Genomic DNA, 144,179 nt, shown 5'->3' on the forward strand with positions numbered 1-144,179 from the left:
CGAGGCCTACCAGCATGTTCATCCTCTAATTGACTAACTACTTACAACGGACCTTGGCTATACATGTGGTTTTCATAAAGATAAGATAGAGTTCGTCCATTTCACTTGGGGATATGACAAGTTGGTGCACCAAAAGGAAGTTATCGTTCGATGATGCTCATAAAATTGTCAAACGCCGCTTTGATATTGATATTGATCGATATAACATAAAAATCTTAGCTGTTTCATGAAAGGCTTTTAACGTGAAAATTAATTAATTCGTGATTGCCGTTTTGCTTGAGTCGTTTACTGTGTAGAGTGTGTGTGTTGAATTTGCGAACGTGATCACGTGAACTGAAAAATTATGTTGAATAAAGATTAACCGTTAATAGTTCAAATTTATCTTTTTCCGTTATTTCCATGATCTTATGCATTAGTTTTTAGTTGTTATTGCTTTCTTGTCCTTGTTCTACTGACATTTAAATTTCGTGTTTACGCTTGCTCTTTAAATCTAATCACGCAAAATATTTACTTGACATCTTATCTTATAAACTAAGTCCATTTAAATATTTTACAAGCGTGAAATTTTGAATTTTCATATACTTTGAAATATTTTTATTATACATTCAGGAGTGTAAGATTTATATTTCAGCAGTGCATTCAATTTATGAATAATTAACACGAATCATAATCTACAAAAATGGAAATATGCTGTTAGTAAATCGTTTTATTTGATAATCAAACGAACTTACTTGTATGTGAAGTTCGATTCTAATTATATTATATCTGGTTCGGATATAACTATGTAGTTCGGCTCTCAGCCGCGAGATGTCACAACTCTTCAGCGTTTCGTTTCGTTTCGTTTTAATGACTGTGGGTACCTGAGGACTCCGATGCGCCACAAACAACTCTTCAGCACAACGTAAAAAATTGCTTTGGGAATGCATGTGCGCCCGTCCGTTCGCCCTCCTGCACAGCCGGACTGCCATCTAAGCTTCATATCTTTAACGCGATTGTATAATTTATAGAATGAGGTGGGTAATAAATGACATTCAACGGGTGGGATCTAATATCTTCGAACTAGATATAATATAATTAGAAGCGAACTTCACATACAGGTAAGTTAGTTTGATTATCAAATTATATTACATCTAGTTCTCGATATTACTATGTAGTTTTAGTTTTTTTGTGATTTACTACGTCCCTAGACATTTTAAAACTAAGCGTAAAAAAAAGTTAAATTCCTTTATTTTTTTAATGCGCTAAAAAACCGAAAAAAAAATTTTTCTCTATTTCTTTATTTTGACTTTATTTTCGTATTCTTGGACACAAAATGAAACTTTTTTCTCTTTGGCATTTTTTCCAAAACGTACGCAAGTCGAAGTAATTGAGGATTGGAAAAAAAGGTTGCTTTTTACAAAAAACGCCGTAACTCGGTTAAAAAACATCGGATAGAATCCCGCGGGAGCTCATTTTAAAGGGAAAGACATTACCCTCCGAACCTCTCAAGTCGATTTGCCCTCCACCGCCTGGTTCTAAATTGGCATTGATTTAAGTCGAGGTTAAAAAAATTGAAATTTTTTTAATCAGTTTTTTTACTGTAAAAAACACATATTTTTATTTTTAAGTCTCTGCACGTCTTAAATGGAAGCTTTTGCAATTACCTTTAAAATGCCCTGCGGTTTTTTGTGATACGATGATTTCCGACCGTGATACAAAACTTTCAAGTTTGCCTAATTTTGAGGTAAGCATGGCAAAAGTGATTGACGGGCAGTGTATGTTATCAGTACAAATTGTTAATTTTATGACCATGTATGATACTGAAATTAATATTGGCGTGTAAAATTTGGTAGAAAGAATATGAATATTATAAAATAGAAGAGAATACAGTTTTATTTTTTGTACATTGTAAATGAAGAAGTATGCGAGAAAATGGATCTATAATTATTAGAATATTAAACCAATTCAATTTGTAGAATATTCATGAGTGCTTTCACAGAGGCAAAAAGTAGAGGATGTTAAATGTATTACTATTATTAATGTTAGTTTAGTGTTGTATAATTGTGTTATAGCTTTATCAATCGTTGTTCGAATTAATCTATTGGATAATTATTTCGATATAACTTGAAATCGGTAAAAGTTCATCGGCTTTTGTTAAAAAATGGGTGCAAGTGCTATTTTTATTCATCAATGACTATTAATGTATGTATTCTATTTTGAACAACATAACTTACTTATAAAGCGACACTAGGAAGAAGGGCACTTCTCGAGATATGCCCTTTTTCGATATCGTAGCTTTTTGAAATCTACTTACTTGCTACTATATACTTATAAAATAATATTTTAGGATCCTAATATTATTAGGATGATACCAGTCGAATTGATGAAGACGTAAAAACATGATATGGAAAAAGGACACGTCTTTATATAATATAGTATATAATATAGTATATACTATATTATATACTATAATATAAGTTTATATAAGTTTGTTTAGTTATAATAAGTTTATAAAAGTTCTGTTAATTGTTATACATAATGTTTTAAAAGTTTTGTTATGTCGTGAAAATAATTTGATTAATTATTAGTTTTTTGACAGAAATTGAAATAATAAATTGTAGTTTTTCGAATAAATTTTGTTAACAAAACTTAAAAGTACGTATTTATTACTTTTCCTTTAAAATTTTCAAAGTTAAATGTATTTATAGGCGATGAAAATAAAAAGGGCACTTATCGGGAGTTTTTTATGTCTCCCGCGTGTTTTATCGAAAATGAAAATTTTTAATTTTACGCCATGAGTTACTTTAAATAAATAGTCTTAATCTTTTTCTAACAAGTTGCGTGTTTATTTACTGGCAGATATAAATTTTTAGCGATTCAAACATTTAAATTCAATTTTCTTAAAACACATTTTTTCAAAATGTGCCCTTCTTCCTAGCGATGCTTCTTATGTCCATTAGAATTTCAAAATTGGCATATAAAAGATTCAAATAATAATAATATATAATAAACACCAGAAATATATAAAGGATAGAACGCGCGAAGCGCGCTAAGTAACAATAATATTATTAAAATAAAATTTTAGCACTGTTTCCACTCATCAACGAATTACAATCTTTTGGCGACTTATATAATTTTTTTATAATATGATTCCACTCTAATTTGCGAGCTCCGAAGTTTAAGGTACGAATTACTATTTTTTATTATTTCAATAACCCGATTTAATTGAGGTTAAGTGAAGGACTTATTTTGGTAAGTTGTACCTCCGTAACTGGCCAGAAAGAATCCATTTGATCCCATCGATACTCAATCGTCGAAATTAATTGAGAGTTTAAACTTCGCAATGCGTCGTAGTAACTGCAAATTGCTCTATTGCAACCAGCAGCATAGAGCTTGTGCGCAGCGCATACCCGAAACTTCAATTGTGTTGTTGGTCATATGCGCAATTGGATGCGGCGCAGTATATTGTGCTCAGATTTGTCCGTTTCAAGGAAAATGTCAACATTGTCAGTGGAGTAACTCAATGTTAATATTGTTAATTAATTTTGAGACGGATACGATTGGAGCACAATGTACTGTGTAACGTCCAAGCGCGTATGATCAGCACCACAATAAGTCCCAGGGGTCAGATTGAGATACATAAGAAGTTTTCGGTTAAATTCTAGTGAACTATGTTCCGAATGTTCTAATACTGGAACCTTTTTTATTTGAATTAAAATATTATGTAATCAAATTAATAAAACAATCCAAATAATTAGTTAAAAAATGAATTATTCTATTATCGCAATGAATGTTACTATTTTAAGGTTGTGATATTCTGTAAAGTTATTAAATATAATTCATTAAAATAATTTATTGAATGGACAACCATGTTCATATAAATAACTTCATGTGTGCGTGTATTTGTGTATATAATAACTAGCAAGTAGGGTACCAACACTAACCTCCAAATTTAGTCCCGTCGATTATCGAGCACAATCAATTATTCTGTTAGAATCTATTTGATTAATTAATTTCCATTTACTGATATTTAAATTATGTATAATCGTTACACATAAAATGTAACCATGTTTTACACATGTATACGTGAATAACTGATAATGTACGCATATTACACATATGTCATTTCAAAAACTAAAACGTCCTCATGTTTTGTTAAAAATTTATTTTTTTGTCCTACAAGCTTATTCTATCCACCATCAACATTTTACTTTATATATATTCACTAGAAACATATAAGGCCCCGGTCCCATAGGTACGTACGGATGCGGACGGATACGGACGCGAATCGCAACTCTAGTAACATCACTAAAAATATCTAGTTCGATTATTTAGTACCAACACTACTGGTAGTGAGCAAAAGTGACTGTTGTTTAAAATTGTAGCGCTGAACGTATACCACATTTAATGTTCAAATGTCAGGTCTACAATATACTTTTCAAATTCTTATGAATATTGCTTATTGATGAGTATGCTAATGTAAAAAAAGTTTTTGGGATGATTAATACATATCATTTATATATTTTTTCTCCTTCTCATACATTCAAGTACTTCCATAAAATTAAGGCCTAATTCCACTAATTGTAGTTGAAAGTCTATCAATTCTCTATTGTGACGTCGGTTGACGAAACAATTCTCAGGCGCACTTTTTGGTCTATCCTTGCGGACAATAACCGGGACGTGCGTTACCACTATCGCGGGAAATTCCTTTTTTCGGCGACGGAGGATCGAAGCTTTGCTGTACCACACGCTAGGCAATATAGCAGTACTTCGCGTTATTTTACCACACTCTTGGCAATAAAATAACGTAAAGGGAGCCTATCTAATATGCACTCGACCACACGCTTGGCAATCGAGTGTAACTATCTAAGTAAGAAAATCCCGTACGCGAAACTAGGAAGAGTAAGGAGAGAGAAGTTAAAGGAGAGTAGTTAGAATGTAAAAAAATTTTATTTAATTTTTCTTACTCACTTTTATAATGGTTTTCCCACACACACACTAAAAGATTAACTGGGTCTGGACGAACTTGAAGAATAGCTAACGAATTCAAATAAATTGTACGAACTAAATCTGAGCTACTAACTTTGAACGAACTGAATTTCGAAAAAAAATAATAATGTAATGCCTGAATTTTCGTGAAAAGATCTCTTTTATACTTTTTTACAAGAGACTCCCACTCGAAAATCTTTGTCATTTTTGGGCAGGAAGAACTAAAATTTTCTCAACTTAATTGGTTGGAAAATTTGGGGAGTATCTCAGCGTAAGCAAGGTTCGAATCCTAATTGGCCGGGGGCGGAGTGTGCGGGTGTGGCTTCATTTTAGTGTTTTGGGCCCTCTTCGCATAGATGGCCCTCTATGTACTATTCTGGCCTTTATCTATTTAAACTAATTTTATTTAAAATTAATAGTGTGTGTGGTACTCTAATTTTACAAAAATGTTTCTTAATCTATAATAAAACTAAATGATAGAACAAAGGTTAAGAATTACATTTATCTAAGAACAATTAGGATATTAATAGTTTTAACTATTAATTGATTATTAAAAAGTTTTGAGAAATGCTGAAAAAATCAGAGTTAATTGCAACAAACATAATTAATAACTTTCATTCAAGTCATTCTTAAATTGTCTAACGCAAAGTTGAGCGCACCCAACAATTATATATACGAAACTCGTAAAGAAAATGAACCAATAAATACGGGAAGACAAATTTCGCAATTTTTCGAGAGACCTGCAAGCAAATCTGTTTCCTTTAATTTAAAATAAATTAGCAAAAATGAAAATAAATTATTTAAAATAAAATAATAGTACTGTTGGCAGGATGCACATGTGCGCTACAGATCTCTTCTTTCTAAACATGCGCGCAATCTGACTACTCCGGATGACGCGATCGTAAAATCGCCCTGATAATCTCCAGTACCCGAAAGTCGCCAGATGCACGAGCCGAAAACTGCCGTTCACAGGAAAAATCGTTTTTATTCATCCGCACGCAGTTTTTCATCTTAATTTACGAGCTAAATGTGTGGTCGGTATTTTTTTCTTTATTCTCTCTTTTTTTGAACCGCCGTTACACTATCATTTGCCAATTTATAGACTGCAATAATGTAAAGGTTAGATAGGCGTTCATTAAATGTGGTACGTTCGGCGCTACAGTTTTAAACAACAGTCACTTTTGCTCAAATGTGTTCTTTTTACTTTTGACAAATTATTGTGATTTTTGTAATTTATTATTTGCAGGAATCTAAAGTTAAAGTAGAAAATGCGTTCATCGATTTTGTAAACTTCAGTTACGTTGACGAACAAACGTTTCATTTCTCTTTTAAAAATGAATCTGAAACTAAAAGTAGTATAAGTTTAAGAAGTGATATTATTAAAGATATACCGGAAGATTTTCATGTAAGTAAATATATCGTTTACAAATGAATATGTGTTAGAAAACTTTTCAGCTCAATCGTATATCAAATAATTATATTTTACCTAAACAATGATGAGGTTAAAGTAAAAATTATGGGTCGGACTTTCGGACAATATGCCCTTCCTACAGGGGTAAATGTGGATATTAAATTTTGTCAAAGCTCTCTACAAGATTTCTTTTCAACCTTACATGAATGCTGCTGGTATAACTACGTGTCCCCCGACGAAGGTAATATCAATATGATTTTATTATTCTTTTACCAGAAATTGCTTGCATTATTTTTATTTTACACTCAGGGAACTTATGAAAGTAACGATATTAGTACAGAAGTCGTCGGAATGCCAGTATATTTAACACCTGGTCTCCACTTTCTTGTTGAATTTGAAACATACGCATCTGATATTGTTTTAAATAAAGCCAGATACTACATATATGTGTCTTAATTTTTCGTCGATCCGATTTCAAATCGTAAGTATTAAACAAGAAATTTGATACATTAGTATACAGAAGTATTATGTAATAACATTACATCTAATAACAAAACAATTCTCTATTAAATGATGCGTTATATGTATTACAAAAAACATGATTTTTAAGGCCCCTATATACACTTCTACAAAACGAACATCACTCCAATAATTAACCTAAATAAATTGTATGGATGCTTGAACAAAAACCAGTGATCACACCAGGATTTAAATTAACGAGCAAGGGTTCAATTTTTTTGCCTTGTTTCTTTGCAAAAATATTAAGTATTACTATAGATATCGCAGTTGCAAACAACGAAAAAATTATCAGTTTAAAAATTTTTTTTGGGACAACTGAAGGGGTTCAATTAAAATAATGAGTATTTTTGGAGGGTTCAATTAAAGATATTTCGAATGGTATTTTTTATTTTCACTGTCCATTATACTTTGCAGGCTGGGGTAAGGGGGGTTATACGGAAATCTACGATAATCTGTCATGAGCGTACACGACATGTACCTATATAAATAGCCCACAAATAGATGATCACGTGACTATCTTTCAGCCAATCAGCTAATGAATAAACTGGCTTCACTTTGTCAGGTTTTCTTTTTTATAGGAGGATAATCTTCAGAGTGTTCTGTGCAACAATCCTCTAAACAAAAATCACAACCCTCTGCAAAAACTCGACCACAGTTTAAAATCAATATTTTTTAGAAAGTATCAAAAATTATGATTTATTTTACGCAATGTAACGTCAGATAAGTGTATAATAATAATGAACGTTAGAAATAATGGGTTGATGTAATATAATTTATTCAATAATAATTACCCTGATATGCAGATAAAGAATTTTAAAAGAAAATAGTATTCAGAGGTGCAACATAAATACTAAAACGAAGTGAAACCTATTCCATAGTTATTATTATTACTAGACAATTTCATGTTTTTTTACCAAGGCACTTTTAAACGGCACCAAATGTATATTTGTTGTATAATTGATTAGCTTTATCGATGCACTCGATACATACTGCCTTAAACAGATTGCTGAGTTGTTTTGAAATGTGCTTTTTAAGAATTTCTATTTCTTTTTCAGTTATGATTTTTCCGTTTATCAACTGCGCAGAAATGAATACGGTATGAAATAATTGAATATTTATAGCGCTTTTCTTTGAAAAAGAAATAAATGATAAATACTTACATCTTTCTCTTTCTTAGTTATACAAGTGTGATGGTACGTCGGTTTATTTGAGTCGTGAATTATTTAAAAACTATGAATTACTTCAAACTTATCATCTGGTCTTTACATAACTCCTCTTTACACTCATGAAACTTTTTTGTTAATTGTGCAGTATTTGAAAGTTAACACTGATTATCCAATTTGTAAATGAAAAAAAAATTATACTGAACTCGATACATAAAAATATTATTAAATCTTTTACGGTCATATCGTTAACTTACTAGAATTAGAATAGGAAGAATACCTGTAATATAAAATAATATGTTCATTAGTTCAATGGAATTATAATTAGATGAGTTTTTAATTTACACAGATTCTACTTGTAACAGAAACATGCATAAGATTTAAACAAATTCACTTAAGTGTATTATTACGTAAAATTTAATCGGTTGTAATTTATGAAATAATATTATAGATAATTTGTAAAAAAATTTATTGTTAAAATTGTATTGCTATGTACTTTATTTTAATTTTATAGCTATGTTATTGCAATTGTTATTGTTTTTAACAAAAACAATATGTCACGTGATTCACACTGAAGATACGTTCTTAATTGTCAAATGAAATTTTTTTGAGTAATTTACTTAACAACTGATAAAAATATTTTATTTTTGTTGTTTTAAGATATTATTGTTGATTCATAGAAACACATAAAAAATTATGCAGGTTCCAAGAAAAAAATCAGTAGTTATTTTTAATAACCATATATGCACAGATCTTTTTCGTAACCAATTACATAATCTGAGTAGATAATTTCCGAGGAATACGTAGAAAACGGCTATGTTTATACATAAAGTTATATCCAATTCAATTTGTACAAAAACTTAAATTTATATTTCATTCCACAATATATCTACATCAAGACCTTGCAAACTTGGTAACAATTTGGTTGTTGATGAATTATGATGAGTTTCCGTGACTTTTAATTCAAATTTAATGAATTTTGATGAATTTGATGAATCAAGCTTAATTGCATAGGTTTTCGGGGTATTTTATATATTCCATAATGACACTTTTAATACAAGAAATAGTAGTACCACGCAGATAAACATCTTGCAGAGCTCACATTTTATTTTCAGCCAAAGGCTTTCAATTGCCTGTCACGCATTCATATCAATTAAGAACAGTTTATAGTTAACGACTTCATATTGCTTCTTTTTTTCTCTCTGTCATCAAACGGCGCTACAATTAACTGTTATTATCTCGAAAGCCTTGTCTACGCTCATTTTCACGTGACAACGTTGTATATTCATAATATTATTTTTATCGTAGTCCGACGTCGAAGTATGTTGAAATCGAAGATTTTTTTGATGCACAATACATGGGAATACAATTCACCAAAATTAAAAACCTTTATTAGTGTCATTATTAAGGGAGACACGGCTATTTAATAACTTATTAAAAGTTCCAAGTTTACCTTGTATTTGGACAACTATTACAGACTGAATTATTTTATTTATTAATAAAAAACATAGTATTTAGTATTAATATTTGATTTTCAATCATTGAATGTTCAATAATTAATCATCAGTAATCTTTTCCAATTTCAATTCTGACACAATTTCGAAAAAACCATTTTAAAATATTCTTTAAAAGAGCGTTCTTAAAATATTCGTTTTAAAAAAATTTTTTATCTAAAAATAACCAAATAGACAATTTAAAAAATTTTGTTCGCTTCCGTTCAATAGGTTAATTTTTTTATTACTAAAGTTGGAATCAATTTGAAAAAATATCTAGAAATGCTCTTTGTGACTATTTTTCAAAAAAAGTTGATTTCAATTATTTGTAAAGTTTGAAGCACATAAATTTTTCAATTAATTAATACCTTTGTTGTGATAAATAGGCAGAAAGCAAACAGAGTACATTGTAGTCTCTATAATACCTAGCAATTGAGTTGGTGAATGAAAAAGATAAACAAACAGTACTTCTTCAATTCAATCGTCAAATTATTCGCGTATGATTACACTACAGATATAAAGAAATACATCTGTGACTTCGACCTATTGCAACTCGACGAAAAATGATATGAAAATCTTTTGAAAAACAATCACAAATAGCATTTTCCACGACCTTTCAAAATCTTTTTCTAGACTTTTTCTAGCTTCAGTATTATAGATAAAAAAAAAATTTAACTGATTGAACGAAAGCGAAAAAAATTTTCAAAAAATCTATACCATCATTTTTTGTGGACAAACCCAGCTTGAAAAAACTCTCAAAGAACGTATAACAACGGTCTACTCACAATTTTTCCTGAATACATATTGAATAAAATGTGCTCAAGCTAAAACTTGATTATTAAGAATTAATATATGGCGCCGTGTATATATCGGAATCCGATTATCAAGTCAAACTTAAAAAGATGACGATCGCGATGTAACAGGCTTCAAAAAGATATTAGGGTTAAATTATCAGAAAGTAAAAATAAAATTAACGATTGAATCGAGGATTAAATTGATTTTATATTATTTGACGTGAGCAGTGAATTCTGTGCCACTTGATATTTCTTCAGCGTGTCGAGTCCATCGAGATAAACGTAATAATAAGCTGTCGTGATCAATTCCATATGAAATTGTTTACAAATGGCATTTGTCACGCTGGTCAATTCATGGGAATTTTCAAAGTGAATAAGTTTACAAGCGAATGAGTAAGTCGAGCTGAATCACAAAGTGAAAATAATGTTTTTCATAATCATTTGTCACAAAATCAAATTCAACTTATTTTTTCATAAGGAAAGACCGTGGACGAAGTGAAATTCAAATATTCTCTGAATTTAAGCCTATATACTTATTATTGGCAATATTTGTTCGTAAAATAAATATGTCTCAAGCGGAAATTAACTTATCGAATAGCTAATCTGGAAAAAAACCGTATATTTTGATGAACTGAAATCATTGCAAAGTCATGCTGATATAAATATGGAGTCCAATTCGACATTCATACAAATACAAAACTAAAATTCAACTAGATTCTAAAATGGTTTTTATTGAATTTGTAGACTAAAACATTAAAAAGTACTCGTCGATGACAAGTATAATAAAAACTCAAAATAATATAAAAAGGAGATTAAATGTTATATCGTATCAGTCACAGTTCGCAACGATCCTCTCTTCGAGTTGCAATTGCTTCAATATTGTGCTTTCATACATAGTTTCTGATAAGCCGACACCAACTTTATCACCTACACAAAAGTGCACTAGCACAAACATATATATATATATGTATATATATACCTATATATACCAGTTTGCGAAGGTCAACTTCCGAGAACCGCACCACGCGCGTAGGTATGTGTGTGTGTGTGTGTGTATGTGTGTGTGCGCGTGCGCATGCACGTTAAAATGTTACAGCGCCAAGGTAAAAAGTCACAATAGAAGTAACTCTTTAGTTAATGAACAAAGCAAATGTTATCGTCGTACACATTTTTACGTGATGTAAAATAATCTAAAATTTAATGTCATTGACATTATCAAACGTAAGTGAAGCGAATCGCTTCAACGTATATGTATAAAATGGTAAGATAATATATACCTAATATCACACATACACACACATAGAGACTCGCGCATTAACAGGCATGTGGGTCACGTGCTCAAGCGGCCGATTTAGGGAGGTTTGCGCCGGTCAGTCAGACGGCGCGGACTGTAGAGAGAGAAAGAGAGAGAGAGAGAGAGAGAGAGAAAGAGACAGGACCGCGGCGAGTCGCGACTGGCGAGCAATAGTTTCAGTCAGTCGCGTCGCGGACCTGTCACGGCTAACATTAAATTGTTGGTGTATGAGTGCATGCCAATTTTAAAAAGGCCTCACCATAGCGGGATGCAGAGAGGTAGCAGTCGTTCTTACCCTCGGTGAGTTGTGAGTAAGGTTATACTATCCGTCCGTGTGTATGTGTGCGCATCTATCTCAAAGCTTTTCGAGGACTCGCGTTTCGGTTCCCGTCGATTCTCTTTTCCGGCTTTTCTTTTTTCGAATGACTTGGCAAAACAGTGACGTTACTTCTTTGACGACTCTGAATGTTTGCCAAACATTATATAAGCTTTAGCCACACATACACGCAGGCGCACGAGCAGAGCACGCAGTGAAATGCGCTCCAAACTTAAAGTCTTTCTCTTTATATCTACGTTTGTTTTGTTTTGATGTTTATTCATGTGATGATGATTCGAGAGTTTGTCATCGTGGCTTTGTGCGAATGTGCGCGCACGCGTGTGTAAATAAACTTGCTATTATATAGTTACTCCAATGGAAATTTTTTGCGAGTGTGCTTTCGAATTTAATTACTCTCGCGTGATTTTTTATTCCACGTGAGTGTCAATTGTGTAAGTTCTTCTAATTAAAAAATATAATATTATGCTACGTGCGTGGCAGTTTATTCTTTGCTAAGGCTTGCCAAGCGTTATATGCTCATATCTATTATCCTGTGATAAGTTAGAGAATATCGTTCGTTACGTGCTGTTTGTACTTCTGTTTCTCTAAAGCTGAATATTATAATGTCTCTTTTTATTACTCCAACAAATCACAACATTAGTTCAATATCAAGTTAATGATCCTTTCTTAATGGACTGATAACATTTTTCACAAATTTTTATCAAGTATATGTTTTTAATATTCAATTGATTTTATTAAAATTATTTTGCTTTATTTAAATACTTCTATAAATTTACATTTTATACCACAAGTAAAATTTTGAGCAGTAAACTTGCATAGTATACAAGCTAATCACATATAAATAATTGTGTGGGTAAATAGAACAAATCACCTAATAAGCAAAGTAAACATAACATATGCCTGTTCATACTTAAAAGTCCTCTTCCTCTCTTAGTCAATATCTGGATGATTTATAGTAGCAATTAAATTAGTAGTACATTTTATCTTCACTATCTTTTAAATTCTTGTATGTCCGTAATAATAAATATAATAATTTAATTAATAAATGCCCATGAAAACTAATTCTATTTAACATTTTTGAAGAACAGTTTGGCTATAGTCAAAGGAAAAACATTATTTAAGCAAATACCAAGATTAAGCTATATAAAACTTTGATGGAGTCTTGACATAATCAACTGTTTTTTTTCTTTCGAATTAAATGATTGATAGATCATCAAAGATTTATGATTCTCAGTGTATTTATTTTATCAATCCATTTTATAGAAAATAATTTTATACTGAAAGTCATTCGGAATGTTGCAAATTATTATTCAAATTGTGTATATTTAAATAATCTAGTAAAGAATTAAAAATACACCTTTTAATCTTCAATAGGGAAGTGCAATGAACCTCATAAATACTAAGGAAATGTGATATAATCTTTCAGGAAGTATTAAACTTGAGCAAAACTGCAATTTTAACCATAGAAATACTATTCTTATTCCTTATGTAATCTTAACTAGCACAGAAACAGAGTCTTACATTATTTGCTCATGTTTCACATTTTTCAAGTGATAATCTTGCTAGTTAGATTCCAATAAGTACAATGAACCTTCTGTATTCTTCTAATGAAATCGATGCAACTTGCTACAGTGATTGTTCAAATAAGATTACATAAATGTGTACCCATTAAATATCATACAATCTTGTGGAAAAAATAACAGGTCATCATTGTTTTTTTGTTTTGCAAGAGTTCTGTCAACTTTCTATTTGTATTGTAAGATTTGTGATTCTTATTACTGAATGAAATATTTGAAAAGAGGATCAGGTGCTATGTGACAAATATATTGTGACTTGATAAATGAAAGCTGAAAAGCAGGCTAAGGAACAAACACTTGAGCTCTCTATCTCACAATCATGGATAACAGTCTTATCTGAATATCTTCAAACTTGTGTATACAAAAGTTGCTGTAAAGACATTGGGTCATTGAATTACTTATATAGAAATAAATAATCACACAGAAAGCTTTTATTTTAAGCTTGTTTTTGATTCTAAAACTATTCTATATTTTCTTAGTTAAGTTCTACCTGATAATAAATTAAATTTTATATTTATAGAATAATTGAATTAAAGAATGTTTGTGTGAATGTGTAGGATATTAGATACAGAAATATGAAAAATATTGTTATTAATTTCAAGTCAATCATTAACTGTTTAATTAATCAATTTTCTAGATGAATAGTGGCTGAGTGGAAAAATGGACGGCAAGGCATATATACAGAGGCCAAAGAATCCAAGGGAAGGAGCTAACCCAATAAGTGCACTAACATTTGGGTAATTCTTACATAATAAAATGTAAACAATTCTTTTTGCGTAAGATTGTCATTTTATTGATGAAAGCTAGGATTTTAATCGAACAAAAATTTCCAATGAAAGATAAGGATAAGAACAACTTGTTAGACTTTAATAAATTAACAAACAATATTTTTTAAGGCATTTGTTTTTCATAAATATTTGAATTTTCCATTATTTTGAGAATTCATTTAAAAACACTAACAGATAATCAATGATTGCTAAATCACCTGCTGTGTTGAACTTGTAAACAGTAGCAAATTATCTTATCCATGAAAAATAAAAGCTCAAGCTTCCTGATGACACATTACACAAATTCTTTTTGTGCATGTTGCTAATCAAAATACATTTGTCATAAGATGTAAATATTCTTTTTTTTCTTATGATTAAAACAATGCAGCATTTAAATTGATTTTATTGATAATGATAAGGACATAATAAATTGTCCTGCTTACAAGAGTAAAATACATATTGACATCTCAATAAACATTAACTGAGTATAACTGACGATTATTAATTTCATGTTAGGTACATACTACGTTTGTTCTGGGTTGGTTACCGTCGAGATCTCGACATTCAAGACTTGTATGAGCCGCTGAAGGAGCACAAGAGTAATTTACTGGGTGAAAAAATAGCCAGGCTATGGGAGCAGGAGTGCGAACGTGTCAACAAAAAGCAATCAAGGAGCAAAAGTCATCGTAACGGCAAGGACGACCGAATTCAACCGAGCTTACTTCGTGTTTTATTGAGATGTTTCGGCTTCAAATTGGTACTTTACGGAGTACTGCTGGCCGTTATGGAAATTTTACTCAGGTACATTTACCTTGACTACTTTATCGCCGTTCGAATCATAATTGGTGCGATGAATGCAATCATAGCAACTCCGCTTTGTAATTTGAACTTTTCGTGTGGTAAAATGCTCAACACGATAAGATTGATAACGTTGTGCCAACTGTTTCAATTACTTCATTATTGGAAACTTCTTTTATTTCTTAACTAATTATCGTTGACATATGAATTCTGTCTATCTTTATTGTTTACTTCGAAAGTGGAACGGTATAAACTCAATAAAGAAGTTATTGAAATTGTGACATTCCTAAAAAAATTGTTTCTTAAATTAAGAACGTTTTTTTTTAATCACGACAAGTGAATTTATGATTTGAGAAAAAAAATTTGCATTCTGGGAAACAATTTATTAATTTAACTAAAATTTCATTTCCATTGTAAATGAGATGTCTTTTAACTTTATTTATATATCAGTAATTCCGTAAACGTTGACGCTTCCGTGATCTGAAAAAAAATCTCGAACTTTCCCGCAATCTAAAGAAACTAATTTAAGTACAATGGGACCAATTATCCTTTCTCTTTTTCATACATTTTTTCCAATATTATCATCTGGTTATTTAACCAAAATTTTTACAAAATGTGAATGGAACGTGAAAAAGTGACCAATTATATACAAGTCTCTTTAAAAGCGTCATAATAGAAAAAAATTCAATTCTAAACCCAATGGGAAATGGCACTTTTAACGTGAACTGTAGATTGCTGCAGCCGATATTCCTTGGTCTGCTGATCAGTTACTTCAGACAGCGAAAAGACGCAAGCGATTTGAATGCGATGATCGTCACTAACAGCAGCAGCAACGATACGCAGCAAGGCGACGTTGGACAGTCCACATCGTTAAGTGCAAAAAATAGCCCGAGTTTTCCTTTTTTTCAAAAGAACGCCATCTAATACTGTCAGCAAGTGACTAACTTCCTATTAATGTTCGTTACAGTAGATAATGTTTAGTTACAGCTATATAAGTTATCATGCTGCTGGAATGCACGTTACGAATAATATTAGTGCTAGGTCAGCAAAAATTCTTAGATAATCGTATTTTACTGCTTGTTGCTTTAAAACAAATAATATTCAACGCTATCAATTCCGAAAGATCATCGCGTATATGTGTCTCAAATGGGTAGTTGCCACACATTCCACGCACGCACACAACCTGTCACCGAATTATCTTACAACGTTATCGTATTGTTCATTCTATACTGAAAAACTTTTTCTCTCACTCATCGCAACTTTTGTTAGATATTTTTCTTACGCGCGTTTATCGCTACCAGTAATTCTCGTAATGAACGAGAAATTCCGTATATAGTGATGCTAGATAGCTTTTATCTCTATGAGTTCTCTCTTTCTTGTGATGTCATAGTAACTCACGTCACGCCATTTAATTCTTGTTAGGATGCGGACAAAACTGAAAAAAACGGCGTGAAATGGAAAATCAGGCGTTTCATTTTACACCTCAACTCGCTTTGCTTTTCTTTTCAATATTTTCCATTTTTACATTGTAAACTCTAATGGAAGCGAGCAAATCTAAAGACTGAGCATTTACTTATTGATCAAACGAACTATAGAGCTGCAAGTGGATAAAACTGTGGTTATACGATTTTCGTAATAGAACAAGTATTTTATATAGGATTTTATTCACGATGACATGTTGAAAAATTAACTTGGAAACCGTGTCGTTACCAAGTAGCTCTTCCATCATTCAATCCAACCGAAATATTTCAACAAATACTCGTGCATACACTATCGTCGCATTAATGCGTAATTATGAGATAAACGCACGAGATCCGCATTCAAAATGTGTGTTATCGCAACTGATTAAAATATAACTGTCATCATCATTCCAAGACAGCTTCAAATCATTTTATTTCCATCGAAATTTTATAAGACTAACAACTGCGTATTTGCAACATTAGAAACACTACGCAAATTAATTAATTTTGTAATAATAATAATAATATTGTCGAGGAAAAATTCGAGATGCTAACACATTCAGTAACTATTAACGAATATGCTTAATTTGGACTTTTTTCAACGACTAATTCAAACAATAGAGCTAGAACACCAGCTAGATACTTGCTTATTCAAGTGTCCCTTGATCTAGATTACAATTTGTTGATATCAATTTCTTGGAATAATTTTATTGTCCATTCAAAAAGAGCGTTTTCTTGTGTAGTTGATAGAAAATCAACATAATTTCGATTACAGTTCCAAAAGAAAATAACGTAACAGCTGTGACAATTTTCCGCAAAAAGTGTTAGCATGTCGAGTCCCAATACTCAATTCACTCACAAAGTTAAAGGTCTTCGTTAAACTTACAGGGTAGCCCAGCCGATATTCCTCGCCGAAATGTTAAAATATTTTAACAAAAGCAACGAAGAATCGATCGTGAGCCGAAACGAAGCCTACTTATACGCCGGCGGAGTAGTGCTGTGCTCAGCCCTCAATGTCCTTGTCATCCACCCATTCATGATGGCAATTCTTCACATGGGAATGAAAATGCGTGTAGCCTGTTGTACTCTTATCTACCGGAAGTCACTGAAACTCTCGCGAACCGCCTTGGGTGAAACGACCATCGGCCAAGCGGTGAATCTACTATCGAATGACGTCAATCGTTTCGATGTGGCGTTGATCTTTTTGCACTACCTGTGGATCGGCCCACTCGAGACTATCATTGTCATGTACGTGATGTACCAGAAAGTTCAAGAATCAGCGATAATTGGAGTAGCAACGCTGCTCATGTTCATTCCGCTACAAGGGTTCCTCGGCAAGAAATCGTCGTCATTGAGATTGAAAACGGCTATTAGAACAGACGAGAGAGTGAGGTTGACGAACGAGATTATTTCCGGTATACAAGCCATCAAAATGTATACCTGGGAGAAACCATTCAGTGCCCTTATCGCCCAAGCAAGAGCAAATGAGATCAAAGTCATTCGTGGCATGTCGTATATTCGTGGTGCTATCATGTCTTTTATTATCTTCTCCACGAGACTTTCGTTGTTTATCACCATTGTTGCTTATGTACTACTTGGCAACAACATTACCACCGACTTGGTTTTCATGCTCACTGCTTACTACAATATCCTCAGGACAAATATGACTGTCTTTTTCCCACAAGGTGAGTTCATGATTTAACGACTTATCGTATGTTTACGTGCGTGAATAGGTAAAACGTTGATTATCGGATAGTTATGACGATAAGAATTTTTGTCCCATCTATTGGAGGTCATAAATGAAACAAATTAGAGAATGAAATTGTTCGAGATTAATGATTAGCTTAAAATGTTTGATCAGAAATTGAATAAATGCTGATTTTATTATGTTCATCGAATTAAGATAATCCGGTTATCATTTGACATTTACCACAGAATAAAACTTACTGTCGAAATGTAATCTTTACAGAGTGCGATGGCAAGGTCGTATAAATTTAGTTTTATCAACGTCTACTGATCTGAGAAGCTTCCAGGATACTCAATAGACGCATGTATATTCTGAAAGCTTTTTAGAATTTCATGTCGCGATAAAATTTACTGAGAGATGTCAAATTACAATATTTCTAAGATATATAAGCATAATCTTTTATCTTTATTTCAACTGAAATCTTTATAATTTCAGAGACAGTTAAGTCACAGTTACTAAATATATTTTTTTTCTACTTTGGCTTGAATTTTTGATCACATAAATTGAAAACATCAAGTCATTTTTTTTATACGTATTTCAATTTTATATTTTGTCATACTTATTTCCGTTTTAAATATAATTGGTATTTTTTGCAATTTATATCTTTTAGAATTAAAAAATGCAAATAATGAATGTTGATATGAAAAGTTAAGGAAAAACGAAAAAAAATTAACATCAATGATTTCCCTAATCAAAGCTATCTTGATCATTCCAGGTATAACGCAAGTAGCTGAAGTGATGGTATCAATACGTCGTTTACAACGATTCATGATGTACGACGAGGTATCGACACGCGAAGATCGCAGTCTTATTTATCGTAAGCCACGTGCCGATGACGATAAGAAAAAGAACATAAAGGGCAAAGCAGCCTCGGAGAATGGGAAATCGGGTAATTTGGTAGTGGAATTTGACCACGAAAACGAGGGTATGATCAAGTTGGAGCACGCATCAGCGAAATGGTTGGCATTTGAAAAGGACGATACTTTACATGACATCAATCTCGAAGTTAAACCTGGTGAATTGATTGCTGTTGTCGGCTCAGTTGGTGCTGGCAAATCAAGTTTGCTAAACGTGATTCTCAAGGAGCTGCCGCTCACCTCGGGATCTATCACGGTATACATGCGTTTTCTTACATTGTGGAATGTACTGATTGATGCGTCAAGGACGTGTAATAGAAAGTTTTATTTTCCCTTTCACGCGAGTTTTTCCTCTTTTGTTAAGCGTTGAAATCCTTGGAAAAGTTCAATTTTTACTTTTTCACTGTTATGCGTCTGAAATAATTTTAAAAAAAGTATAAAGAAACTTTGAATTGAGACTATCGCATCTGCGCATTCGAATGTTCGCTATTAGTGGAAAAATATTTCTGTTGTTTTTACTTATTTTTTCTTTTGTACTTCATTCAAGAATTGTGCGAAACTCTATCAATACATCGAAAGCGGAAAACATACAACACTGTTCTTCTAATTGTAAAGTGCTAATACGTATCAAAGAACGACAATTAGACAATTATGCTTAAAAAATGTCTCGCAGGAAATATTAACACTCACTTATAATACTAAAAAACTAGTGTATCAAGTATTTATACGATGAAAAAAAAAGAAAAGTAATAATTATCGGATAAAAGCGATGGATTAATCAGCAGTTGTTAAAAATGCCAATGCATAAGATTAATAAAAAATTGTCAATACTATTACAGGTCAATGGCCACATCGCGTACGCAAGTCAAGAACCTTGGCTGTTTGCCGGCTCGGTTAGGCAGAACATTCTGTTTGGCCGAGAAATGGACCAACACAAGTATGAGCAGGTGGTCAAAGTGTGCCAACTGAAAAGGGATTTTAGATTACTGCCGTATGGTGATAAGACCATTGTCGGTGAGCGGGGAATCAGTCTGTCTGGTGGACAGCGAGCCAGGTTTGTGTATCATTTTTGCATATCTTATCTAGTTCGTTGCTTATGTGTAAATTTATTTTCATCGGTTTTCAGAATCAATTTGGCGCGTGCTGTCTATTCGGACAACCCGATTTACATATTCGACGACCCGTTGAGCGCCGTAGATGCTCACGTGGGTAAGCATATGTTTGAGGAATGCATTGCCAAGTACTTAAGGAAAAAAACTAGGGTGCTAGTAACACATCAACTTCAGTACTTAAAAACCGTCGACAGAATTATCGTATTGAGTGGTGGAAAAATCAAAGCGGAAGGGTATATACTTGTGTCATCAAAAATGTCTTGCCAATTATAGCTTGACGATTAATAAAATAATTCTTTTTTAGCAAATTTGATGAGTTGGTAGTCCAAGGTATCGATTTTGGTCGCTTGCTCGAACAACAATTAGCCAAAGTAAATCAAGAGGACACGGGTTCCCAACCAGTGAGTCGTAGTACATCGCGACAGGGCAGTATTACATCACTAAGCTCGTTCATGACCAACGAGAACAATTTGTCCTTTGACGATCCCAAAGAAGAAGAAGAAATGCGTTCGGCTGGCAATGTATCTGGTGCCGTGTACAAAGGCTACTTCAGCGCCGGAGGCAATTTGTGTGTCATTATCACAATTTTCGTGTTATGCGTACTGGCACAATTTTTCGCAAGCGCCGGTGACTTCTTTATCTCCGCATGGGTCGGCATGGAAGATAATTCGACCGTGAGTTTTATTGCTTTATTTGTATTAGAAATACACTCGATTTCTAGATAATCGCTACGAAAAGTCCACGAGTTAATATGTTAATTTCTTTTACATTGGGAAAGAAGGCTATTTATGATTCACTCTGCCCTGAATAAGATTAGTAATTTATTTATTTGTAATTTTCAGTTCAATGACGACGGCTCGATCAAGGAATGGAATGGATTTTTAAGTCGTGAAAACTGTATCTATATTTACAGTGGCATAACGGCTTTGACAATTCTGGTAACATTGGTGCGTTCGTCAGCTTTCTTCGATATGTGTATGCGTGCGTCCCGCAATCTTCACGATGCAATGTTCGGCTCCATCAGTCGTGCAACCATGCGATTCTTCAATACAAATACTTCCGGACGAATTCTTAATCGATTCTCTAAAGACGTTGGTTCTGTGGACGAACTGTTACCGATTGCCTTAATAGATTGCCTACAGATTGGACTTACTTTAGTCGGTATTATAGTTGTTGTGGCCATATCAAAATATTGGCTGCTCATACCAACTGTCGTCGTCAGTGTTATTTTCTATTATTTGAGAGGTGTATACATTGCCACGGGTCGTAGCGTTAAACGACTGGAAGGAGTCAGTAAGTTTTATCTCTAAATTTAATGATAATTCAAAGTAAATAGTCTTCCTTTATGGGTAACACCTTATTTCACGCAAATCTGGAGTATTGTATAAGGTTGCTAGAACATATCAGTATTTCTTTGTAAACTTGATATATACAATTGAACAAATATCAATGAAATATTGTTTGCATTAATTCAATATTAACAGATTAAATAATTTATAGCACGTTCACCTGTGTTTGGCCATCTGAACGCCAGTCTTCAAGGTTTAGCAACAATCCGTTCATTCGATGCCGACGAGACTCTGATTAATGAATTTGATCAGCATCAAGATTTGCATTCGTCGGCCTGGTTTATTTTTATTGCTACCTCACGTGCCTTTGGATTCTATTTGGACGTATTTTGCCTTATCTACATATTCTTCGTGGTGCTGAGTTTCTTCGTATTTAATTTAAATGGTGAACTACCAGAAGGTAATTCTGTTGGTCTTGCTATTACGCAAAGTATTGGTCTTACTGGTATGTTCCAATGGGGTATGCGACAGAGTGCAGAACTCGAAAATCAAATGACCTCGGTCGAACGTATATTAGAGTTTAGGTATATATTTCAAATACTTGTAATATTCCTGTTACTGAATTTTCAGTAATGTTGATTTTTATTACAGTAATCTACCGAGTGAGCCTCCATTAGAGAGTTTACCAGACAAGAAGCCACCCAACGACTGGCCTCAGCAAGGAAAAGTTGAATTCAAGAATGTCTACTTGCGATACTCGCCTTTGGACCCTCCTGTCCTTAAAAACCTCAACTTCACCATAAATCCTAAGGAAAAAATTGGTATTGTTGGCCGTACGGGTGCTGGCAAATCGTCTCTTATTCAATCGCTTTTCAGGTTATTATTTTATTTAAGCTTTTAAAAACAAATAATCTTTGTCTATTTATCTTCAAAAAGCATGAAAGCATCATAATCACATATAATTATTCAACATATTTCATTTATTTCCAAATTTTAAGCAATAATATTCTTTCAGATTGGCCGACGTGCAAGGCCGCATCGAGATCGACGGTATCGAGACTGGTGGCATTGGTTTGCACGATTTACGTCGTCAGATCAGTATAATCCCTCAAGAGCCTTTCTTATTCTCCGGTACACTAAGGAAGAATCTCGATCCATTCGATACGCACGAGGATTCGGTATTGTGGCAAGCCCTAGAGGAAGTTGAATTAAAAGAGATGGGACTGCAAGCGCACATCAACGAGGGTGGTAGCAACTTAAGTGTGGGACAACGACAGCTGGTCTGTCTTGCTCGCGCTATTGTTAAGAATAATCCTATTCTGGTGCTGGATGAGGCTACGGCCAATGTCGATCCCAAGACGGATGAACTCATTCAGAAGACTATTAGGACTAAGTTTGAGAATTGCACCGTACTTACGATTGCTCATAGGCTCAATACTGTCATGGACAGCGATCGGATTATTGTCATGGATGCTGGTACTTGTGTGGTAAGTTGCTGTATTTTGAAGATTTTTTTTTCTCACGTGCTTTCAGTCATCATCGTGTTTTTAATTTACAGGAATTTGATCATCCATTTGTTTTGCTACAAAAGGAATCAGGTTATTTGAAGAGCATGGTCAACGAAACTGGACCAATAATGTCGGAAGCTCTGATGTCTGTTGCCGAAAATGCATTCAAGAGTCTCGATATTCCTACAATAGCCGAAAGTACAGCTCTTTAAACAACAAAAATATACAAACGGCTTCATTTCTTGCGTCCGCGCGCGCCAGTATTTTGCCATAAAACGTATACTCATGACACCTTTGTGTATAACATATACCCATTAGCGTGCGCGTATCGATCACTTTTCATCACATATTTGCGCTTAGAATGAACACAAGTAAGTGAATGCGCAGTATTAATTACCAGAATTTTATACATTGTGCATGTGTCGTTATTTTCAATCGTCTCTTTTTTGTTTGTTGCGTTTTATGAAACTGAAAAAAATAACAGCTATTTTCGCAAATCAACGTCTGTGTCTATTGTCAATTATCAATTTACAATATATAATTGTAAAATGAGAAAGCGTATAATATGCATACGGCAAGGTCCGTTAAAATGTAGATAGACATATATACGCATATATATTTTAAAAATATATATCTATTTTTTGAATATCGAATGGTGCTTTTTTGATCAATGTATACGTCTCGCCAGAGAGATTGCGAGGATATGAAAGCCTCACGTGCGACTTGATTTTAGAGTAATTTTTTTAGGAATTATCGGCTCGCTCCCATGTCATACGACAATGTGCACATAAGCGCCTTATACGACGACGAGACTTAATCTAAGTTTGATACTTAAAAACTAATTACCATTGTGATTCAACAGAGAAGAGAAACGTTCCTAATCGTTAAACTTGGTGCTTACATACTCTCGGTCTTGTTAACTACTTTGAACTCTTAAACAACTTGTAACTGCGTGTTCAAATGTTACTTTTTTATTGGCGGCGGTAATTATTGTTATCATTATCCTCATTGTATCGATTGTGTTGTAATTGTAACTATAGATCGATTGTTATTTTGCTATTATTATTAGTTATTTTATTATTGTATGTATGGAAATATCGACTATTCACACGCACATGGGAATGAGTTTGAAATACAAGTGCCTGTACAGGAAATCATGAATCATAAATACAAATTACTATTTATATACTGAATTGAATGTTAGTTAATTGTTGTGAACAATAAGCCCAGTTTTTCTTATTATACTATGTATAAAGATATTTTGTAACGAACATACACAAAATTCGTTTATTAAAACATATTTTAAATATTTATCTTTTGGACTTTACAATCATTTTGCCTTGATTAACATTAAGATTTCTTTGATTGTATATCGGGTGTTCATGTAAAATAATGTTTGTATGAATCAGTAATATATTTTGGGAAAAGGGTTGCGAAATGAAAAGATAATTATATCATAAATTATTTTTATTAAATAATGATTATAAAAGTACAATACAAAGACAGTAAAAGTTGCAAGATACCGGTATATATCCCAAAATGCGAAGGGACAATTAATCATTAGGCTAGTTGTAAGTAAAAAAAAATCACTTATGTTATGCAATATTTATCACACGAGAATTTATTCGAACATCGATGTATTTGAAACATAAAGGAATGAAAGAGATAATTGCATCGAAAGGATGATTTTGAAATAGAGATAATGATGTGTTAGCTAAAAACTATTACTCTGGTCGAACTCAACTCACAGTAACTTGCTATCAGAAATTTACATTTGAATTAGCGTACGTCGAGTCGAACATCATATCTTTATTTGTTTACACCATCCAACAAATGAAAATTATGAAAAATTCGATTCAACCTTTTTCATCAATTTCAAATGCGCATTTCCCCTGCTAGTTGCAATATCATTGAGTCAAGTACGTGCTAGTGTATGGTAATACTGTCAGTAAAGAGATTATTAGTTGCTGAAAAATGAAGTTCATCAACTGTTGGCAATTCTGCTACCTCACGCTGAATGCGAATATCGTTGCCATTTCAGTCTAAATCCGTTAATCAAGCACGTTAATCAACTAAAATTACTTGTTGTTACTTTCAGTATAAATAAGCTTATCAGTCTGTTTCAGTCGGTATAAAATACTTGAATACATAACAATATTGAAATTATTCCCGTCATACTTCTAAAATAAATTTCACCTGTACTCTGAAACTAGACGGAAAAGTATCACAACTGAATTTTCGCATTGAACGTTAGAGAGCAAATTAAATAAACTCCAATTATTTAAACTATTGATATCGATGCAATTCTTATGACTAAAATACTTATAACTAACGACGAGGGGATCTTATAAAATACATATACGTGTATAAGAGTGCCTTCGATTCATCATTTTTCGCAGTAATAACAAATAAAATAAAACAGTACTTGAGTAAAATTTATCTTTTGATGCGCGAAATCAGATAAATTTTTCTTTTGTATCATGTTCGATTTTCTATAAAGATATTGTATAGCACATAAAACGAGTACAAATGTACGAGACACTGATTCGCATGTCTCGTCTCATAAAAAAAGTGAATCTCGAAGCCGGAGACGGCTCAGTTGGAAACAATTTGCCTAAAATTACAAAATAAATTTATAAATAATACACTGACATTTATGCTCCAATAAATATGGGCATTTTCGCGCCAACTTTCGCTTATTTTCAATTTAGAGTTTAAGTTTGTTTCATATGTACAAATTGGACGCAAGTAATCGTCTCAGGGAAGACCGTTTGGCCGCAAGGTGACGCAATTTCAAATTAGGCAGTTTTCTCTTTTCGCTGGCAACAATAATACTCTGGAATTACTTGTTACGTCGATTAAATGATGATTTTACTAGTAAAAGTGAAACAAGGGAATATCAATTCATTTTCAGAAAGAAAAACAAATTTGCTAGTATGTATCACGACTATATGAGTTTTCGCAACATTTGCTCATCAACATCTATTATAATTTATTACATATCAACAAATTTACTTTTTTATCGCATTGCCACTATCAATTAATTGCATTCTCCCTAAAAATGTTTTCCTAAACTCGGTCTTTCATCTCAGGCGATCATTGTTTTTAAGCAACTTTACTTCGTATTGTTAGCTCGCTACCTGAATCGTATACAATAAACACGCACAAAAGTATACTTGTTGCAACAATTATGCGACGGTTAGTACGTGAACGCTAGGGGAGCTTTTATGAACCAACTTTCGAATTGTACGTCACAATGATATTTTCGGTAAAACATTCGCGTGTAAAAACAATCGTGAAAACTTTTTAATTGACATTGACATTTTTACAATTCATAAGAAAAAACCTGGTTCAAAAAGTTCCAAAAAGAAGTTACATTTATGACAATCATATTGTCAATTCTTTTTTCCTTTATTTTTCTTTTTAAAAGTATATTACTCATACCACTTTTGATATTCGAGAATTTCGAAATCAAACTTTCAAATGCAGTCTTTCTAGCAGTATGGTAAATTTTCGAGGTTGTTTCCTTAAGCAAAGAATATCTAAGTAGAAATTAACGTTAAATTCAAGTTAGTTCAGCATCATCATGAATTTAAAGATCCTTCTGTACTTTTACTTATTAAAAAAATATATTTATGTAGATAGCTTTCGCGTAATTTAAATCTAATGCGCAAGTGCGACTACGTAACGCAATGAGAAAAAAATCTCAAGACTCTCTACCGAATAATCATAAAAAGAAACCAAAATGTAAGTACAAAATCAAAGAACTAACTTAAAATTTATTAGGTAAATTCTCTCTTTCTCTCTTGATAAATCATTTTAGTTTTTACAATCTCCGCGCACATTTGAAGAGCGCATACTTGAAATTTGTTTTCGAACTTTCCGACATTATTACACTGGTTTTGTTTCCCCTCTGAAATAACTGACTCTACGAGTTCTCACGCCTTATTTACAGTTATATGTCTCTCAACGAACGCGCGTGTTTTATCGTTTTTCGCCAAATCGCAAAAAACTTAATCCTAACAGATCGTGTTCGTCCGGATCCGCTCGGCATTGCTCGGTATATATCCATTACTGTACAAAATCATTCGGGATTGGCTTTGAGACTCGAACGATGATTCAAGATTTTATTGCTGATCTCGCATCGAAGGCATGGCTCCGTCTTCGACAGCGCAAGAGAAACCCTCGGTACAGCCTGATCGTAGATCGCAATCCGGTCGGCCGAGGAGAGCCGCCCCGACAGCGCCGAGCGAGGAGCGAGGAGCGAAGAGAACACGGGCCGGGCCACGCGCGCACACGCGCAATGGGGTCGAGGTCGAGCGATCCTAGACGAGAACCTCGAGGCTCTCCCGCGAGCGGCCCTCCGGCTGGACGATCATGGCCACGCTGTCGTTCTTGCGCTCCCTCCTGCCCGGCCGCACGGCCGGCAGAGCGAGCCTCAGCCTGTACCAGAACTCGCGCTCGTCGGCCTCCCGCCAGCGCAGCGTCGTCGGGCTGCGCGCGAGGGCCGTGGCGCGGCTGCGCAGCGCGCTCTGGCTCCGCTTCGACGCGGTCGCCGGCGGCTCCTTCAGCGTTATCACGATCGTCCGGCTACCCAGGCCCGACAGCTGCTTGAGCACGTGGCCGACCGAGGCCTCGGTCCAGTTCGAGTTCAGCGCCTCCGGGCTCAGCAGGACGATCACTCGGCGGGCCGTCGTCGTGTGCGGACCTATCTCGAGGCTCCCTGCAAGCATTTGCCATTGCTCGTTAATTCGCGATTAGCGCAAGCCGAACGACGCGCGACTCGATCGAGCGCCAGAATGGATCTCCTTCGTCGGGCCGTCGCTCGGCTCTCTCCTTTGATCGAGGAGCTGCAAGATTAACGAGAGCTGGAGTCTCGTTGCTTTGTGCGATCGAACGTGCCCCCGCAGGCCCTCCACCGCAGCGAGAGCGAAGTGACGCCTCGCGCGACGTCACAATTAATTGGCTTTTCGATACCAACGAAAATTCAACATCGAATCGTCCTACGTAACAAACTCCGACGTTTATCGAAGCCCGTTTAATTAGCTTCTGCTGTTGTTTCCACGAACGACTCGAGTGGATCACTGAAAACGTAAACGCTCGACGGTTAATTCTGGAACCGATGGCAATCCCACATTGAAGCGCCAGCCGAGTGGCGACAAATTTACAAATAAATCCGGAGCCAGAGGTCGAGCGACCGATCATTAATTCGCGGAAACCAGAAGCATCGCGAAGCCAGACGAGGCGGTCGCCGAGAGAGAACGAAAACCACGGCAGTACTCACAGTGCTGGCTCAAGCTCGACAGCTCGAGCGGGGTGCACTTGTATCGGTGCCTCGTCTCCAGGGTGGGCACGATGATCCCGACCACGATGTTCGAGTCCTTCTCGTGGTAGCACACCAGCACGTCGCACTCCTTGCCATCTGCAACAGAACGCAGTCGCGCGTCAGGCGCAAAGTCAGCAGCCGGGCGTCGACCGCGCGCGTACCGTTTTCCTCGAGCGGGCCGAACTTGTCGCGGCAGTAGAGCGTCAGGGGCAGCCAGCAGCGCGCGTAGAAGGCCACCGCGGACGACAGCAGCATCAGCACCAGCACGGTCGTCAGCAGCACTCTGTGCCACTGGCCGCTGTGCAGTCCTAGGCCAAATTGCGGCTCTGCAAGAAAGCAGCATCGAGCGCGATCACTCGCATTTCAGAGTTTCTTGGGACGCTCGCTCGGACGAGCTGCGAGTGTAAGGAAACAGCCCGCGTCCTTGCCGGCGCCATCCCCGCTGAAAGCCAGCAGAGTCGGTCCGACGTTTCGAAAGCTTCTCGAGGGCTCTAAAGCTCTAAAGCTCTAAAGCTCTAAAGCTCAACGGAGCGCGCGCTCGTATATAGCATTAGATTGCGTCGAACTCGTCGCTGGGTTTCCTTACACTTCGCGCTCGCGCCTGGGACAGGCGTCAGCGAGAAGCTCCACGGACGCACCTTGCCGGTAGAGGTGAACGGGCAACTTGATGTCGTCGTCGTCGACCCCGTTGCTCACTTGGCACAGATACTCGCCGTAATCCTCCAGCGTGATGTCCTCGATCACCAGGTACGAGCCTACGATCTGGTCGTCCTCTCTGCAAAGCAAACGCAAGCGCCAGTTGAGTCGCCGAGTGGGGGGCTTGAGCACGGCGGAGACTCGTCGCGCCGGGGCAGCGAGCGAACCTTCGCGAACGCGCGAGCTTTCGCGTTCGAATTAATTATAAGGCTGCGCAAGCAGCAGCAGGCGAATGGCAGGCAGCGATAAGGTGCCAGCGGGGTTTCCAAGCCGGCTGACGACGAGCTCGCCTCCTCCCCTCCCCCGCCCGTCCTTAAACTTCGGCAGATGGCCGCGTAGGAGAGCTAATCTCCAGCTGCCGAGATTGGCTGGCTATTTTTGAGCGCACGAATCGAGTGCTTTTCGGCATTAACGGGCGACGTCTGCCGCGACTACTCTCGCGCTCCTCGATAAGCCCGCCACTACACGCGCATACGCTTCGCGACCTGTCCGCCTGCCTCGCGGCTATTCGCGTGCCGGAAGGTCGCGTGAAGCGGAAGAGGAAGTGGGCCACGCCGAAACTTGCCGTCGATAGATCCACGCGCGAGCGCGGCCGCCGACGGCGCTGCTCCTAGACTGAAGCGCGAGGGGCGAACACGAGAGCCAGCGCACGCTGACGGCCTCTGCGTCCGCCTTTCCCACGCGGCTCTCGCCCAGGACAAATTAATTTCGCGCGCCCCACTGCGCCTCGCGTGGCTGTCGCTCGGCCGTTTCGCCACTCGGGTTTGCAAGCCTCGGCACTCTCGGTGCGCGCTTCGTCCGATCGACAATTCCATTCTCTTCGATCCACGCAGTCCTCGAGAGAAGTGTCGTGCCGTCGTCCTTCCTTCCGCTCGGTCTTGTTAGCTTTCCATTGACGAGCTTAGCTTCGAGTCGAAATCGACGGAACTTGGATTCTTTCTCTTGACTCTGATCAAATTTTGCGCCGCATTGAGTAACCCCGATTACTCGATGCACGAAGGTTCCCTTTTTTTTTATGGTACGAGTATACATCACGAAACAAAATCCGGACCGGTCAACTCCGTTATTCCCGACATCTCTCGCACAGAACTGACCTTATGTCCGCAATTAGTTTAGAGCTTTAGGATTTCCGTTCCGTTTGTTTGCTTTTTTTAAGGATTTAGTGCCAAACTACCGAGACAATACTGCCAAAAAGGAGCTCAATAATAGTTCATCAAGCCTCGTAATTGACGAGATTTCTTTTGCGAATTTAATTGACACGCTTCGAAGCTCGCAAATTACGTCATCGATCGAAGACGCTAACAAACGCATGACTTTCTCGATTCCGAGCGCAAAATACACCAGAGAAGTATCGACAACAACGAAATTCCTAGATATTTCATTGCCACAGCGTCGGATGGAAAGTAAACGTAACTCGATCGCGAATAAAAGCACCGCGATACGCGCGCCACTCGAGATAAGTGAAAATTTGAGCTGCCAGCGCGAGCGCGATTAATAGCCAGGGCACGGGAATCACGCTCTCGTCTGCGGTCGCGGAACCGACAAAAAGGAGCTCCAGCGCGCAGCCGAAATCGGGTGCCGCTCGCGTAATCGACTCCGCGCATGTAGGGACCGCAATGCCGAGCTGCCGTGATTCATCGTCGCGAGAGCCTCGCTCGAAGCGACGATCGAGGCGCCGCGCCAGACCAGCAAAACGAGATCACGGCGCTGCACCGACGAGCTCCCCCCCTCTCTCTCTCTCTCTCTCTCTCTCTCTCTCGCGTACCCGCGGAAAGACGGATGGCCGCCGCGCGCACACGGGCCGCGAGACGGATACGCCGACGTCGCGGACGAACGAAAATTAATCGCCGCGTTGCGCAATGGCCATCGGTGTGCCGCCCGGTGCCTTCCCGGATTGATTTATGCTCTTCCGTGGCCGAAACTCCGTTCTGCTCGATCGCCGGAATGGCAGGAGCGCCGCGCTCGCGCGCCTTCAGCCAACGACTTTGGCACCCCTACCGTTTCTTCCCGCGCGAGTCATAACGAGAATCAGATAATTCCGCACCGAAAAAACACACACACACACACACACGTAGGCAGCAGACTTTCCGCGCGCGAATTCTGCATCAAGATAAAAAGTTTGCGGGAGAAACGCGGCTTGGGAATGCGCTTAAAGGCTTTGTGAAGAGAGTCGTACCTAGGCGGAATGACAGCGCGACTGGCAGATTTTCGAGATTGCGACGAGTTTCTGACGTTGAGGGATTCCTCCCGAGCGAAGTGCGCCGCTCGCGATTGTTGTTTAAAAAGGTAATGTTGAGTATTATTGAACAATATCGCCGAGAACCCGCGGCATTTGGTAATTTCGCGAAATAATCGGAGGCTGCGAGCCCTGCAAAAAAAAATTGTAAATATTTGTAAGACAATGAAAATTTTCCGACAACGCGATTTCACAGCAATTTTTGAATCGCTCTGAATTTCGACGTTACGTAACTTCTCACGATAGTTCGCGAAAAATTCTCCCCGGGCTGCCAATGTACACGTATAAAGCTCCATCGAAACGCGAGGAAAATCGCTTGGATCGACGAACGAAGCATGTACCTCGGGTGGAGGAAGGGGGTACGAATCGCTCGCCCGCGATACACCTCTCGCGCATACTATCCATCCGAGCTGGCAGCCTCGAGTGCATTCTGCGCATTCCGCCTTTCCGATCGCGCTGCGCTGACGATGAGTCGCGCGGACCACCCGCGCGCGCGCGCGCGCAACTCCTTCGCGTATCAAATTTTATTTTTCACTCTAGTTTCTGCGATTAATCAACCGGGGGGATCCGCCGGGCGAACAAGAGAAATGAAGAAAAAATAAAAGGGAGCGCGGTCGCGCCGAAGGGGGCTTTGTTTTCTCTCCACTTCCGTCTTTTAAGGCGCGCGCGAGGGTTAACCGGCCCACATATCGCTATTCGAGAATCAAACACTCGGCAATGCGCGCACATTGCCCACGCGCAAAAAGACGACTAAAGAGAAAGACAGAGAGAGAGAACTGACCTTATCGCGTTCTCTTTCTTCTCTCTCATTTTTTACTCGTTGTTCTCTGTGTTGTGTTCCCCCGTCAGAATCTTGCCTGTTGTCTCTCTCTCTCTCTCTCTCTCTCTCTCTCTCTCTCTCTCAGCCTACTCACGACTTTCGTAGCTACTCGTGTACATCGCGCCAGGTGACTTTCGCGGTGCATTCGAATTGGCGCGCGGGAGATTTCCACTCGTCAAAAGGACGAACGCCGCGCGACGAGAGACACTCGCAACAAGAACAAGAGTCAAGAAGCAAAGCAGGTTCGACGTCGTTATACACGCGTAGCATTCCCTTGGCCTTTATCTCGAGCGCGCGTCTCCTTTTGAGGGTGGCGGCCTCTTCAGGTTCGCAGCAGTGCTCCGCGGAGAATTCCCTCGCTGCTGGGCTTGGAGCGCGACCACGTCCTCCGCGCTGCCCAATAAAAATCGATTGTTAAAAATTGCGCGCCGTTGCGCAATCGGCTAGCTTCGGTTTTTCTCCCTCGACCGATAAAAATAAACTCGTTTCCTCGACGCGAGTGCCAACTTACGCGAAGGATATGGACAATGCGGCGGCGATTGCCGCTGCTACAATGAATCAAGTGCGAAGGGGGGAAAAGTAGAGCGCGCGCATATGCTCCGCCGCTCGAGTGAAAAATATATTGTCTGTTGAGTAATAAAAACACCACGTGGAGTTGCAATAAAAATATTGTATCGTGAATTGTCGTCGGTACGATAGCATTGTGTGTTTGCGATCGTTAATCAAACATCGCGATGGAAAAAACGTTGTTTATTGGCCTTTTCTTTTTATGTTTGCATCGCGTCGACATTTCAATTACAACATGGAAGACAGTTACAATGTGAAAAAAGCTCTTGATTGAATCGCTTTCTTTTTTTCTTAATAATTTGAATGAAACTTCGTGGAAAATATAAGTTTACACAAGTCTAGTGTACAAAAAGCTTGAGAACGAGCGGCAAATACATTAAAAGTGCAACTCATTAGAGTTTGCACTGTAAGGCAGCAGCACGTCGTCAGCGTAAGAATTTTTCTCGGTATGCAAGGGATTCTTCCATTTTTTACCAAATCTCTCTCTCTCTCTCCCCCTCACTGCTTCAATTTAACGCGCAAAACATCTTTCCGAGAATTTCGTTCTCTATCTCTAAACTATTACAGGCAGCGTGCAGCGTAATATAAGTGCATCGTCGCTGCCTTCATATTAATGCCGTGAACGCCTTTTTCGCGAAAAAAGCTTCTTTTTACATAAATACTAACGTTGTGCAAAAATTATCATCTCCTGGAAGAAAGAGCGCACAAATTCTTGGCAGTCGCGAAAATGGCTCTCCGTAGTCGCACGAAAATAGAAAAAAATTGTCGCACGTAAATTGATTCCGTGGAAGTAAGGCACAGAGAAAATAAGAAGCGTTGAAAGAGGCACCAGCACTCGTCGGGAATTCCCGCCGCGACTTACATTCCACCTGTTCTAATTAACTTGGCACTGCTATTGGAAATTTCAGCTGGAGATTCCATATCTTTCCACGTCTTCACTTTGAGGATTTTATCGAATTGCCCGTGTAAGGGGGGAAAAATCGATTCACACGCGCCACAAAAGTAATATTTTCGGTAGCACTCTTTGATGTCAGTGTTATCGATCTCGGAAAACAAATAAACCAACATTTTTAATGCTACGACGTTTCTCCATTCGGAATGAAAGCTATTCGGCGAATAGTGAAAAAAGAAAAAGTTCCTTTTGTTTTTCTAATATTTTATTGCCGAGTGAATTTCTCAATTTCGACATTCCATAAACTAAGAAATCAGTTCGAATTGAATAAAGAACGGATCTGTGCTTTCGTCATCGATCGTGAAGTTGTAACTTTCACTTGCACACGTATAATCTGGGTCTTTCCTGTCAATTATACCTACACGAGCGCCAATAACAATGTCCCCGCTGAAGCCTCCTTGCCTCTTTTTCGCGATAAAAACGTCGGGCAAATAAAGCGCATGCATTTATGCAGCCGAGTCATTTCTCATACCGTCTGCCAAGAATAACGCGCGTAGTCGTGGCGACGCGGCCGCATCATTATGCGTTTCTTTTTCCGGCGAGCGCGCACCGAAACATGCATTCTTTCTTTATTTTTTTTCCTCCTTTTTTTGTCTTATTGCAAGAGGGAAGCGACGGACACGTTTCTAGGCGAGACGGGCTTTTGCACGGACGTTGCTTTGCAGACTGGAGGTAGCTGTGCCGTGTAATTACTCGGATGTGTGTGCGTATACGTCGCAGGCGGGCGAACGGACTGATCCTTGGCTGTCGAGGGAGCATTGTTCCGCTTGCCCAAGGCGCTTCGGAAAACCATATTGACGATCCTTCGCGTCACTGCGAATGTGTACGCAACGTAGCGAATAAATTAATAATTCTCAAAGTAACGATTGGATTTCGTGAGCACGGGTAAAGCATAATAATGATAACACCGATGGTTGTGCCTTTGGCTTTTAGTAAACATAATACTCATTAGTAAACATAATAGAAAGTTTTCAATGATGGAAAGTATAGAATTTAAGGCACAAGTGAAAAGTAAACGGCACATATTCACTTATATTGGATATATCTTTGACTAATTGCTTTTAAGTCTAACGACGATTGCAAAAAAATTAGCAATAAAAACGCTGTGTGCTATCCCTTTTAATTGAAAAAGCTGCAAGCGCGAGCACCAATGTTGTTATTATTTTTTACGTGTGCCCGTAAAATCTAATCGTTACTCTTTGAATTATTGGACAACAGATGAGACGGGCGTTCGAAACTTAAATTATAAATTAATGTCACGTGGAAAGGTAACACTAAGAAAAAATAATGACAGTATTCGATCAGCAATGTCAGATATATTTGTAATATTTATGATGACACATCAATGAGAACTGTGCCAATAAATATATTAAAAAAAAAACTATGTGGTTACGCTTCGCAAGGGCAGGTTCGACGAGCAAACGAGAAAAAAAAGTATTTGAAGTTTGTGTATTTGCTCTGGCAGGATGGAAAAGCGCGCGGAGGAATTTCAATCGAAAAATAGTGACGTTTCGTGAGCAAACGCGCGCGCGCCTCTCGTTGGCCGAATGTCACTGATAATCAAATATTTACGAGAGCCAAACGGAACGTCGTTACGAGAGAGAAAGAGTCGACGCGTATACGAGTATGTGCGTCGTCCGAAATCCGTGCGCACAGGAAACACAGAGAAAGAGTGTTAATGACGGCCGACGACCGACACGACGAACCGTTTGCTCAACGACGACGGCTCGACGCAAGAAAAGGTATAGCATACGTGCAATTGACCTTTCGAGCTCGGTTGTCGTATCGATACTGCGAGCGCGCTCGAAGTGATAAAAAAATAAAAGAACAAAAGCGCCTGGCGATCCAGTGGAAAGCTCACCTGGAAACGCGATACTGCGAGACGCGTCCATGACTAGGCAACGTGTCGTTGCTGTCGGCCTTCCTCCAGGTGACGGAATTGCGTGCGTCTGGCACGTAAGCGCGCCCAATGTAAGCTTCGCAGAACAATCTCGCTGTGCCCGCCAATGGCACGAGCTGCGACGATGGTCTGTAAGTTGGCAACGGTCTTCCTTTGTAGCCGTGCGTAACTTCGCCTGCAAGAAGACAATTGATTATGCACGTAAGGCACGGCTGCCATTCCGATCACGCTCGCCTCGGGTCCGGTGAAAATGCAAAATTGCGTAACCCTGTTAAAAGTTCCGGCGGGCGCCGGCGTCTTTCGGAGCACTTCGGATGTCTTGCCGCGACTCCTTTCTCGCATTTCGAGCTCTAATTTCCTTTTTTCCTTTTCACTGTAAAGATCGATGGGTCGATACGTCATCGGGCGCGAGTGACACGAAAATTATGCGACGTCGATGGTGAGAAGCCTATACACGGCAATTCCAATTGTAAATGCGTAATGCCATTCGTGTCGTGAAAATTGTGACGCGACGCGGATGAGAATTTCACTCGAAGAAAATTGCAGCGATCTAAAGCCTCGCAATACGCAAAGTTGTAATAAAACCGTTTAATAAATTTTTCAGGTTTTCTACGAAGGTCGGAGTAAAGTTATAGATCGCTTTCGACGAACAGTTCGTATCAGCGATCGTTGCACTTTATCATGTATGCGCTTCTTTACCTTTAAGCGCTCGCGTTCTCGCTCGCCGAACGCGCTGAAATAAAGATCCGAGTCTATTTTCAACGTACAGCATGCCCCGCTTCCCCGCTCGCTTACTTTCACCCGCTGGCGTGCATATGCCGTTGAATGAACAACGATTCCCGCACTCGAGATCTGAAATTGTCGAGCCCCGAAATGTTTTATTTGTTCCCGTCGCGGAAAATCTCGGCGCGGAAAAGCCGGCGAGTTCCTCGAAATTTCCACTGGTTTTCCGAATCGAGAACGCCGACGCCGAAGACCGCAGCGGGAAGTGCAATCGGCTCGTTCGACAGCCGAATTTTTTGCGCAGCCCGTGGCTTTTCTCGTTCTTTCGCCTCATCGAGGATGCAAGTCGCGACGCGTAGGAAGGCGGCGGCGGCGTCGTCGTTGTCGTGCGCGGATGTAAATGTCGCCTCGCCTGCACACGCGCGAATATAATGAGATGCCGTCATGCGGCCTTTCATTTCGCGCCTCAAAGTGTCGTCGTTCAATAATAATATACTCATTTTTTCTTTATTGCTGAATGATTTCTTCTGATCGATCGATCGATCGTCGAAAAGAGGGATAGAAAGAAGGAATTGACGACTGCAGCAACCCATTTTTAGGACCAAGAATTTTCATGGATAAGTTGTCTTTCCAAATTTCTATGTAAATTTTGCAAAAGAAACCATTTTTAAAACACCATTCAAAACATATTTTGGATTTAAGCATGGAAATTTGATGGATTATTTTAGTACAACACATACTGTCTTCCGCACAGGATGCAGTCGAACTTACAAAAGGAACATTCAACAAGTCGCATACCTCGCTAAAAGTTTATCTCTCGTCACGGGCGCGAATATCGGGCACAGCCTCGAGGGCAGCAGCGTAGGCGAAGGAGAAATTAATTGGTATCGCCGTTCCACGTCGCGCAGATTGAGAGTTTCACTCGCTGTAACTGCGTCGCGTTTACGTACGGGAGTTTATGTACCCGGCGAACGGAGAGTACGCGAACAATTAGAGTGGAAGTGTTAAGTAGCCATTAGCAATAGAAAACGCCAACGAAAGTTTGCCAAATTGTCGGGGGATTTGATTTTTCAGCACGATTCCCTCGTTCGCGCGTTCGATTGGCAAAATATTCAACTACGAAAAATACCGCCGATAGATCAAGCCCGCTCGAGGGGCGCATCGATCTCTCTCACTTTCCGCGACGACCGGTTAGTTTATGAGGGCGAGCGAAATATTCGCGCGTGGAAATTTACGAGCGGGCGATGCATCGCAATTTGGGAGGGGGGGGGGGGCACGTCGCGCTCGTGGAAATGGCAGCTTATTAAGTTTTATAAGCAGCCTCGTGCGTTCGGGAATTGACCAATTCATTTACTGCCAGGGGAGTTCACCCTGCAATTATTCCTTCCGCTAAGTTTGGCGTGACCGTGCACTCGCGGGCCAGCATTTCAAGAATATCCAAATTTTCATTGAATCCTATTCGACTGCCCGAAGCGCTCGTTTAAACGACGAAAGTAATTTGGGATGAGCTCGTTCTGTAAATGAACGCAGTGTTATCGAATTCAGAATCACGAGAAACTTGAACAACTCGGAGATTGCGACTTATCGGTAAGTTTTTCAAACTTACCGAATCACTTCTCAAACTCCATCCCACTTCTGCGGATGTTAAAACTGAAAAGAAAATATAAGCGACGCAGTAGGGCCTCTCGAGTTTTTATACGACCTTTTAAAAGTTGGAGTCTTTCGTTCAACTTTTTTTTTCTTTAGCCAAGCCCAGCTTCCAAGTGGTCAGAGCGTACGAGGGTAAAAAAGCACTGTTTCGCGACACCGAGCAACCGGACGCCCCATTTCCCGAGCAGAGTGCAGCCAAACTTTTGCGACCTTTCTTTTGTATTTTAGTAGTGCGACGTCGTTTCGGATCTTCCTCTTTATTTTGCAATTCAACGGCAGTCGAACGGAGAAAAAGGATGGCGCGACGAAAAGATGGCGCGGCTAAGAAAACGGTATCGTCGAGAAGCTGGGTTTTCTCGGTAACGGCAAGAGAGTAAGACGCTCTGAATAGGGAATCGACTTTTATTCGAGAAATACGAGTTTCGCCGCTGCACTTCGATCGAGAACGCCCCGTTAATTGTCCGCCTTCTTTACGCGGATCGGAGGAGCGGAAGAATCAGAGGGGAGGGAGGAATCTCCACGGGACTGGCATCGGATTGACTTTTTCCACTTGCCAACGAGAAAATTCGTAACTTTTAATCGAGTGCCGTTTCTACGATAACGCGCTACACGAAGGCGGAGAAGCTCTCGTGTCGGTGCTTCGGGCCGCGCCGAGTCGAACTTTCATCGCGTGAGAGGAGTTTGCCTTCGTATGAAACGAGATAGAAAATGGAAATTTTTTATTTTCGGATGAACTATTTCCATAACAAGCTATGGTGGGAACAACAAACTTGCGCCTTATAATTTATTGCAATTTATCCCCGTCCCCCTTTCGAGCGTAACAGCGAGCGAGTGAACCGCGTCATCTTCGGCGAAAATTGATGAGAAGTGAGAAGGAAAAGCGACGTTGGACAAAGGATTCGTAAGGCGTTTAAAATTCTTCTCCCCCCTCCCCCCTGAAGCTGCGCCTTGGCGATCGCGTCGACGTCGCCGTGTTTCTTATCTACCGGAGAGAATCAAGTCTTTGTCGCGGCCGGAAATAGCATCGCGTACGCGTATACGTATAAAGAAAAGTGATACGCGCAGCAGCCAGGTGAGCGTCGCGCTCTCATATACATGCGTACGTGACGCTCCGCCGCGACAAAGAGAACGAGAGTTGGGAATTAGCTCGCTCGCGCGGCCCTTATCCCTCCTCGATTCGTCATTTCGCACGGCGCCCCGCTCTTACGAACTCGAGCGGCCCTCGCCGATGTGTGGAAATTCATAACGGGCGAGGCGTTTGATAAGAGCTCGGATTACGTTGGGTCTTCGCGTGTCTCGTCCTTGCCCCGCTCGCACGCTCGCGAGAGCGCGGAGAGGGATGGGCGCAAAAAGGAGTCGTTGTATCGGGGAAAAAGGAAGAGAGAAAATGAAGAAAAAAAAAACAAAAAGCCGTAGGTTTATTCGGAGAAACAATTTGCTCCTTTATACGCACTGTATTATTTTGCCGAGCGCGAGGAGCAGAGCGGAGGCGGAGAGAACAAAAAGAGCGCGCGACGGAATTGCTTTTACTTTATTTCACGATGCATTTCAGAAGAATCAATTCGCCGCTCGTCGCAGCGCATCGGCGCAGGCTGCGCGGTCCTGGCCGCCCAACCGAACCAATCGAAATAATCCAATTACGCGTTCGTCAAAGCGAGCCGGCTCGAGCCGAGTCCTACTCTGTTGCGCGTCGCTCCGTCGGGTGTCCCTGCGAGCAACAACTGCGCAGCTCGCGCAGGACTCAATTGATCAACGCGTCCGCCGACCGCTAATCGGCTCAACTCGTCCGCGGTCTCTCTCGACGCGACGCGCACGCGACGGCGACCCCGTCGAGTCGACGTACGCGCGCGCAAGTTCGCGTTCGAGGAAAGGGTTCGCTGCGGGCGAGTTTCGGCGATCGGCCATCGACGCGAAAGCTCGTCCGCGAGAGAAAAAAAACGAACGGAATGGCACTTGGGAGCTTGGAAGCTACATCAATCACGGGACCCCCGTTCTCAGCGCGGCAAAAGAGAGATCCTGCCTCGCGCACCATTTGCTCGATCTTCTGTCCCATTACACCGTGGCTTTTAATTTTCCTTTTTCCTCCTCTAATCGAGCCATTACACGGCCCTTTTGTCTTTCTTTTGCCTCGGCAAAAACGGAAATGGGAGCTCCGAGCCAAATCGAAATATTATCTGTCGGCAAAAACGTGAAATACAAAGTCGGCCTAGCGAACCTCGCGTGACTCTCTCCTCTCTCTCTCTCTCTCTCTCTCGACAGATATTATACTTTTAATGGGCCCGGAGATAGGGCGAGAGCCGTTGCTAGCGCTGTTGGAGTATTAACAACAAGTTTATCGCGTTGTTGTTATTTCGCTGAAAAGGAAAGAAAACGAGAGAAAGAGTCGGCGCGGATTATCCCGAGCGCCTTTCGCCGAGCAAAGCTGCATCCCGGACGAACCGAAAAACCCCCGACGGTTTTTAACGAGCGACGCCGCCCGAAGTCCGTCGCGAGGAGAAACGGATCAAAGCTCCGTGAATTGCCAACCGAGCCGCAAACGATTTCCATCGTACGGCATGTCAAAGCGCCGGCAAGGCAGATAAAACTCGAGCGTCGCGCGTCGACGTCGTCGGTGAGGCGCGTTGTTTAGACTGCCGCTCGCGAGAGCGGATAATTCGCGGGCGACGCCGCTGGGGCACGGCGATAAACCAAGCGCGAAGCGGACACCGCGACAGATATATGCGCGTGCGTATCGATCGTCGACAGCAAGACGAACGACGCAGTCGTTTAAATGTGCGCGTATACTGACCTAATACTTGGAGAGTGATGTCGCCCTCGAGGCTGTTGGTGTCGTTGCGCGCGCGACAGGAGTAGCGGCCAGCGTCGCTGGATCTCGCCAGCTGCGTGTAGATCGTCTGATTGGCGCTCTCCGGATACAAGATGAAGCTGCTCTCGCCGCCCGGCCACGGGTATGGACGGCTGTCTTTGTACCTGTCGAAGCAAACGCATGTCAGGGGCTTTCCTCCAAATGGCAAATTCATCGGGAATTAAATTCGCTCGCTCGAGTCGATTGAGACTGCGCGCTCGTGCACTGCGGGTCGGCGATTCCGGAGCGAAAACGAACGACCTCTCGCCGCGACGTGTGCCCGCGCACGCGAACCCGAAGGAACGCGCGAAAGAGACAAATGGACAAAGACGCGCTGTCCGTATTCCGCCGGGCGGTGACGGCAAAAAAAGGAAGCCGACCGCGCGAGGTTTTTACGATGCATACCGCATCGGCGCCGTGCCTCTCTCTCGGGTTCACAAACAAAAAGGATATATATACTTTCGCTCGCTCTAATTATCAACAGCCATCGGGAATCCGAGGAGCATCGTCTTCCCCGTTCATTATGAGATCATCGGCCACGGCTATACAATAACGGATCGATGCACTTGAGGTTGGTATGCGCCTCGGGATTTTCTTTGTTTCGCTGCGTTGATTCATGCGCGACTGACCGAAAAGTGACGTTTTCACTAAGACAACGATCCGATACACCGTGAGAACGAGCGATTATCGCTTTGTTCGCCGATCTCGAATGGGATCCTTTTGTCTTTTCTTTGATTCGCTTTTATCGAGGCTTTGGGGCTACGACTCTGCTTACATTGGGCGTTCGTTCTTTTTATCGCAGTTTCTCCGACGGAAAAACTAATGCGTGGAAAGTGTGAACTGTGACTTCTCACTTTTCTGATTCGCGATCGTTGAGAATTTCACGTTTTTCGACCGGAAATGTATTTCAAAGTGCAAAAAAATTAGCGCAGGTTACGGAATGGACTTCGGTAAGCTTTTTACAAATCGCAACGAAAATTTTCGTTCGACGGTTCTGTCGTCTGTCAGCGAATCGGGGGCGGAACAAAATAATAATTCTTCGCGATTTAAAAAAAAATTTATTCTCGCTTGACACCGTTGCTTTTCACGAGGGCTGCGTTTTGAATTTGGCTTTTTAAAAAGCTTTAACGAAACTTTCTCAAAAATGACATTCGAATCACGCGACAAATTGGAGAACTTTCTTATATTTTCACGCGTGCCACTGAGACTTTGGCCAATTGGTCGAGAGTGGAGTTCCTAAAGTCGCCGCATACTTGTCTCAAGGACAAAGCTGCCCGACCGGCGAACTTTCCTTTTGCAGTGTAAATCGCGCGCTAAACGGGCGTCGCTGCATAATGGAGGCGAGCAGCGCAGAGGCAGAAAGCCTAAGCCGCGCGATCCATAAGTTAATAAGCGCGGCGTCGCGGCCGCAGCTCCGCGAGGTTCGCGGAAAGGCCGTGTCGGCGTCTGCACGCGCCGCGTCGCGGAGGCCGGCTTCCCCGCGCGTTCGCGGAAAGCGGCACGGCGTCTCCGCGCGCACATTTAAATTGATCGTCGACGCGCGCGAGACGTCGCGAGCTTCTCGCCCATTCCCACGGGCTGTCGGTCGTCCAGCGCGACACGCAACTCTCGCCGCCGGCAACGTTCGACGAATCAATCAGCGCGCGGAGCTTTGTCGCGTCCCGACGAGCTTTTGCCGCGCTACTCGGAAGCCCATTATCGCCGTCGTAGACGGACATGTCGCGCGGAGAGAGAGAGAGAGAGAGAGAGAGAGAGAGAGAGAGAGAGAGAGAGAGAGAGAGAGAGAGAGAGAGAGAGAGAGAGAGAGAGAGAGAGAGAGAGAGAGAGAGAGGAGAGAGAGAGAGAGAGAGCAGAAGCTGTGCCACGCTCCTACGGGCGGCCTTTTTATCTCTCAATAGGCCTCGCGCGCGCACACCCTCCGTGGGCAGATTGACTAGCTGTTTGCGCGCGCTTCGGGGAAACGCCGCGCGCGGCGATGCTGTAATTGATCGCGCTTCTCCTTTTCTTTGCCCACTTGCCGCCGAGCCTAATTCCAATTTTCAGCGAAGAAGAACAAAAACGCGCCGCCGTCAACGACCTCTCCGCTGCACGATTCGCGCTAAAACTCGGGCCGCGCGCGCTCTTACGGAGCTTCGGATGCGCCGAAAGCTCCGACGTGACCGGTCGCGTCGGTCTTTCCTGGCTGCCCGAGGAGCACGACGGGTCGACAAATTACTCTCGAGCGTCGATATCGCTCCGAGACTACCAATCTTCGCGACACTTTTTTACACGCGCATTTACACCGAAGTTAAATTTCTTTGGCATATTTAACAATAATCACTTGCGAGCGCAGGTAATTTGACGCCTGCTCAATTTGAGAAAGAGCCGGACTTGGGCGCTCTTGTGTGTCAATTAGACAGCAGCCAAAGAAGCGGCGCGATAACACAACAGCCAGAAGCCGACGAAAGGACAAGGCTTGATCGGCGACTCTGAGAGAAAGCTAGTTTTTCTCGGCGCACATTCACGGCCATATCGGCTGGGAATGAAGTTATTACTCCCGAGACGGTTAGCGCAAAAGCAGAGGCTGCGTTATTACAAAAGCTATAAAGCGGAGGAGATGGGATTTCCGCGCAGATGCGCCAGCTGCATGCAAAGCGTTCTAGAAGACAATCGTCGCGCAACGGGCCGCGGGGAGCTTCGGCGACGTATGTAAGCTCCGGGACTCGGCGATTCGGCAGCTTGATTTCGCACGCTTGATACGTCGAGCAGCTGGCCAAGGAACCGTGGACGCGCGATCGACTGGAGAGCAAGGCAGCTTGATCCGATGGACTCCTCGGGACTTATCGGTGATCTCGATGTTGCGCGGCTCGCCGTCGCGCGTAAAAACTGCTACAAGCTAATACCTTCGCTGCTGCGTACGAAAAGCTGTATATTCTCGCCTCGATGTGGAAGACTATATAACTTTGTTACTGTAATAAAAATGACTCCGTTTACGTCGTGTTTACGACGTGCTCGTTTCAATAAGTTAAAGGGGTCCTTGTTGTTTGCATAATCGAGTCTCGCTGATGAAACTTTATCACTCCCACGCTTTTTTTGATTACAATTTATTGGATTGCAAAACAAGTTTGTTCGTAATTTTTTCGCTCGTTTTTCAACGGGTACGTACACTCTTGGCGTCGTTCGCACAATCTTTCCTTGACACTCGAAGGGCAAACTCAATTTTACACTCCGCTCGGCAAAAATGCATCGTTATTGCAATTAACTCGTTCCACACATGCTCCCTCGGCTGCCCCAATTTTCTTTTTACGATCCGCGAATCGCAAATCAACCGCGAAATGACGTGACATTGCATCGCCTGAATAATTCGCGTATCTGTCGAGCGGATTCCACGTAAGCGTCGCAATGCGATACAAATGTGCCGTGCGCCTTCTGAACTTGGCGCGCTTGCGACATTTTTATCCCCGAGCATTCAGGGAATTCGCGCGAGCATTGGCTGATCGAGCGCATCGAAAATCCGACGAAATTAATCATGCGAAACGAGCCTTCGGTTCCAAGGCTCGCGTCGACTAACGAGGAAGAGGAGGAAGCAGAATCTCTTTGCCGACACTCCAACTGTTTATTGCACACGATTCTCCACGGAGTAGCCGCGACGCAGTTATAATAGAGTCGATCGATGCCTTTACCCTCATCATAGCCATTCCCAGGAACTCCGTGTATATGTATACGCATACGAAGTCAACAGCCACGCAAAACACTGTTTGCCGGCTGTAATCCTGTACTTTATGATTTGCGCGCGCGTGTGCACGAATGCTACTGCTTTCGGCGCACTGATTGAATGTTTGGCTTCGGCCTGAACTTTTTTTATTTCGCAGAGTCGCAGTAAAATTCGTTCGAACGAAAAACAAAAATGTGTTTTATTTATTTAACGGGATTTATTTATTGATTTTTTTTAATTTCTGCCACCCCCCCCCCCCCCAATGCACGCGAAAAATCAGAACGAAACGAAAGCCAGCAGCTTCGATTTGTTTTATCAACGAAATTGTTTTACGCGGACAAGCTTGATTATGCGCGTTTGTCCCATTGAGTACGCACGAAATACGCAGGCTCTCGCGATTGATAACACTCGATCGGAAGTTTATTTGGTTCGGCAGAGAGTCGCCGGACGTTTACTTTTGGAGTTAGCGCGAAATTTGCATGTATAATCGCATTATCCGTCACGAAAACGGTACCGGGGCTGCATTACGTTTCGCTCGCGAGCACATAAAATTGAATGCAGTCAAAGGTAAAACAATCAGAGAGTTTACAATTGCCTCGCTGACCGTTCGAAAGCGAAGCGATTGCGCTATCTCCCGACGTTAAATGCACCGAGTAAGTAGATGCCAATCGATCGGATTCGTTCGATTACAACAATGGAATATGGACAAAAGTATTTTAATCTCTCGTCGATTGCGTTTCATTGACCCACAACTGTCAGAGACTCGCCGTTCTACGCTCAATATTCGATAAACCACGTCGCGTTTATATATACAATGCGGCGTCCGAACAAAGGGCTTTCCACCTTTATTTTTCAAATCGCGGAGCTACACGTAACGCTAATTCACTTGTAACCTACGACGATAAAGCAATTCCTTTTAGATTTCGAAATCGCAGAAACGAGACGTAAAAAATGAGGAGAGAAAACGAGAAGTATCGTTTTTTCTCTGCTCAACGACGAGTAATTGTCATGGGAAATTGACGGTTTCGATTTGCGGTGGGGCTTCATTTCCAAAGGTATACAACAAACAAACAAAAAATACGGAGAGAGACACTCCATTGGCTTCCGATTCGGAGAAATGCGATTTCTTGATGCGCCAAATTGCCGCACACCGATTATATTGTCCGACTTTTTCTTTTTCGAGATGGTCGTTCGTTCCGAGGATATCATTGACGCTCTCCGTTCTCTTTCTCCCAAATAAAGTTGGGGATCGCAGCGCTAGTGGTCGCGTCGATCGCGAGTGCAAGTGTCGACGATAAAGTCCAGAATAGACGCGTTACACTCGCAGCGCGAGTCCCGTCGCATAGCACAACTGCGACCCTCGATACCGTCATTATCGAGCGCGCAATAATTGATATAACGCGGCGACGCCAAAAGTGTCAGGTATCCGTCAGGCGCGGATCCTCCGAGCGCCCGGCGAACTCAACTCAATTACCAAAGACCGAGGGAGAACAGGTGCAGTAGGCAGAAAGTGCGACGACTCCGTGGAATTCGCGGCTCCGCTTCAAATTGACGCTTCGCCGGGGCGTTTTCGCGAAATATGTCTAATTCGCGCTCTCGTCGATCGACTTCCCAGAAGGCGCGGGCACAGCTGCTTCGATCGCGAAGAGAAAGCCCGCGGGCGCGCAATAAAATTGTCCCCCGTGAGACAAAAATAATCCGGAGAGCCGCTCGCCTTTGACAACGATTGTCGCGAATAATTGGCGAGCGCGCGCGCGCGAGAGATAGACGTCTAATGAGTCCTCGAAAGGCCTTTTTGTAAAAAAGGCGTTGGGTAACTCGTTCCGAGGCAAATCTTTCCCTCGTTACGCCGGGTTTTCGCCAATTATTTTAATCGGCCGCTCTACTCCGCTGTGATTCGCGCCAGACGCGCGCGCGACTTGTAAGCTCTCGATTTTTTTGCAGGTCGATCGCCTCTCCTTTTCAATGTTTCGCTGCAACTCCGTGAATTTGTGAAGGAGAAAAGAAAAAAAAATGCGCGTTGCACGCATCGTTCGCGTGCAGTTCGGATTTCCGCGAAAAGCAACTCCGCAGCCGAGGAAAGCATTTTGATTAAGAGTACTTGGTTCGGACCGCAATCGGTATCTCGAAATAATGCGGCGTTAATATTACGCAATCGGTGCAGAAACAAGTGATTTGTAATACTGCCATACATCGAGTGCCTATTGTATAGGCTTTTATATTACATCTATAGTCAAGGGAGTTTGCGCGAAATCATTCAGGCACGTAATGGAACAGTAAATTAATTTGCATGCCACTATATATGAGAGGTGCAAGCCTAAGTTGATTGATATTGAATTTGTTTTCATTGATGGTTGCGACGATAATTATTCCAATTTGATACGTTTCGTAATTGTTTAATGTTGTTTATTTTAAGGGATATTACAAAAATGTCTATCTGGAACTTGTCCGTCAAAACAAGTCTTCCAATCATAGCGAAGATAAACGCAATTAATCTCGACCGAAAAAGCCAATGGATAAAATGCCTTAATGGATGCGCTCGTATTAGCCGCTTGAAATTTTTGAGGTACTTATTCAAATGAGATTTTAATAAAAATAAAAGAAAAAAGCTCTCTCGACGCTTCGCCACACACTTTCGAAGCTATTAAAATGCTCTCTCTCTCTCCCGATAACATTTTAAAAAGTGTCGCTTTCAACAGTGTGGGATTATGATGAAAAGCGCTTTGCCGAATGACATTCGCAAAAAAGAAACTGGTTAACGCGGCAAGTAATGATTTTCCTAATTATCAGAAAAATCACTTCCACGAAGTCGCAATTCACTTCGTTTTTCCTCGAAGCCGCATTACATAGCGTAAACCTCGATTCTATACGACTGCGTCCTTCGTACATTACCGTAACTAGACTGCGGCGATATAATTGCCCGATGACTACAAAACTCACCTGAGAAAAAAAAAAAAAAAAAAACAACAACCCGGAGAAACTTGAGCACAAAAATTTTCAGTAATTTCACGGCAGGCTAAAAAACACAAAATATATCATCTTAAAAACGCAGAGCACGTCGTCAGCGACGACTAGAATTTAATAACCTTATGCGGGGCAGATAATCTCACCTTCTTAAACCCCGAAATTAGAGTTTCGTATATATACGCGAGCTCGTGTGCGAGCGCGCGCGCGCGTGTGTGTCGAAGATAAATAAAATAACGAGGTCTAAAAATGAAGGTGAAGAAAGTGAAAGAAGAATCTTTAATGGGAAAGGGAGATGATAGTATCGCAACGCGACGAACTAATTGAGGGAGAGAGAGAGAAGGAATGTTTTTACATTGAATTTTTCGTTGTTAATTGATGCGCCCGAGCTATTGATTCCCCAACTGAGATAGCGGAGCTTCTTTTCCTTTTTTTTGCGTCGGCTGGAAGATTAAAAGCGGGCCACGGGCTTTTCTTTCTTTTTTGTATCACAAATTCAATTGCTAATTAGCCTACTGATTGGGTATCACCGCAGTACAAAAATTAAGGAAACCAGTAACTTTCGCTTGGCTTCTCAATTCGATGAGTTTTCCACGCACGCACGAAAACAAATCATGCGGAATTGCGGTGGAATCATTTTTCGAATAGCTTCACGCGGATGTCCGCAAAAAAACTGACAAGTCCCACCTACTTTACAACGTAACCTGAGAACATGCTTCAAATAGCCCAAAGCTAATCACATCGCAGCAGATATCTACTTTAATCGAGACTGAAAGCTTGTTAACAAGAGTCGTACTCGAGTTACGGTACCTCCTCTCCGCCTAAAAAGACAAAAAAAAGAAGACTCCTCCCTTTTCTTTTCAGCTAATCTTGACCCTTAAGGACAGGAAGTATAGTACACGCGGAGAGCTTATTACGTCGCGAGTCGATTCTACGAAAACAGCTCTCGAGCCGTGGGTGTCCCCTTCAATTTTCGATATCAGCGCACACGAGAAAGAAATGATCGTCCGTCCGCGGCGCGCCCGCGACGACTTATAAACGCAGAGAGATAGGTATAGAAACCTGGCAATTGTGCGCGCAGAGTGTGAGGATAATGACGGGCCCCGCTGCTAATTCCGAAGCTCGTATAATTCCGCGCGGATAATAACCAGCCGAAAATCTCTCGGGCAAGAGCAACGAAAATTCTGATCATTGCTTGGCTGGCTTCTCGGAAACGTGTCTAGCAACGGAGAAACAGAAATAACAAAAAAAAATAAAATAAATCCTTTCGAATGGTCGAACGCGAGCAAAATTGTTGTTTATCGACGCTTCTTTTTTTTTGAACATTCGGTTAAAAGGTGGTAGAACTCTTTAATTTAAAGGACTTCGGGACGTCGTGACGCTATTCTCTCTCTTTCTCTCTCTCTCTCGGTTCTCTTTTGTGTGTGGGTACGGTCGCGGTACAATCTCAATCTATTCAAACAATGCCTAACGACCAAAGAGAAACTCCCTCTCTGGAATTTCCACGAAGGGCAAGTGCGCATCTTCCATTTTTTTTTTTGAAGGAAAGTGTCGCAATTTGCATTTTTCGAGATTTAATACTTTATATATTAGCTTCCGGGAAGGTAAGATCAATTTTCTATATTCCGTGGTCTTTTTCTTTTGTTTGGTTTGATCGATAAATTCTGCGAAATGGTGGTGTAGAGGCGCGAGTTATGCAGGTCACAACTATAGTCTGATAATTAATGCATGTATATGTATACTCAACGTGTTATACGTGTACGTATTGTCGAACGATTATTTAATAAAATATACGTGTCATTTGATGATACTGTCGTTTCATGCAATTTTCCTTTTTGAATTTTGAGAAAACTGTATTACATTAACGATCATTCAAATTTTTGTTTTTGCTTACTTTCTCGTAAGAAACTCGAAAGAACATCGCAAAAAAAATGAAAGATAAGATTTTTTGTTCCTATACAATAAAAAAAAAGATTAACTATTAAAAACAAATAGTCGTTTTGAAAAATTCAATCTCAAAACTTTGCGTAACAAGCTCATGGTAATCAGTAATCAGTATTCATCGACCACCGCACACCTCATAATCATCATCACAGCTCATCAAACACATATATTCACAAAAGTTAACCTTCTCTCAAAAAATTTCCCACCAAACAGAGAACAGGGCCAACTCGATTTAATTAGCTACCGGGGTCGTCACCGGAATACAAAATGAGGCGAAAAAAAAAAAAAAAATGAAAGAGTTCCGCGCAGCCTCGGGAAACATAAAAATTCTGGAGTACACGCGTCATCGGCGTCGTCGCCGTCGACAGTCTCCCAGACGCGAATTTTTCGAATCCTCCTCGTCTTCATTGTTGTCCGTTTGACAATCGAACTCTCTCGACGGGAGGTCTCTCCGCGTGGAAGTTTCTTTTGTCCGATTCGATTCCGCGAACGAAACACCGGCGACCCTCACCTTTTTTTCCTCTTCTCTTCTTCTTTTCGACTTTTACCTTCGCCACAAATCTTTCGGGTCACAGTAGAGCGAGTTTTCCTTTTTCTCTCTCTTTCTCTCTCTCTCTCTCTCTCTCCCTCTCATTCTCTTTGAGACTGGGGCGTCCAAGCGGTTAATCTTGTTTGTCGCGAGAGCCAGGGTATATGAATATTTGAGGATGCGCTTTTTCGAACGCGTTCGCACGCGCGCGCGCGCGCTCTCCTCGGCCGAGCAGTTCGTCAAGCGAATTTCTCGATCGGATCTCGTGAAATATATTGCCTCGTCTTTGGGAGTCGAAGATCAGCGGAGCAGCTCGTAACGCGGGATCGCGCGGGTCAAGATTATAATAAGGCGTTCCGTTCTTCGCGAGGAAATACGACGAAACGGTTGTAAATTAATGCCGACGACGTTGCTCGACGCGCATTTTACGAAGGATGATCGCGGAGAGCCTCGGCTATTCTCGACGATGAAATGCCGCCCGATGTCGAGCTACTATTCGATGCTATGATCGGAGCGAGGCGCAATCAACGCAAAACTTAGCCAAACGATACTCTCATCACCGTTCGACAAGCGCATTATGAAAAAACTTGCTCTTTCCGCGCCACCGTCACGGAATTAGTTTTCCACCCGGGCACGTACATTATACAGCTACCAATGCGCTTTTCTTTCTGATTTCTTTGTCGGATGTCAGGATTGCTCAATACGATTTCATGAATTCCGCACTACGGCGCCTCTAACTTTGTTGCTTTTGTTTCCACCTCGGGAATATTTTATTTATTTACTGCACGAAGCAGTGTATCGCGCGATGAAGACGTCGAGAGGTTTACAAAAATCGTTATCTATAAAAAAAAAGAGACCGAAGGAAATTTCATTGATCGCAGCTGAATTGCTATGTAATTAGATTTTGAATAAAATTAATGCAGAAATCCGCTTTGCAATCTCCCGTTGTACGAATGCATATCGCATTCAAATCGACCGTTTTTATGTATTACAATGCCCACTAACGGCTCGCTAATGAGCACGCATAAAGCTCGTCAATTGATAAACGATTAATTAGCGATACTTTGTAAGCCGAGGCAGCAGAAAAATAGATCGTTATATAATGCAGCGGGCGTCCATTTTCGAGCCAGACGGAGCGATAATTAACAGCAGTGGCTCGATTGCGGCCATTCGAAGCTCGTTTATTACCGAGAGCGCACGTGCCAGTATTAATTCGATTAAATATTCATGGAATATACATAAGCTGTCATCCGAAATGGCCTGTATAGCGTTTATTGCCACACATAAAGAGTTGAATCCATTGACCATTCGACACCGCAAAGGCGATAAAAGAAAAAAAAAAAAAAAAAAAAAACAAAAAACAAAAAAAGTTGTCGAAACACTTGCTAACATCGTCTACGCCGGCAGATCGGCTTGTTACGCGTTCACGGCAGATAAAAGGCGACAAGATAGGCTGAGCGGATAAGGGGCGGCGGCCAGGTAGAAAAAGGAGCGATTTAAAAGACAGCCCTGGAATAGCGCATAATCGATCCACTCACCGGCACGAAAGCGCGCACGGCCGTGAATAACGCGAGGGCGCGCGCTCCGGCGAAGTTGGCAAGAGTCGTTTCAACCGATTTTAGGCGCGATCCGTGCGCGCACGGCGAGAGCCGGAGCCGCATCGTCGAAAAGTGTCACGCGCCGCGAGCAAGGAGGGATCGGCGTCGTCGAGGGCGAGAGGCGAGTGGCGAGAGAGGGACGCGCCGGCGCCTGTCGCGCGCCGCGTTGACGGACGCGCGAAATCGGACGCGGTCGAGATTTTGTGCTTCCGTCGGCGCTCCACTTTTCCGTGCATTACGAGCGCGAGGCGCCGGAATAATCCTCGACCTCGCTCTGTGGCGATTGGACAGGAGGGAAAAAGGAAAAAAAGGATGCGCTTGTTCGTACAAGAGAGGCATTATCTCGGATTCCAAGGGTACGAGCAAGGCAAAAGGACGATGCGTGCTTCGATCGGAGATGCTCCGTCGCACGCATAGCTGAAAGCGTTTAACAATGACTCGACATATTTTTTCGTTTTCTCTATCGAAAAGTGCGCGCGAGGCTGACGCTTTTTGGCGCAGGACAACGCAGGCCACACGCGTGCGCGATCGTCAGCCACCGAACGAGAGATTACACGTTGCGCGACCGTCGGCAAGTGCCGGGCCGCTTGGGCAACATCAGTGAAATATGTATTTGCCTTCGTTCTCTCGCGGAGCAAGCGAGCGAGTACGAGAGCACAGCAATTTGCGCAACACGGCGATGCCGTCGAGGTAGGGCGACGCGCGCGTACGTGACGCTCGCGCACCCGCAGCTTCGTCGCGCCGCTCTGCGCGTTTGCATTTGCCGCGGAGCGCGCTCGCGAAACAAAACGACGACGACGACGACGACGACGACGACGACGACGACGACGACGACGACGACGACGACGACGACGACGACGACGACGACGACGACGACGACGACGACGACGACGACGACGACGACGACGACGACGACGACGACGACGACGACGACGACGACGACGACGACGACGACGACGACGACGACGACGACGACGACGACGACGACGACGACGACGACGACGACGACGACGACGACGACGACGACGACGACGACGACGACGACGACGACGACGACGACGACGACGACGACGACGACGACGACGACGACGACGACGACGACGACGACGACGACGACGACGACGACGACGACGACGACGACGACGACGACGACGACGACGACGACGACGACGACGACGACGACGACGACGACGACGACGACGACGACGACGACGACGACGACGACGACGACGACGACGACGACGACGACGACGACGACGACGACGACGACGACGACGACGACGACGACGACGACGACGACGACGACGACGACGACGACGACGACGACGACGACGACGACGACGACGACGACGACGACGACGACGACGACGACGACGACGACGACGACGACGACGACGACGACGACGACGACGACGACGACGACGACGACGACGACGACGACGACGACGACGACGACGACGACGACGACGACGACGACGACGACGACGACGACGACGACGACGACGACGACGACGACGACGACGACGACGACGACGACGACGACGACGACGACGACGACGACGACGACGACGACGACGACGACGACGACGACGACGACGACGACGACGACGACGACGACGACGACGACGACGACGACGACGACGACGACGACGACGACGACGACGACGACGACGACGACGACGACGACGACGACGAAATTGCATTCTCGGCGAGCACCTGTCGATATCGCGCTGCCTCCCGCTTCCCTTTATTTCTTCTCGCGAAGAACGGATAATAACAAGAGCCGAGAGTTTGCTGTGCTCGCAAAAAAGTCCGCTTCGATAACGTATATTTATATATATACGCAGTGTCGAACGTCTCATCAGCTGCGCTTAAAGGCGCAATATCGAGACACGAGTCAGCGTCATTTATCGAGGGAACGATCGTTCTTGGGCTCTTCGTTTTTGGCGAAAAATACCGGGAAGCAACGGCAACGTTGCCCTCGCGGCGACAAACGAAAGAACAAAAACAAACGAACGTGGGAACGCGAAAACTACCGGGGTAATGCAATTCAAGCTACGTACTTGCGGACAAACGGTAGCGCAACTGGCGAAGTTGCGCGCCGGAGGGCGCAGCGGGAAGTCGCGATGGCTACCCTCGCTAAACTCCTTATCCCCGCGCGTGCAAGCTCGGTGATTTCCCCGCGGTGTCCTTTAGCGGCAAAACAAAGCGCGCGGCTACCTCGTCGGCGAAGAAGGCGAAGGCGCTCGCGCTAATCGTGTCACGGCTTGATTCGCAGTCGGCGTGGCCCGCTTGGTGGCCGACCGCCGCGGACGAGAAGCGAAGGGAAGCAAAATACAAAGAGAGAAGAAAAAAACACATATCTGGCGTTTTCGCAATGCCCAGAACGAGAAATGGCACGGCCACGAGGAGGCGTGTCGAGCGACGCTCGTGAAATCGGCGCGCTTATGACGCACAGGAAACTGAGAATCTCTTCGAACGCGGATATCGATTTCAGAAGCCGACACAAGTTGCGCGGCCGCCAATCGCCGAGTCGAGCGGTCGCTGTCCGTCTTCGTTCGGGACGCGCGGGCCCCGCGATAAACCGCGCTGCCTCCACCTGTGCGGGATCGATCAGTCACGAGGCCGCCGACTACGAGGCACGGCGTTCCCAGGCAACGAGGGAAACGCGATGCGCGCTCTCTCGTTCGACGAGGCAGGCAGGCAGGCAGGCAGGCAGCGTTCGTCATCTCGCTGATTCGCGCAATCGTTACACTTGCGAGCGCGAGGGATCTTCAAAGCTATCGATTTTACGAGCCAAGATAAAGCTCCCGGTCTTCCCGACCGATTTCGATAATCCCCTTTCACTTTGTCGGGATCGTTGCCGACGGCGGAAATACTCGGCGGCAGACCAACTTTAGTCGAACAATGAAATCCGAGTTTCAGTCTCCAGATAGCAGTGAATTCCCCTCCTCCCTTCCTTCTCTCTCTCTCTCCTCCTTAAACGACAAATTAAATTTCAATTTGGATATTCGCTCGCATTCGGTTGTCATCTCCAATTTCTAACACTCGGCAACGGAAAACATCGCGACACATAGATGCGCGAGCGCATCGCCGAACAAGTTCCTCCCCTCCGCGTTTCTGCAAGACTTTTCGTTGTGACGTTGCCGCCCACGGAACATCAAAAAACACGCGCGCGAAATTCGACCGAGATAAATATTATCAAGTGCCTGACGGGCATTTGTCGCACAGCGAAATTAGACCATCATCGGTCGCTCTCTCGAGTGCAATAAAAGAAAAAAAAGAAGGAGAGAGAGAGAGAGAGAGAACAGACGGTACTTGGCTCGTATGCAGACCGGCGCACCTGTTAGCCATCGCACGCACGTACTAAATTCTCGCTGGCACGTGTGGATGTTTTTTTTCCAGAAGAAGAAGAAGCGAAATATTACAGTGTCCCCCCCACCTTCTCTTTTTTTTATATTTCCGGCATAACAACCGCACTTCCGACGATGCCCAAAGGCGTCACGAGAGAATGACAACTCTTTTTGTTGTTGTTGTTGTCGCTCGTTCTCGGAAAACGATTATACAGTACGCGAAGGGGAAAAATGGGTATTGAGAAATAATTGGCAGTAGGGAAAATCATCCGTTGGCATAGCTTTTCGGGGAAACGCGCGCGGGTAAATGTAGGTCAGCCGCGCGCAATTATTGTTATTACGGATCCGCGGAAAGTATTCATTTTTTTTTCTTTTTTTGCGCCATTCGATCCGTACGTACGTATATCTAAACGCTGCTTGCCAGTGACGTCGAATTGTACGTTGCGACTCGGTCCGCGTTGTCGTCATCGCCTCGCTCGCCGAGACCGCACCGAAATCGAGCTTCGAAAAACACGTCGTTCCGCTTGGAATGGAGCCGCTGCAGTGGTTGTCGCCGTTCGCGCGTGCAGCCCACATGCGCGCGTAACGACGGCTTCATCTAGAAGACCGAAAAGATCCGTGGAATCTCGGCCAGCTACCATATACCTGCCGAGGGCACAAAAGGACGACGACGCGAGCCGAAATTCCATCCCGAGAGTGAATGGGATTATTATATCAAAAGGAGAAGCACAGACGCACTGCGGGCGGTGGTGGTCGGCTTAATTGGCACTGATTATGTTTATACGTATGCTCAATGGCGGCGCCGCTGTCCGTTCTCACATGTATACGCGTAGCGCCTTTATTAATTGAAATTTATGCGGTGAGAGACAGAGTGGTTTTTGTTCGGGAATTGTCGGCTTTGAATATTGCGTTTCAATTTTAGTTCTTTCCAGGGGAAGACACTGTGCGTTTGCTCGTTCGCTCGCTCGCTCCCTTCGTTCTTCGGCTCGTGCTCAAACGAAGCTGGACGGATCGTGAAAGCGGCGCCACGGAATCGGCCGCGGAAAAGCGGGATGCAGCCGAAGAATCAGCGCGGCGATGGCAAGCTTGCGAAACTGGCATTACATCTGCAGCGCGGTCTCGAGAGCCGCATGAAATATTCAATGCGAACTCGAATAATCGAATTCCGATCGCGGACGGAAACGCCGTGCCCGGGCACAAAGGATATCGAAATGCCGAATCCAGAAACAAAAGCCGCGCGTGATGCAAGCAAGATTTTTACTCCGTAAAAATTGCGAGACCTCGAATTCCCGCACGGGGCGAGGCGTGCAGCCGCGATCTCAAAAATTGCAGACGTCGCGCGGTCCTGTTCTTTTACTTGTCTCTCGCTTATAGAAAAGAAAAAGAACGCGGCAAATTACAAGCATCAACTAGCTCGTAAAACCGCAAGGCCCCATTAGTAAATATTTCGGGGCAGCTGCAGCCGAGCGAACTATACCTATATATACACGTTTGGGCTTCACGGAGGAATGCGCAATCAGGACCGAACGACTGCTTTCTACAGAGCGTGCAGTGAGGAATTTCAGTCGGAGAGAGATTCTCGCGGGAGCAGGTGGAATTCTCGATGTCGCGCGCGCCAAGTTCATTAGATGGACGAAAAAGACGGGCGCGGCTAATATACACTTGCGTGGCCATTGCCATTGCGCAAACGTGGTTTCAACGTACATTTTTCCGCGAAGAGATTGTCGGATAGGGAATCGCGCGAGTTCATTGCGGAAGGCGTGAGAGACTTGAGATTAGACTTCGGCGTGTCGCTGATTTCGAACGTTTGACGGACGGTCAAGCGTCGACAATAATCTCCGGGTTTTTCAAGCGTCACCGATATACCGAAAATTTCCTCGCAGCGGAGAACTGAGCAAGCGCTACAATATTGTTCAAAATTAATTCTTTTTGTTTATATATATATATATATATTTTTTTTTTTTTTCAGTACGCTGGAGATATGATCATGCCGACAGAGCGAAACCGGATACAGACCGCACACGCAATGCACAGGTAGGAGGGCAAAAAAGGAAGACGGAGAGACGTGAATCGTGGGCTGATTGGCAAATGAAAATGACGAGCGTACAGTCGTGTGTACGTGCAGTGTTGTAATTGATAATTTAATTGTTTATACTGGTTAGTAAATCGAAGATGAATTTTGCGGATTGGATTGAAAAAGAAAAACGTTAGAGGGTAAAATTAGTCCGAAATATTCATATTCCATGTGAAAAAATGTTTATAAAGTCCATTGTTTAAAAATGGTTCTGTTCGAATACTGACAGTCATGTTAAGCTTCGTCAACAAAATTCGCCAAATTATGCGAGATGAAAGATAAAAGCTTCATTTGTCAACAGTCATGTACAATTACGTTTCACGCAATTGGTAGATAATTTGCAGCGACAAACGCGTTACAATCATATTTTACGGAAAATCAAAAATAATTAAACAAATGTGTTTTAACGAAATAATTATTCACAGAATGATAATTAGACATACGATACAATTTCATCTAGTGTACAGAAATAATACTCAGTAGAAAAAAGCTTATGTACGTCTCAATCAATCTGCAAATAACAATCGACAAAAGTCAGCAACATAAAAAAGAGACTTGCGTCAGGTTGCATCATGCATTAGCGTGCAGAGCGTTGAAAACGAGTATATTAGCAGTCGGTAATAACGTAATTTGCCAGTTAATGATATATGTGCAACATGTTTCTCTTCTTTGCAGACATCGTAAACGAAACTGTCTTGAAGGCTTTTCTTTTTTTGCCTGTTCTGCATACGCAGAAGGCTGCAATTATTACGTGCGCATCCCTTCGCGTGTACGGACGTTGTACGAAGAGCACGTAAAAGAGAGAGATACTGATCGGGTTTGTGTGCCTGGCTGACGAGCGAATTCACGCCCGAAATCCGAATGTTCTCTCTCGGTTCCGTAATCAGAATGATAATTTCTTTTTTCGCGCTAGAGAATTTCACTCTGACAAAACGTTCGCCGACTTTAAAAAGAATGGGTCTGCATTTTTTTAATGCACGTTGGCGTATACCTCCGGAACAAGACGATCCGATTTCGTTATTGGCTTCATTGAAGCACGTAACTTTACGGAAAAAAAGCGATTTTTTTCATTAATCTTATCGGGTCTGCTATATAGAAAGTGACGAACAACTCGAATTTTCCGAGAAATTTGCAGAGAGACGTTCGTCGATAAGCACCATCGATCGATGATGCTTGCCCGTCGTCGTACAGCGAATAAATTATCGAGCGATGACCGATTTATTCGATTTGCCGCTAAGCAGGTGATGTAAACATTCGAATTAATTTCCTCGGACAAGCATTAGAACCATGGCGCGAGCGTTGTATGCTGACTTGTCCGTGTTTATTATTATCGCACTCGTCGGACCTGTCACATTTAACCTACTTCAATCTCACGTCGATAAATTTATCGCAGCGAGATATTGTATTCATTCTCGCCCTGACCTTTTTTCTGCCCCCCCCCCCCCCCCCGCCCGCGTGTGGCTTCGAGTCGCGCGGCGGCGTCGTCGCCAGAAGAATAACAAGACAAATTGGGCTTCTCTCGTAAGGAAATCCTTGCTGATCATAACGTCCTGAAGTCCGACAACGTGCAGTCGAGCTCGATCTCTAATTAGCGACTCGTCCGAGAGAAAAAAAGAGAGAGGGGGCATAAAAGGACGGAGACTTTTCGAGGAGGCAAACACTCTCTCGCGGAAGTGTACTACGGCTTTAAAGCGCGGCACCTTTTACCCTTTTCTCGGAAAGAACAGCCTCGGTTATGAGTTTCCTTTGTTCACTCTTCCTCTCTCTCTCTCTTTCTCGCGCGCGTATTTACCCGGGAAGAGAGAGGTGCACTTGTCGGCTCGATAAGTCATCTTCTCCCCTCTCCTCTTTTTTTTTCTAAGGAGCGCGCAGCATCTCGCGGGGCTGCGTTGACGTTCCTTTTGCCAGGCACGCGCGCGCTGTTATGTCTCCTCGTTTGCCGAATGCACGCGGGTAACTTCGTCGGCGAATAATATCGCGCGCGCAAGCCGGCCGCTCGGCCGTCAGTGCCGACCGCCAAGTGGGCTCCGCGTCCGCGTCGTCGGATCGTCGGCGCGTTTGATTTCACGCAGCGCACAGGGGAGCGCGGCGCCAAGCCAAATATCCAACGCGGGTAGCCAGCATTCCGACAGCGCTCGCGCGACAAATCGGCGAGTTACTCGCGTAACCGGCCCGCGGAGCCGGTTGAGTCTCGCGCGATTGCGTAAGCTCGAATTTCCACTCCGCGAGAGCAAAGAAGGAAAAAGAAACGCCACGATCCGGTAGAACTTGCGACACCACGTAGGAGTGCCTTTTCGTTGATCCGCCTTCTCAACCGCTTCTTTTGCCGGCGCAGTCCGAAAGCTCCGACGACCGCGCGCTCGACGTCATCGCCGGAGTCCGAACCGCACGTACGTACAGCTCGTCGGGATAATCATCAACGTCGGGGCATTGTCTCTCGACTCGAGGGCCAGCTTCGTGCACGAGAGCCGCCTCGCAAGGACGGGGTACGCTGTTGTCTCGGGCGATAACGATCTCGTGGGTGAAAATATATCGGATTGCCCTCTCGGAAACTAGATACTCGCGCAGCGCCAGGAAAGACGCTTTATTGTTTTTTTATTCCTCTTCTCCTCCTGCTTCTCCTCTCTTTCTTCGGATCGAGGGCGCTTACGTTCGCGAATTATCGATTTGGATGATGCGCGCGATTTTACGCGCTAAACGAGTTGTGCGACCGGCGAAGTAACGCGCCTTCGAGGCATTATGTCGGGCGCACGTAGCGCTGAAGGGCATTGCCGCTACGGGGAAGGAAAACTTCGGCCAAACAAAGTTATACTCGCCAATTTGCGCGCACTTGGTGCATCGATGCCGCGAGCTTATTATCGCTCGTGGGGCGAAATACGGGAGACAACGATGCCGAAGCAAAGTTTTTCCTTTTCGTTATTGGGAGGAGGGGACGTAGAACGTTAAAACATTGTCGGGGATCGATCGTTCGCGGTTACGAGGAAGAGCTCGATTCGAATCGCAACTTGTCGCATCGCTGCCGAAAAAGTGAACGTCCCTTAGTTCGCCGATTCGACGGAGACAGAACCGCCCGTCGCGACATGGCTACAGGGCTGTCTATATGGCACAAGGCAGCCCTCTCTCCCCGTAATAACAGGCACTGGTCTGCGAACTTTACACCGGTTCTTTCCACCTCTCTCCAATTGCTGCAAATTGTCGAGGCTCGTCAGTCACCATTTCCTTATTTCCTTTCCCTCTTTTCTCTCTTATTAGGCGAGCTCCTCCATTTCGATATTATAACTACTTGTCTTCTCTCGAGCTCGACTTGCGCTGTAATTTTTTTCCATTCGTCGAATTTCACACACACACACACACACACAATGCCTAGACGATTGACATTTTCGACGCAAATTATAGGTTGTATCATGAACTCATTACACGCGCGTAATTATACGTGTGCAAGAGTTGTGTGTCATGCAACGACATCGTAATTGCATTTTTTTTGCATTACAAAAAAAAATAAATAAATACGTCGCGCGTTAAATCCATTGTTTACTCATTGAGAGCAGGTCGAAAATCAAATATTTGCACAAGATGGCGCCAACGCACGACAGAGAGGTGGTGAGAGGAGCCTGAAAAAGGCATACGTATATGGGTAGAAATAATTTGCGACTGCTGTCCGTGTCGTCCAATCTGTGCGTGACGTTTTCACGGGCAAAATGCGTTTCAGTATTTGCTTGTGGTATACCATTTCCGAAGGGAAATATTGACTCACCTGTTGTACTATTGTCTTTCGATTTTTTGGTCAGAAACGTTGAGGTCCGCATTGAAAATCAATGCATATAAATAAAGTCAATGAGGGTGTTTTAGTGATAAATGCTCAGAGACTTTCACTTGAAAATCCGACAATACCCCCCCCCCCCTCCCCCTCTCGCCCTCTGCGGTTAAGGGAATATATACTGGTACTTTCGGGGAAGCTTCCGGGTGGTTTGCTTTGTCTGAATGGGATCCTGACGTAAGCCGACCCATTGATTTTTGTGTGAAAAGAACCGTTGTTCTTTTATTGAAAAGACTTCAAACTGTCAAAAAAAAAAACAAAAAGAAAAAAGCAGTGTGGGTTTCACTCTCGGAGTAGAACATAGTAATTTTGCGATTCGCACAAAGATCGTTTCACAGAAAATTGTATAAATCGTGGAAAATTTAGTCGATTATTCATTTTATTTCTTTTTGAATAAACTTAATTGTGATAAATATTAATACATCGCAGATACAAAACAATTTTACTAATTGCGATATTAATAGAACTGCCTTTCGATTATTTTGCCAGAAAAAATTAGGGTTTATAATTTCCTTATTTCACCATTTCCTTATTTATGCGTATAGTTTGCCCTCAAACAAAAAATACTGACAATCTTTTAAACTTCGCAACATTCGCTAAATGTTTAGCGAACAATTCACGAGAATTATTATGAATCACAATTTTCACAATTTTTCAAAAAACTACGATATGAACTCACGTTCTCTTTGTTCCACCAAGGATTAGCTGAATTAATTTTCTTTTGAAACGTTCATTTCACCGGCGAACCATTTTCGCGCGCGTGTAGTTGAAATAAAAGGCGAATGCGAAAAATTCACGCTGCTTTATTTAGCTATATTACAAAGCCTTGCTCGCGCTATATATAATAATAGAGAGAAACTTCTGTACACGCACGCACGCACACGCATAGGGACACGCACACACACACAAAGTAATCAGCTTTGCTTACATAATTGAAAACAGACAGCGGTACGTCGAAAATTTAAGCTATATTATCGATTGATTCACTAATTTCCAATATAAATAAGAAATTAATTAACTATGTTAAATTTCCTGCGGGAAAAAGGAGAATGCAAGTTCTATAAGCATACGATGGAAGTAGAAAAAAAGTCCTAAGAGAAACGAAAACACTTACGACGTTGCGCGTATTCTATATGGCAATTTCGTAATTCCAGCAGTAATGAGCGAAGAAAAAAAGCACAATGAGTGACATTATAAGTGTGATATTAAATTTGTATATAAATTATTTTAGAAAGAGTTAATAGGTGATTTTTTTTATTCAATTGTTCAATTGTTATTCAATTTAATTGAATTGATATTTTGTTAGTTGGTCAAATCTGGTGAGCCACACGAAATGCAAAACGCTTCATTTGTTTTGCGTATTGTACATATGAATATGTTCGAAGCTCTTTTATACTAAGTTGTGTTATTTGTTATTGCGAGACTAACAAATATTTTACATCGTGCAGATGTGTGACCGTCGTATTTCTGTTCGTTTCGAATTTACGATTGACGCGTATGCGAAATTGTAAAGTGCGCAGATGCATTTTCACAAAATTAAAAGCTATAAAAAGTGTTGTTTTAACGACACAAAAGCTCCGGCAAGTGCATATGTAACTCGCACAAAACACGCGCGTGAATTGTAAAGTTTCCGTTGGTAGTTAAAACAGAGAGGACGGAATAGCAACAATGAGGCGCGAGCATGGAAATGAAATACATTGCGCCGGGAGAAATATCGCGCTGTTACTCGGAGAAAGAAGAATTTTTAAATACAGCTGCTGCCCTCCTTTCGTATCGGTTACTATTTCGTTGCACCGGATAAGGTGCAATGTGCTCCTAGTGGGCGCGAGCACGCGCATGTCTTCGGATTTGTAACCTAATGACATTTCATTCCAACGCGCAGATAACCCGCAGCTTAAATAGTAACCGCGAGGAAGAGGATTTAAGCTTCTAATCACGTACTGCCTCAATCCTCTTTTCCTCCAATTTTCCGTCGCGTGCGCCGAGATTAACTCGGATAAAACAAAAATAAAAAATAAAAAAGACAAGAGAGAGACAGAGAAGAGGAAAATTGTCAGAAAAGCGACGTACGGCAAATTGATTTTTCACTCGCGAGGTAACATAGCCAAATATATTACATTCGACTTTTCTTCTTTGTTCGCTTTGTTCCGAGTTCAATTAGTGCGTTATGTCGAGAACAATGGATAAAGGTGTTCTCCCTCTCTCTTTTTACTGCCGCTGCTACTACCGAGAAATAGTTCTAATGACCTACTAATCTGTTATTATCTTCGCGCAACAATGCGAAAGAAAAAAATTACGTAAAGCAGGTGAGCAAACGCGAACGTTTTCCCGCGAGATCGCTAATTCAACATCAAACAGCGTGTTACGAATGTACGTATACCCTGCCACTGACTATATATGGTACTTCTATTCGTACGGCCAGAGCACGTAAAGCTTAATTACAAACATGCAGAGAGAGAGAGAGAGAGAAAGAGAGAGAGTTTGGCAACTTTGTGAAATCGGAACTGCATACTTTCCACCATGGCTTATCCGGGAATTTAGCATAGTTGATTTATAAATATCCGTGACGGAGAATTTCCAAAGCAAAAAAAAACAAAACATTAGATTTTCGAGCTTAAAATCTCACAAGGGAGTGCTTGCATTACGCGCACATTCATGTCGTTTCATTATGCTGCCAATGCAGATTCGAAACTTCCTCCCCGAGGGCTTCCTCGTCAACATGAGCACAAATATCACGTATCCTCTGAAATGTCAAAGCAGAGAGAGAGAGAGAGAGAGAGAGATAGAGAGAGAGAGAGAGAGCGAGAGAGAGAGAGGAGAGAGAGAGAGGAGAGAGAGAGAGAGAAATGCTTCCGCAGCTTTCAAATCTGCGTTTGATGCACGGAAACATAAAATTAAACGTGTATGTGTGGGTGTGTGTTAGAAGAACTTACGTGCTTAAAATGACTCGCTTGTAAATCGAGATGATTAGCGACTTACCTGAAACAAAAAAAAACGAAGAAAACGGTAAAGTTCATTTTCAATAAAAGCGTTTATAATCTTGCGTCAGATTACGTCGAGGCATGTAGTTTACGCCTCTATTATTTGCAAGAGGAAATAATTTCCCATGCGGAGTTCTTTGTGTGGTTAGATATCGCGACGCCTCGTAAAGTATATCGAAGCGTACAATTCGATCGAACAATTAATTTCACCGAGTCCGAAGATATACGCGCATCGATGTGAGCGCGTACTTTCTAAATACGCACTTCCCGTCTGTGTATAATATACGTGCAAGAGGATCGCGAGCAAATAACCGAAAAGCTCTTTGTTGTCAGCCTCAAACTTAGGCTATGTACCGTGAATGCACAATGGCATTATACGCGCGGCGTATGAGTGCTCCGCTCGCGTAGTTTGCCGGCTGCGTAGTCACGCGCACGTCTCCCGCTCGCTTTTGTATAATACACACACAATTGAATGCTGAGTCGCGGTTAATTAGCGAGCGCGGACGCAAAACTTTTTGGCGATTTTCCCAACATTTTTATTCGCAACAGCAATGCTTGCGAGGCTCGCGCGCAATCCAACACCCTAAATTGGAGTGCAAATTGGTGCTCGTTAAAACACGAAACCACCGTGCATCTCGCCATATGATAACTACGTGTAGCTGTACGTCAGCGCGGATCAATTATTTTTTTATTAACATACGCTACTGTGAATTTGTAATTTTGTACGTGTACGAATGGATCCGATTTGAAAATCTAATTAACGTCGCTGAGCCACTTAACATTAGATAGCTTCTATATAAACAATGTCAAAGTGGGTTGCCGAAGATCTATGTTTTTTTTCCCAACCCACCGATGACGCCTGTTCAAATTCTAATACACTATTGAGCTGTTGGAGATTAAATCGCGCACACGGTAATGTTTGAATATTTTTTTTTTATTTCCACAATCAATCAATCGCCGTTGTTTCGTTCCACGAATCCTACACTTAGTGACCAAAATATATATGTACTCGCTTTCAATCAAATCCGCCCGTACGAAGAAAAAACTCCAATCAAAATATACAGCGTCGCGTGGGATGAGTGCTTTTTGTTTTATTTATACCCATTGAACCACGAATTGGAAATCTGTCGGGCCAACGAAAGCTTGTCGATCGAATGCATGCTCACTACAACGAGAAAAAAATGTTTACACTGCAATATTTTTTTTTCAGCAATCAACGGTACAAAAGAATTTTCAACAATTTCTTTAAAGCACCCTCACCTCGTCACCTGCATCTCGCGAAAAAAAAGAGGAAACAAAAAAAAAACAATGCTCACCTCTACCTTCACGAAGGAAATGTGGCATCGCACATATTCATGCACATGCACACGCACACACACACGCACGCGTGGTGTGTATGTGTACACACGTGTGTGCAACGCAGCAGCGTCTCCTTCTACGAAGCGATTAGCGGCTTCCGTTAAGGAGTCGCCGCGTCGTCGTTGTCGTCGCACGCGATCCTTCTTCCTCATTGTTTCTCGTGAAAAAAAGTCAGGCAGCGGCTTGGGAAACTTACGGATTAGATTTTTTCTTTTTGCAGGACGAAAGAATTTTTATACGTTTGTCTCGGCATCCGTCGACAAGTAGAATGAAATCGACTACACGTGAGCGATAGGCCATAAGTTAAAGGGGGATCTCAAAAAAAGATGCACGTCACTCTCTCGCGTATCATCAAACATTCATATAGGTGTCAATTTTAACGGTTACATTTCTAAGCAGAAAGGAAAGTAAGAATGACACGGCAAAAAAAATATAGCTTCGAAGGCAAACAACAATATTAGTTTTACTAATTGCGTGGAGTTGTGTATTTTTCTCTCTTTCCTTCTACGCATTATTTCCAATTATGCCATTAATCGCTGCTTACCCTCTTTCCTTCGCGGTCAAAGTCGATCATCAAACGCACGTGAATTCTACTCCTCAGTATTCGTATGAAGAGTCAAATAATTCGCGCACACAGAATGAAAAAAGAAATCGAAATGTACTTTTCAAATAATTGATGGTTATTCCTACGCAACTGTAAATATATATATATTATTTCCTATAATACGTTGGCAATATTCTTATGAAAAGAAAAAAAACGGAATGCAGCAGCATGGTGTCTGATTACGAGCAATTACGAGGTTTCCTTGGTACACATATTTTTTTTCAGCGAAATGCTTTTCTTTTGTGTCCTTACCCATGAACGATTGAAAAATCGTAGCAAGAGTGTTGGCAAAGTGAAGCCTTCTTCTTCTTCCTCTGCCCGTTATTATACCACCAGTTCTCTCTCTTCGGTTTTACTTGAATTCTTGGAAACCACAAGGGGGCAAATAGATAAAGACGCAAACGCGCTCTCGTAAAGTTTCATATATATATATACATATTTTTTTTTTTGGAAATGGCAAGAGGGAAACACATTTTTATTTTTTTTTGCGACTACCGGTCGTTCGAACTTCAATAATGAATATTGAATACTCGTGTAGGTGCTTGCGAGATGTTCCCTTTGACGATAAAAATAAGTCTTTTTCTTATGACTCGGCTTTATTATCATCTTTACGCGGATTGGTAATGAACCGCTCATTGCGACGTTTGATTGCAACGATACGATTGTTTTTAAATTTCTTCACCCTCGACAACAATAACTACAGTTGCTGCGAAATTCACATAAACTTTCACCTGCCGAGTATGACGATAAAGTTTCGTCGAAAAAGACACACACGTACACAACGGACGCTACCTACAATGAAATAAAAAGAAGAGAAGAGAAGCGAACGGAAATAAACTGCGATACACACAATAATAGCAGGGCATACAAAAGGTAATAATAAGTGCAATTATCTTTCTGAATTACACGTAAACTGTATAGGCGAATATCTGTATCTTTCTCTTTCTGTTTCTGAAATTCGCGCGAATTTTGTGAAATTATAGGCTCTGAGAGACTCGAGCCAAGTATAAGAAAACGACTCGTTAACCCCATCTCTCTTCTTTTTTCTTTTAGCGAGAGAGAAAAAAAGGGCGAAATATTATTTTTTGCTTTTAAGAGGCTTTCTTATTGCTCTTAAAACTTCTAGCGCGAGATGTAACCTCGAACTTCCCGGAAATTATCCTGTCACAAGGTTTACGTCCGCGAGCGGAGAGAACAATATTGTGCTATTTTGTTGAGACTTTGCCGGGTATTTATGACTCGCTTTAACCCAGTTGTTTCTTTTTATTTTCGTGAGATCTTGAAAATATTAACAACGAAATTGGATTCCCAATGAGCAAACTCCGAGGGGTTCCTCCCTACCTCCCAAAAATTAGATTGGTACGTCAGACTGTCATTTGTACTTATAGATTTGTACTCATTTTGCGAGCATCGTAAAGTAAGTTAAGTGCAATTTGGTATCTAAGTGAACTTTTGTGCCAAAATACACGTTGTGTGAATGGAATGATTTCAGAATTTTCACGTGGGTAAACTAGGAAAATTGCTACACTAAGTTTACAATTCTCAACTGCATACTAAATAGGCAATTACAACGTTATGATATTGATAGTGTTAAAAATGGGTACTTCAATTCATAATTACCAATATATAAACAAATGCACGGTGCAATACCGATAAATGGTCAAGTAGTAAATTCTATTTTGATACAGTGCATTTCCTACATTCAAAATTTTATTTATATTCATGAATTTCTAATGCACGAGAAGCGGCTTAATGAATAAGATTTTATACATTTACTCGTCTCATTTGCAATGGTCAATTCGAAAGAATGGCTTCAAGAAATTCCTTAAAAGTCGAAGAATCTTCGTATCGCATTAAAAAATATACATGTATCGGTTTATCTGTCGAAATACGGTTAGAAGTCAGCTTAATGCTCGCGAAATTAAATCATCAGAGATTCGAAAACTCAGGGTCTCGTGCCGTGCGTAACCAGTGTCAGCGCAAACACCAACACGCGCCCTCGAAATTTCATTAAACTTCTTGCCGCCACGGCGATAATTCATTCAAGCTCGTAAACGAGAGAGAGAGACGTGTAAAAACCGGCAAAAGCATTCGTCACGACGACCGCGTCGTCTCTCGCGGCGGGTAACGAGGTAATGACGCGGCTTTCGCAGGTAGACGGGAGAGCGCGCGCGCGAGCGCCAAGTCGTAAAATCCGTGCGACCTGTCGTCTTCACGCCGCACTCGGATCCCAGTAATTTTCGGCACTTTTTGATTTACGATTCCTTTCTGTCGGCCGCGAGGACCCGGCAAGTTGCGTCTTTCGAAAAAGACCATCGTTATCGATCCGCGCTTAGCTCGTTATGCGTCGAGGACGGAGTTTGCCCGGTGTGGTCGATACGCGCTGCCGGATTTTTCATCGAAGGGAAAAGCGATGCTCAAACATTGACTTTGGAGAGGAGGGCGAGGCAGAAAAGAACACAATCGGCCGGGCTCTCGAGCGCGCGACAGTTTTGTGCGCGAGGAATGAGAAATGACTTCGCGCGCGCGCGCGGCGAGAGAAAAGCAAGAGAAGAGGAAAGCAAGAAGCGTCGGAGGATCCATTGAGAGCGCTTTAATGCGAGTAGAATTTTCACGAGTTCATTTCCGCAGCGGGCCCGCATAAAAGGAAAGGAGACAAACACTCGTGCGCTCGGACAACGCGCGGCTCCGCCTATATGCGGCGCGCGAGGCCTTGGCAAATATTTTTCTGTCTCGAAAATTATCGATCTTGATTTGCTCCTTGTCCGCTCGGCCGCCAGGGGAGCTTGTTGCTTTAGGACGAATCAAGTCCACGCCCAAGATTTACGGGCCGCTCGTTAGCCCAAGCAGCATAGGCCGAAGTATAAATCTTATTAGGGCGTAGCTATTGTTCCTTTTGGTCGTGAGCTTTTATTGAAATTTTTCGGTGATTTACGGCGCGGTCCGCGTCAATCCTTTCGTTTGTCGAGCTTTTACGAGCGATGAGCAGAAATACTGGAACGTCGTGTCGTTAGGCGGTTAGGAAATCGCCGCCGGCCCGTGCTGCGGAGATGAAAGAGGGGCGAACCGCGCGCCGCCCGAATTTTGTCGCCCTGCCTCTCTCGACAACAAAACAAGGCCGACGCGTTTTTCACAGCCATCTCTCGCCAAAGACGAAGGAAAAGCGCCGCTCGAGGCGCAGGAAGAGCAGAAGATAATAATCTAATAAAAGAGAAAAAGCGCAACACACGCAGACAATTCGAAAGCAATCCAGGTGGAAAAGGGCAGATTTTTCCTGTTCATCTCGAAAAGCATTATTAGGCGGTGCCCGTGTGTCCTTTGACGGGTATTTTGGAAAAAGTCGCTCACAATGAGAGAGCGCAGGGCGGTTTCTTCTCACTCACTCGGGAGGGAAAAAGTGCCGCCGCGTATACACACGCACGCAGGCGTAGCTATGGGCCGTTCGCGTGCGCGCGCCTTTGTGGCTTTCTTCGAAAAAAGGTGGGCCGGATGGAGGCAGCGAGAAGCTCACGAGGGGGGTCCGGCGCATCGTTAGGACGATCTCCGCGCCACTGCGTATTATAATAGCGACGTGTGTCGCCGCCTGACCAATCGGAAAACGGAGGATACGCGTGAGAATTACATCCAACGCTTCGCTTTCTCTCTCTTTCTTCTTCTCGAGTGCCTCCTTTTTTCTGGCTCGCTCGTGCGACGTGCTACCGATCGATCGACCCGACGCGACGATTATATGCACGATGAAGCTGTTAGTATACGCGACCGGCAGCAGCATTCGTGTCTGTCTTGCCGTTTGTTCGAGGTCGACTTTCATTTGGATTTTTCTCACTTACCGATTTCCGCGCTTTCACGCTTGGCCGCGCCTTCCATACAAATTTATCTCCAATTTTCACAGCGTTCAATTTTTACATTTGTCAAGCAAACGTGAAATCGCCACGCATAATACGCACAAAACCGAGCACCCATAGCGCAATTCTCCCCTCGGAGATAACAATCAATGTCGGCCAACGGGCGTCGCGCGCAGCGTGAACAAAACCGCAGTGTAATCTATAAGCATCTAAATCCCCGTGCCCCGCCGCGGAGAAGACACCTTTGGACGAAAACAGTTTTGCCGCCGCCATGGAAAATCCCGGAAGCGTGAAAAAAAAAAAAAAAAAAAGTATTTCGCGCAGCGGAAGAAGACGAAAACAAACGAGGCTTTCGCATTGTCCGTCGCGAAGTATTCCTCAAGGTGTGACGGAAGATTTGGAGCCATTGTGCGAGAAAAAAAATCCGCTTTTAGGGAGAGAGGGAGAGATATAAGTAACCCGATAGCCACCCCCTCGAACGAAGAAATTTTCGTCTTTCTCCTTCCGGTGCCGCCACTGTCCAAATATGACGTCGTGGAATGGTAACTGGATACACACACACACACATCGTCCGAAAGGAATTATACGTCTTTTGTATAATGCGGGAGAGAGTGAGAGAGAGATCCTTTGGTGTGTGCCGAGAGAGAGACAGAAAGCGAGTTGGAACACGTTTTAGTTTCTTCTTTTTTTTCGGGAGAACTTGATATAGTCGTATACGGGTGATTGATGGGGGAGCAATTGAGTTTGATTGTTTGATCAGTTTTGTTTGGCCTGCTATTACTAGACAGAGCGTGTGATTTACTAATCGAGTTGCACGAGGGATGCGAAAAAAAAAATACGGGTGAATTTTGTTAAATTTGACATTTGACAGGTAAAATTTCCAATACTCTGCTTCCGCGTGCAGTATTTTTTGACGATGATTCATTATATTTTCAGGTTTATTAATAGTATCATATCTAAAAAATTCATAGAAATTCATTCGAGAAAACAAACAAAACAATATTACCCGTTTCAAGAATGCTGTCACCGAGTAAAAGAGTCAAACTAGGTAAGTGTTACACACACACACACGCACACACACACGCACACACACACACACACACCCACGCGCACACTCAAGTCAAACGTCAACAAATCCGAAAACTGCTTGATAGCGAAAAGTAGGAAACAAAAAGAGATATAGTTCTCAGTAACAAGTATATATCGTCAAACAATAGCAATTTAACGAAGCACAGCGATAGAGACAAAAAAAAGTGTGCGAGCTTCCTAAAAATAGATTTCCACACGCGTCACTACAGAGAATCTCTCAGCAGCGGCGGTTCGCGCAGTCATCATACGAGTAAATCTGTTGAGTATAGAGAAGGCTGTACAACCATGACTCAACGAGAGAAAAAGAGAGAACGGCTATATGTATATTTATTGCATTTAGATTTATATACGAGGTTTTCGATCTCTCTCTCTCTCTCTCTCTCTCTCTCTCTCTCTCTCTCTCTCTCTCTCTCTCTCTCTCTCTCTCTCTCTCTCTCTCTCTCTCTGTCTCGCGGCAAATTTCTCTTTTTTTTTACCTCTACATTTGCATTGCTGCGTTGGGTGCAAGCGGTATTTCTTTTTAGACACGTGACGTACATTATCGTGAATCGGGAACGGCTCGCCGAAAAAAAAGTATGTTACGAACTTGGCAATTTCCGCTTTAATTTTTTTATCGATTCGCCCTATCGCGCATAGTTTTACATGGAACGATGGAAAGATAACGCGCGTTCCGTGAAATTAACGGAGAAAAATTAATCCAACTGACTGGCCGCAAAGAATGCGTACTTTTTTTTGCTTTATTTTCTTCTACGTGGAATTGGATATGCCGGGAAAAACGGCTCATTTTCTCATGTTATTAAATTCAAACGCAGAATTAATGAGAAAACTTTATGCACAATGACTTCGATCGTTTGAAGCTCAAACTTCTGACCCAACAACAAAGGGGAAAGAGGATAAACTTGATATCACTGCGAGGGTAATTAATTCCTCGTGAGACACAAACGCAGTAGCAGCAGCCGCAAGAACGTAAGGTTATACCCGGACGCACTGATTATGTGTGCACTGTGCGCGCGCGCGGGATGAGAGATTACAACTTACACCTACGCTGCACGTTGAAAGAAATAATGGGATGCTTGCGATAGAAGCTCATCTGCCAGGTAAGAAAGTAATTTTCATTTATTTTTTTTTTTTTTGTCGTCAACGACTTTGTTGCCGACAACGCAGAATTGTGAGTTCAATTATGATTATTATTATTGTAGCTTGAATACAAATCACAATGTGCTCTAAAATAATTGAACAGGGGAGACAAATTTTTTATAATTGTATCCCGTTGTTCAATCCCGCAAATAGTTCGATTTCACGGAACGTAATTTAGCTATAATCCTTGGAAAGATTAATTAATCATTGTAAAAAAAAAAACTCTATAGCGCTCGAATATAATTAACGAGATTCCACGAAAGTTATTTCAAAAATATATCCGCATATCCGCCTGTCGCGCGCAATTTCAGCGAAAACTATACGCGCGCGCACGTATACCACCTGCCAATTTTATAAGGAGAAAAATCTACCCATCCGTCTTTTTTAATAAAATACGTATAGCAGCCCGGTGGTAGGGTATGGTTTCGTGTGCACCAAACAGGGAATAGATAAAAATTGATGATTCTTATGTATTTGTAGCTAATGAATCAATTGGTACCTGTACCTTTTGCGAAAGCACTATGCGTTTTGTTCAAAAACACAATTGTCTCAACAAGAAGAGAAAAACAATTGTTTTATCACGGAACAATTTTTTTATTAGCATTTTGTTGTTTTATCAACGTGGCTGACTTTGGGACACAAAGGATTCTAGTAACTTAACTAAAATGCACGGTTCAAAAGTTATTAATGTTTAATTTTCATGTTCCTAACTTTTTAACTATTTACCCCTTCGTTTTAATGGAAAGGCCTCTATTTACCCAAAGTTTACTCTATCGACGGAACGCTTAACCCCCGCTATGCTTTTATCGTACCTTCGACTGAGCTCATACGCGTTACGAGATAGGATAAAACATATTATATTAAAAATTTTTTTCAATTATATTAAAAGTTTTTTCATCACTTTCGCAAAGTTTTACAATCAATTATTCATTATTTTATTAAAAATTTACAAAATAATTCAAAATAATTAAGTAAATTATTTGAACGTCGATCAAGTTGAACTAGATTCACTTTTATTTGAATATGAAAGAAAAGATGGCATTTTAGTATCAACCCCCAAAAAAAACAATACTATTACCGTCTATATAGATGAATTTGTCGTAAGGTACCTCTGTACGACTTTAGTGTTTCCCTGTTTAGAAGCTAACGTAAAATGCTGTTCTTTTTGTGCTTGTCAAAAAATAATACTTGCAAAAATAAATACAACAGTGGTAAAGAATATATGATAAATCATTTGTTATCAGTGAAAGTTATTACCAATACTGTTTCAATTTATATCATACACTCGATGAATGTGCTCGCGCGTTCATAATATATGGTAAGCGTAGCGGTTAAGCAGAAAAGCGGTAACTGTAAAACGCCAAAAAAAGGGTTTCCGTTGGATAATTGAATGTTCCATCAATGTAATATATAAAGTATACATTAAAAAAATAGGGAGGCTTCATGATAGTATATCGTTAATAGTTAAAAAGTTATTAACATGCAAAGTTCATGAAAAAACGACAAATTTTTGACTTGTAAAGATAAGTAACTTTTGAACCGTGCATTTTAGAGTAGTTACTAAAACCCTTTTTATCTTGAAATCAGCTATATTATCTAAAAATACTTATCTCTACAAAAAAAAACCAAATTTATTCAAACAAATTGCGTTTTAAACAAAACGCATAAAGTGAGCGGTACCAATAGATGTAACATCTCAAAATACATACATAATAATCATGTATTTTTGTCTAGTCCTTGTTTCGTGCATACGAAACCAAACCTTGACTCCGTTGTTCTAGCAAGAGTAGAAAAAAAAGTCACGATCGTTTTGCTTCTATGGGAATCATGAATAAAGTCCTGATTTCTGCAGAAAGGTAATTTGATATTTAAAAAAAAAGTTGCTACTGCACATCATCACACATACAGACACATGTTTCGCCGCTGACTCATAGAGAGTTAAATGCCGTCGGATTCTGCACGCGCGTGTACACCTTGTAAAGCGCCGCTCAATTAGAGCCTTGTAATATAAACAATTATTTCGGACGAGAGAATCTTAATGTACTTTGGTTTTATGAGCCGTGTATTTAATAATACACTGTTTTCTAATCACTTGAAAATGTAATTTTCAAGTGATTAGAACACCAACCGGACATAGGTCGTCAATAAAGAAACACATTAGAGCCAAAAAATCGATAATCCTGTGCACTCTCCTCTACAGATTAGATAACCTGACCGGCAGAAATTCTCAATAAATATCACCGCTAAATAGCCCCGTCAGTTAATTAAGTCTCTCGATGGCTTGAAGACAGGGTTGCGTATACGTGTGTGTGTTATTTTAATTATCCGCCATCATTAAACGTTACGCACACTTGAAGCACAATTACGGTGGCATTTTTATTTGAAAGTACAATGTATTCCTTTCCTAAATACCTTTGAGAGAGCAAGCAACTTTAATTGCAGGAATTTCGTACTAAGAATTCTTTGGAAAAATGTCCTTTACGTAATGACGCGCAACTCGCATTCCGCCGCTTCCTATTCTAGAGAATCGTTCTACGATTTTATATATAGTTATTACACCTATATGTATTATGTATTATTATCGCTCTACAATGCGATGTTATAGATATGATGGAATTTGGAAGTACCTTGACGTTTGTTGCGATATCAGAACGTTTTCTGCTTAAATTAAGGTGTATAGTCATAAGGTGTATAGGCTGATTCAGTTTTCGGTGAAAATAAAATCGTGATGAGTATATGCCAATATCACACAGCTGGACACGTCAATGAAAATATATTCGTCGATAAATCGATATTCTTCAATTAAACCCGTGCTTGAAGGTTAAATTGATAAAAAGTTTGCATTTCTGTTATTATTGTTAACGCTAAACGAAAAGTTGAAACCGTCAACAAAACAGATATATTTTTAATAAAAAAGCCACGTACTAAGCGGTAAACACGACTCATCATTTGTACTAGGAATCAACATCAACACTTATCAATTGACACAGCGCGGTTATCAAAATAAATGCATTGCTACACGACAAATAGCAAACAATTCATACATTCCGCTAAATTGCTGATACTTCCGTTTTCACTTTGAAGAAAGCTTACTGCAATTAGTAAGCTTCATATTTCGCTTGCTCGCCCGCGCGGCTGTTTACAAAGTTTCGGAGTTAATGCAAATACACAGCTTTTTGCGAGCTGTATCAGTCATGAAGCTTTCGACGAAAGTCTTCGCGGTACAAACTTGCACGCAAGTGATATTTCAGCAGCCAAGTGATCAACATTTCACACCTACAATAGATCGCATCACGCGCTAAATTTTGCGGAGTCGCATTTCACTCATGTTTTCTTTTTCCGTTAAAACGAAAACATTTGCTAGAGGAAATAATCGCGCCTCATTTGAAAAACCGCCACGCGAGTCTTTATGCAGGTGTGCTCCGAAATGTACATATTACAATACTCGGAAGGGCACAAAAAAGGAGAGCGGCCTCTTCGCGGAAATCGTCAAAGCGGCGCGTGAAAACGCCGGGTCGCACCTTTCGCCCTCTTATCAATTCAACATCGATGTTCAAACGTTTCTCTCTCTCTCTCTCTCTCTCTTGTTCCACGTGAGGGAATTTCTTTTATTCTTTTTCTTCCCCTTCAGAACATGAGATGATCCGTTGCATAATTAAGCACATTTTTATGGAGAGACAGTTGTTAGGTTGTAGATTAAAACACACACGTGCGAGCGATATATACATAATAATATTTCACTGCACACAGAAACACAATAGACTCACCATTCGATGCTGCGATAACCGCGAAGACAGCAATGAATCGCCTTGAAAGCTCCGACATTTGCGTACTCTGTGTCGATCACTTCCTTGGTAAACCTTAGTCCACCGGGTAGATTCTCAAACCGATGCATCGAGCAATAATCATGTAACTCGTTATCGTCATCTCCACGGCACAACGTCGTCGCGAGCAATAACACCAGTACACACCACCTCGACATTGCTTATCCCTTATATTTTTTTCCTTCCTCGAGAAATCAAAATATCGTGCACACAGCAAGAATGCGCGCGCAATAGCAAACGAACAGCGCCGTCGAGCTTTTGTCACATTTTCTTTCGAAACTACACGTGTGTGTGTGCGTGTAAGAGGGTTAAAACGCGCGATATCTGTGCGGAAAACGCGCAAATGCAGTGCACAAAAGCACACGTGTACTACAAAGATACGCTCGCTTCGCTCGGGAGGCCACCGGCACACTGACTAAGGTCTGGTCTGAGCGCCGGCCCCGGGACAGGCAACTTTTCAAAGCGGCCGCCTGTTGCCAACACGATGGCGCTGGTCGAGCTGCCGCCACCACCACTGCCGCCGTACGGCATGGCTTCCGCGAATTTCCAGCTGAGCGCGACTACGTGCCAAAGAAGGGGGAGAGAGAGAGGGAGAGAGAACGAGAGAGATGTTGGTTTTGCTGAGACGCGCGAGAGGTGCACATTGCATACTCGGCACGCTTTGGTTTTTTGTGAATGAGAGATTTCATTGACTTGTGTGCAGGTATTGTTCGCACACGCAGCCGGATTGAACTGTTGATGCCACGATGCTATGCGATATCTCTGGACAAAACGGACTAACTGTATAACTCATTGTGAAATTTGAATTCGTTATTTTACATATTTTCCGGGGTAAATAACGAAAATTACGGTAAAATTCGAAGAAAATACGGTATTTTGCTATTAGTTCTTTAAAGTTAATATTTATCTGAATGAAAAAAAATATAAACTGACCATCATTTTTTCAATTAAAGCTTAGTCCTAGGTTATCGCTGGAAAAATATACCTCAGGGTTCCTATAAATTATTCCGCTTAACGTAGTGCAATAATTTCATGGGAACGTTGGCTCAGTCACTTGGTTTTGTTCTGCTATACTTGTCATACTTTACGTAAAAATCCGCAAAATTCAATTGTCGTCTCTTTATTACGGCCCTTGCAGTACAGTAGTAGCCAATAAAAAGTAAAAGAACCTTGTATGGGAAAGTAATTTTGCTGCCAAATAAACCCATTGCGTAGATTTAGACGTAGTCTTTTCCACATTCGGAGCACATTTCGAAATTGTTGCATAATCCCCTAGTGCGAAAGAAGGACTAGATATAATAATTGTTGCATCACACTACAATCATAATGCTGCGTAATAATGTTTGCCGGGGTTTTCATTGATTCAAAGTCATTATCGACATTTCACCGGAATTGTGGAGATGTCCTTTTCTCCCTTCTTGCGCTTACGCTTATAAATCAGTAATTACGCAAAGCGTCCTACAATCCCCTTAACCCCTTACGTACCGTACATATCTCACTTGCGACAAATTTTTTTTTCTTATTTTTAGAGAGAGAAGGAGAGAGGAGAGAGAGAACGAGGATATTAGCGAAATGAGTTAGCTATTTAGAGTTCTTATCACGCAGCCGCGTAGTGTTTGCCATAAAACTTAATTAGTTTAAACGCGCGCAAAAATGACTGCGCTTACATTTCCATTTCCATGCCTTCATTATTATCAGGCGTGAGGAATTACTCTCTTTGTTGCAAACAAGGACGTTTATGTTAATGATATCATTTACATTTAAAAGGTATTTAAGGTCGTAGCTTTGAATGCGAATTTATATCGGATGTGTTAAAGGCTAACTTAAATTTTAACAATATTTTTTATAAGGGGATTCCGTCCTTTTTGGAAATAAGTGCGTCAGTAAGTTAAGTATTAGGAGTAGAATTATGGAGAAAATAAACAGAAGAATTCTTTCACGTAGCCGTCAAAATGATTCACAATTTATAAATGAGCGAGTAAACGATCTAACGAGAAGGTGAACTGAATGCGTACATGATTCATCGCTATGTTCGAAGGCTAGAAACTTTTACTCGTAAAACTAGTGAATTTTCTTAATTAACATATGTTAATTTTTCTGTGGATTCTTTTTTAGTACGTTGTAATGAGCGTCAATTATAGCGGTATGTGTACATGTAATGCAGAGTTACTCAATATTACGTTACGATCCAAAGAAACTATACAATCGTACATGTCGTCATTGATTTAAAGTTAGAAAAACAAGGGAAAACGAAGAATAAGACTATCTGCCACGAATATTCTTATACTCCACGTCATCATCGATGTACTTCGCCATTACCTCTTGCCAAAGCACTTCCTATAGACCCAAGCCAGTCGCATCAACGAAAGCTACCGTAAGCCAATTATCCTGCAAGCTCGTTTTTTGCCCATCAAAGCTACGCATGTAGATGTTGCACGGTACTCTCCTGCACAAAGGCTCCTTTTTTACGCGTGCAAACGGGGATAACACAGTCAAAGCTCTTCTGGCGACTACTGCTTTTGCTGCACGTGCAACGGGTAGCTTTTACGTTGCAGGTGTGCGTCTCTGCTACGCTGAGCCAAGGAAAATACGATACGCCGCATTATCGAATGTATTACGTTTGTCTGTCGAGCATTTCCTGTCTGCTCGTGATATTGCGCGGATTCGCGCTTCTCGATTGCTTGCGAAATGCGCGTACTGCCAAGTTCAACGACACTTGAAAATTGCGACTAATTGGTCGTCGATTGTCGTGAGATTATTTCTTGTAGGGTAATATCTCGTTTCGCTGATAAAAGAAGTTTCTTTTTTTCAGTCGGATTTTATATAGACTCGCGAAGAGAGTGAAAGTCTTTTGAAAGCTCGTAGTTTCTTTTACATTTTGAGGAAACACGACTAACTCAAATAAAAAATAACAATATTCGTGTTATTTATTAAATAGGCTAACAGCCGGAATTGCGTGGAGTCTTATCCTATCCTATCTTTAAAAAAATGACGAGTCCTATCCTATCCTAAAAAAAATCATTAGTCGTCGATATCCTGCATTGTGGTGTAGGTTGACGCGTAAAATGAGCGCGAAATTTTTAATGTTCTTATACTTTCAAACTTTTAGTATCATAGATCTAAAACTTGGAGATTTTTATTTCAGTCGCAAATTAAACTCGCGAATTATTGATATGGATGAAAATAAGAACATGCAGTTGATAAATCGTTTTAAAAAGAAAGGGGTTATATTATTAAATTATGATTGAATTATTTATACAAATCAATAATTTAATTCCCATTTTAGATATTGAAGTTGACTTGAGTGTCTTGAAATTTAGTTGGAAGAGAAAAGTGATCTGAATTACATGGAAGGAAAATATTTTCTGTTTCTGCGGTACTAAAATAAATATAGAGCGTGCTAAACGACGCTATCTATTTTAATATCTGAGACAATCAAGTTTCTCTTTAAATGAAAATTACTCCAGAAATATTATTGAAATGTCACCAATAAGAAGTTGAGATTGAGATATTTTATAAAAAAACCTGTTAAAAATGGCAATCAGTTTATTAAATGTATGTCATTTCTAGATTTGAAAATATAACTGAATTTGCGAATATCAATAATGTATTTGGATTTTTATTTGTCCATTAATATCAACAGATGTTAAGCGTTTCTAATCATAGAATTGCTTTATGTATGTAGAATATTTTACACTTCTTGATTTCGCCGATAATAGTTTTGTATTAGTCATCAAACTGAATATCAATACAAGCTAGAAATAAGCGTGCCAAGCGCGGTTAACGACATTATAGCAATCATAAAATATTCTCCGCCAATATAAGTTAAATTCTTTCTTTTTCATTAAGCTCCGAAATATGACATGTATAAAAAAACAGCCTTTAGATCATGTATAACAATCAGTTGTGTTACGATCGCAGAAATTGTCATTCTCAAATATTTGCTGTTTGCTTATGTCCACACTTAAATAATGTGCGCTCTGCTTTATTGGTTATCGTTTGCAATTACACAAAACAGGTAGTTGCAGAGCAACTATTGTTTAAATAAAAACATGTGATAAGCGAAAAGAAAAGAATGCTGGTTTTTTGAAACTTACAATTTTTTAACGATAACCAATCGAGTGATTGTTTTATTTGAGATACTCAACTATTTACTGCAATTACGAGTCAATAAGCGTGCTACGCACGCGGAACATCTATATGCATCAACCAATCATAGATCAATGTTTATCTCAAATCGACTAATCAGAATCAATAGAGATTTCAATTTTCTAAAATCTCTCTTATATCAAGGATGTAGAACGAATATAGAAAAAATATAAGTTCGAATTTTACATGTGTGAATTAATAATATCATCGCTATAATGCAAAATTCTTAGTTTTTATACGCAATATGATAAATTAATTGAAAAGAATGCATAAAAAGCAATTCATAAATAGCATACTATCATAATTAAGAGATTTATCAGAACTGTTTTAACGTAAATAAAATAAAGAATTTTTGTAAACGAACGAGGTAAAAGAATTAAATACTATAGAGGATTTAAATAACACTTGCACGCATTATTGATATTGCTTCAATTATATTCGAATGAAAGTGTTTGGTCGCTCTGAAAAATAAAGATCAATTAAAAGATTCAGCGGTACTAGCACAATTTAGAGGCAAACAAACGTTGTAATTGTTCGAAAAAGTTATGTATTCACTCGTTATATATAAATAATAACGCGTATAATGCAGAAAGAATAAATTCGTAATGGGCACTCGTTTGGATGAAACTGACTAACATTATATATGAAACCTTTATTTTTAACGACATCTAAATGTCATATTCTCTTCATATTTTATAAATAAGCAATATTTCCGCAACGGTATAACTTAATTAAATACCAAAGGGAATAAATTTTTCAGCAACTTTAATGAGGGTTGTGAACACGTATCAGGTAAAAGTTTAATGAATTCTAAAGTTTCCTATGTCTTGTCAAGCTTAAGCGTCTATATTCCTTGTGTAGATGTAGACTAAGTGAGCTTCCCTTTATCTTTTCACGTCAAATAATTTTTTTCTACTGCTTTTAATTAAAACCCAATCATACTATCGGTTATGTACAATTTTACTAAATTTTATCATACCAAACGTGTATTGTTTACATCATTTTATGAAATATATATATTTCTTTTTATCATTTGTCTCGTTGTTCTTTTCATTTCTCGTATCACTAACAGATACCGTCGTTTGGACTGTCTTGCAAAAAAAAAGCAGAGTACAGGTCGACGAGACATAGTTAATGAGGACGTAAGTTGGCAAATGTGTCATAACAAATTGGCAAAGGCCGTTGTAATAGAATAAGTTGTTTAAATTGTAATTTGTTAAATCTTGTCGCATTTTTTGATTTTATCACAGTTGATTCAGAACAATTATAATATATATAATCTAAGAATGAAAGTTAAAGTTAAGCTATCAAAGTATATGTAATAGACAATCGAAATTATTGACATTATCCATAAAGCGATTGAAAGTATAAGATAGGAAATTATGGGAATGTTGGTGATGCCAGCTGATTCGTTGCTTGTCGAAAATATTTGAGGATTTATAGTGAGATGATATATATATCGTCAAATTTACGTCAGTTTATAATGAATAAATAAGTAGGTCTCTGATACGTTATACCATTAAACATTTTATAAACCTTTGAACTTTCTGTTAGCCTTGTAACGTTAATTGACAAACTCACTATGTCAATAGATCTAATTTATTCTATTTTTTATGTCTGTCTATATTATTTAACTGACAAATTAATAAAATATTTGAATAATACACTAAGACATTTTATAAAAATATATTATAGCGACAAATGCAGCAAATATAATATAGGCAAGTAAATTATATCGTCTATAATTTGCTTTTTTCAATTTTCAATAGATATTACTATGTTAAAACGAAATGTATATTGAATAATATGACGTTACACACGAATACGCTCTATCTCTCTCACTCTCTCTCTCTCTCTTTCTCTCATACAAAGATGACCGAAAGATACCGAAGCCAGATATATGCAGTAAAAAAAGAGCTTTGAACGAATTGTGACTCAAACCTTGAATAGACATGTCTTATCTATGAATATTTAGTAGCTATCCAGTTCAAATAGAGGTGATAAAAACAAAATTATAAAAAGAATCGCAGTTATCGTTAAATCATAAACCGATAGATTGATGATCTTACTTTGGATATTATTCTTCGATTCATGAAAATCACGCATTTACGCATAAGTAATTTACAATAATTTAGATATGGTAATTTTATTTTTTACTCATTTGTTTACCATATTTACGCTTGCAACTCATGGAATTTGCCTCATTGCTTAGCTACTATTCTTTAATTATTTCAATGTAGATGCAAACATTTTCTACATGTATTTTTTCACTATGTCTTAAATAGCAAAAAGTTTCTGCTAACATTAAATCAATGTTTTTTTTATTTTGTCTCTAAAAAGTGTAAATATTTATTACTGAAACTTATAAAAATATTTAAAAACCAGTCTGAGATAATTTATTTTTATGTACGACAAAAACTTACTCTGTTTCAGATGAAAATATATTTCTGTAAAAACTATCGATGTAATATGTTCAACATTAATATTTATTTAATAAACAATTGAATAAAACGGATGATGAACACTCATAGCCGAACCCTTGTTTATAAAAATAATTATATCGATTTTGATTCTAGTGCATCGTTGTTCTTTTTTATTAAACTATTTGTAAATCAATGAAAAGGAATAATTTTTATGGAAATGAAGGTCTTAAAATAATCGAAAATGTAAATGTAATATTTTTAAGGTGTTTTGAAGTTATTAAATTTGATTTGTTTTTGGATAAAACCTTTTTTTATATAATTTTTATAGAATATGCTTTGTGTTATTATCTATATATTCTTCACGCTTATAAAAATAGTATATATTTTTTTAATATAAAGTTTATTTGTTGTCACTCCAATCGTTTCTTTGCAACATTAAACTATTAAAAAACTGCAACTTTTTCACAATTTGAATCTTCATGAAATTTTATTATTGATTTTAAATACATAAAAAATGTGGTATTGAATACAAGTATGGATATATATTCATGCAGTTTCCAAATAAAATGTATGTAACATAGATTATTATTACATATACCCAGATAACATTGTGGTGGCACGTTACCGTCAGAATGCAAGCACGGCGTGACTTTCATGACGGCACATTGACGGCCAAGTACATCTGCATCGGGGCAGCATTATGCGAGCACACCGTGGAAGTCACGGCGTGCGTCTATAATACCAGCATTATGCCAGCGTAGATGAATAATATAATTTTTCGCAGCATGCACGAATAGTGCCGACATTATGCTTACCTGTCCTGCTGCACGCCGAGCATCAATTACGCAAACATTATGATGGCATTTTGGGAAAATTTGTGCGTTAAATTTTTGAGATTAGGTGTAATATTGCGATTATTATTTTGATTATGTAATTAAGAATACAATTTTTCATGTATACATAAATTCTTTTATTAAAATTAAAAATATACATTTAATTAAAATTTATCTAAATTATTGTTATAAATGAATGAGCTATGTGTAATTAATACAAACAATTATATCTGTAATTTATTTATATATTGTACCTGCATCCATATATATATACGCCGCAACATATCCGTGATAGATTTTACATTTCCACTGCTTCTTCCATGGGTAAATATAAGGTTACAATTTGATTCCTAAAAAACAATTATTATTAATTGTTTTCAGTGAATAACATTAATTTTTATTAAATGAATTATAAATTAATACCTGTCAAAGATACGGATACTAAGCAAAACTGACACCAGTAGATATAGTCGTTGATTCAACAGGAATATTTTAATTTTTCCAGTGGACCTGTAAAGTAAAAATAATACAGCCAGCAAAATTCTTTACACGCAACAAAATAGTATATGTGCTAATAAAATATAATGAAAAAAGATTTTTTTAATATAAAATTATTATAAAATTACAATGGCTAAAAATGAATCCAACAAACAAACTAATAGTATATTATCATAATATAACAAATAAATATTCATAAAATATATGAACATATTGTTTATACAATTTTGGTTTCTAATAAATTTTATACTAAATATCTAATTTCATTTTTATTGTGAAAGGCCTCGACCTCGTCTTTACACGTGAGGCTCAACCACTTCTATAGCCCCTCCAAATTTTTCCTAGAGTTTCAAAATCACAAATAATTTTTTTTGAGATTTAAATAAAACTAATTAAATATAAATAATCAATTTTATCAATTTTAAAAAGTTTATCTTTACAAAACTTAAGTTATATATTATTTTTAAACAGGAAATATTTAAATAATTGGGATGAGTGCAACAATTGGCAATTTAAGAGAGATAGCTAGGTTTTTAAATGCAGAATTATATCAGCAAAATTTCAGACCAATTGAGATCAAAGAGTATGTACAGTGTGAAAATTCTAAATGGCTCATCGATAAAAGAGAAGAAAACATGTTTACTAGAGAGAAAATAATTAATTATTAGGTATACTATTTTATTCTTATTAATTTTGCAATATCTCAACAATTATTAAACAATATAACTATTGTAGTACACCGAAAAAGCTCGCGAAAGAGACAAAGATTTTTTGGGTGGTCTATAGTTATGGAATAGTGGCGCTAAAGGATTCTTGTTTAGTATTCTGTTCTACAAAAAAGAATTGTGAAAATGTAGCTGTGCTTCTTGTTGATGTACTGCAAGGGTATATTTCTATTCATTTTACGTGAATTTCTTATTTTATACATATTACCTTCTATTTTCTTAAAAATATTTTCTCTTCAATATAGAACAAAAACGGAAATGCAAAAACACAAAGCGGAGGAAAAACTTATACTTCTAAATGCTCTGATAACTGAAAATGGACAGATTTGCCCGATTCTAAGGAAAATTATTCCATTTGGATTTGCTTATCATCACTCAGGATTAACTGCTGAAGAAAGAAGATTAGTTGAGGAAGCTTTTAAATCCAGTGTCTTGTGCGTTATATGTTGCACATCAACTTTGGCAGTAGGAGTTAATCTCCCAGCCAGAAGGGCAAGTAGTTTTCTTATCTTTTTCTTATTTACTAGAAATGAAACTGTGTTCTCAATTTATAATCGTTATAGGCAAAAACTATTTAATTATTTTTTAGGTAATTATACGATCTCCTTACGTTAACACACAATTTCTAAATATTAATCGGTATAAACAACTGATTGGCAGAGCAGGCAGAGCTGGTTTAGGGGAAATAGGAGAGAGTATTTTAATATGCGCCAAAACTGATGCTGAGAAGGTCAGTTTATTAAAATTATACATGATATTTTATTAGTTTATTATGACGAGCACACGTGTGCCAGACCGTGCCGGTACGCTGTGTTATCTGGGATAATTATCTACCCAGATAACACAGCGTGCCGGCACGGTTCGGCACGCGCGTGCTCGTCACTGCGTGCCGTCATATTACAGGTACAGTGGGAGCACGAAAAGCGCCGCACGTCGTGACGTCAAAATGCAAGCATAATGCAAGTCTCAAGTGCCGCATGTCGTGCCGTTAGAATGCTGTCATTCTGCGGTCACGCAAAAAAATAAAATTCGAATAGGCATTACGACGTGGGTTGATTATTTTTCCATGTTTATGTATTTTTAATAAAATAAATAATTTATTTGACAATAAAAATATATTAAATATATATCTCTGTTTTTATTTCTATGTAATAATTTCTTTTATTGTATACAAAATACAAATTTGAATATCCATACATATACGTTCGATCGTCATCGATTAATAACGATTTTTTTGAAAATCGTTCTCTTAAAACGTTTAACGTTTTTACCAGTAATTGTGATTGCTTTGAAAGTAATTAAAAATACTAATTGTGACTGCTATTAAACCGTAAAATTATTGTGAGAGTGTTCCTTGTGTAGTGGAGTCGCAGTTGAAATAAAAGTAAGTAAATATAAAAATTATTAACATTTTTCTTAAAAATTGTTCTAGAAGATAAAATAATTATTTAAATTGTGTTAAAGTTATCATAGCTTAATTATTATAGCAATCATATACTACGGTATTACTCTATAAGCAACAAGATCTCATAAGTAATATTATTGTAAGTTACTTTTTTATCATGCATTGTAGTTTGGTTTTCATAATAGTAACAAAATCTGGTAATTCATCTTTATAATCACAACCAATATTACTACTGTTATTTGCAATGTCAGTATTGAATGTGTTAATATTTAAGGCACGAGTCTGTAAAACCATGTTTACTATTTATATATAGTTTTGCTGCTCATTGCAATAATAAATCACATCTGTTGAAATTCTATAATCACGATAAGAAAGTAAATATGGTTTTGCACACTGGTGCATTTAATACTAGCATATGAAATACTGTTATTTACAATGACAATATTGTAAATAACAGTAGCAATTTTAGTTTTGACTATGACAACAAATCAGCAGATGTTAATGTAAGTCTCAAAAACAAACCACAATTCATGTAAAATAGTATATCTGATAATTAATTCTTTTCTCCCTAGTAAACGTGTTTTCTTCTCTTTTATCGATGAGCCATTTAGAATTTTCACATTGTACATACTCTTTGATCTCAATTGGTCTGAAATTTTGCTGATATAATTCTGCATTTAAAAACCTAGCTATCTCTCTTAAATTGCCAATTGTTGCACTCATCCCAATTATTTGAATATTTCCTGTTTAAAAATAATATATAACTTAAGTTTTGTAAAGATAAAATTTTTAAAATTGATAAAATGCAATATCTGTTCAAAAATATTGATACAACTCTTACGTTCAGAGAATATTACTTTTGTTAATAAACATTCCAAAGTAGCTCCTCTTCCACCGTTTTCTCCTAATAAGTGTAACTCATCAACTACAATAATTCCCAACTAAAAGACATAAGACATCTTAAGTATAGTAATAGAAAAAATTATTAAAAATTAATTTGACTCACCTCATCTAGTCGATTCAGTTCAATAAAATAATTTATCATTGTTTGTGCTTTTTCTATTGTACACATGTATAACGAATTTTTTTTTCTTCTTTTCCTTGGTGGGTAATGACCTTTTTCCGCTGCATATTCTTCAATAAGAAAATTGAGTTCTAAGGCAAAAGGTGTCATTGATTGAATCTAAAATAAATAAACTATATAAAGACATGCATATAGATAATTGAACAAACTGTAGAAATTTTTACTTTTTCTTGGACTAATGCTACAAATGGAAGAATAAACATTGCATTTTTCTTTGTACACACAATTTCTTTAAGCATTAATATTTCTGCCACAAGAGTTTTACCACCACTTGTTGGTAAAGCATAAATGAGATTCTTTCTTTCACCTATTGCACTCATGTTTAGACATTTTTCCTGACAATCTAAAAGAAATAATTACACATATAAAAAATTTTTTATTATAATCATTCATAAAATATTAAAGTTTAATATACATATTAATATACATAAAATGTTAAAGTTAAAATATACATACCATAAAGTTTGTCTATTCCTTCGTAATTTCTAATAAGATTCTTTACTTTATCATTTTTATTGATTTATATGTGTTAGAAATAATTTTTTTTTTAATAAATTAACAGAGTTGTTCAAATCAGCAGTAATGTTCCGACTCAAAATATCACTATTTATTTGACTTGCAGTATCTGCAAATCTAGATATATCTAAATCATCATTGAACCAATATTCATTGATAGATTCTTTATTTTCTATGCAATTTTGGTTGAATTTGTCATTATCAATTTCCAAATTATTAAAAATAGTTTCATCAAGAGATAGTAAAGACTTTTTAGGATTTTCATAACTTGCTTCTGTCGAGTTTGAATTAAATCTTATTATTTCAGATTCTAGAGTCAGAAAAAAATCTAACCTACTCCAAACTTCTTTATAGTCAGAAAAGAACTGATCATTATACATAGCCATTGTTTAAATAATTAAATTCCAGTTTATTTTTCTTTTAAGGCAATTTTTTTCTGTTACACGGATAATATTTATTGCACATTAAATTTTAGTCCTCATGAAAGACCTCGGAAAACGAAATTTCTCTCTCCAACACTGTCACTGTAACACTGTAGCGTTTCAAAGTCAAAAGATTTAGCGCCCGTTATACATGATATCTGTCGCGCACGGCGCGGAATATATGCGAAAGCTAAACTCTGAAGGATTAGGTTTGAGTAAATGTCAGTCACGTATAAATTTTATTTTTGAATTTGTCGTCGAATATTGTTTAAATATGTTATTGAATGAATTGGATTTTATTAATAAAATAGTTTTAATAATTATAATAAAAATGGTCTTCATAGAATGATTGTAAAAAAAGAAAGATTAATCAATATTTCAATTAATCATTTCAATTAATCAATATTTCAATCAATATTTTAATTAATCAATATTTCAACTAAATGATCTGTAACAACAATTGGAATACTCCGAATACACTTCTAGTTGAATATTAAAGCAAATAAATTATTTTTGAATGTTAAAAGTTTATTTTTCATTTTTTGAAAAACTTTTTCGTAGTTTTTAGTTTGTATATGCCTGTGTGATGTTTTAAGATATATTTGAAGCCATATTTTTTAAAAATGAAAGAAAAATGTCTGATGATTATTAAAAAAATGGTTAAATAATAGTTTTCCTCTATAAGTCATTGTATTACCATTATATATTATATAACATTATATTTATATATAGCTAGTTGTACTATTAATCAAATAGAAATTGTTATTAAACATAAAAGATAATATTTTTCACTTTGGAATTGTATGTCTTAATTTTTTTTATTTTAATTTTAATTTTGAAAACATGCATTTCATGGTGATGAGACATTTTGGTGAAATAAAAATGTTTGTTCAGGAGTGTATTGATGTCATTTTTTAGAAATATACAAAACAGTCATATTTCGTTGAAAACAACCTAATTATTTATTTGAAAATATAATAACAAGAATACAGTATATATGACTTGTTTTGAAGCTGCTTTTAACAGTTTTCAAATGAACTCTCGCACGTGAATAAATAGATCCTCAATCCAAAATTACAGCAGTTAATGTTTAATAATAATTATGTATGAACCATCAATTATTTCTTTTCAATTTCTATTGAAAAATTGCTGTAAAATTTTTGCGAGTGATAGATCTGTTTGAAAATCATCCTCACCCGTTCCCCCTTCGTACACCAATTTCTAAATATATAAAAAGAGATTTATTAAAATTCGAGTAGAGAAGTTATATCGGTTGATAGTACTCAGGGTAACACCTCGTGCCAACGGTTTTTCCATGATTTATAATAAATAATTTAATATATACAACAATTTTTTGTTTCCTACATATAGAAAAATTAGATCTTAGATTCTTTATGGAACGCTTAATTTATATATGTAATACATGAAGTAAACTTCACTATATATTCAAAGGAATACATAGTTAACATTTTTTTACAGGTCCACTAACTAATTTTACAATTAGATTCGGTTTGTACGTATACAGCATAAAGTTTATCGCAGGTATTATCTATTTATCATTATTACTTGAAAAACTTTCAGTAGAACATAAAATTGGTGGTTGTAAGTAATTTTATTTTATTTAGTTGACGCTCACTTCAAATTCAGTTAGATATCCATTAAAAATAAGTATTTGCTATTAAATAAAATGTCTCTATTAAAAAAATTTGTAACTCGTAAAAGTTTTGATAAATGCTGTCCTGAGTATCGCCAAAAATTAGGGCGAATTATTTTCAAATCGCATAAATCTTCAGTTATGCAGGAACAATTAGACTTCGTGCAAGCGGAAGTAATTTCTCATGAAAATCACGAAGATTTTAATTGTATCTCTTCTGATTTTGATGGCGAAGATCATGAGCCGATGGCATGGGATCATGTTGTATCTGATAACGATGAATTGAACGGTGATTGTGACGATTTATCTTCTTCCGAATCTTCAATTTCTTCAGATTGTGACAAAAACAGTTTGGAAAATTTTGAAAAATGTCTTGGTGATGTATTTGTAGCAACTGATATGAGTCATGTACAAATGAAAGCTGTGTTGGAAGTTCTTCGTTCTCATTCTTGTTTTATTAATTTGCACAAAGATCCTCGTACGATTTTGTCTACACCTAGAGGGAAAACTCCTATTTTAAAAGTGGCTGGGGGCGAATATCTACACCTGGGTGTTGAAAATGCAATCATGTCGACTCTTCAATCTACTCATCCTCAAAATATTCCACATATTTTAGAACTAGATTTCAGCACAGACGAGGCTTCACTACATAAAGTTTCTGCAACTAGAATATGGCCTATTTGTATCCGAATTGCAAATATAACTGGTAGTAAACCAGAGCTCGCTTGTATATGGAAGGGTGAACGTAAACCTACTGATCCTGTCGAGATGATGAACTATTTCGTTAATGATCTTCTTTCTGTATTGGAACAAAATAGCATTCAATTCGATAATAGAAGTATTCCCATTAAATTGAGATGTTTCATTGCTGATGCTCCAGCACGAGCTTTCATAGTAGGACATTTGGGTCACAATTCTCGTGTACCTTGCTCGAAATGTTGGGTTCAAGGTGAATATATTCGTCAGAGCTCTATGATGGTCTTTCGAGGAGTTAATCATCGTCCTCGTACAAACGAAGAATACATTAATAAAGTTGATGGCGAACACCATAAGGAAGGTGTAGGGGCTCTTGATCGATTGCCATTGCTATTCGTAAAGCAAGTTGTTTTTGATTATATTCATCTTGTTCCTATGGGAGTGTTTAAGAAATTTTTAGAAGCTATAGTAGACGGTAAATTTTCTCTTTATTGTCAGCTTTCTAATGAAGCAATTACACAAGTTAATGTTAGATTGAGTGCGGTAAAAAAATTTTGTTCAGTCGAATTTTCTCGAAGGCCGATAGATATTACTAAATACGGTAAATTCAAGGCAACCGAATTACGTCAAATTATGGCTTATACTGGTCCTGTTATTTTTAAAGAGCTAGTTGATCCGATTGTTTATTTACACTTCCTACTTCTTCATTGCTCCATGCGAATTTTTTTGAGTTGTCATTTTTCTGAAACTCTTCTCGCATATGCTGAAGAGTTTATGAAAATTTATGTCATAAGAGCTGAACAAATCTATGGTGTCGAATTCTTATCTTATGTTACTCACGGTCTATTGCATTTGCACGACGATTATAGGAATTTTGGATCTCTCGAAACATGTTCGGCGTTTCCTTATGAAAACTGCATGATGTATTATCGCAAAGCTTGTCGCAAACCTGATCTTCATCTTACCCAAATTTATAGAAGAAGGGTTGAAATGCTTCGTAAAAAACCCACATTGAAATCGACCGGAAAAAAAGTTATATTCAAAAAGGAGCATTATAGGAATTGGTATCATGCGCCTCTGTCATTAGATAATTATAGATATTCTATGTATACTAAGGTTACAAATAATTCTTTAACTTTATCTCTTGATCAAAGTAATAATACTATATGTTTATTAGACTCTAGAATAGCTATAATAAAAAATATCATTAAAATAGGCGACGATTGCCATCTCGCAGTCCAAATTTTTCAGAAAATAGAAAACCTTTTTCATCTTGAGCAATTTATGTCTTCAATGATTGGAGTTTTCTTAGTGCATTCATTGGCTGATGAAATCTCATTAGTTCCTCTTGAAAGTGTTGAATATAAATGTTTCCGAATGCCTTATTGGTCTGACGATAATTCTACGTTGGAACCAAATAAAAACTATTATGTAGTATCTAAATTACTTTCTTCCTCTATGTAGAATCGGTTTTATTTCTATTACTAAGAATTTGTTGTGAAATCTTTTATCTGTCCTCTTATTATTCGAAGATATTTCTGTGAGGTTTGTTGGTATTTCCTTATACTTGTGTTTTCTTCAACACATGTATTATCGGTTTATTCTCTGTCCACTTTCTTTTAACACTTATCGTATCATATCGGTATAGATGCCGAAGAATAGTGTTTTTCTTTCATATAATGTTTCTTCGTTTCTTCTTGAAGTTTCTTCTGAGGATTTCTTCCTTAGTTTTCCATTTTCTTTAAAATATGATTTATAGGTTTATTCTCTGTTCTTTATTTGTTTTAATGCTTATCTTGGTTTGCATGCCGAACAATGTAGATTTTTTTAATTTTTATAATTTAGCTTTAGTTTCTTCTTTATGATTACTTTTTTTGTAACAGAAAATGTGTTAAGTTTTATAGTATATCCTCGACGATGCCACCCAAGAAAAAGTTGAGAGGGATTGGAGCTGTTAGTCCAAAGAAAATATTCAACTTTCTCGAGGATGACTTACAAGCTCTTAACCAACGGTTGCCTCAAGAGTCGCCCTCGACATCAGGTCTTCACAATCACTCACATTTACACTTACCTCACATTTCACTCAAACAAATTGATCCACGCACACTTATAAACCAAAAAACCCTTATAAAACCAAATAATACACAATTAAACGAAAAAAATTACTCACTCACACCTCACCATAATATAAAACACAATAGTACACCGTCATTACACATTAGGGAAACGCCACAAGCCTCTCACACACTAACACCAATATTAAAACAACGCACATATCCAAATGTAAAAAACATTCAAATTCTTTCAAAATCAAACAATAGCCCTAACTCTCAGGCTTTTGCCGAAAATTCATCCAAATTAACACACTCGCTTTCACAGAACACTTCATTTTCACACAACACCGCTAAACATAATATTTACAAGCCAACTGAGACATCAGAACAAGAGCAAACATTGCTCTTACTAAAGTAAGATATTGTTTTTATTATACACGGTGGCCTAATTTAACCCATTCGAATTCACAGAACCGTTTTTCAAAGTCTCAGTTTGTAATAAATTTGAACAAAAAACATTCGGGAATCACTTTCTTATTTTCGAAAATTTTCTTTTTCTAATGAGGTTTGTTCAAAGTCTCCCTAAAAAAGGTTTGCCTTCGAAAAATTAAAAATAAAACCTAATTTGCGATTACATTTTTTAATTGAATTTTCGTACCTTTGACATTAATTGTCACGTCTAGAATATGTAGATTGCGGCTTTGATTTTTAAAATGAAGGTTTGTAAGGTTGTCCGGGTATAAAATATGTTTTCACTAGACAACACCGAAATGAATTTTTTTCCATGAACTTTATAATCATTCATTACAAATTACATAATTTTTTGTCAATAGGGAAATTCACGAGAAAATTATGGATCATCAAGAGTAAGATACAATTCACTTAAAAATATTTAAACACTTAGATTTAAATGTTTGGTTATATAGATGCTGTATTGTTTATTTTAGAAAATTAGAGAATGATTTAAATCAAATCAAGGAAAATCAAAGGTATACATTTATTAGCTATATAGCATATTATATAATATATAAATATTGTTCACTTTCATTATTTAAATTATAACTAATTTATTACAGAAAACACCATGAACAATTACTACAAATAGAGAATCGCTTTAAACGCTCCAAAACAAGGCCTCAACGTCCAGCCTGCCTCCCTTTTAAGACTGTTACTGACATGCGAAATTTTGAAGATGCCAGCGACAGCGTCTACGACGAAATCGTATGTGCAAATATGAACCAGTTGTCTGTTTACACAATTAATATTATCATTCTTACTTCTACTAATTTACAGGTTGCTTATTTCCGTTATTTGGGAGGATTTAATATCCAGGATTGTATCTCAAAATATTTATTGGAGGCCATTGATATAAACGAAAATATAGTTAATGGCATAATTTACAAAGGAAAGGGGCCTAATCAGCTAACGTTGAAGGGAACAATGTTCGTTAACGCCTGTCAAGGTAAATATAAATTATTATTTTACGTATATATACATGTTTTCAATACGTAATTAGCATGAAGTTATAGAATCTTATTTGCACAATATTTTTACAGATGCTTTAAATGAGAACGCCCATTTTATTATGCCCACTGAAGCAATCGTTGACTTGACGTTTACTAAGACCTTGAAGAGTCTAAAAGAACGATTACGACGGAAGCTGAATGTTCAAGGTAGACAGCAGAGGCAGGAAGGCGAGGATCAAGAGATGGAGCCTAATTTAGAAGGTACATAATTTTAAGTATTACCCTAAAAAAATTGATGGATCCCGTCTTACATACATGTTATAGTGTACTATAACACGTAGTATACACTAGTATAATTAAATAAAATAACAATTATTTATAAGAGAAATAATAAATATATTTATTTAACGTAAACAACATATAAACTAAATCAACTAACAACATACAACAACATATCAACTAAACTAAAACAAGTCGCCTAGCAATACTTTTAACGGTTTTGGAAAGAAATATATAACAATATTTTTAAAAATATAAATAAAAAGACTTTTTTCTCCATAGACCAAGCGATTAAAGAGGACCAATATCAAGAGGAGGACTCATCGGAATTATCAGGTAACAAAGTAAACTGCGACACGGAGGAAATACACGGACTGGAGAACGAGATGCCGATTTTTCACGATTCCGCAACTACGTTCTTTGGTACTACATATTAAATATATATTTTATTTTATCTTCAATAATTTCTTTTATTAAAAGTTTTCTGAATTTTATGTGTTCATTTGCAGGGTCAAGTGTTGAGTGATCGGTCAGTTTTATACAAATATATCAATCCAAATCTGGTTGCTGTCGTGATTCAAGGAATAGGTGATGCTTGTAAAAGTTAATTTATTACATCTATAATAAAAAATAATAAATAAAATTTTCAAAATGTGTATTTTTATTTAAAAACCAATAATAATAATAATAATATACAGCATAAATTTTTTCAAAATGCCGTCACAATGCGTGCATTCAGCAAGCATTTCGTGCAGCAGAACGGGAAGGCATAATGTCGGCACTATTCGTGCATGCCGCGAAAAATTATATTATTCATCAACGCTGGCACAATGCTGGTATTATAGACGCACGCCGTGACTTCCACGGTGTGCTCGCATAATGCTGTCCCGATGCGGATGTACTTGGCCGTCATTGTGCTGGCATGAAAGTCACGCCGTGCTTGCATTCTGACGGCAACGTGCCACCACAATGTTATCTGGGTACTGGGTCTGTATCGTCGACATGTTACCGATTGGCGATGGCTGCGAATATCTATATTACCTTGTCTAGAGGGCGTCCTAATGCAGCATTAATTGAACTGTCTAATATAGATTTAATCTTATTTTTAATCAAAACAGCTTACAGTTAGCCTTGTAACAAACTATTTAATTTTATTTTCCTTGGGTATTTTTTAAGATTTTTATATATCATTAAATGATTATGTTATAATTATTAAAACAAATAACACAAATTTTTGTTTTAGCACTTAAGTATAGATATTCAAATGATGATCTTCAAATTAAATTTGTTTAAAATTAATTTTTACAGAAAGTGAAAAGATGTTAAAGTAAAAGATATATAGAAAAAGTTGAAATTACGAATATTAATCAACAAAATTAACAGTGCAAGTTTATAATATTAAAAATTTAAAACCATACAGCATGCTACATACTTGAAATATTTCCAACTGTTGAAAAAGTATCTTCAATTTTGGGTTTGGCAAGAATATGCTCAGTGATTTCATTGAATTTTTCTGTAATAATATTTTCAGGAATACTATCTGCAAGAGAGATAATTTTGTAACAAATATATAAATTTTATTGTATAACCAGAAAATATTTTTAAATTATTGAAACTTATCTATTATTGAAAATATATCTTACATGTTCCAACTTACCATGAATATTATGTTATTCATCCCAATCTAAATTGAGTTCAAGCTCTGGTTTAAAATAGTATTCTTGTTTGATTGAATAAAAGATATTTTCTAAAATATGAAACAAATATAATTTAATGATAGATTAAATCAGAATTAGATTATTAAAAATAAATTTTATTCTCGTAATCTTTCTAAAAAAATTTAACAAAATTTTGAGTTGAGAACTCAATTAACAACCTCAAATTAAGTTACAGATGTATAAATGCATTTTATTAATTGACATATTCCATTAAATAATTCAATACCCTATATAAATAACAAATGTAAATACCATCCTTATTGGCAATGTCATCTTCATCTAAATGTTCTTTTTTGACCATTTCAGGTTGAAAAGTAAATTTTTCTGACATTTCTTCTAGAAGCTGTTTACTCCTGGAACTTGTTTTTTTCAGTTGTCAACATTACGAATAACACATAGTTAAGACTTTTTATGATTCAAGTGCTGTGACATTTTTGTCCTTGCAATTTGCAATATATAGTACATGACAATAATCAAAAGACTTGTTATATAGAAATACCCTCTCGATTGTTAACTATGCTTATTATTTCGAAGTATGCTATTGTCTCGTCCCGACTTGTATATTGTACCTATATATAAAACCATGGATAGTCGAGAAAAAACAAAAAGGCGTTAAACCATAATACAATCTTTTGAAAATACGAGGATTTAAATATTTTGAACATTCCAAAATATAACTTTTGATAAACATCAAATTTCAAATATTTGAGAATTTCTAATGTTATCGTCGCTTTTCATCAAAATTAAAAAAATCAAAGTATTAGTTTCTTAGAGAATTCTAGCAGGAAGAAAAGGTTGATGAAATTTCCAAAAAAGACAAACTAATCAAAAGTAATATAATACTTGTAATAATTAGTGGAATATCATTTTATTACTTGACTAAGTTATTTCGATCTTCAATAATGTGAATAATTTAGAAAAAATGTTTTAGCACTGATCGGTTTAACTATGACGAGTTATTGAATATTGAAATAATATATGTCTGCAATTTTAAAATATTTTTAAAATTATTTTAAATAAAAGGTCAAACTCGTAAATTTGTAATGAATCACAATTTATAGGGAATAATAAATGATGCAATTTACCTGACTTCAAAATATTTCCAAATTCAATTTATGAAAAATTTATAATTACAATCAATTCTTTACTTTACAAAGAAATCAATGACACATTTCATAATTATCATTTCTTTAGTCCTAACTTGGGTTAGATACATCGTTAAATCAATCGTGCGATATCTCTTCAAACTTTCAATCATTGTTTCTTGATGTATCATTTCAAACATTTCAATCGTCTAGTTATTCTATTTGCTTTGTACGAATCCTAACGAGAACAAAAACGCAAATAATGCTATCCGTAATTACGATCATTACATTTCGCCTCAGAATATGCACATGTCGTGACTGATCCTTGGTAATTTAATATTTCTTATTTCAGTGTATTATGAGTACATCATCAGATTCAGTATGACTTCATTTACCTACAAGCAAACAATTTTAGTTTCTTTTAGACACCGCAACATTGATCTGCTGCTTTGTGTGCGTTTTTCGGATGATGATTGTCTGAAGTCTGTTAATTAATTATATCGAAAAGATATTTTATCTGTCAAAAGAATAAAATATGCAGTGGTTGGCGAGTTTTGAAAGTTCTTTTCATCTCTACGATTCTAGTAAGTTGTGTTCACAAAATAAAGGTACTTTTCATTTATTTTAATTTTTTTAGCAATTTCACGTAAAAAGGTTATTTTATTAGTCCATTTACTAAATTCATATACAATTATTTTCAACTTTTTTCTTAATTTTTCAGCAGTTTTTCTTATTGTTACAATCATTGGATTAGCTGGATTTTGGTGGTCTTTAAATATTGCAGATTTCTGCAAAAACACAGCGAAAACAATTAAATTAGCTGCCACATTGCCTGGTCCACCTGTTTTTCCGTTGATTGGCAATGCATTAAAGTTGGCATGTTATCCAGAAAGTAATGTTCATCATGCGAAATAACCAACATTGTTTTTGATTTATACTTACAACAAATAATTTTAAAAGATTATTATTTTTTTTTTAATTGACATTTTGTAAATTTTATACAGTTCTCAAATAGTACGAACGTGCTATTATTATATATAATCATTAAAAATAGTTGAAATTTTACTTCTTTACATGACAATTTTATTTATGAATGTTATTTCTTTCATGACATGATACGACTGGTAATAATGACGCGACAGAATTTTTCAATTTTTAGAAATATTAGATAGATTTCTTGAGCTGGCGCGTAACTATCAGACACCAATGCGATTTTGGTTGGGACCACAAATACTAATAGTTTTATCTGAGCCACGTGATTACGAGGTATATGGAAAGTCATATAAATCAAGTAAGTCATGCGTGTTGCAAATATGTAATGCTAAATGTTACCAGGTAATATTAGGCTGTCGAGAGGGAAGTTACAAACATGAAATATATCATGTTGCCAAGCCTCTGTTTGGCCAAGGTTTACTTACAGGATCAGGTATAGTCTTTCAAATTAAATTGCATAGATTACTATGTTATAAATAATCAAGTATTTAAAATCGTTATGTAGGTCCAAGACACAGAAATCATCGAAAAGTGATATTACCTATGCTAAATAACAAAGCTCTAACTGAATACTTTGCATATTTTAATAAACATAGCTTGTTCTGCTCAAAATTGCTTGATAAAAAAGTAAATACTGGACCGTTCAATATTCATGAATTTATGACGAATTGCTCTTATGATATCGTTTTTGGTAATTACGAATGACTTTTTCAAACTATTACTGCTTTTTAAATATTTGAATGATTTGTTGCATTCTTGAAAAAAGTGTTCTTGAATTACGATTCAATATTACAATTAATCTGAAAACATTCCTTAATAAAGAAAACTTTTTAATTTAAAAATACTTTTTTAAGAAACGCAATAAATATAAGAAATCTTTTCATTGCACTGCGTCGTAGCGTAAAGAATAATCCCAGAAAAATTTTATGATAGTTTCTCAAACCATTATTCTTTTATTGGTGTAATATATTAAAAATATTAATTCAATTAAAAACAAACTTAACAAAACAACGGATAATTCCGTTAGGAAGGCCGTTCATAATATGAAAAAGGGTTATTACAACGTATGTAATGTTTGACTTAAATTTTTATAGAAACTATCCTAGGATTATCGGCAAATGCACAAAAAGAGAAGCCAAGAGAAATTATTCATTGGATTAAAACGTATGAGCTTTTAATTAGATTTTTTATTTTTAAAAAAGATTTTAGTTACAATAAATAGGTAAATAGCTATTGTGGTATTAATATGTGATTTTTCTATTAAATTTATTTTAGTATGCATGAGCTTATGTATACGAGAGCTTTTAAAGTGTGGTTACATCCAGATTGGTTGTACTATCGAGTCAGCGCTGGAAAAAAGCAAAGACAATCTGAAATATTTATTCGAAATTTTATAGAAGATGTAAGTAAAAATAACTTCGTTGGATAAACTGTATAGAAGCCACCGAAACGATAGTAATACAAAATTATTATGTTCGAAAATTATTTATTTTCCAAATCATTCCTTTTATACAGGCAGTAGCTCGGACAAAAGAGCGGTATTATGCTGAGAAAAAGAAAGGCATCTCAGAGAGTACAAAGTTTGTATTTCTTGAACAGTTAGTCGATTATGTAATTACGAATAATTTTATGACTAACAGTGAAATGTGCGAAGAACTTTTTACAGTTTTCTTAGCCGTAAGTTTTGACATTTTAATATTTATTAATCCATTAAGTACGTTCTTTTGTATGTAAGGGTTCTTGAACAGCTTTACGCGTGGAAAAAGCGATGCATGAGCAGGCAGCGTTGGGTGAGAACATTCACGTACAAGCCTATTATTTTTGAACTACTTGATTTTATGGAAAATTTTTCAAGCAAATTTTTTATTCTTCAAAACCTGGTTAAAATTATAAAAGCGAAAAATATTCTGAACAGCTCTGCAAAAATTCATGTGTATTTTTCGTAATTCTAAATATCTTTCCAGTACAAATTTTTCGTGTAAAGTCAATACTTTTCGATTGTAAAAATCATGAATTTTTATATCACAATATGATAAAAAAGATCGCAATGTCATTGAAATGCCAGCAAAAAAATTATTTCAAGTGGACCGCGCATTCTGTCGATAATATACTTATTTAAATACAACATCACCGGAAAAACATGAAACTATCGGTCTTTGTTTAAACGAAAAAATAATGGGGTTATTTACGTTCTCGTATAAAGCTAATGAGATTCTGAAAGAGCGTAGTCGAAAACCCAACTCCCTATATAGTTTTTTGAAAGAAAATTACCATTTTTTTTCTATATTTAAGATTTTGCGCACAAAAGAAAAATAATTTTGCGCGTTAATAAATTAATGAAAAATAGTGTTATAATTTTTGTGAATGTATTCTAGGTAGAGGACACGACATCTTTGTGCACTTCGTTTGCATTTTTAATGTTGGCAATGCATCCAGACATTCAAGTAAATTGAAACTTAGTTCGTCTTTTGGCAGCGTAACGAATAGTCATTAATCAACTCTATTCATTATAGATTAAGGTGCGCGAAGAAATACAATCAGTCATAGGAGATAAATCGATGAAGATCGAACATCTTGCAAATCTAAAATATCTGGAAATGGTCATCAAGGAATGTTTGCGACTTTTCCCTATTGGACCAATCTTACTTCGACGCTTAGCAGGAGATGTTGAATTAGGTATTTCTTTACATAAATTTCTCTCGAAAGCTATATATTTAAATACATACGACTATTTCTTTTAGAAACGTGCACTTTACCAAAGGGATGTGCTGTATTGCTGGCACCATTCGTAACTCATCGTAGTAAAAAATTTTGGACTGATCCGGAAAAATTTATTCCCGAAAGATTTTCAACGGAAAATTCAGTTGCGAGACATCCATTTGCGTACCTTCCATTCAGCAGCGGTATACGCGGATGCATCGGTAAATATTTTACAATTGATGGATGATTTAAAACAGAAAATTACTTGCATATTTTTTTTTAATTTTCAGGTCAAAAATATGCGATGATGGTTTCGAAAACAATAATCGTTAACATCATTCGGAGCTTTCACCTGTTCACAGCCGTAACCCTTGAAACTCTTAGTTTGAAAATGGACGTATCCGTTCGTTCGAAAGACGGTTACTTTGTTTCATTGACGCGCGTATCGTAAATTAACGCCATGTAACATTTCTTTTCCTATGAACTATTTATACTATGAACATCACGAGTGTTACTTTACAACTTTTACAGTAAAAGAAATAGATTTCCAAATGTTTGAAATATGATTTTCTTCTGTAGTTTTATTTTCAGATGTGGGGATTTAGTGCGTACGAAGGGGGAAAGTGTAAGCAGATGCATACTTACTGAACATTATCAACTCGTGCAGTTACCTAGTGCTAATTGAGCGGCGGTTGTTCTAACACCCCTTGGCAAAAAGTTGACGCACTCGTATGGGCACGATCATTGTTTCGCACTTAAGGTGCCGACTGCAGGTGTCGGCAGACTGATACACGTAACTCATTCACACGAACATGCATACTTCGTACTTACACCTACGCGCATAAGCCCCGTTTGCAGAATTAAAAAACTAAAGATATATTAGAGAATATACAATAGATTTAGAACGCGATAGTCATGTGAAATTTATAAATCTTGTAAACAGAGAATAGATTAGATAAAACTTGATCTGTGGAATGCACCTACACAGATAAGACCTGCCTGTTCGTATCTAGTTTCGTGTCACTGTATAGTTCAGTTTAGTGGCTTCCCGGCCGCCTGGCTGTTGGTTGTTAGGAAGTGTTACGGAAAAAAGTCACCGTTGAGTGAGCGCTTTTTTTTTCAATTTATTTTTCAAATCAATTATTTATGAGAAATATCTAATTTTCGCTTAAATATTATGCATACATCATTAAAAAAAATATGAATTGGGCGTGCTGTGAGCGATTGAGACAAGATTATTATCAATCTACCTGTACGTACTTTTTTTATAATTTTATAATAGGAACGTAAATGGTACGTAACAGCTCCTATTTTATTTTTAGTGTACAAGCGTTACACGATTATTTTATATTTATTATTTTCTATTTTGATTGTTAGTATATATCGCCGATCTATCAATTGTAAAAATTATTCGGTGAATTGTGTACACAAAAAGCTGGAAAAGAGAAGTTAAATTAACATTATAATATGTTATATATTGTCATCGTTGATTAAAAAGATTTTTTAAACAATAAAAGAAAATAATTACTGTTTGAGACAATTTTTATTAAAATTGATATTAAATTTTGCAGCAGACATTTTTTTCACTACTCTGAAATACCTTGAAAACAAACATCTCGCACAATGACACAGTCGACGATTACATGTTATTTCAAAAAAGAAATTCATATAGATTGGGATGAAGCGGACAATTGTTATGGTAAATATTGAGTTAATTATTAACATTTTTTAAGTACATTTTACTCTAACTTATAATTTTGTAATCAATGTTATGTTAATACTGCAGGTGAGTTATTTGATAATTCTAATGAGAGATATAATCCAAGAGTCGTTCTAGAGAAACTCCCAGAATCTCTACTGCAAAAGCACGTTAATAAAAATAAAGTTGTTCCAGTAAATGCATCTTTAGAAATAGTTGAAAGTAACAAATATTTTATAAATTTATTCTACAATATACATAACATGTAATCATGACTTATTAATTAATTATTTCTTTTAGAATGTTCAAGGTGTAAAAAAACATATAAAAATAAAAATAGTTTCCTAACGCATAATTATTATTGCGGGAAGGAACGTGATTTACAATGCGATCATTGTTCCTACAAGACAAACCAGAAAACAAATTTAGTTATTCACATTTCAAAATCTCATTTAAAAGGAAATGAGAGAGCTCGTGAAACCAAACATGACTATGATTGTAAATTATTCTACAATTGTTGAATGAACAGAATTATACGCTTAACTCATGGTTAAACAATTTTTAATTTATTCTTCATTCATATTCCAGGTAAATTTTCAAGATTCTGTGAAAAATGTAAAATAATTTCTAAAGCACTTTGTCCAAGTAAATGCGAGAGATGTTGTAATAAATTACTCTACCAATGCAAAAAATGTATGAAACAATTTAAGACTCATTCATTAGCATATTATCATTGGTCTACTAGATGCGGCGTAAAAGGATATTTTTATTGTATTAAATGTGATTTTAAATCAGTCTGGAGGTCTAAAATAATACGCCACATGATTCAGACACATCAAAGTTCAAAATCAAGTGCAGAATCCGAACACATAAGATGGACTGCTCTAAATCACAGTGATAAAAAGCGGGAATCAAGCTTATACCAATGTCCAAAATGTACCAAAATCATGGAAAACTCTGAGGCATTATCGTGGCACATAATATTCTGCGGGGCAAAACATCGTAGTGAAAATGTTGACATAGAATTCGAGGACGTTAAAGATGTTCAATTTAAAGTTCAATCAGAACTTAACAAATGTTCAGAGTGTGGAAAAATATTTGATCATATTTATTCTTTGAATATACATACAAGATATTGCAAGAAAACAAAATATATAACTAGGATAAATAAAGACAGTGACGTTGAAGTTGTTGAAACTGACGAAGGTATTACAAATTATACAAACCTTAATTTACGATTTTTATTATTTAAGAATTTATTGCAATCATTCTCTTTTTTTCTTAAAACACTGATGGCCCGATAAGTGATGCCATTTTATTCGATGTCTGATTGGCTGAAGCTTCAATCAAGTCAATAATTAACGTGATATTGGAAGCATACGCTTATAAATAAGCCCAGTCCCATTGAAATCGATTGAACCGTTCAAGACCACACGAACATAGATAAAAAAAAGATCAAGGTCGAATTCAAAGCGTCTTCCATTTTGAAGTTGATTTGAAAATATCGGTATATGTATGAGTTATTGGGTTATTGATCATATAATTTAGTGACAAGATTTTTTCAAGATTTTCAAACGGCTTTTCGTGAAATGAATGTTGGTTCATAATTTCAATATGAAATTGAATTTTCGTGACCTGATTTAATATTATTTGTTCCCAAAAACGGGTATTATATTGAGATAAATTTTGCAGAGAAATTAACATTTATAACTAAGTAGGTATTACTATTCAATTTAGACAATTTATAATTTCAGATCGTCTTTTGAAATCATCAATATCAGCAGATGCACGATATGCAAGTAAGTATTACTTCTATATTAATTGATACTTTTCATTTTTAAAGATATCAAATGCAATGTGTTTTCAGGGATCAAAGAAATGGTTGTCAAGTATTGTGCCAAATGTCAAAAAGAGACAGCTATTGAAGAGGGTTGGGGAATTGGCCGCAAAGCATTATGTCACAAATGTAAATCTTTATTATTCTTTAAATGTAAAAAATGTCTTAAAAAATATGTTAGATATTCAAGTATCTTACTTCATTTGAACGCCATTTGCTATCCTCAAGAAGAATACCAATGCACCAAATGTAATTACACAGCCTCCATCTCTAATAAAGTAAAAGAACATTATGTCTCGGTACACGGAACTGATAATGCGAGTGAGTCTATCTACGTTGTTGATGACAAAAATATGTTGTGTCAATTCAAAATTTAAATATATCTTTTAATAATGGAGTTGTTGTACTCACGTGAATGCAAATTATCAAAATGATCTTATTTGCAGAGTGTAAAAAATGCGGAAGCAAATTTAAAAGTATTAATTATTTAAAAAGACATATGCGCCGATGTGGAGTACAACCAAAATTCCAGTGCGATGATTGTCCATTCAAGTCAAAACTGAAGCTTTATTTGAGAACACATATCTTCCGTAGTCACATGGAACCCATAGTTATTGATAGAGGCGAATCCATTAAAATGTCACGGCAGCGCTTTTCACGTAAGTCACGTATTCGATCGTTTGTATAATGTTTACACTCCTAACGGAAACTGCTATGATTTCGATAAATAGGATCGATGATTCATCTCAAGGCTCACTGCTCTAAGTGTGAAAAAGAGCAAAGTTTGAGTGACCGTCTCAAAAATTGCCGAACCTGTAAAAAAACACTATGTTACAAGTGCAAAACCTGTAATAATTATTATACCTGCGATGATGAGAATGCGTGCGATCATGTCAAAGGTTATCTGGAAACAATCAAGTACGAGTGTAAACGTTGTGGCCGAGGTGCGATTTCCGAAAAAAGCTTGTGGATGCATGAGTACAAGTGTGGCATCAAAGCGTCCTTTCGCTGTAGATTCTGCAAATACGCTTCCATTTTCAAAGGGAATACAGCAAAGCACGAGAAAGTCATGCATCCTCTTGAAATTCACGTTCTCGATTCTTAGAGATTCAGAGATTCAGCACTAAATATATTTATCATTATACATTTTTAATGACTTTTTCGTATGGATATTTTTAAATGTAGTAATTGAGATAATGAAAAATAAAAAGATAATATTGTCTTATGTTTGTAGTATATACTTTTGTAGTGCACGAGAGTTAGCATTATTCATTGATAATTAAATGGTACACCCATCGGCAATGGGTTCTACATGAACGTTTTGAATTTGACTGTTGAAGAGAAAGTAAAAACAGATTTCGAAATTATCGACAGAGATATCACTCTAGATTATTTGAATAATGAAAAAAGAGATAAATAAGTAATCGATAATTTTTTAATCTGTGTTACTTTGACTTCAGCAGCCAAATTAAAAGCGTTTGTGCAGATTCAATTGCTGGTGGGTGTACGTAGGTTTAGAATATAATTGTTTGCCTTATTATTAGGTGATAGCCCCTAAGATTATGTTAATATTGACACCCGAAGCGCATTGAGTTAACATTTACGCAATGTTTCTTTCTTTTCTCCGACGCTGTATATACGCAGATTTATCTTCCCTCCTTCAGACTTATAAACTTAGTTTGATATTTGGCTACTACGAGCCGCTCGACTCAGCACCAATACAATGACACACTCGGGACCGCTATACTTGGCAATTTACCTACTCATCTCTCGTAACCATGGAGACTATACGTAGCTTGATACTGCTATAATGTTCCATAAAACGTAAAATAGTGTAATGTCAAATAGAGCCACGGTTAGCACGTTACTTGTATAGCATCGTGGGATCGCATACGTAAATAAAGTATATGTCGTTAATTGTGTGTGATCAAAAGCAAAAATTTAAGAGTAGAAGTCTATTACAGTATTTCAATCTTTAGCCAGTTAAGAATCCCATTTTTCAACTCACGATCTATAAATATTTAGATTAGTTTGCAAACTACCACTAGTCGTTGGAGATTGTAGGTTACATGATTTGCCGGTAGATTGCTGCTTTCTCTTGGAGTACCACAAGCATATTATCGTCATTGAGTTGTGTACTTTTTTTAAGTGAATTTTATTCTAAAACATAGTCAACAACATTGCAAATAAATGTGATTTTCTTGAGAGCATTTTAGCAACGGTGAGTACAAGCTGTTGATTTTATTTTAACGTTTGAAGAGAGGTTAGCATTATAAAATTTTGACGCAGCAATTTCAAATTTTTTAAAAGTATACTACGTTATTTTTTTATTTCGAATGTTTTATTTGTGAATATTAGCATAGAATTTAGCAAACATGGGTTATTGTACTAGACATTTACAATTTAGTGTATAATTAAAATAAGCTTATGTATTATACCTCTCCAGAAAATTAAACATGTTCTAATTATAAGTAAATTATTTCAAAGCTATGTACAACTATATTGTTACAGTGAATTATAGATATTGTTTTAATCAAAACTCCAAGACGAACAATACCGATTATAAAGTTATTTTCAATTATGCAGCCAGTTATTATTTTGAAGTTATTTTAAAATATTTAATTAGCCATCTAAAATATTCTGCGCAATAAACATTTCGCATGATGATACAAACACCGATTACTCCTTATTTCAAAAAAGAAGTCGACATACCTTGGGACGAAGCGGATAACTGTTACGGGGAATGTTTAAGTATTGTTTATCAAACATTTACATCGTTACTGTTATTACTCAAACTATAAATTTATTCGGACTTATGTATGTATTTGAAATATATAATTATTTCAATTTTAGGCGAAATAAACGTTCCGAAAAAAATATACTCGGTGACTGTGGCTTTAGAAAAACTATCTGATTCAATTTTGCAAAAGTATAGTAAATCAAAAAATACTTCTTTAGCATCTGCGCAACAAGAATATACTGGTAGTAATAATAATTATATTATTTATTTACGATAGAAAAGTAGGTAAAGCGAGATATTGACGAAAAATCCGAGTTAATTATTAGTGATACCAAATTTAATTATCTCGATTTATCAAAAACAGAATTTAATGATTACTTTTGTTTTATAGTTCAAAAGATGTACAAAAAGTGTACTGTTTTACCTTGTTTAATTCGAATACAAACATTTGAAAATCTACAATAATTGTTATCTCGAGAAATTCAAAGTAATTTCGCTTCTTATTAGATTTTATAAATTTTTAAAAGGATTTTTGAAAAAAGTAATCCTAAGATGAAAATTTTGATTAAACGAAAATAATAACTTTGCTTTGCTTATTATTGCCTTAATTACATCAATAAAAAATATAGCAATGATTTATGATCTGATTATTTTTTTAGAATGTTCAAAATGCAAAAAAATTTTTAAAAATAAGTTGAGCTTACGAACACATACTTATTTTTGTGGCAAAGAGCGTAATCTACAGTGTGCTCATTGTCCTTATAAGACAGGACGAAAAAAAAGTTTGATTGTACATCTTTCCAGAATTCATCCAAGCGGAAAGAATATTCAACAATCTGAAATTGCTAACAACGGTAAGTAATATAATGTACTAATGATTTTCGGGCTGGAGAGTATAACGTCTCCCCATCACCGGTTCGCCTGTCAATTTAAGCAACTTTTCTGTATATAAAAATATGTTAATTGAATTTATTCAGTATGCTATGGAATAATAATGAAAGATATCAAAAAATAAAATAATATTGAACGCGTTCGTAAAAAAAAAGCAAATATTGTTATGTTCTTCTTTGATCTTTGTCATACTAAAGACGAATACTCACTCAACGTTGATCAACATATGTTTTTAAACGAAAGCTTAGGTTGCATTTAAAAATATTTTGAAATAGTACATTAGCCAATTAGTACGGGGAAGTAAATGCTTGTCTCGCGTGAGGTTTACGTTCAAGCGAAGTGAGGTTGGAAAGATGTATGAGATTTAAACCTCTTCCAAACATGATAGGTACGATATTTTTCAAAACAGTGCGTGGAAAACGCGAACACGAGCACACGTTTGTTGCTGAGCTTGCAGCAAAGTCAGTTTCCGCACAACTTGTTGAAAACGCTATACCGCTTAATTTATAAGTTATTTTTACTATGATACGGCCATATCTTTGAGCTCGCTTGCTGAAAACAATCTGCAATAATGAAAAATTGGACTGGATGGTTGCAATTATTTACATATTTTTATTTATACAATGATTTCCCGAAAGTTAGAGATGTAACATTTTCACTTTATTTACGGAATTTTATACCTGTAATACATTTTTTTCAGTAAAATTTTCAAGAATCTGTAAAAAGTGTAAACAAATCTCAGAAGCACTTTGTCCGAGTAAATGTGAAAAATGTTTCAATGAATTGCTCTATCAATGTAATACATGTGCCAAACAATTCGAAACTCATTCATCAGCATATTACCATTGGGATACGAGATGCGGCGTGAAAGGGTATTATAATTGCATTAAATGCGATTTCAAATCAGTTTGGAGGTCTAAAGTAGTGAAGCATATGAAGCAGTCGCATCAAGTTTCAGAATCAAGTCAAGAATTTGAAAAAATACAATGGGCCGGTCTGAGTCACAATATAAAAGAAAGTTTAGAATTCAGCCCATATCAATGCTCGCAGTGTACTAAAATAATGAAAAATTCCTATGCTCTATCACGACACATCCTACTATGCGGAGGACCAAAACGCGATAAAAATTCTGATATGGTGCTCGAGGACAGCAAAGATTTTATTCGTAACAGACAAGTGGAACCTATAAAGTGCTCGAAATGTGGTGAAAAATTCGATCACATTTATTCACTGAATAAACATGTACGATACTGTCAGAAAATACCAGGTGTCGTGAGAATAATTGGCGATAATAAGATTGAAATTGCTGAACTCAATAAAGGTAAAATGGCTTTATTAATCGTAAGCTTTTATCGTGATTGAATCTGTAACATGTTTATAATTACAGATCTTATGCAGATATCATCAATACCATTAGATAAACGACATGAGAGTAAATATTATTCCCACTTTAATTGACATACTCTTTAATAATTTCAAAAACATTAAATATAATATTTTTAGAAGCTAGAGAAATGGCTGTTAAGTATTGCTATAAGTGTGAAGAAGAGACGGCAATTGAAAAAATTCGGAAAATCGATCGTAAATCATTATGCCACAAATGTAATTCTACACTACTGTTCAAGTGTCAAAAATGCTTTAATGTGTATTCTAAATATAGGAGTGTAATACATCATTTGAATTCAATTTGCAATTCTCAAGAAGAATTCAAATGTTTACAATGCAATTACACAGCTCGTAATATATCTTACGTTAGAAACCATTCTCGATCAGTCCACGGAACTAGTAACATTGGTAAGCGTTATAACATTTTACTTCATTCAACGAATTTATTTTTCTGGTAACATACAAAAAATTATGAAACGTATTCTCTTACAGAATGCCAAAAATGTAAAAGAAAATTTAAAAGTACTGATTATTTGCGAAAACATATGCGTGTATGCGGATTGAAACCAAAATTCCAGTGCGATGATTGTCCATTCAAGTCAAAACTGAAGCTTTATTTGAGAAAACATATCTTCCGTAGTCATATGGAGCCCATAGTTATTGATAGGCGAGAATCTGTTATAATTTCAAAGCAACGCTTTTCGCGTAAGTTGTATATGTCTTCCATTAACTTTTTACGTTTAGATAACCTTATAACGCAACGATTAATGTTTTTATAAACAGGGGCCATGATTCATCTTAAGGCTCACTGTTCCCAATGCAACAAGGAGCAACGTTTGAGTGACCGTCTCAAAAATTGCCGAACCTGTAAAAAAACACTATGTTACAAGTGCAAAACCTGCAATAATAATTATACTGGTGATGATGAGAATGCGTGCAATCATGTCAAAGGTTATTTAGAAGCAATCAAGTATGAATGTAAACGCTGTGGTCGTGGTGCGATTTCTGAAAAAAGTTTATGGATGCATGAGCACAACATCTGTGGTGTTAAACCTACGTTCGGCTGTAGATTCTGCAAATATATTTCCAACCGAAAAGGGGATACAATACAGCACGAGAAAAAGAAACATTCTTATAAATTTTAGTTATATATATTTAAGCTTACTTTTATAATTTTTGACGAATATAACTATTTTATTAAAATTAAATTATCGAAACAATATATTTTCTATTATTGTATGAAATTGAGTTAGAGACTTTATCTAAATATAATAAGCAATAGACTAAAAACTGTTGGACCACGACAGTGAGATTCACTTTTAATCACGTAAATAGGATTTTAAAACAAAAAATGAATTATTTAGCTTTGTTACAATTAAAAATTTTGTCATTACAGTATTGATTATAATAATTATATTGATTTATACTACTTGAGATGTTTAATTTCGATTTTGTTTCATTGGAAACTAAAATTAATATTTGGTAAAGAGATATCAAAAAAATATATTTTTCAGGATAAATGGGTTTGCATCGATGAAAAATGCTTTTTTGAGAAATTAAAAACTGGATTATCAAATTATTGAACCAAAAAATTAAATAATTATGTTTTAGTAAAATTTTAGTTCGCTTTGACAAACCGAGACTTGTATATTATATTATACAATACTTATATTATACACTAATATAATTAAATATATTATATTATAGTTATGTATATTATACAATACTTGTATGTTTTTTATCTAAATAAATAAAAAACGATTATCATTACACCAATACCACTTACACTCACAGGATGTTAGTTTACAAAGATACCTAGGTTTAGAATTATCAGCACGCAACGTTATACTCAAGAACAGATTTCGTGATTTTTTTGCTAACAAAAATCTGCGTTAGTGAGCATATGTAACAGTACATAGTTTTTTCCAGAAAAACAAAATATTTCTGCGGAAAAGTCATTCCTAAAACTATAATATTTTCGTTAAAAAACTGGAAATATTCGGTTAAAAAATAATACATTAAGATGTGTAATGTTTAGATATATTCTTTTCGCTTCGATAAATTATTTTTTTAATAAATAATCGAGGGCAAATTAAAAAAAAACATTCTACCTATTATTTTAGTGAATATTGTTAAATTTAAGATATATTTATAAGGTTGTTATTGCACTTGGTTATTTATCGTAATTGAAAAAGTGATTTTGTATTACGTTATGTGTACGATGAATTCAATAACAACTGGCGTTTCTGCACGCACTCCGACATGTAAGATCGCAGTATCCTACACCTCTGTGAACATTCTTCGCTGAAATTTATGAAGAAAGATTTTTTCTACTATGAACGAATCAATGAAAAATGCGACGATATTGGCTATTTATAAAAATCCACTTCTGCTTGTCAATACAAGTAAGTTCTTTACTGATTCGATAATAATATCAAAAGATATTTACCGAAAATATTTACTTTTACGAATTTTAATCAGTTTGAGTAAACTATTTTCTTTGATTCATACATTTAGCGGCAAACGTAACATTTCATTTATATTGGAAGTTACGTTTGGTAAACAAAATAATGCTCGTAAACATTGTTTTTACGTAACTATTTGTTGCAAATACAAGCTTAACATTATGCCTACGACTTTGGATCGACATTAAATATTATTCATGACTCAATCAAAGCAGTCTGATCACAAAACTTTTCCAAATCCTATATTATTTTTAGCCATAATTCTTGTTGTGACGATGACAGTTTTAATTGGATTTTGGTGGTCACGAAATATCAAAGAATTTTATATTGATCGCGCAAGGACAATTCGGTTAGCTTCAAAATTGCCTGGACCACCTGCTCTTCCGTTAATTGGTAACGCGTTGACATTGGCTTGCAGTTCTGAAGGTAATGCATTTGTTATAATAACTATTATTGCAAAGTTTTCAAATTGACGTGGCTTCTTGTTTGAGTCAGACATAAGTAATCTGTTGACAATTTTGCATAATTCTATGAATTATTTAAGGAAATCAAAATAATTTTATTCAATGTTTCAATATCTTACTATGTTACATTGTTCCATTGGTATTTAATTCGATTTAATTTTTAATTATGTTTGCAAAATTAAAATATTGTAAAAATTTGATTAATACAATTGTAATTGTCCAAATAACTGAATTCAAATAACATCTAATTATGGATTCAACATTATAGCTCTATACGAATTAAATAATAATTCCAAATTTAGAAATATTAAACAGATTTGTTGAGTTGTCAAACAAATATGGGACACCAATGCGATTTTGGATGGGACCAAAGTTACTTATTGCTCTCTCTGAACCACGCGATTATGAGGTAAAATAAAGTTGTTCCTAAATCGTCAAGGTATTGTTAAGAAAATAATAATTACTTCATAATAAAAAAACAGATAATATTAAGTTGTCGAGAAGCAAGTCATAAGCACGAATTGTATCAACTTGTTGAACCTTTATTCGGCCAGGGTCTAGTTACTGGATCAGGTAAGAATTTGAAAATGAAATCATCATAAAGTTGATAGGATTTCTTTGAAAAAATTTGTAGGTCCAATGCAAAGAAGTCACCGAAAGGTAATAATGCCGATGCTCAATAATAAAGCCTTGAACGAATATTTTGAATATTTTATTACTCACTGCCGCACCTGCTCAGACTTGGTGGATAAAAAAGTGGGAACTGGACCATTCGATATTTATTCGTACATCAGTAATTGTTCTTTCGATATGATTTTCGGTAATAGCATGTTTTTAATTAAATTATCTCTCGTTATTTCAGGCAATTAGTATACAACTCATAGCCATCAGATATGTAGAAATAGCTTACGTAATGATTGCATAATATGAGATGTGGACAATTCATTTTTATTGTGAAAATCACGATGTTTATTTACACAAATTTTGCACAGTTCATAATTTTTTATATTTTCTAAAACGCGAGAGCATTTTTTTTTAATTTTTCTATAGCGTGTCTTTTGTGAGAGAAGAATCATTATGTTGATTATTTCATCGATGTGGAAATTATTATATTTCAAATTTGTATATATTTTCCTATAATTTTAATGCATGAAATTTTAGATACTATATTAGGAATACCAGCAGGTGCGCAGAAAGAAAAACCGACAAAACTTGTTCATTACGTTGAAGTGTACGTAAATTCTCTTTTGCACGATCAATTGTACTTTAAAAAGCTAAATTAATTAAGGAGAATATGGTGTATCGAATTATTTTCTAGTGTATATAATAATTTTCATGAAAGAGCGACGAAAGTATGGCTTCAGCCAGATTGGTTATACTATCGTCTAAAAGTAGGGAAGAAACAAAAACAATGCGAAGTGTTTCTCCGGCGCTTCATTGCCAACGTAAACGCTATTTTTATGAATAATTTTTAAATGCACTTCCTACAGCCATACTTTTTCAAATAACAGATAATAGCGAGGAAAAAAGAACAATACTTTGCTGAGCAAGATAATGATGTCCCTCCGAAGGAAAAGTTTATATTTCTCGAGCAACTAGTCGAATATGTGATTACAAATAATTTTATGAGCGACAGTGAAATAGCCGATGAAACTTTAACAATTTTCTTTGCCGTAAGCATGAAATATGTAGTATATGTTGAAATTCAGGAAATAACGTCAAAATATAATTTTAGGCACAAGATACCGTATCTCTGGCTACCTCTTTTGCTCTTTTGATGCTTGCGATGCATCCGGAAATTCAGGTAAATTATGTTCATAAAATTTTTTAAATATTATAGCGTTCATCTCATTATTGAACTTGAAACTATTTTAGGGGAAAATGCGTGATGAAATAAGACGAGTAATAGTAAGCAATCCAATGAAATTCGATCATCTTGCCGATCTTAACTACACGGAAATGGTGATAAAAGAAACTTTACGACTATTTCCTCTAGGACCAATCATTCTTCGTCGATTGACAGGAGATATCAGATTGGGTATATTTTTGTCGCATAGCGAGTAATTAAATAACTGGTAATATATTTAATTTGTTTGTTACAGATACGTGCATACTTCCGAAAGGATCTGCTCTAGCAATCGCGCCTTTTGTAACCCATCGAAGTACTAAGTTTTGGTCTGATCCAGAAAAATTTATACCCGAAAGATTTTCAGCGAAAAATTCGATCGATAGACACCCTTGCGCATATGTTCCTTTTAGTCGTGGTTTACGCGGATGTATTGGTAATTACGACTATTTTATCTGCATTTTAATAACGTTTGTTGACAAAGTAAAAATAGACTACTTTTTTATTGGTTTTTTTTTGGTCCTGCGTATTTTTCGAAATTAGAAGCGATGAAAAATGTATAAGAAAAACGCGAAACTCTTTCATTTTTTCAATTGTGAAACAATTCAATTATTTAAATAAAGGAAGGAAAATTTGTATATTCACTTATAACTTTTACTTTTTTGAAAAATAATTCTTTTTTCAGGTCAAAAGTATGCGATGATGGCTATGAAAACAATGCTTGTTCATATTGTTCAAAAATTTCAACTAACGACAACGTTGAAACTAGAGACCCTACGTATTAAAATGGATATATCTGTTCGCTCGAGTGACGGGTACGTCGTTTCGTTAACGCGAATTTAGTTTATGTGATGTTACAAAAAAAAGTTGCATGGAAAAAGTGCATACTGAAGAATGTGCTAAACAGCGATATTAAATCCAATGTTTCAATTATACTGCAACAATAGCCCGAACAAGTATTAATCACACTGATGAAAGTAGTTTTATTTTTAATATGCCATAAATTTAAGAAAAATATTTGTTCATAATTATTCGTTTATCTGTCTCTCTTAAAGTTCAATATTAATGTTAAATATCATTGCATAATCTTCATTAGGTTTTAATGGCTTTACATAAAGTTTGTAACAATTCATTATCAAATTTAAAATGCATTTAATATAATTCGATCTAACTCTTATTTAGTTTTAAGAATTTGTATCTATTGACTTTCTGTTCATTATTAAATCAAATTGTTTCAATACAAATTTATAAAACTGCTTGTAATTTCTTACTTCATAAATAACATAGGCCAACCATAAATCCTCAACAGATATGATGAAAATATGTATTTTTTTCTTTGTGAAATCATCTTTATATTTAAAATTCAGTATTTTTACTTTTTGCTGAAAAAAGTAATAAAAATTGTAAATATTATTTAGCTTTTATAATTAATAAATTTGAAATATGGAAAAAAAAGTATACAAACCTGATTTGCAGCAATTTTCATACAATTCTACATCAGAAGAAGATAGTTAAAAATATCTTGAATAATCGAGTTATTTTTCTAGTTGAATATTATGCATATTTCAAGTAATTATTAAAATTACATTAGAAGGTACAAAATTAATCTTTTAAATAGATGCAACATTTGAAAGTATATCCAGTTAATATCTAGAGTAATTAACAAAAGAGAGATATAGAATAAAAACTATTACGAACAATATATTCTTGACTATTCAAAATAACAGAGACCATTTCCTAGAATACACATTAATATTTCAATTATGGATCTATAACAATCATTAATATAATTATATTTTTTAAATTATTTTGAATTTCTTATGAAAATTCAAAAAGATAAATTTCCATTTTTTTTTATAATAAAAAGTGAAATAAAGTTTTATTTAACGTTAATAAGTGGCTGTATCATATTATTTAATCTTTACTCTTAAAGTTTTATCTTTGAATGAATTTTAATATATTTCTCAATAATATGAGTCATACAAATAAAAACACTTGAATAAATAATTACTATCACATAGTTATTAATCAGTAACTGAGTATTTATATTAAAGAAACAAAATCTTAATTTCTTACAAAAATGTATGCTTATTGAAATATCTATAACCTCTAAATAAAAATGAAGTTGCTAATCTGAGCGAATAAAAGGCCTAATAAAAGCGTCGTTTCTTATTAGGACTAATGTTTCCGTCATTATCAACTTTCGCAGGTTTCTTCTCAATGTCATTAGCTATAAGATAATTTATTCCTTTCTGATACTGTAGTTTTATTAAATAAGCATACAATGCATATTGCTCATTTAGATCTTCACTATCGATAATGTTCTCGAGAACATCATTCTGCACGTAATTGGCGAGTCGCTTCACATCGAAAAATAGGAAATCAAAAAGTGTAACACGTTTATTAAACTTTACGTTTCTGAGCTTGTTAATCTCGTCTTCAATTTGCTGATGAATTCGATTTGATTCTTTAATCAACTGTTGGTTCATTTGGATCAAACTCTCACAGCATATTTCATTCTTAGGATTGACTCTAAGTCCAAGAGCTTTCAGTTTCTGTATATGTTCGTATAACATCATGTAATTTTCGTCATCGACTTCAGATGTTAAGTAAAAGCTCATATCGAAAGGTGTCTTGCCTTCCTCGTTCTCGAGATCGATGTCTGCGCCGAATTCTAACAATAATTTTGCACACTGGGCTCCGTTGAAAAGTTTGGAGCAGGCAAGATGTAAAGCCGTGTTGCCATCACAATCTTTAGCATTCACGTCACATCCAAGTTTCACAAATGTTTCGATATACTCCAAAAACAAATCATTTTCTATGTGATTCACGCAGAATATTACGAGCAGGTGTAGCGTTGTTCTTTGCTCATAAAAACGTATTTCGTCAACTCTAGCGCCTGAATAGAGTAGTAGATCAATGATATCCTTATTGCCGGTTTCAATAGCCAAATGCAGAGGAGTACCGTCTAAACCAGAGTCGTGGCGATTGACGTTGCCGCCACGTTTGATAAGAAATTCTGTCATGCTTTTATGTCCGTACAGTACTGAGAAGTGTAATGGCGTGTAGTGCGCAAATTTGCGCAAGTTCCATAGAATCGGATCGTTTACATCTATGTCTTTAGTGAGAAATTTCTTTACTAATCTGAAATTTGTAAATAAAATTATTCATACAGCAAGATTGAATTGAAAAGAATCAACTAAAAATGTTTCTTACTTGTGATCGTTTCTGGTCACAGCTATATGAAAGTAGTTTAGTCCATTACAATCTGAATGTTCATTTTCTTTATTTGTTTCTTTATACAATAGATCAACTATAGTATCTCGCTGTCTGTGGTCTTCATTATACAGTGCAATATGTAGTGGAGTCATGTCAGACTTGTCTCGTAATTGTGTGTCAGCACCATATGCCAACAGCAGCTCTACATTTTTTTTGCAATTGCTTTCAACAGCAAAATGCAAAGGTGTGTAGAGAGGACAAAAAATTGCATCACGACTTACAGCAAGATTTATATCAGCACCATTTTTAATGAAAGTTTCCACTGCTGTTGGATCATTTCGCAAACAGGCTATATGAAAATAAGATAGTTGTCTATTTTCAATACTTTCAACATTCATATTTTCTACTGATAATATGTGAACCATAGCTGATAAATCTTTGAGTTTCTCATAAGCTAGTTGCAATGGATTGAGACCATTACTATCTTCGAAATTAATATTCTTACTAGCTTTTTTGAGAACTGTTACAGCTTCTAGTGACTCAAAATGCACAGCAAAATGTAGGGCTTTGTAACCTGGCCACAATGGTGAATTCATACTTATGGAATCATTCAAATCTGCCCCAGCCTCCAAGAATTTTTCAACAAGTTTTCCATTGTTATTTGAAGATGCAATGTGCATATGAGTCAAACCTTGACTATTTTTTATATTTTCATAATTTTCAGTACTTTCTATGTATTTCAACATAGCATCAATAGTTTTTACTTGTCTACTCATGAAAGCAATGTGCAGAGGGGAATTGCCTTCAGAGTTTACAGCTGTGATTGATGCTTTCTTTTCTAAAAGGTTATGTATTAATTCTAAATCACCCAGCTTGACAGCATTATGCAGTGGAGTATTTAACATTTCAGTTGATTTTGATGTTTTATTAACTCTACATTTGTTTTCTAGTAAAAATTTTGCAACATCTTTTCTTCCACATTCAATAGCACTGTTCAATACTGCATAATCAATCCACTTTGAGTTGATGGGAATGCCTTTGGATTCAACAATTTCTTTTATTTTTTCCAATGGATCTGTTTGAACTACTTTCAACAACTCCATCTTTACAAATCTATTATTTAATATAAATAAGTTAATATAAAAAACAATCATGAACTCCATATTATAACAAGTATTCTAGTCGAAAAATACTTAAATGCTTGCATAAAGTAATAATAGAACATATTTTAATATTTTATATAATAAATATATTCTTATATCAAAACAAGTCTCCACAATTTAAAAATGTTTATTATGTAAATGTACTTTTAATGTTTGAATATCTACGCGAAGTCAATTAATAAAATTAATTTAAGAAAATTGATTTTCAAAAATTTGTAAAAAATATAATCTTTTTTACACACATATTTTAATAAAATCTAACCTTATTTTTTTTTTCGAATTAATGAAATCTGATCATTTTTGAAACATTTGATAAACAAAACCTTATATATAATATTAAGTTGAATTACAAACCAACTGTTGTACTGAAATCTACTTTCAGTTATGTTTACGTCGAAATGAATGAACAATCCGCAACAATCGTAAAATAAACAAAAAAAACGTGAAAGTAGCGGTATTGCATGTACTAACGGAACGGTCGAATCCTTTGTTTACATACATGCACTCACTCCATATCCTGTACTTCAGAGAAAGACAAGACAAATAACTTAATAACTTAATATATTTGTAGATATTTTTGATTTGGGTACCATGTATAGATATTTTGTGATGAAATTGATCAAATTCAGAACCTTTGATAAATAATTTTTCCTTATTTATATAATTTGAGAATTCACGATTAAATTAGAAACGCACTTAACTAACGAGAGAAAGAATAGTACATTACACGTCTAGGGAAGTAAAGATATATAGGAAGAGATTCATGGGCTTGCTCATACTTTACTTCCCTAGAAGTGTAATGTACTATTTTGTAGCAGGGAAGCCGGAGAGTTGAACTCCTGCCCACGTTAGTGCGGGCGGGAACTCCCACTTTCCGGGCGCTTGGTACGAAAAAAATGTTCTTGATTGGATTGATTGAATAATATTCTCTCGTATAATGTATCGATTCAATTGGTGTCATACCTTTGGCATCTATTCACCAATAAATAGAAATAAAACAATATTTTATTTCTATTTATTGTAGTAGAGCATTTGTTAATACTTTCAGTTAGAATTACATTGAGTGAGTTGATGCTGCTTTCGACATTATTAGCTGTTTTAAGAGGAACGTTGCACGTTATGCGTTCCTCTATGTAAAGAGCATATTTTTTTCAGTCGACTTTTATGTTATTGTTTAATTTATTAAATACTTGGTGATGTAGAGTAATTAGTACCAGCGAATGATCTGATGATCTAAGCATGATGATACATTTCAAAATATTTTTTGTCTACACCTTTTGTCTATACCTTTTACCGTGTTTAATAGTCAGTTTACTTTATAAATTTTCTAGCTTTTATAATCATGTTCAATTTCAACTGTGAAAAGCTGCAATGGTAGTTTTTTGATGCGATGCCTTATATTATGAATACTTATTACTTTATATCCATGTTCTTCTATGGCTGTTTTTAATTCACCTATATCTACTGACGGGTGAATGCTTCTTAATATAACTTTGAAACCTTTTTCTTCTTTACGTTGGTAAGTGTAAAATTGCATATTTTTTTCTTTCAACGCAGTAATAATTGGCAAATGTTTTTCCGAAGTTGTCGATTGAATTTTAATTTTGTTTAGTCCTATCACTTTTAAGGTGTAATTTTCTTTGGCTATTGTGTTCAGTAGATTTTCTAATGGTTTGATATTCTCTATATTGTAAACGAACATCACAGGGGATTTGTTTTTTAACTTATTCGCTTTGTTATTTTCTTCTTGACTATGATTTTCTTTATTCTTTTTTAATTGTCTTGAAGTATTTTGTACCTGTTGCTTGTGTTATTTAACCAGTAATCTGATTATTTATTGTGTGGGCGACATGCATTCTCGCACGCAACGCTGTATCGTCTCGGAGTGATAACGTTACTGTGTCATATCTTCAGTTCTGTATGATATTTTTAAAATAATAAAAAATTGACACAATCGGCGTGAAATCACTCTATAAAAAAGTATAAATGCATAAACAAGTGTACATTACATAATTTATCATTTTGAAGTAGATGATTTCATTATTATTATTTACTTCAATAATACGTTCTTATAAACATTTTGTATTGGAAATAATAATTTTTTTTGATAAAAGTGAGTATGCAGCTTTTTCAAATGTATAAAAAGCAGTTCCACATTTTAACGCACAAAAGATTTTTGGAAATATTTTGTTAGATTAAAGAAACAAATGGCCAAAAGCTCTCAAGAAATCACTCAATACATAATTAATCTAGATAAAATGATAATAATTATCTCTTGATAATTAATTGATGTCTTGTGTAAATCAATTCTAATTGCCAGACCGTCAATTCACCTATGAAAGCGTCGTGGCGAACATAGTTAGTTTTGGATAGAATGTTATTAATTACACTTATTGGTCTGAAATTATCATAATAAAAGAAACTGGTGGCTATGAAGATGGAAAACCGTGTTACTCGAAGACTCTTGTCGCGAGTAACGTTTATGCTCAAAAATAGAAATCGTACCCATTCAATAGTAAACACGTATGCGTAGTATGATCCCAATACTGCTGCAGGTATTGGTACTAAAAGTTTCTCCTAGCATTTCTATTAGAATTAGAAACTTTTAAGAATCATATTTATGGGATGACATTGGTAGCCCGTTAATGAACCATAACACTCTTATTGGTATCCTAAATAAAGATGACAAACAAGAGATCATTTACACAAAAGTATCTTCTTGATGTTTGATTTAGATATTCGACCGATTCATGGAACTCCGAAAAGATAAAGCAATGTTAAAGCTGTAAAAGATAAAGTAATGTTATATCTTTTGTAAAAATTATGATTCGTGACATCTAATTTTCGCCAATGAATTCAATTTTCAATGAAAAATCTAAACTAAATGTAACAATACAACGTTCAGTTTAAATTTTCTAATAATTTAGCGATCTTAAAATTTTTTGACTTTTGAATGTCAAAATTGAGTACAAACTCGCGAAAAAAATATTCAACAATTTTGTTGCATAAGGATATATGCTCATATACTTATTCAATTTTTCATAAGGCCCTATATACAAAGAGCCTTAGCAAAAGTCCTTACATAAATATTTTTTTAATAAGAAGTATTTTTCTAAAGTGTTATTCAAATCAAACTGTCCCATGTCTGTTTACCATCTTAATAGCCATCCCATTGCATTAATTAAGTTTGCTCGATAGATAAATACAAATATTGTCAGATATGTCTTATGCGGTACAGTTATTGTTATTACTTTAAGAACCGAGTTCATTTTGAACTCTGCAGAGGTACACAAGGTATCTGTACGCATTCCCTGTAGCAACGGGAGGTCTCCTCCATCACATATGGAAAGTTTTGAATGGCAAAGTCTCCTTACATACATCATGATGGGACCTACAATTTAAGTGGAATCCGACAACTAAACTCGAGGTAACAAGCAAAAACAATTCATTTCTAAAAATGTTACCTAATTTTCTAACGCGTAAATTTGTGCTTGAGTATAAAATTAAAGGTTTAGTCACAAGTACTCGTATACTTGGATATTGAATTCAATAAACAAATGATGCATTTTCTTCTAATCCCGCGAAAGTGAAGTGAATATGGAAAAAGCATGCCTATATCTCTTCAGTAAAGCTGTAGACTTGAAAGTACTAGATATCGCTCGAGGTCTCAACATAAGTCGAATTAACCAAATGTAATGTGAGTATCGACGGCACGCAGGAATATTGCCGACTCTACAATATGGCATGTGTCCACTATTGATGGTAACTGAATCGAACTAATTGGGCACATCGTAGCTCTTGATCTAAATTTGGTATTTTTGAATCTTGGATAAAATCGTGATTCATCGATTCTTTCTTATCGTTCCTAAATGGATATCATTTTTTTTACCTAACGAAGTTGACATTGAAGAAGCAAATTTCACAGTAAAATTATAATTTAATCTAATCTCTAGTTTTCCCTCTCTCCGCTTAGGAGTCTTGCGCGAAGACTTTTGTTCTGGTAAACTCTCAATTAAAATCCATTTGTTAATCAGCCAGTTCTGAATTAACATTGTGGTCGACTCGTTTCCAATCGTCGCCAGTAAGTACATATAAAAAAATATCCTCATAAAAACACAGGTTTCAAAAACTTACATATGTAGATTTATTAATGTTTTATCCTAAAATTAACGACTGAGATGTTTGATAGTTAATATTTTTTTAAATTTTGTTTAACGTCGCTCTATTTATGCTTCAATCAGTGCTAATCAGCAATGGAGGCTGGCAATGTGTTTGAGAACAAAGTACATGAAAACTTTTTTCAGTGGTGCTTGTATCAATCAGCGGAGACTGGGAATCGAACCCGGGTCTACCGGGTGCGAAGCAGTCGCCCTACCGATCGAGCCATTGCAGGCCTCTTGATAGTTAATTATATTCTTATTGCTTTCTTTTTTTTATTACTATTATATGTAATATCATTGACAGGGTTACCTTACTTTCCGAAAAAGATCATGCCAAAATTGTCGAAAAATTATTGTTAGGTAACGATTACCTTCTAGTCTTTATTAAAAATGTATCATAAAATTAATTAAACAAAATTTTTACTCGAACTATCGGCAAATTAATCATACGCGTACTTCCTATATTTTAGACTTTTCTATAGCCTTTCATTCTACAAAAATGTACATATCTGACTCACTAAATTTTCACGTTCCCGTAATGTCCAGACACGTACCGTCAAAAGCACTGTCAGAAGTATCATGAGCGTTGGATAAATAATTTATTACATTTTAAAAGTACTATACTTCAGCAACGACCATAAAGAATCAAGTGTTATTATAAAAACCGCACACATCTATTTGATACTTTATTAATATGGATAATGTTTGAAATAAAATCTGCTTACTATAAACAGTGTTCTAAGTCGAATCGTTGTGTGTGTTTGCATTTTTTAATGAAAATAACTCTATAACAACTTATCTACCTAAATTTTTAATTTTTGAATTCCTTATTATATGTTACGAATCTAACTTTTATACCTATCTTTTATTTTATTAATCTCGTACATCTCTCTTCAGATCGTAGCTGCAATGGTGCTATCCCGTTTTCTCGTTTCCAATATTATAAAACCTCGTGCAAGTTTTAGAGTTTTCACAAAAAGGTACGTAATTATATTTTCATGATTCAATTCATTGTTTTGATTAAATTTTTTAATCTCTGGGTAACTTTTTGAATATGACAACTATTCTGCTCGACAACTGACGAAACTACTTTCTACCTTACATTAACGTATATAATATTATTATTGATAATATTATTATTACGTTGTATTATTGAATTTTTGAAGAAAAGAATATGCATATTGCACTGACTAAAGGTTTTTTCAAATTTCAAATCAAAATGTACGTACGTAATTTACGTTCTAGCGATTACTCATCACTAACGAATTATCGATTATGTACCGCAAGCAACAATATTTTTGAAGAACAAAAAGTTTTTAAAAGGTAAGCATTTAAAAACCCACATAAAATTATTGGTATTTATACTAATAATGAGTATTGTTCATTTAAATTTGATTAAAACTAATCTGTAACATATTATATGTTACAGGTCATTCGAGTCAAAGGTTGATCTCCGTAATGAAAGTCATAAAAAGTTTATGGAAGTGGAATCGAAAGAACTGTCTAAAGCAGATATTGTGGTAAGAAGTTCTGATTTTCCATAACTTCCATAATTGATCTAGCTCGGTCGACTTGCTATTCGCGTTTAAAAAATAATTTTGCGAAAAAAGAAATGTACTGAATATTTTTCTACCAGAATATGCTCTACCCTTATAATTACCACTTATCCATGCCAAAAGAAAGGCTCGGGTACGGCCTCATGGAAGGTTTTAATTATTGGATGAAACTACCAAGGGACGTAGTAGAGCTTGCCGATAATATTTGGGTTGCGGCATACGAAGCTGCCAGTTTGTATGTATCAATTTTTTATTGTACAGTAACATTTCAAAACTAATATGTTAACAATTACTTGTTGGTATTGAATAGATTGGATGACATTGTCGACGATTCACACTCTTGAAGAGGTTTACTGGCAAGTCCTTACCTATTAGGTGTTGGACGTGCAGCTATTTGCAGCCAAGGCGTTTTCTTCATAACTTTAAAAAGACTATTAGAACTAAACAACCCGAAGGTAATTTCAAATTTTTCACACGAATGATTTTTATGACCACACGAGATTACAACATTTAATACTTGCACATCTGCAGGCTGTAGAAATGTATGTTGACAGTATAATCTTTTATTGTGTTGGATTATATAAGGAGACCGACAATACAAAAAAAATGATTTGTCCAACTATAAGTGAATTCGAAGAGTTGTGTCTTCAAAGTAAGTGATTTTCCGAAAATCTCTAACGGAGCTTTCAAGCTCTAAGCCGCAATTCTGGAGCTCTTATTGACCAAGTAGCCTAAGAATTTTTACAATTTACATCGAAGCTTTGCGTTTCTTTCTGAATAAATATGTAAGTTGTGCATTTTATTCGCTTCTTTGAACTATTTGATCGAAAAGGATATTTAGGATTTTAACGTTTTCTCTAAAAAAACTTGAGCCCGAAATACTCCAGTCATCTCAGAACTCGAAAGCTCTGTAGATTATTAATTTTCATTTGTGTAGGTATAATTTGATACTGAGATAAATGCGTGATAAATTTCCGTAAGTAACGAATTTAGATTGTTTAATTGTGCATTTCTTCTTAGTTATAATAAGTAGCAATAGTTAGTAAAACTGTTTCATGGGTTACACTATCATATATAAGGGATATTTAATGTATTTATTCCAATAATTAATTAATTTTCAGAATGTGATGGAATAACTAGCTTGCCTATCAGAATTATGCAAATATTGTCCGATACTAAGACTGATTATACTCATCTCTTGCATTTGTTCACTCTTCATGGCCAATACGTCAACGACACTGCAAATTTATGCCAGCAACAGGTATTTGGTTATTTGTGTATTGTAATTTTATTTTTTAATATCTTCCATATTTTAATAAATCAAAATAAAAAGAATATTGACTGAAATTATTATGTCCGTTAATTTCATATTTAATTAGACGTGGGATGCAAAAGCTTACCTTGAAGATATTTCTGAAGGAAAATTCACACTACCAACTATTCATGCTGTTCGCAGTGGGACATTTGAAGGGCAAACTGTACACAGTATCCTTTAACGTCATAAAACACTTTTTTTTGGCATAAAACGTGATCTGATACTATTGTTTTAAATATTAGTGATGAATTTCCATACAAATATTAATTAGACATTTTACTTTCGAAAACAAAAGATGTAGCAACTTTAAGTTATTGTTTATCTCTGCTTAAAAAACTTGGATCAATTGAATTCGCTATGAATAAAACAAGATCACTTGAACATAAAATAAGAGAAGAAATAAAGAGATTAGGTGGAAATCCTGTACTTGAGGAGTATCTAGAAAAAATTATCAACTTGTCATATGATGAAAAGTACCCAACATATACCAAGAAAGTAACATGCTAAATGGATACCTTAGGATTTTTTTATGAGTAGCTAGATGATTTCCTGGGTTGCCAAATCAATCTTCTAAGCTATATATATTGTTTGAAATTTTTATTGTAACATCCTTATTCCTTGTAATAATAAATTTAATTATTTTGTTGCTAGAATGTATCAATAAAATATATAACCTTTCCTAATGTATAGTAGCTGATGAAAAGAACAAAATCAAAAAGAAATTTTCTAAGATTGTGATAAAAAAAGGGATCTATAGAAATAGCCAATAAAAAGATCCAACGTTTATAAATTGGGGATAAAAAAATGAAAACAAAATATCTAATGTTTTATAAAAATAATTATAGTGAACACCAATAATCGAGAAAATATCAACAAAATATTACTAAATTTTTCGATCTTTATTATTTTTTCCGGTTTAAAGACCATCATCTCACTGGATAAAATAACAAAATTATTATATAAAAAACTTAATAATTTTAGGTTAATTTTAATTTTATTTAATTTCATAAGGATAACCTTCATTACAGGTAAATCATAATAAATATCCAAAGATAATTAAAATCACTATAATCTCGGCAGTAATTAAAGTATTGAGAATATTTGTTATACATGCAAATGTTATTTATATGTACTTGTGAGATCACGTTATCACAACTTAAATAAGCGCAGTCGTTTGTTATCTAAATTAAATATCATATCATATAAATATGTATAACCTATTACACCAACGAATATAGATGTTTAGATAAGCGCTTATCTTTGTTGCTATTATTAAGTTCGTTCATATTGATTCTCATACAAAACATTGGCATCAGAAGCAAAATCAAGCTCTCGTATCAGATTCAAAAAGTACAAATTCAGAAAAATGTTCTGTAAGAGCGATCTGTTATTCCGCCTTCGTGCAACTTAATTCAGCTGCGAATTGTTTTGCAAACGAAATTACAAAGCGCTCTAGTCCTTCGTGTCCTTTAATTAACGAGCCAATGATGCTGCGTTCACAGTACGCCGATGTTTTAAGATTTTGTCGAATTCTGTCATTCCAACGATGGCGTTCTTCCATCTCTATTTACGTCGTCAACGCGTCATGTTTTTACACATGTGACTTTACCCCATCAGTACTAACGATATACCGCGCAACGGACAAGTTAATGCTATGAGTATAAAATTCAGTGCAATTTACGTCATGTTCAAGTGGAGCGATGTATTCTAAATACTGTAAAAGTATTCGAACGGCGTGAGAGCGAGGATAAATAATCAACTGACAAAATCAACAGTTATTGGTGGAACGTCTGTGAATTAACTTGGCGACATTCTTATCGCCAATACTTTATTATTGTGAGTAATAAATAATACAATTATTGTGAAAATAGTCGCGCAAACGAAACTGTTACGCCCGAGCAGAATAACTTTCGTTTTCCCACTCTTGTAATTCAAATTTAATTTTCTCTTAATTACGTACTAACCAATTAATTTAATTTTATATATGTGTACATATAATACTCATTTCATTGCAATAAAATTAAGAAAAAGTCAGCAGTTGACTTTAATCTATCGAGTTAAGTCGATTAAATAGAATAGAGTTTATCAGTAGTAATTTGTTTGTTGGAACATTTTTTTTTATTTAATCATTTCATTCATCAACTTAAGATTGCAATCTGAACCTCCATCCGAATTACAATTATTTTCAAAGTCAATACTGTAGTAACATTTCGTAACGTATGTATTAATCACAGTATGATAAAGGATTAAGTAATTATTAATGATTGATCAATCTTAGAAATATTTGTATCTATTTATTAATTAAATTACTTGAGTCTGTCTTTTATATTGAAAAATACGCTTCGTTATTTACATTTCATACAATAAACAATATTAGTTTGAACACACTCTAACAAAAGTGAATTGCAGCACAGGGGCGAAACAAAGCCGACCGACAAAATAAAAAAAAATAGCGAGCTCGTTAGTGTCGCGTGTAAACAAGCAAAAGAAAGGAAAAAAGCAGTGTTCTACGAGGGTTTGGTATCCTATGTAGAGGCCTAAATAGCTGGACGAGAGCGAGAGTTTTGCCGCAGAAAAAGCGCCATAGAATTTCGCGCCCAGCCAGACGCTCACTGTGAGCTTTTTTGACCGAGATAAAATATATTTTTTTCCACTGTTCGAAGATAAGGTCAATATCTTAATTTTAACAGCTATATTCGAATCGGAAACATACATCTAATATCAAAGAAAGAGAAAACGCAAACTCATCGAAAGTCCGTATAACCTAATGTTTTCATGAATATCGATCTTTCAATTATATTGTACCACCAGTACGCCCCGTTAGGTCCGAATAAAAACGTTGCGACCCTCGTTCGACTCCGCACAACCGCTTGGATTTTAGCCTCGATCCAGTTGAAAGAAAAAGAAAAACCATAACGTGAGAACGTTTTGGTTTCTGGCTCGAGGTATTGCATTGTCAGCGCCTGCGCGTCCATTCATTTCCGCGAGCGAAGTTCGCCTACCACGCTATCAAAACGGTATAACACACGAGAGCCGCCCGCGAGCGGACGTAAGATGTGGTACGCGCGCGCCCACGACAATTTCATCTTATTAATCCGCTCGTTCGCGGTCATCAAATACGACTCGACGAAATTTCACGAGGACGCGCTCGCGGGTAGCAGGCTGTTTTTCCGTCACGGTACGAGCAGCCGTCTTCGTAGGTGCCGTCGTGCAACTGCAGCTTAATGAAAGCGAGAGAAACGGCTTTTTTTTTCCTTTTCCTTCGTCTATTTTCCCGTGTATGCGGGCCTTCGAACGTGGGTTATGTATTCAATAGATTTAGTGATAACCCAGACAGTTAATTGATGCGTGTACACATTCGATCGTCAGGTACAGACGAGTTGAAATGTCTGATATTAAATAATAATAACCCCATACTTTGAAAAGTAAACATTTAAAATCCATTGGTGAAGATTGTGAATTGACAATACTTGGTTCACCCGATAAAACTCGGTAGAACTAGCAAAATAATAGTTCCTATGAGTTTGAACTAGACAGATCGATGAAAGGCCCCAAAACGAGGTAGAAGGTCTTTTATAATGATCATGCCCCAGCGCCGAGCGCCCAAGAGTTAAGCCCGCTCGCTACCGCAAGGTCAACGCCTTCTTTTAATTGGTGACACGTGTTCCTCTATGTTAGATACTTGAATTTTATACAACGGTTTTTTATAGAAAAAACCCTTAGGAAAGCGTAGAATCAATAATTAAAAAAATACTACTTTTTGAGATATTCGAATTTGTTTAAGAAAAAAGTTAATAACTTTTTAAAATAAAAAATTATCGTTTATCATTGCAAATATTTTCAGAGCTTTACACATATTTAAAAAAAAGTTCATCCCTACATATCTTCAATAGTTTTTAAATTCTAGCCTTCTGAAAATTTTTTATCACTCTGGTAAGTTAATAACTTTTAATTTAATTAATATTTTGCTATAAATATTTAGAAAAATGATGATATCTATGTATTAAGCAACTGTGCAAAGTTTGCAAAAAATTCGTTACCCAGTGTTCCTGAGAAAGTGTTCCCCACATTAGAAGTTATCAAAAAAACAGAATCCGCTAAAAATATACGGCGTAATTTTTATTCCATAAATAAGGTAATTGATACTCGATGACTTTGTCGAGCGTATACTTGAAATTTTGATACAAGAAAATAAAAGCGTATTTTGAATACTTTAGGACGAAAAATGTTTCATGCTGGTTTAATACCGACTAGCCCCTTTAATTCTGTATTTTGAAATAAATAAGTTATGTAATTTGGTTGATTATAAAATAATAAAATATTATATTTACAAATATTTTCAATATCTTTTTTTATTTATTATTTAAATAAACACCCGACTAGATTTTAAAATGCACTCTTTGTTGTACGTAAATGAATTTCTAAGGAAATGGTAAAGTCAGTCTTTGCTTGAGTCGAACGATTTTCATTTCGTTCTATGATTGTATTGTGTAAAATTTTGTGTTGCAAGATGCTATCGATACTGTGGTGGCGAACAGAGACATTCGTTCTTTAATTGCTTTCCAATCCATTCCAAATAATTGGTGACTTTCGTGTAAACACCCGGGTAATTCTTCTTAGCACATTCTTCGCCGAACGAAACAATACCTGTGAAAGGTTTGTCATCGTAAATGAGGTGCTTAGAAGAAACCATTATTTAATAAAACCGAAGCAAATTATATTTACCAACAATTTCCATCGCGTCGTCATCATTGCGAACGTGTAATGGACCACCACTGTCGCCCTAGAATAAGATTTATTTTTAAATTGACGGTAAAGAATATCGTATATTATCTAGTTAGCTTGCCAATCAACTTACTCGGCAAGAATCGCGTCCTCCTTCGTGATATCCAGCGCAAAACATGTTGTCAGTGACGCGACTCTTCGGGTACTGCGATCTTAAACATTCTGTTTTGGACATTATTGGCAGATCAACTTTACGTAAATGTTCGCTGATAGGTTCGTTGTATCCAAGCCTTCCCCAACCGATCGCCACTCCTGTCATCCCGCTGTACTTGAAAGTCGCTGCAATGACATTGCTAACTATTGTCAAAATCAATCGAAAACGGAATGATCAACCGTACTATACTTACTTTTGTTGGGTAAGCAAACAGTTTTGATGGCTCCGTCCAATCGTACTGGCCTGGCGAGCTCGATAATTGCAACGTCATTATCATCGGAATAATAATTGTAATTTTCGTGCACTGTGAACGACTTAATTCTGTAAGTAGCGTTGTCAGCTAAATGAACGGAGAACAGCTTCTGATCGAACCTACAAACAAAATCGAATAGTAACTGAAGATGAAAGACATTGAATTCGTTCGTCACCGTAGATTGAAATGATTACTCTTCAATACAATGAGCAGCCGTAAGAATGTGTCTCGAGGTAATCAAACTCCCTCCGCAGTGATGTTTATTGTTGTATTTGATTTGAACTGCCCACGAGAACTCATCGAAGCTCGTTATATCTCCGTTTACGATTTTCGTCCGATGGCTGATTCCACAAACTTCAAATGTTGCAAAGAATTAGCTTATAATATTGCGAAGCTACAGCTCGCAGAATAGCTTGGCGCATATGATAATTACCACAATGTTCGCAAAAGTTGAGAGACTCTACAATGTTATTCGTCTGCAGCGCTGGTAACCAGTTGGCCAAATGCTACAATATCACAGGTAAGACTGTGCGTACAGGTGCGAGAGAAGCAAAGTGAGGTATGTTATTGCGAAGACTTACGTCCACCGGTGTCAAGATAGCCGCCTCGGGCGTCCGGAGAGCGAAAGCTGCGAGCAGCGCAGCGGCGATGAAGGCTCGTGGCATTTTGCTCGAGTCTGTGTCGGAGCTTGGAGAAGTGCGACGTTTCGCTGAAAATTTGGACAATTTATATTGTACCGCACAACTCACAAGCAGATCCACTCCCAGGAGCGGGGATAACCTGCCTTGACACGACGCGAGCTTGACCTTTCGACCCTGCGTCGTGGAAAAACTGATTATTCGCTTATACGTACATCGTAAGTCACACGAGGTCGGAGACCTTCGGTAATAACCAAGACTATCTTTCACCGAGATAATAATCGTGTCAATGTAATTAGATGCCCTTGACTCCGCGTTAATGGAGCGCCTTTAACGAAAATGCGGGCGAGCGTATAGCCGAATTCGTAATACACAACTTGAGCGGATATGTAGGTGCGGGATTTGACGCGTGACTACGGCTGTGGCCTTTGTCCAGGTGTGGTTCCAAATCAATGCACCTTAACGAATCTAGAGGTCACGTGTTTCGAACGCGTTTTGCTTCTTTCGCACCTGTATGCTCCGGCGGTCATCTCGCAGTCTTACCTGTGACAATGCTGCAGATGAATAACATTGTGTAGTCCCTCAACATTTACGAAAATCATGCTAATTATTATACGCGCAAAGCTACTCTGTGACCTCTAGTTTCGCAACATAATAAGTCATTGACCTACTCATAGTCTTTAACATGCAGTGGATGTGGGGAGATTTTTTTTACATATAACTCAATTTATAAGTTATAATCGGCAAATTGGAAGCGAGATATACTATGCTAAGTGCAATAAAATTATTTTTCAGTGTAAACATATTTTTAAATATTAGAGTAACTTTTAAAATATAAATAAGTGAATGCTATTAATACTACTTAAATGTTACTAATATTTTATAGAAAATCAAAAATCATTCTATATTGTTAATTAGTTTATGGTTTTATTTTTATTTTCGAATTATTGGCGTTCTGATAATATTCCGATATATTGGTGATAAAATCCCCAAAAAGAGCATAAATTACATTATGGTAAAATACAATCTTTTATAGTTATGGATAATACATCTATTAAAAAGGTAATAAAACGAAACTACGAACATGGATTTAAGTTTATCAAGGATGACAGGGATTTTGAGGGAGATCGATCGCGATGTAAACTTTTGTAAAATAATTTTTGTTATATCGAATCGATACAGTAGAGACGGATAAGCACTTGTCATGAAATTTTGGTAATTCCGCAGGAATTTTTCTACAATAAGTTCACAACAGTTCCGACTAATATAGACATACATTAGATGTGATGGTGATAATTAAAGATTTTTTGAATTACATGAGGTAACTTGACGCGCATGATAATCACGACCAATCTTTTTGGAAGATTACCAATGATTGTACTGTAAGTCAATTGTTTTAATGTAATTTCGATAATTATATCTGCCGTACTCAGTCAGGTAATTGGAGGCGCGCGTTGTAAATCGATTAAATATAATTGCGATAAAACTAGCATTATAAAACTATTTTAAGAGAAACGATAATGACATGACATTGTATTTCATAGAAAAATTCATGCGCATTATGTGTGATTGCCACATACTATAGCATAAATATAAGGATTTTTGAATTTAGTCACAGAAACTTATAGCTGCAGGCGTCAGTATAAGTTAAAATTCCGTATTATTAAAAAAAATGAAGTCCTTCGCCAATACAACTATCACCATCCTATTAGTCGTGGTGATTGTCAGTACCCAAGACGTTAATCTACTTTTGCAGAACAAAGATCTTGTTGATCAGGAAATTGGCTGCCTTCTGCAGCGTAATCCCTGTGATTTCATTGGCAACTATCTTAAACGTAAGTTTTTATTTTACTCTTTTCTCAGTTGACTTTTCAGTTTTTTGCATTTTTAGCTTATAATTTATTTTAATAAATACAATTTTAATTTTTATCAGATTAACAGATTTCCTATGCAAGTTTTATTAGACAGGTACACATTTGACACGAAAAATAAACGCGTATGGAAATTCTTAAACAATTTAACAAGAAATTAACAAACGATTAAACTGAAAAATTTTAATGAAAGGTTACATAAATTTACTGATCACATAAATTAGCTGTTTTGCATCTTTAAAGTAGTTGCTAAATTGCTAGATTATCAAACTAATTTAGCTAGTGTTGAGAGAAAATTTTAACAATTATTTTTCATTTGAAATATTAGAAATTTCTTTGATAACATAAATTTAACTAGAAAAAATTATGCCACTGTTTAAGAATCTAACATTTGTTAATAAAACTAAAAGTGACCAACGCTTTACCCCTTTTTTAAAAAATAAATAAAATTTACAATCGCAAGATTATTCAATGGACTATCATCCCTTTACTTTTATAATTTTTGTGATTCGCTTATGAATATACGTATCATGTAATCTTCAAAAAATTTAATAATGAATTTCTTTTATAGGCTCAATGTCAGAAATTTTGAATGGCTGTCGTCGATGTACTGCCCAGCAGGCGACTGTCGCCAGAATACTCGTAGATTTTATGCAGACAAATTATCCGAGCGAGTACTCTATGATAATTCAGATGTATGATAAACGAGGTTAAAGTTTGAAATTAAACTTAAAACTTTTATTCTTATATTCTTTTTGTTATTCTTATTTATTTATTTATTTATTTATTTATTCTTATTTTCTTTTTGTTTTTATTATTGCTTTATTTAAAATCGCATTAACAACGAGGCCATTAGCGTGATTTGCAAGAAATAATACATTCAATTTACTTATTTACATTATTTCAAGACTGAATACAATAAAATAACTATATTATTAAAAAATAATTTATATTTCATCGGTGTATTTAATGTCTTTCAGAAAATGAAACGCTTTGGGAAAGATTTAGCAATCGTTGAACGTGGTCTTGATGTCTTGAGAAAGGTTGTTTTTACTTCTTCCGTTTGCGAAAGAAGGGCATTGTATTAGAACGTGTGATATTGTCAACTTTACGTTGGAAGTTTCACATACAACAGGATGATTTTGTTGATGTGTAATCAAACTGTGACAAATTCTTAACGGGTCAGAATTAAAAAAATTCGTATCAATTACTTTTTGTGTTATTTATTAGACATATACGCGTATACCGCATCTTATTATTTAATTATTTAATACTACTTGATACATGTAGTTCACCAACGTTATTTCGTAGAAGGGTAATAAAAATATGATGCAAATTTTATAAATAAAATACGATTTAAAATGTTCATACTTTTGGTAGTACTTGAAAAATGTAATTAATTATTCACTGTTATACTAGACTTAATTATTTATTATAAGACATTTATATTAATTGTCATTAATTAACAATATGTGTATACTTCTTTTTTTTTATATATTTTCATATATATAATGTATTCAATTGAAACAACAACTTTTTATAGTTATTTAGAATATTAAAAAATAACATTGCAAGCTAATTTATTTGCATGAAATAAATGTTTAAAATTTCAATGGTTATTTTTTTATACCTATTTGAAAGTAAAAATAAAATTAATATATAATTAAGAAAACATTCTTATCAAGTTGATTTTTTACGATAATTTTGAATTTTTAAACCTCTTCTTCAACGATTAAAATCTAGTGTGAATATACTATGAACTATATAGGACAGGGTTGGGCAATTCTGGAAGAGATCCTCAAAAAGCTTCCTGCAGTTTTTTGCAGACTTCAGACCTCACAATTTTCGCTCCCGCTTCACATAAGGTTTATTCAATTCAAACTCCGAAGTCAACTGCAGGAAGCTTTTTAAGGATTTCTTCTAGAATTGCCCAATCCTGCATCAACCACATCTTACACGTTATCACACGATTGACGATTAATAACCATAAACCATTCCACTGTAAATTTAATACATCTCACGCTTATGATCTTTCTGTATATATAACGTTTGATCGAGTTTTATTGCTTTAAAGATTGAGAAAGGTAAGTACAAACTGTTAGAGGTTTCATAGATGTTCTTTTCATAATTCAAATTCTACAATATATTTTCTTTTCAAGGTTATAAAAGCAATTTCGAAAAGCGTAGAACGATTATAAGACGTTTTCTTCAATTAATATAAGTTTTTAAATGTAAGCAATTTAACTCTTGAAGAGTTTTAAATAAATTCGGTAAGACAGCCAAAGTTTTTCATTATGTTAAATCGATAGCGTAAATATACATCTAATTACAAAATTACATACAATTAATGAATTATCTTTTACCTTAATAGCTTTTCTTTATTAGGCCAAGATTATATAAGTTTGCAGTTTCATATCAAGAAAATTTTAATAGTAAATATCTTAATTTAATCTTAAGAGTTAACTTGCATTTTTATTTATATCAATAAGTATTTAATATTTTGTTGTAAGTTAAAGTCAACTAAAAAAAATGGAATTAATATCTGCAATTCAATTTCAACCTTTTGAAAAAGTCAAACAAATTGCTGAATCTATGAAAATTCTTGAGAATTCAGAATATTTGGACTATCATGCATTGAATTTAGCTCTTGGATTAAGTCGCAAACGTACAGCTAATTATTTAATTAGTAAAAATTGCAGAGTAAATATAGAATCAAAGAAACGTGAAAATACTCCTTTGCATAATGCTATAGAATTTATAGGTGATGAACAAATTGTTTCTGACCTTTTAAAGAATAAAGCTTCCATCATAGCTATAAATCATGAAGGCAATACTCCATTACACATGGCTTTTTTAAAAAGATATGGCAAAATAACTGAACTTATATTAAATGCCATATTTGTACATACATACTATGGGTATGAGAATATTAAAAACAAGCAAGATCTCACTCATATCCATATTGCTTGTACGATGGACAACGAAAGATTGGTACAGTTGTTCTTGAATGTTGGAGCAAATATTAACGATGCAGTTAACAAAGTCTCTCCTTATTATCCTGGCTACACAGCAATGCATTTTGCTGCTAAAAACAATTGTATTAATGTAATAAAACTTCTTATGAATCGTGGAAGTGTAAAAATAATTAGTCAGGGTGCAGACAGTGAAAATAGAACACCAGCTCAACTGGTGTTCGAGAATCTGAAGAACTTGCAAGTATCATTTTATCATATGACCATGCAAAACAAGAATGACAAATCAGGCTACTACAAACATTTATCTCAATTTCATGTGGCATGCTTATGTGATTATCCAGATTTTGTTGAAAATTTTATTTTACATGGTGCTGATATAAATACTCCTATTCAATCAGAAGCTACATTTTGCCCTGGATACACACCATTACATTGTGCTGTAGAGAGTAACTGCAAAAAAAATGTTGAAATACTACTTCAGAAAGGAGCAAACATTGATCAATTGAACTATTACAACATGACACCATTACACTTGGCACTGTATAATGAGGATCCCAATGACAATAATACAATCCTAGATTTATTATATGCTGCTGTAAAAGATAAAAATAAAAATATTGTTGATTTGAATGGCCTGAGCTACATGCAAATTGCAGTAACAAGAGATGACAGAGAGACCGTGAAGATATTCCTTAAAAATGACAAAGCTATTGTGAACCATACAGTTATGTACAATCTTCGTAATTTTTCTGGTTTTACAGCATTACATTTTGCTGTGAAATACAAGCATTTGAAAATGGCAAAATTATTGATAGAAAATGGTGCTGATGTGAACAGTAACGATAACTTTGAGCATGGTACTCCTTTACATTTAGCATTTGAAATTTGTCATCGACAGCTTATCGAGCTTCTTTTGGAACATGGTGCTAAAGCGGATATATTACGAATTGCCGACAATAAATCGATGCTTCATTTGTTGATAGAAAATTACGTTAATAAAGCAGAAGCACATGCATTAGTCCAGATGTGTATTAACAACAAAGAAGCGAACTTTAATGAGTACTATGACCCAAAACGAGTTTTGGCTAAGTATGTTGAGCGATTGGTCAGCTTGGGATGCAATGTCAATGAAATAGAGAGCAAAAATGGAAATACTGCAATGCATTTGGTGTGTAGCGAAGACTATGATGACGGGCCTTACGCTGAAGAACTTTTGAAATTTGGTGCAGACATAAATATTGAAAACTTCTATGGACAAACCCCATTTCAAATGGCTATAGATCGGAATTTCAGTTACTACATGTTGTTGTTTCATCACGTTCAGAATCTAAAGGCTTTGGAACTCGAAGTCAACCCAAAAAATGAGAAATGCTGTAATGAAGTTTTAAAAAATTATTATTTTTCTTTCAGCGATAAGGATATTGTACGTAAACATCAACAGAGACTAAACGAAATCGAAAACATGAAAACTTTTATGCTCGACCAAAAGGTTTCTTTGTATGACTTTGTGCGATTTAAGGTAACTCTTGCAGTTGTTTACGTTTTTAAAAAGCCGCTGATAAAGCTTTTTGAAGAAAAAGATACAAAAGAATTGGATGAGAAATATCCCACATACGCTTATCTGATTAAGTTACGCTATCGTAAAACCGTTGAGTACTTTATGATTAATGGAGCGCCAAAGAAAATCCGTGGTGTTCTTGTAAAGAAAACTGGTAGAGGAAAAATTCGTAAATGATATCTTTGATATTTTTATTTTTTTGTAGTTTTTTGAAACGATATCATTTCAGTTTAACTTTGACACTTACATTTTACATTAAGATTGATTAGTATTATTTGATAATTATTTTAAGATATTAATTGTTTTAAATATATTACAGATTGTTTAATGTAAGATGAAAATAGAAAGAACAATTTCAAGCTTTGGAACTATTGTAGTAAGTGGTTTTCGTAACGTTCAAACAGAAACTATTTTTTCTAGCAACCTAAAAGTTTTTCTAAATATTTTTTACAAAATCCTTCTAAAGTGAAGTAAATAACTTTCATATTAGACCGGAATATCGTCAGAAAACTATGGCTTTATTTATAATACATTTTGATATACATTAAAAATGGTCTTCTAAATTGAATAGTCTTTATATTATTATAAGTTTTGAGAGTGACTTTTAAAAATAAATCAAAAAATAATTTGGATAGATTATGATTTTGTATGTTATTATCTTTAAAATTTAATTACTGGGAGAATATTTATATGTAAAATAATTTAATATATGACACAACTTTTTGGAGAAGTTATAAAAACGATTCGTGTCATTTACTACGAAAAATATTCAAATTATCTTGTTACATAAAGCTCGTTGAAAGTTTTAAATTAATATTATGTAAAGTTTTATCTGTATTTATCTTAATCTTATAATAAAATGTCCACCCTTATTTCATAGTTTCATAAGCATTTTTTTCACCGCGACAAAATGTTTAAAAATAATTATTCTTTTTACTACAGTAAATGTACAGGTTAGACCTTTTCAATACTCTAAGTTAAACCTATTCATTTTTGCGTATGTCTTTTGTGCTATATAATAAAACTTTTCTGGAAAAACAACGTCATATCATTTTATCTAATTGTAAAAATCTAAATTGGACCAGACGGTGTTTAATAGTAAAAAAGTTTTTTACTGTCATCTGCATTTGGGGTTGTCATCGAATGAAACAAGCCTATATTTTCGTTTCATTCAATAACAATCCTACTTCTATAATACTCATTCGTAAATAATTTTTATAGCGCTTCTATTGTCATATATTGTTTTTTAATAATTTTTTAAATGCACAATAATTAGCTTATCACAGACAGTGACAAGAAAGTGCGAATGACTTTTAATTGATTGTTTTTTTACATACAAATTACGACTTCCGGTTTAGGGTGTTAAATAATATTGAGAGAGAGTATAAAGCTGAGATTTAGTAAAGTAGTCTTGTTAGAATGTTAATTAATACGTTATCAATGTATTCGCTCATTAATTCGCAAAATTGATAATTTTGCTTTTTTGTATTGTTGTATATGTTAAACTGATAAACGATATTTTCCAGCACTCTTGTTAATTATGTATTAAATGATCAGTGATAAGACCGTTATCACAAAAAAATGTTAATAACTATTGTTCGGTCAATTATTGTGGATAAAGCCTAGTATATTCATGTTAATACGTATCAAAAAATGTCGGATAAAAGTACAAAGTCAAAGTTTTTAGTAAGTATGTGTTGCTATAGAACTTTAATAAATTAATGCCTCATTAATTTGATCACTCACAACTTGGTTCGAAACTTTCGTAAAGTGCTTCGTTTTTGCGATAAATTCATTTGTTTATTAATATTGTTGATAAATTTCAACAGACTGCTCTACGCACTCGAAGAAATTCAGAACTTGAGGTCAAAGAACATAAAAAGCACTTTTACGTATAAATGTTTATATACTTTGTGGATTTAATATACATTAATTAATTTAATTAAACAATTATATATATTGTATATATATATATATATGATGTGAAATCGTTTCGTTTACATTTTATCGAGCATAGTTTTTTAACGAGTTAGCTGATCACACGAACAATTCATACTAATTTTTTCATAAAGAAAAATTTGATTTTTCTCATAAACAAATAAAATAAAATTTGAATCAAATAGTACAAGAAAGTCTAATTGTAATACACGTGTGCTATCGTATAAGAGGACAGTACACATATCGAAATATTTCTCAATCGTAGACCATTGTGCTATTATGAAGCAATTCAATATTACTTATATTACATAAACAATCAAAAACTCATGAATAAATAATGATTGACAGCTACCGACGACTTTCCTTTCAAAGTATAACTTTCAACACATTTACTACTATAGATCAGACAATACGACTATAATTGTTGTACATACGATGCCAATTTTGTACACAGTATTTAGTTATATAATTTTATTTAGTAATTGTAAGGAATGTCAATAAAAAAAATGTTTTTGTATTTTGAAATAGTTTTCGTTTACACACGACAGTTTTTACAGTGTCTGATCCACCGTAATAAAGAAAATTCATTAAATTACAGCTCAATAAACCAGTAATTATGCCGTATCTTGGTATTACGCTTGTATTCGCTGTGCTCGCAACTTTGGTCGCGCTAACGCAATGTGAAAACATTTCCCTTGGTGCTGGGGAGAAAGGTGAGGTAGAACTCGAATTGAAATACCCCAACGATAGCATTTTTATATGGAAGTGGGGTACAAGCAAGACAGAACTTGTTCGTACGTACACTGTTAAGGAAGGCAGAATTTCGAGACTGCTACTTACTGACCTGACGAAGAATCTCGATTTAGCAAGTGCTCGGTTATTGACACACTTGGGTACAAGTACTGTTAAGATTAAATACTTCAATGACGGCAAGCATGACATTAAATTTCGAGTTCAGGCATTTGGCTTTAAGAGCAATAAACGTAGACATCGATATGTATACTATAATTGAATTTTATTATTGCTGTATTGGTATTCGTACCAGATATTATAGTTATTCTAATTTCCAATAAAACAATTATATTGAAACGTTTATATAATATATGTATATATACTTTTATAATATTTCCCAATACATTTTTTTGCATTTTCGTCAAAGCTACGTATTTTTGTATTATGAATAAAACTTGTTACAGCATTTCTTGCATCGCACATCATCGCAAAATTATTTTTAGTAGTACTCATTATTAGTGTGATTACTTTAATAGTACTGCAGCAAAAATAACTAACATGAAATTGCATATATATATTTTCCAATCAGGTATTTCAGTAGGGATTTGGTGCGCTGAATCCGAAATGTGAGCTAAGCCTCACTCTGTTCGCTATTTCACCCTTATCAAGAGATAAGTGCTATAAATATAAGCCTTATTGTTACTAAATAAAATCGATTTCTCTCTAATTATACAGGCCGACAAAATTTGAAAAGTGTCCGGACCTAGAGATCAGACTAAATATTTCCGAAGAGATTTAGTGTGCTGAGTCCGAACAGGTCCGAATCTGAGCTTGGAATTTCTCCATCATCAGTTTTCATTTTTCATTTTATTCATCATCATTTCCATTTTCGAGATATCCTAATATAAATGCGTCAAAAACACGTTTTTTGCAGTTTTAACCCCTATAACTTTGTGAAAAAATGTTTTTATGTAAATTTGATGATGGTATCTTAAAGAGCAACTCTCTTTCTTAAAAACGCCGTTCTCAATTTCTTCAATATCATTTCTTTCGAGAGAGATATGATACAAGGAATTATGGTAAATTAGCATTTTCGAAAATGTCGTTTAAGTAGAAGAAATTTTCACTCAAAGATAGCAGATAACAGAGAAATCGATTTTATTTAGTAACAATAAGGCTTATATATATATAGCACGAGAACTATATATCTCTTGATAAAGATGAAATAGCAAACGGAGCGAGGCTTAGCTCACATTTCCGCTACTGGGGCGTATCTAATTATTTTTATTGTACCTGCTTTTAGTAATTCGAATTTTTTGCAAACCACACACTATTATTCTCCATTTTAATTTACTAAAAAATATTTAATATATTCAACATATTTTTAACATATTAAAAAATATTTAAGGTTCAGCTGGTGAATGAAGGAACATTCTATGCGATACGATGATAAATAATAAAAAGATTCATTGGTATTTGTAACAAAGATATATCAATAAGCTCTCAAGATAGTTTAATATATCCCAAAAGCAGAAGTATTATAATCTGCGACGCCAACTTGTGAAAAATGGTTGGTTACCTGTTCCAGAAGACACAAAAATTTGTGGAAAATTTTTGTAAACGTTTTTCGGAAAACTTCAAAACGTTTTTTCATTTTAGTAAAAAAAAACGTTTTTAAAATGCTTTTAAAACGTGAGATAAGTCCGTTTTACAAATATTTCGATGTTTCAGACTATAAAAAGTTTTATTAAAAAAATGTTTTTAAAAAAGTTTTGAAAGCATGATGAAAACGTTAACATACTCTGAAAATTAAAAAAATGGGTAAACTTCCCCACGTTGTAAAAACGTTTTAGATACGTTTTTTTTATCAAAATGAGAAAACGTTTTCAAAACTGTTTACAAATCGTAACAAACTTATAAAAGCTGTCAGTTTCAGCTTTGATAAGTTTGTTACGATTACTTAGTGACATATTAAGCAATTAATAATGTTTGATGCAAAGTTTATGTTAGATAATTTTTTTAATCCTCAGAATAATATGGAATTTTACGGTATTTTTCCGAATTGTAAGATACACACCTTGACGAATTGACTAATTTAGAATCATCTATTATACGCCCAAATGGTAGAGAAAAGATAGATTTACTGACTCCGTTATGCAATATAACGCATACTATTTTGTAACTGTAAATCCATCAGACAGTATGGAAGATATATTAAATCAACATATTAATTATTACAATTATGTAGTAAACGAGAGTTTACGAGAGTAGTTATATAAGAGATATATGACGGCAGACGTTATAGAAAATTTGTACATCTGTTCTCAACCGCTGTAAAGAATAGAGCTCTTTTGTGCATGAAATAATAACAATTTCTACCGAAGTAGTTGCAAAAGCAATGGATAATATTAAAAGAATTTACGTTTCAATTGTAACTAAAAAAGCTCATTACATTATTGCTGTACTTTTAAATTATTAATTTACATAACATTACACAAATATTGAGAAATGTTAAACTTTTAAACAAAACCTTTGCAAATTTATGATGCATTTCAAAGACGTTGCTTTGTATCACTAGGTACGTTACTACGCTATAGAGCGTTATGTGTTGAGAGTTGGAAAAATTTCAAATCCGTATTATTACTATATTCTTGCATACGTTCATGGTCCAAGTCGCGTTTTAAAAAATGAAAAATTCTGCATACTATAGTTAAAAGGTAAAGATTGTTATTCTTCTAATTCATAAGGTAATTCTTTAGGCAGTGATTATAGTCGTATTTCGAGCATGAAAATTGATTGATGACCTTTTTCAATTACTGATTATCTGTCGATTAAACAAATCAGGAAAAAGAAGGTATGACGCATTTCTTTAATGTTATCGAACTACAGATATCGTTCTTTAGAATTCCGGCACAAATATACAAATATATGTTTGCTTGTGTGAAACAAAAGGATACGGTTCGGCGTATAATCTTTTGCAAGCAGCACTCGGAACATAATTTGATAACCGATTAAAGAAGACGTAAGAATACATTGGCGCGCAAGTGTTCAAATAAAAATCATTTCTCTAATGTGGCTCTGTCACAATCGATTAATCGATTTAATCAAGATTGTCATATCGATGAAAACAATATTTATATTTTCTTTCAATGTTAACTCATGAATCTTATGACTGAAGTTTTCCAACAATTCTACACGTTCGTCGTGCCATCAGTCCGGGCATATATAATGGTAACTTTTGAAGCTACATCCTCAGTAAATTCGATTTTTAGACGAAGCACTAATTGTAACCGTTGTCGGTTTCAGAAATTTTAGACATTAACAGCATCCTTCCTCTGGTAGGAAGTTTACGAACATCTTGCGAATAATCCGATCAGTTTTAACATATTCGTGAATTTGATACTTGATTTCTATCAGGAGTTTGTTATCATTTGCTATAACGCGAAGTATTTATTTAAAAGCTGGATTTTTATATCTACGATCCAAGTATACAGATCATTACTGAATCTCAAAAGTAATAATCATATTCGTTATTTCATCTTACAGAAATATTCAACATGTCGTCTCAACGCTTGATCTTCGTCATTGCCACACTCGCTGCTTTGGCCGTAGTAGTCCAGAGCAAGAATGTAGTATTCGGTCAGCGCCGAAATGGTGACCAGTTGATTGAGACTAAGACGATCTTGAAGCCCGCCCAATCTAAAAAAGCTGCCGTTGCTCAATACACCTGTACACCCTTGAATGGAAAGAAAGTCACCGCAGTAGAGCTTGTCGACCGTAATGGTAACAAGAATGTCGCTGATGCTAAAATTTTAAGGGGAGCAATTGGTCAAGCTTACGTCACCATCGCTTTCCACAGCCAAATCCATTATGGCATACACTACATAGTTAAATGTTACGTTTAAGGTGGCACTACCAAATTTTATACATATAGTATATTACGTAGCTTTCAGATTATTGTAAATTAAGAAATAGGAGTCACCGACCTAAATTAAGAGAAATAAATTATGGAAGATGAGCTTTTTTACATTATAAGGATAGAAGCGGAGTGATGAGTTGTCTTATTTTCCTGTTTTTTTTCCTTTTATAAAAAAGAGAACCTGGCAAAGTGAAGCTAGTTTATTCGCGAGCTGATTGGCTGAAAGATAATCACTATAAAATATTGTAAAATTTCAACTTTATTAAGTTACGTAAAGTAATGAAGTAGTGTAAAGAA

At 36.7% G+C, this 144,179-nt stretch overlaps 11 protein-coding genes and 1 long non-coding RNA gene across 18 annotated transcripts; 8 read left to right on the forward strand and 4 right to left on the reverse strand.

Annotated features, from left to right (window-relative positions):
- Nucleotides 1-7,696: 7,696 nt before the first annotated feature.
- Nucleotides 7,697-12,343, reverse strand: LOC131667925 (uncharacterized). The gene is made up of 4 exons (XR_009302234.1): nucleotides 11,902-12,343; nucleotides 8,319-8,341; nucleotides 8,059-8,225; nucleotides 7,697-7,975 (listed from the first exon to the last, which is right to left on the reverse strand). It is a non-coding gene; the product is annotated as an uncharacterized LOC131667925 (long non-coding RNA).
- Nucleotides 11,812-24,385, forward strand: LOC131667923 (probable multidrug resistance-associated protein lethal(2)03659). Of its 3 annotated transcripts, XM_058941701.1 has the most exons (14): nucleotides 11,812-11,942; nucleotides 14,194-14,293; nucleotides 14,840-15,124; nucleotides 15,853-15,990; nucleotides 17,470-18,266; nucleotides 19,044-19,441; nucleotides 20,025-20,239; nucleotides 20,312-20,530; nucleotides 20,602-20,971; nucleotides 21,140-21,590; nucleotides 21,798-22,170; nucleotides 22,238-22,462; nucleotides 22,602-23,073; nucleotides 23,145-24,385. In XM_058941701.1, exons 2-14 carry the CDS (start codon nucleotides 14,217-14,219, stop codon nucleotides 23,304-23,306), a joined length of 4,182 nt encoding a protein of 1,393 aa, XP_058797684.1. In that variant the 5' UTR covers nucleotides 11,812-11,942; nucleotides 14,194-14,216; the 3' UTR covers nucleotides 23,307-24,385. The 3 variants fall into 3 exon arrangements, with proteins under 3 accessions (XP_058797684.1, XP_058797686.1, XP_058797685.1); XM_058941703.1 differs by lacking the exon at nucleotides 15,853-15,990 and having other exon boundaries at nucleotides 11,813-11,942; XM_058941702.1 differs by lacking the exon at nucleotides 11,812-11,942 and having other exon boundaries at nucleotides 14,206-14,314.
- Nucleotides 24,386-24,566: 181 nt separating this feature from the next.
- LOC131667924 (single Ig IL-1-related receptor-like) lies at nucleotides 24,567-76,053 on the reverse strand. Its single transcript, XM_058941704.1, has 7 exons — nucleotides 75,562-76,053; nucleotides 40,753-40,934; nucleotides 35,553-35,766; nucleotides 29,059-29,195; nucleotides 28,582-28,746; nucleotides 28,379-28,516; nucleotides 24,567-27,817 (listed from the first exon to the last, which is right to left on the reverse strand). Exons 1-7 carry the CDS (start codon nucleotides 75,774-75,776, stop codon nucleotides 27,420-27,422), a joined length of 1,449 nt encoding a protein of 482 aa, XP_058797687.1. The 5' UTR covers nucleotides 75,777-76,053; the 3' UTR covers nucleotides 24,567-27,419.
- Nucleotides 76,054-97,045: 20,992 nt separating this feature from the next.
- Nucleotides 97,046-101,605, forward strand: LOC131667896 (cytochrome P450 4C1-like). Of its 3 annotated transcripts, XM_058941656.1 has the most exons (13): nucleotides 97,046-97,209; nucleotides 97,347-97,517; nucleotides 97,785-97,891; nucleotides 97,961-98,051; nucleotides 98,124-98,309; nucleotides 98,713-98,782; nucleotides 98,894-99,020; nucleotides 99,134-99,198; nucleotides 99,354-99,408; nucleotides 99,994-100,062; nucleotides 100,132-100,294; nucleotides 100,360-100,539; nucleotides 100,609-101,605. In XM_058941656.1, exons 1-13 carry the CDS (start codon nucleotides 97,161-97,163, stop codon nucleotides 100,767-100,769), a joined length of 1,494 nt encoding a protein of 497 aa, XP_058797639.1. In that variant the 5' UTR covers nucleotides 97,046-97,160; the 3' UTR covers nucleotides 100,770-101,605. The 3 variants fall into 3 exon arrangements, with proteins under 3 accessions (XP_058797639.1, XP_058797637.1, XP_058797638.1); XM_058941654.1 differs by lacking the exon at nucleotides 99,354-99,408 and having other exon boundaries at nucleotides 99,134-99,295; XM_058941655.1 differs by lacking the exon at nucleotides 99,354-99,408 and having other exon boundaries at nucleotides 97,350-97,517; nucleotides 99,134-99,295.
- A 4-nt stretch (nucleotides 101,606-101,609) lies between these two features.
- Nucleotides 101,610-104,970, forward strand: LOC131667893 (zinc finger protein 91-like). 3 transcript variants are annotated; one of them, XR_009302228.1, is made up of 8 exons: nucleotides 101,610-102,017; nucleotides 102,105-102,239; nucleotides 102,318-102,515; nucleotides 102,606-103,223; nucleotides 103,772-103,816; nucleotides 103,885-103,983; nucleotides 104,083-104,175; nucleotides 104,301-104,329. XR_009302228.1 is itself a non-coding variant. In XM_058941650.1 (8 exons), the coding sequence occupies exons 1-8, from the start codon at nucleotides 101,942-101,944 to the stop codon at nucleotides 104,957-104,959; spliced, it is 1,950 nt and encodes a 649-aa protein (XP_058797633.1). In that variant the 5' UTR covers nucleotides 101,610-101,941; the 3' UTR covers nucleotides 104,960-104,970. The 3 variants fall into 3 exon arrangements, 1 of the variants encoding a protein (XP_058797633.1); XR_009302227.1 differs by having other exon boundaries at nucleotides 104,045-104,175; nucleotides 104,301-104,316; XM_058941650.1 differs by adding an exon at nucleotides 104,586-104,970 and having other exon boundaries at nucleotides 103,885-104,175; nucleotides 104,301-104,513.
- Nucleotides 104,971-107,866: 2,896 nt separating this feature from the next.
- Nucleotides 107,867-110,016, forward strand: LOC131667799 (zinc finger protein 43-like). Its single transcript, XM_058941507.1, has 6 exons — nucleotides 107,867-107,873; nucleotides 108,393-108,806; nucleotides 108,873-108,917; nucleotides 108,989-109,279; nucleotides 109,364-109,576; nucleotides 109,655-110,016. The coding sequence occupies exons 1-6, from the start codon at nucleotides 107,867-107,869 to the stop codon at nucleotides 110,014-110,016; spliced, it is 1,332 nt and encodes a 443-aa protein (XP_058797490.1).
- A 1,127-nt stretch (nucleotides 110,017-111,143) lies between these two features.
- Nucleotides 111,144-114,795, forward strand: LOC131667894 (cytochrome P450 4C1-like). Its single transcript, XM_058941651.1, has 12 exons — nucleotides 111,144-111,276; nucleotides 111,592-111,762; nucleotides 112,103-112,209; nucleotides 112,283-112,373; nucleotides 112,435-112,620; nucleotides 112,962-113,031; nucleotides 113,119-113,245; nucleotides 113,312-113,473; nucleotides 113,536-113,604; nucleotides 113,676-113,838; nucleotides 113,903-114,082; nucleotides 114,332-114,795. The coding sequence occupies exons 1-12, from the start codon at nucleotides 111,207-111,209 to the stop codon at nucleotides 114,487-114,489; spliced, it is 1,554 nt and encodes a 517-aa protein (XP_058797634.1). The 5' UTR covers nucleotides 111,144-111,206; the 3' UTR covers nucleotides 114,490-114,795.
- Nucleotides 114,796-115,796: 1,001 nt separating this feature from the next.
- LOC131667800 (serine/threonine-protein phosphatase 6 regulatory ankyrin repeat subunit B-like) lies at nucleotides 115,797-117,968 on the reverse strand. Its single transcript, XM_058941508.1, has 2 exons — nucleotides 116,863-117,968; nucleotides 115,797-116,790 (listed from the first exon to the last, which is right to left on the reverse strand). The coding sequence occupies exons 1-2, from the start codon at nucleotides 117,966-117,968 to the stop codon at nucleotides 115,797-115,799; spliced, it is 2,100 nt and encodes a 699-aa protein (XP_058797491.1).
- Nucleotides 117,969-123,407: 5,439 nt separating this feature from the next.
- LOC131667801 (terpene synthase-like) lies at nucleotides 123,408-125,566 on the forward strand. The gene is made up of 8 exons (XM_058941509.1): nucleotides 123,408-123,511; nucleotides 123,618-123,708; nucleotides 123,825-123,979; nucleotides 124,091-124,199; nucleotides 124,276-124,396; nucleotides 124,866-125,005; nucleotides 125,124-125,229; nucleotides 125,331-125,566. Exons 1-8 carry the CDS (start codon nucleotides 123,408-123,410, stop codon nucleotides 125,564-125,566), a joined length of 1,062 nt encoding a protein of 353 aa, XP_058797492.1.
- Nucleotides 125,567-129,572: 4,006 nt separating this feature from the next.
- Nucleotides 129,573-131,460, reverse strand: LOC131667802 (trypsin-3-like). Its single transcript, XM_058941510.1, has 8 exons — nucleotides 131,433-131,460; nucleotides 130,833-130,960; nucleotides 130,685-130,757; nucleotides 130,446-130,605; nucleotides 130,192-130,370; nucleotides 129,918-130,123; nucleotides 129,785-129,842; nucleotides 129,573-129,706 (listed from the first exon to the last, which is right to left on the reverse strand). The coding sequence occupies exons 1-8, from the start codon at nucleotides 131,458-131,460 to the stop codon at nucleotides 129,573-129,575; spliced, it is 966 nt and encodes a 321-aa protein (XP_058797493.1).
- A 1,083-nt stretch (nucleotides 131,461-132,543) lies between these two features.
- Nucleotides 132,544-133,474, forward strand: LOC131667803 (uncharacterized). Its single transcript, XM_058941511.1, has 2 exons — nucleotides 132,544-132,724; nucleotides 133,332-133,474. The coding sequence occupies exons 1-2, from the start codon at nucleotides 132,562-132,564 to the stop codon at nucleotides 133,472-133,474; spliced, it is 306 nt and encodes a 101-aa protein (XP_058797494.1). The 5' UTR covers nucleotides 132,544-132,561.
- A 1,815-nt stretch (nucleotides 133,475-135,289) lies between these two features.
- Nucleotides 135,290-137,470, forward strand: LOC131667804 (ankyrin-1-like). The gene has a single exon (XM_058941512.1). The coding sequence runs from the start codon at nucleotides 135,290-135,292 to the stop codon at nucleotides 137,468-137,470; it is 2,181 nt and encodes a 726-aa protein (XP_058797495.1).
- The last annotated feature ends 6,709 nt before the right edge of the window (nucleotides 137,471-144,179 follow it).

Source organism: Phymastichus coffea, unplaced genomic scaffold (genome assembly GCF_024137745.1).
Source record: "Phymastichus coffea isolate CEN01 unplaced genomic scaffold, Cenicafe_Pcof_1.1 PCOF00071, whole genome shotgun sequence".
In the NCBI taxonomy this organism is placed as follows: Eukaryota; Metazoa; Arthropoda; class Insecta; order Hymenoptera; family Eulophidae; genus Phymastichus; species Phymastichus coffea.

Coding starts and splice junctions, on each gene's coding strand:
- LOC131667923 (XM_058941701.1), top strand. CDS start 14,217: ATGGACGGCAAGGCATATATACAGAGGCCAAAGAATCCAAGGGAAGGA. Junction 18,267..19,043: donor GACTGTCTTTTTCCCACAAG/GTGAGTTCATGA, acceptor TGATCATTCCAG/GTATAACGCAAGTAGCTGAA. Junction 20,240..20,311: donor TCTGGTGGACAGCGAGCCAG/GTTTGTGTATCA, acceptor ATCGGTTTTCAG/AATCAATTTGGCGCGTGCTG.
- LOC131667924 (XM_058941704.1), bottom strand. CDS start 75,776: ATGTCGAGGTGGTGTGTACTGGTGTTATTGCTCGCGACGACGTTGTGC. Junction 29,196..35,552: donor TCGCAGTATCGCGTTTCCAG/GTGAGCTTTCCA, acceptor TTTGCTTTGCAG/AGAGGACGACCAGATCGTAG. Junction 27,818..28,378: donor GTCGAGCTTGAGCCAGCACT/GTGAGTACTGCC, acceptor AAATGCTTGCAG/GGAGCCTCGAGATAGGTCCG.
- LOC131667896 (XM_058941654.1), top strand. CDS start 97,161: ATGCAGTGGTTGGCGAGTTTTGAAAGTTCTTTTCATCTCTACGATTCT. Junction 99,021..99,133: donor TTCGAAATTTTATAGAAGAT/GTAAGTAAAAAT, acceptor CCTTTTATACAG/GCAGTAGCTCGGACAAAAGA. Junction 100,540..100,608: donor CGGTATACGCGGATGCATCG/GTAAATATTTTA, acceptor TTTAATTTTCAG/GTCAAAAATATGCGATGATG.
- LOC131667893 (XM_058941650.1), top strand. CDS start 101,942: ATGACACAGTCGACGATTACATGTTATTTCAAAAAAGAAATTCATATA. Junction 104,176..104,300: donor ACACGGAACTGATAATGCGA/GTGAGTCTATCT, acceptor TCTTATTTGCAG/AGTGTAAAAAATGCGGAAGC. Junction 104,514..104,585: donor GTCACGGCAGCGCTTTTCAC/GTAAGTCACGTA, acceptor TTCGATAAATAG/GATCGATGATTCATCTCAAG.
- LOC131667799 (XM_058941507.1), top strand. Junction 108,918..108,988: donor ATTAGATAAACGACATGAGA/GTAAATATTATT, acceptor TAATATTTTTAG/AAGCTAGAGAAATGGCTGTT. Junction 109,280..109,363: donor CCACGGAACTAGTAACATTG/GTAAGCGTTATA, acceptor ATTCTCTTACAG/AATGCCAAAAATGTAAAAGA.
- LOC131667894 (XM_058941651.1), top strand. CDS start 111,207: ATGAACGAATCAATGAAAAATGCGACGATATTGGCTATTTATAAAAAT. Junction 113,032..113,118: donor CTTGTTCATTACGTTGAAGT/GTACGTAAATTC, acceptor ATTATTTTCTAG/TGTATATAATAATTTTCATG. Junction 113,605..113,675: donor CGATGCATCCGGAAATTCAG/GTAAATTATGTT, acceptor AAACTATTTTAG/GGGAAAATGCGTGATGAAAT.
- LOC131667800 (XM_058941508.1), bottom strand. CDS start 117,968: ATGGAGTTGTTGAAAGTAGTTCAAACAGATCCATTGGAAAAAATAAAA. Junction 116,791..116,862: donor GTGACCAGAAACGATCACAA/GTAAGAAACATT, acceptor TACAAATTTCAG/ATTAGTAAAGAAATTTCTCA.
- LOC131667801 (XM_058941509.1), top strand. CDS start 123,408: ATGTACGTACGTAATTTACGTTCTAGCGATTACTCATCACTAACGAAT. Junction 123,709..123,824: donor TGTCTAAAGCAGATATTGTG/GTAAGAAGTTCT, acceptor TTTTTCTACCAG/AATATGCTCTACCCTTATAA. Junction 124,200..124,275: donor TAGAACTAAACAACCCGAAG/GTAATTTCAAAT, acceptor GCACATCTGCAG/GCTGTAGAAATGTATGTTGA.
- LOC131667802 (XM_058941510.1), bottom strand. CDS start 131,460: ATGTTATTCATCTGCAGCATTGTCACAG. Junction 130,961..131,432: donor CATCTGCAGCATTGTCACAG/GTAAGACTGCGA, acceptor CCAAATTTTCAG/CGAAACGTCGCACTTCTCCA. Junction 130,606..130,684: donor CAACTTTTGCGAACATTGTG/GTAATTATCATA, acceptor CAACATTTGAAG/TTTGTGGAATCAGCCATCGG.
- LOC131667803 (XM_058941511.1), top strand. CDS start 132,562: ATGAAGTCCTTCGCCAATACAACTATCACCATCCTATTAGTCGTGGTG. Junction 132,725..133,331: donor CATTGGCAACTATCTTAAAC/GTAAGTTTTTAT, acceptor TTTCTTTTATAG/GCTCAATGTCAGAAATTTTG.
- LOC131667804 (XM_058941512.1), top strand. CDS start 135,290: ATGGAATTAATATCTGCAATTCAATTTCAACCTTTTGAAAAAGTCAAA.